Raw genomic sequence first — 136,967 nt, forward strand, 5'->3', positions numbered from 1 at the left:
AAAAAAAGGGTCAAATACTGCCAGGCCATGGACCAGAAAGTCTGTTGGTACAGCCAAAATGGAGAGTTCCTCTGGAGATGATTCAGTATCACGTTACTGCTCTTACCATAGAGTTGTCACTCCCAATTAGTGACATTTACAGAGCACCTTCCAGTAAAATTATCTAAGACAAATAAAAATTTCAGGATGGTAGAGGAAGACAGTCATCATCAGTTTTAAGAACTGATGGATAGTAACAGGGCACCCACATCATTTCTCCCTCCTCCCACCACCTCATAGTTTACAAGTGGCAAATCTTAGTGAGTTTATACCTACATCTGTAGTTTCACCACTGTAAGTCTAGATCTGCTCTTTCAAGGTTTATTCACATGAGTAACATGAGTAACAGTGTTTCCAGCAGGCCCATTAATACATTTGAGCATTACTCACATAGACAAGGTGTGCTATGTTAGGTGCTTACATGATAATACCATGGAAACTCCAGTCTGGATTTGCCCAGATAAACACACTAAGGAAACAATAGCTAGACAGCTGGCATGAAGAAAAGAAACAACATAGAAAAAACCAAAAATATCACTCCATATTAAGTAGTGCTGGTAGATGTTCTATACCAGCTATTTCATAACCCACTTTCACCATCCTGCAAACATTCAGCACCCTTCCCAAACCAAATACAAACTGAATTAATGCTGAACAGTTAAGGCATAAAAGCCAGTCATCACAGGCCAAGTGCCCCTACGGCACAGTTTTTATAAGTTCCAATAAAAAAGGTGCACCATGGTCACCCCTGGTGGAATTAATGCAACAGCTTGCCTCTCTCCTTACACTGAAGAAAGCCTCATTTTGTACTCCATTCGTGGGAACAGTGAGAATCCAGGACTTTTTTCCCATGCAATTTCTTTCCTTTTAGTTTTAAATGCATTTTATGGTACCTAAATTATTAAGCATGAGTATATAATACGAACACAGTTATGTAGCATTCTCTCAGGAATCTTCAAATTTTTGGAGAGTGTCATCATCAGATTTAGGACAAACACAAAGTACTTGTTATTTCTTACCTATTCCTTCTGTTTCTTACCGAAAATAGCATCTGTTCAACATCTCCTAAAGTTGTTTGCAGGAATTCTTCAGCAAGCTTCCATTCACTGTCACCAGTGGGTAGTGATAAATCACAGAGCATCATTACTGACAACATCATCACCACTACATCTAATGTTGGAGAAGAGTATTTATTTGGAATACCATGTAAAATGATCAGCCATGCCATGATCTGTATCATGGTGCAATTCTATTAATTAATCATGAGTTGATGAATGACAAATGATGAGTTCTAATGACTTAGAAATGGAGGAGAAAAAAACCTTAAAATACTTTTGGTGAAATACAGTTCCAGTTCAAGGCAAGAAGGTTCAAGTTTTTTCCCAGTTTCCATAAAGAATTCTCACAGTTGTAAAGCCAAATCTTCATAGCTTGCCAGAATTAACATCACCTGACTCATATTACTATAATTCATTAGCAAGGACAATATAAATACCTCCTTCAAGTGTAAGATTAGTAGTAAGCCAAATGGCAGGGCAAAGAAGCAATATGCTCCATGTCAGCACTGGTAAAAAAAAGAACTCACTTTCATTCATGAGAAGACAGATTTTCATCTGAGTCTTGAATTCTGGTATCACATTTACTCAAATAATCTGTGTGAACTTAGAAGAAGAATAACAAATAAGCTCTCATCATATGGGTATCAGATCACTCCATGGCTGTGCACTAATAACATACATCAACCAGATTCAGCCAAGGCCAGAAGAGAAAGTAGTTAGAAATTAATTCTTGAGCTTTGAGTCTGGCTCCCAAATGCTTTGGGCAACACATGGAAACCCAAAACTGTGCTGCAAACTGCAGTGTATTAAGAGATGTTCAAAGTACCTGTGGCATATTTTTATTCCACAGTGCAAAGCCTCACAGAAATACTGTGTATTCTGGAATGAGTCACTGCTGTATTTAACCTAATAAAGAGAAACTCTAAATCCAGAGTCTTGGCTACCATCTTCTTCACAGAGCAACCCAGACCACAGATTAGAGTAATATGTTAAATCACAGACTTTGTCCACCCAAATGTTTTCATTGCAATATCTTTTTGTTTTGTGGGTTGAGATGGATGGGAGGGCAGGGGAGGGCTGCAGGATGGGGAGAATACTCACGTCAATATGCAGGTATCTTATACACTCTACTGATTAAGAGATGCTGTAAGAGAAATTCCCAGCAAATAGAAAGATTAAAAATGCCACAGCTCAAATACATGTTGTCTGTAATGTGCAGTGATGTTTTTCTTTCTACTATGGATTTATAATAAATTTTTGTTGTTTCTAATTTACCAGTATATTTTCAACTTCAGATTTTTAACATTCCTTCTAAGAATGTAGATATACTTTAAAAAATTAATAATGTTCTTGGGGCATGCTGGAGCAGATGGTCTAGTCAATACAGCTACAGTAATTCATATTTAGGAAGATTTATTTGTTTCTGAAGCCTATGCTGTAATATACTCTACGAGCTTTTTCATCATCGGTGTTGTATTTCAATTCATTTGGTCACTGCCATTTTTATATTTGAGCAAATTTTTTAAAAATGGGCAGTTTGATGCACAGGCTTCAGCTGAAAATATTCTACACAAATGAAAAAAAAGGTGAACAGGAATGCATTATGCATTACAACTTCATTTTAAATAAAAAAATCAATGATGTTCTGTCTGTAACCTCCACATAAAAGGTAATTTATATAGAATAACAAATCAATGTCCCATAAACATGGTCTCAAGTGGGATCATTGGTATTGTTTTAATGGGAGGGATAACATAAGATCTTTGTCTCAATCAGTTGCAAACCAAGATAGTGGAGCATTATTAGTATGCTTAGACTCAAGGAATATCCTAAAATAACTTTGAAAAGGGAATGACACATGCAGTTAGGCAGAAGCTATACTGAAATTAATATTTCATAGTACTGATACAAACAGGTGTCCATAACCTTCCATAAGAAATTTTCACATATAACTTATGTGGTGGCCTTAAGCTGAGGTACAGCAGTAACCACTAATATGTTTGATTCTTTAAAAAATGCTTGTTTTGTGTGAAAAATGTCTTTTCTTATCTGTTGGCTTTGGCCCTTAGTTCCTTTCAAAATCCATCAAGTGCAGTACCTGCAGGAAATAAATTCCATTCCTAGAGCAATGCTGTCTTGTATTAAATGTGCACGTTAACATGCAGGTATGACCATGCTACACAGGTGATCAAACCATTTGGGAGCAAAACATGGAAAAACTACTTCCACCAAGTTCTGAATACCTATGAACTGGCATATCCCAGAATTAACTTTGGTTAATTCACTAGAAGAAGGAAGAAGCCTTTTCTTGCTCTGACCTATGACATGTCACTGAGTCAAAGAAGGAAGACAATTTCTTAATAGATACAAGTTACCAGAAAATTTATAGGTAAATGAGAACTTTTATTCCTGAAAATAAAACAAACAAAACCTCCCCAAACCAAAATCAAACAAAAAACAAATCTAAACAAAACAAAAAAACCCAAACAAACACAAGAACAAAACAAAACAAAAAAAGTAAAACACAAGGAAAACCCAACAAACCTAAAGAAAAGATCCCTGTCATGTTTCTTAAATGCAAATATAATTTGGTTTTTTTGTAGGACAATTTGTAGGACAATGCCTCAAGTCCTAAAGAAAAGCACTGCCACTAAAATGGCCACCCAGTGGAAAGTCACTTTTGAGAATTTCAATAGGGCTTTAACACTAAATACCTCCCTGCTGCCCGGGAAAGAAAAGCCATGTCTGTGCAAGGGCCTAGGGGGGCACCTTCTGAGGAGTACTCCCATCTGTCACATATAAGTTACACAGGTCATGCTCTGAGAATGTAAGTGTGCAACTGAATGCAATACATCTGAGTCACAGCCCTCAGCGGAACTGTGTTTAGTGGCACACCATATCAATCAACACTGTGTTTTCCCATACTAGTGGGATACAGCTTCTCTGAATGGCCAGGCTATTACCAGTAAAACTGAGAGATCTGGAGCTGAGCATTTAAATCAACAGACTGTGGGTCCAAATTAAAAGCTATCTCTTATAAGAGCAACTGAGTTGCTCTTTAACTTTCAGAATCTAAACCCAAGAGCAGTAGCTCCTCTTTTCCTCTTTCTCACCCTGTAGGAATGAAGGAGAAAAGGTTAGATACACAGCATTATGAATAGGTCACGCTGAATTCTGAGAAGCACCAAACCTGAATTAATCTATGACTTCCTACCCAATAAATCCAAGCATGAAACCTCTTTTGGTGCAAGTTTGAACTCCTGAATCTGTAGACATAATCTGTTTGCCACAGATAAGATAAACGCATCATTAGACAACTGTTACAAAGTAAGTGGTAGAAAAAAATCAAGCAGCATGGAAAGCAACTAAAAGTTATCATTTATAGCTGTAAATCACCAGGTTTCAAAAACATAATGAAGGACTTTTAAAGTCACACCAGCTGTTTTAAATACATGAAGCTGGGGAAGGCTTGGTTAATAATTGATGAAGTACTAACAAGTAGAGAAGGAGACAAATCTGAAGAACTAAATAATCAAAGTGAAAACATTGTAGAAAACAGAAAAAAAAAAGAGGGGGGTATGTGTGTGTGTGTGCATATTTCTATAGAGAAATTTTCAAGTAAAAAGGGCAGCTATTGCCATTTGATTGATTACAGAAATCTGCCTATTAAGACAGTCAGAGATAACAATTTCTAGCATATTTTTGCTGACCCACTATGTCTGCTGTCATTTCCACCCTGGAGGCATGTATTACCAGCTTGCTTTAAGCAATGTGTTTTCAGCAGTCACTCAGTTCAGACATTCAGTGCATTTATATCCAGCAAAATTTTGCAAATAAGTAGTTATTGCTTAAAAAACCTAAACTCAACCTTCCATTTTACATAATTTTATATTTACCTTTTAAATAACCTTCTTCTGGGGGAATCCAGTTGGGCTCCCTAATCCATATGAAAAGACTGCAGGCAATACAAGCATAAATAAAAAAAATGTGTGACAGGTGTTTCTCCAGTCACACAAAAGGATTTAGGTCTTCTCGCCACCCTGATAAGGCACTTAAATAGTCTTTGCTGTTGATGAAAGCATCAGTGAACTGGGCAAGAAGAGCCACTGGCTAGAGGTCAGTAGGTCAGCTCCTCTGCTGCTGATCTGCCCTCTGACACCAGCTCCATCCACAGCTCTTACTGGTGACTTAGTGTCACCAGCCAGTCCTTAGATTAAGCTCTCTGCTTTCTTTCCTTAAACTTTGAAATTCTCATGTAGGTGTTTTTCCTCTTGGATACTTGCACACCTGATGGTCCTGTTCCAACCATGTTCCCTCTGTTTGTAATCTTATCATTTTCATCTCTCTGTAGACTTCCTTTCTGCTCACCTTCACACCTTCTTAGTGCTCACACTTCTCTGAGACAGGGCTGTGCAGCTAGGTGTGATCCAATTCAGGATCTGGATCCTTATCTGCTAAGGCATCCCATCTCAAGAGCAAGGGTTATCACTGTGAGCCAGGGTTTCTCCTTTGGAGCAGGCACCTCTCCCAGGAACGAAAATCACTTTTCTTATGAATGTCAGTGGAATCCTATCTAATGCTTGCTTCCAGAAATCCTACCCACAATTTTCTTCACTAGCTCAGGAGAAGTCAAAGTCTTGGGAGCAACAGAAGAATCCCTTGTTAAGAGAATATGAATCTATAGAAGCCAGGCTGGCCTGTAAAATAATCTTACAGAGACAGAAGGATGACCTCACTGCTTGAATTCAGGTTTTAGGAACAATAAAATGGCAAAAGTTTTTGCATAATAAAATGTTTTTTTTTTTCCTTACCTGGCAATGAAGACTGTATTAAAAATTCAAACTAGTTGTTTCAGAGAGTTTAAATCTGTAAGATTAATACATAGTTGAAATGATGAGAGGTAGAAGTGGCTCTAGTTTTTTCCTACTGACTCATTTGACCCTCTCAACTTCCTGATTCCTGGGGGGTTTTTTTAGGCTTACATTATGCCTCTTCATGCATTTTGTTTTCTTATGCATAACAAGACTCACAAGTTATAAGTGAGTCTTAAAAAGCTATCTCTTTTAAGTTATATAAGCCAAGTAGAGAGAAGAAAATTCATCACCTGCTACAGTTAAGATTTAAGAGCAATGAATCCATGAATCCATCCCAACCAACCAAACTCTACCTTTATTTCAAGATCCAATTTAAAAGAGTTACTTTTTGTTTTTTACTTGAAACAAAATTTCATGGGGCAATCCCAGTCTCTTCCACTGACTTGTATTTTCTCTGTTTCCTGGAGGGTTTAATTATCACCCTTGTAACAGAAGAGATACCAGGACACAGTTAATCAAACTCACTGGTTAAGATCCAGCTAGCAGCCAAAGATCCAGATATGAATAAAGGGCTGAACTCCATGTCCTTGTAGTAGCACCTATGAGTTTCAATTATTAACCCATCAGAGATACTGCATTAAATTGATCATTAATGTTCTCAGCAAACCATAATCAAGTCACCACCACATGTAATTTTAAATGCACCTTATCTTAGGAGTGCTGCTTACCTGGTTCTACATGCTACATCTTCAGGGAGGGTATGGAAACAATCCTCGCACAATTTTGTCTCTTTGGGATGTCCCCATCAGAGAAGTTTTATTTTCCTCTTGCTGAGGTTCTACCATTTTTGACACTAAGCACAGACTTCCCAGGTGAAATACTGCCCTCCTTTAAACCAGCTGAAGTGTTGCAACTGGCTTCAGTGTGGTCAGTGTTTATCCTGTTGGGCCTGGAACTTCCCCATTCAAGCATGTGTAGAGTAAAAGGTGCTGTGGTAAATACCAGAGCTGAAAGATCTAGAACAAGGGGTATTTTTCAGTCTTTCAGAAGGTCCTTGAGAGGTTTGGGGCATCTCTGCAGGCTGCATAGATAATCTCAGTTTAAGCCTAGGGCTGTGAGCCAACAGAAAGAAATGCTGGGTGACATATTTGGGATGATGTCCTGGCTGTCATTTCCTACCACCTCCCTCCCAACCATCTGCTCCTGACAAACTGGAGCTGGGCCTTGGGCTGACAATCAGACCACACTAGCAAAGAGCAACATATGATAAATTTCCAAAGAAATAGAAAGATTAGAGTTTACCACATCACTCACATTTGTGTGATTACTTGAAACATAAGGCTACAGGATTCAAGCTCAAGCATAGCTACAATGGAATTTTCAGCTGATAACTATGATCCTTTTTCTACATCAGCTACATCAAAAACAAATCCCATCTCAGTTTTTCATCAGCTGACCCAAAGTCTTTGGTAAGCCCAGACATAAGCATAAATTTTTAAAACATGCTTTGGTTTTCCTTAAATATTTTAACATTACTCTTGTGATATTTCCAAGACCGAATACAACTCTCCTGGCCAAATCTCTATCACATCCAGTATGTTGTTACAAAATTCTACATTGTCCCACTTGAACATTTTTATTGAATTACATTTGCTCTGGCATTACAGCCTTTCCAGTCCCACTTATTATTAATTTACTATGAAGGAGGGAAAAAAGCATCCCTTTCTTCCACTGTGTATTTTACAATAGCTTATATACTTTATATCCACTAAACAATTCATAATTCTCTCTTTTAATTAAGTGATGTGATTAGTGAGCAACATAAGCAGTCTCACACTTGACAAGAGTGTGAGTTGAGAAAGGTTGCAGTGCTTTGTATGGAGCAGGACATCATATGCTTTGTCATTAGGGCAATTGTGAGCTGGTACCTGCCCTGCTAAGTGCTCCACTGGAGCTGTTGGTAAACAGCTGGGGGTCAGTGCTTTTCCTCAGTGTGCTGGGAAGTAACACCTTCCTGGATGACAAGTACTAGGTACATGCCTACCCCAAAGAAAACACTCAAGATTTGGAGCCTGGAAGGACTAAATTTCATAGTCTTAACTGAGGGGACAGGTAAGACCTGAGAAAGCAGTTCAGTAGCTAGTGTACATGGCTAATTTATCTGAAGACTGTTTGTAAGCAGTCTTCTTGTATTTTTTTCCTGATTTTGTACAGACATTTGTTAATCTCGGTGGATGTTCAGACAACAAAATATTTAGAACTGTGTGAGCCAGAGCTCTTCTGAGTTAAGAAAGCACTACTTTGAATAAAACTCTGACTTTAAAAAATTCCAAATATATATATGCACACATATATACATATATATACATACATATAACTCCAAGAAATCTCTCAGGGGAACATTATAGTGTGATAGTTTCTACTACTAAAACAGTTTTGGAGCTTCTTTGTTCGTTTGACTGAACTAATTTTATCATGTTTTCTCTAGCGGTCGCTGCCATGTGGAAAGGATGGGCTTCTACTAACACCTTCCTGCACATCAGCCACAACATATGGCAGGTTATCCCTTGCCCATGATAAGTGTTTTGTTGTCCCTCCAGTGTTTGGGGGGTAGGGCCTGAGGAGTAAGATCATCTGCAACTAAGATCAGCTTCCTTTTTAACTCTACTTACAGGTCACTGGCTACTTCCAGAATACCAGCTCCACTGCGTGGAGCTATTCCAAGTCCAAAGTCTCTGCTTTCAACTTCTCCTCTAAATGAGCCATCCTGCAACATGACAACCCCATGACACAGTGCATGCTTCTTCTCATCTCTCCAGGTGTGCCTGATCCAGCCCCACACAGTCCAGCAGCACATTGGCACTTGACCTGCCCTTGCTCTGCTGCACCATGTGATGGGGAGCACCACAGGATGGGATCCCTGCTGACCCACCAGCTTTACAGGCTAGACCAGTCCTGTTTCTCCAATCTGAGCTGTAATTCCTTTTGAACAGAAACAAGTGGCTCACACATTTTCCCAGGCAAGTAGAGGCTATTATCTGGCCCATTTCATTCCATAAAGCAAAAAGTATATATAATATAGATTCTAGAGTTTTTTGTATCATTATAAATTTTGACTTACCATAGTGTGTTAAAATGCAACATTTGTATGCATTAAGCAATAATTATGTAATAAGGAAAGATGGAGATTAGCTTTAATAATGTGCAAACATGTACCCATGGTAATAAAGAGGAATTTATCCGTTTAATGGCTTAAATTGTGTAGTTGGATTCACATCACAGCCACACTTTGGCTGAAAAAGACACGTTTGGATGAAAAATAGGCATTTACTCTGGTCTCTTGAAGGCCAGGGAGCCCTGATGCCACCACTGGACTGATCATCCCTTAAAGCATTTGAACCACTCATCAATTATTTTTTCCATAACAATAGTTTCAGGGTATGTTTACAGCACAATTGCTGGAAATTTTCCTTGAGCAGATGATAAGTGGTGTGTTACTTTTAGTTGGTTTGGCCACAAGGAAAATTTATGCTGTACAATCTGATTCAGATCTGCCCTACTTACCTTGATCACTAAAGCAAAGGCAGCTGCTTACTATAGTTGTCTTAACTCCAGTTACATATTTTGCTTGCTAAAGGAGTAATTATAGGTCTTTGGAAAAAGCAAGGAAGGAAACATTAATTACACAGATAGAGAGGGAAGATATTCCAGCTGCAGTTCAGATATATTTTCCCACATCACCTACCTCAGGAGACTATCAAAAAAGCATATAATACACATACTATGTCTCTCCAGAACTGTGCTTAGCTTTAAACATTACCTGTCTTTCGAACTCTGAAAGCTGCTAGCATAATGCCACAGCATAATTTGTGGGTGATTTTTTGGGGTAACTCAACTTTGCAGAAGACACCTCCTTATGTTTTATTTTGGTGGTGTCTCTGCATAACTGCAAATCTTAACTGAGTTTTAGGGATTAAAATGCACCAGTCTAAATCCCTGGTGTGTTTGTAAGGTATGTGGAAGACTGCTGTTTAATGCAAACTGAAAGAAGATTGCTTAGCAGATGTTCTCACCGATTCCTAGGTGATAGAGCACAATTTCCCCAAGCTCCTTGTTATCCACAGACACACCTAGGCAGATATTTTCTTGACCTCTCTTGAGCTGAAATTTTCTCGACCTTTCAGGCACTCTTAAGTACTAAGAGAGTGACTACAGAGCACCAGAAAGGCAGCGCCAAGCCTTCCTGCTTCCTGAGACAGGATAGCATAGTGATGTGTGGCTACTAAAGTTTTCAGTCAGATATCTTTGCTCATGCTCACTTTATGGGTTGTCAGCAACCACATCTAGCATTGCTTATGCAGTGTTTTACCATCTGTCTTGCACACACTTTCTGCTTTTTTGGGAACCACAGTGGTTGTTGACATGGATTCTGTCTTTTCCAGCTTCCATCTCCCTCTGCCAAGTACATTTTCTTAATTAAATAATGCTTGGCAGTGTACACAAGCAAACAATTACCCACACAAATTTGGTGCAAGCAAGTGTAAGACCACATCAACAGTGGAGAGGAAGTCAGGTTTAATCATTAAAATGTGTAAAGTGTTGGTTCAACAATTGTTTTTGTTCAATAAACCATAGCATTTTATTGTGTGGTTACCTTTCCTGGGCCAAGGCTTGAGCCTAATTCAAGATATAAGAAAAAGCAAAGCTTTTGTAAAAAATGGAGGACCATGTCCCTGCTTCTGACCCTTCTCTCCCGCTTTCTCACACATGAGGGCTGAATTACCCGTGGTTTTGAGACTTCACTGCATTGAAGACATAGCTAAGGCTATTAACAAGGAGGTGGTTGTCTTCCCAAAGATTCAGCAGCAAACAAGTTAAGAAAATGAATTTTGCCCTCCAACCCTTAGAGTTGTTTTGTATTCTGTTGTTTCAGATGCTTGCATGTGTATCATTCTCACCTGGCCTTACTAGTCCACCCAGCAGATGGCCTGCGCAATCTGCTTGACTAAACTTTTAGCTACAGCAGTGTTCCTGGGATTTTGATTAAGAGTTAATTCCCATGCAAAAAGTGAAACAAGGAAAAATTTCCCCATGGTAATTTGAGAAGCAGTCCTGCATCTAAATTAAGTAATACCCAATGTTAATGAAACAGCTTTAGAAACCAAAGGGGTAACCAAATACCTCAGGCCATTTTATCATCTGAGGTACACATGAGTAAATATGAAAGGTCTCTGATGTAGATTAATAGGCATCACAGGTATGTAAATGATGTCTTAATTTGGCACTCTATAACTTACTTGCTCTCAGATCTTAAAATACCCTGAAGTGTGACTTTCTAACACTAGAAAAAATGTTCTTAATTCCCTACAAAAACTCCATTTAATTTTAAAATAAATTTAATTAGAAAACTTTGTAAATACTTTAAACTGTGTACTAAAGATCAGAGGTTACTTGGAAAAAAAAATAATCTTGCTTCAGGTTTCCCTATAGATGAGAAATATTATCAGAAAAAAATATAAGAACTAAAGCATCAGTTTTGTCTTCCCATTTCTCCTACTCTGCATTGATGCAATCCTGCAGCTCTCAGGAGTGGTAGTTTGGTTTATCTAGGCACATGTGTCTTTACTTGCTACTCCTGTTGTGGTAACTCCAGTTCCTTCAAAAAGAATAGCACCAAACAGCCCATACTTCAAAAAAATAACTGATTAGAATTGTATCTTGGCAATTCAACTAAATTGTACCACCTGCGGTAAGCTAAATGCAGGTTGTCTTTTGCCCAAGTATATGTGTTGCATCCTTTGCCTTTACAGGGAACCTCCCTGCTCAGGCCACACACTGGCTTCTGGGCATAGTCTCAATACTGCTCTAAAATTTGCACAAAAAAGATTCTCAGTGCATTGACAGCAGGTGCCCAAAACAAGGACTTTCCCCAAAAAAGAGCTATTGAATGATGTAATTCTTAGTCTGCAATGCACTGTTCCCCCATCCCAGAAGGAAGAAACAAAACACTGCAATAGGCAGGAAGCTGCAGAAAGGTTTCTGTGATTCTACCATAACCTACCTAGAAGTTGCTTATACACACATGCACAGGCGGACTCACACAGAGGTTTTACATGTCTCTTGGCCTTTTCACTTTCCAGCTGTAAGTTAATGGGTTGTGAGAACAATGTCAATATGTGCCACTTTAAGAACAATGTTTTATATAACTCAGATTAAAATTTAACTGGGCTGTTTCACTATTCAGTGTGTGCACCCTTTTCAAGAGGATCTGATAAAGATCAGTTTTGCTGGAACTTGTTTTCATAGCACTTACAAAAGCAGCCTCCCTGCTACTGGCATTTGGAGCAAAAGAAGCTGCAAAATCTGCTGCATTTGAGAATGAAGTAATATGTTTAGTATGGTTTTATACATGTAAATAAGGCCAAAAAGGGCCTGGAAGGATTTGTGGCACAGTGTCAGTTGCTAATCTTGCTTTAGCTGAATTATAACACTAGCTCACCTCACAGTCCTGTTGGTGACCACTTCACTGGCCTGCCAACTGCAAGCAGCTGTCAGCTACCTGAAGCAACCTGGAAGTGCGATTGACAAACCTTACTCAGCTCTATGTTTGCATAATGGACTCTTAGCACCAGAAAGTCCAGCCTTCCAAGCTGCATTTGGGGGACTGGCATGGGAGGCAACGGGAGAGCTGCAAAATCTTCATTTAAATTGTGGAGAAACAGAGGATCAACCTTCAGTTCCATTAAATCTCTTGTTTATTGAAGCATGTGCCTCTCATATACTGATGAAAAAAGGTGAATCTATAGAAAGCTGGTAGGTAACGATATCTGGACTGTACTGTAAGTGTAAGCAAGGCTCAAAGGCAACTCAGGCCTCTCCTGATAACTCGTTGTCATTTCCACAAGAAACAGCTCACTGGTTGTAAGAGTTCACACATGCATCAGCCCAGTCCACTGGGAATTCCTGTGAGCTTCTATCAACAACAGCCATGACTGAGGCCTTTGAAGTCCCTGTACCTAAAATGAAGCATGCCTACAGCAAATAAGCTGCAGTACAATTGCATATATTGATATCAGTCTTTTTAATGTACTTTAGAAGCAAGCCACAAGAGCCAGATGCCCTGAGCTGAGTAAGAGTCTGCCCTTCAAGGCAAGCATTTAGAAGACATTACTTCAGGAGTTCAAGACTATCAAACTTCAAATTTCAGATGCTCGTCAAAAACTCTTAAAACATGTTATCAAGGTTAGATGTGACACTTGGCTAAAAAGACCCTGTTAATGAGTAACAGAAGAATTTGTGATCACCTACAAACTACTTTGAAGCTGAATTGAGGAATACAGTTTTCAGAGGAGAAACCAAGTTTCTTACCTTGCATGGCACCATGCATACCTATGTATATTCCTCAAGACTGCCACGAAAAATTGTTAATGGATGTGCAATAAAACACTTATATGCATTAAGTATATGGTTTGCAAAAGGACTGCAAAACCTATGAAAACGCTCCACACATGCAGGGAGAAATTCATGTCCTTCTCCCAAAACCTTTATGCCTTTCCTAACCCTTTAGAAAAAACTTCATATGAGGCTTCTTAAAAGCCTATCAGTAAGCAAGTAGAAGCTGTACCCTTATTGCTTTTCATAGCAGAGATTAAAAAGATCAGTTCTTGACTTCTCATAGAGGTGATCAGTAAAGATTTCTTCATAACCTTACTAAAAATGACAATTTTTCAAGGGATAAACTTACAGACAGTGACAGGCCCAGATGACTTTTTACTCTTTCTGCAAATGAGTTCCGTTGAGGATACTTTTTTTTTTTTTTTGAGGTATGTTTTTGGAAAGGTTATATCCCTATGGATATTTTTAAAGGCATATTTTTATTTTAAAGCATTCATTTTGTGATGGCCAGTATTAAACAGCTTGGATTTAATGCACATTTTGTTGAAGCTTGTGGCTTTCAATGAAGTTCAAAAGCACTAAAAAGAGGATCAGAATAGGGTAACAGTTCAGGCTACTGCTATGTGGTTTTTTTGCTTGGGAATACATCAGTGTAGACATTTTAAATACACCAGAAGTTAAAATAACATTCTCCTGATTGAATAATTTCTATTACGCTGCTGATCTCAGCTGAAAACCAATGACAGGCTCCAGAGGCTGTTAGTTTTGGAGTGCTTGAGTTCCTTTAAATCCCTGCAACCCATGCTGTTTGAGATTTACCTTGATTCTCTAGTGCTATCTAGTGGCTACTACTGAAAATTATTAATGTCTAGAAACGCAGTTACACAAAAGTCAGCTTCTATGGACCTATCTAGGTCCTTCTTCCATGGCTAGTCTGACTTCAAGGTGTGCAAGTGGGGTTGGGTAGTAAAGACAGATAGCCTGTCCCACAAAGCTTCAGCACCCAAAGTGTCCAGGCTAAATGCCCAAGCTAAAACCAGCATGAACACCCTTTTTTTTTTTTTTTAATACAAAAAAAACACATCTCACAGCCACTTCCAGGCCTATTTGTGCCTAAATAGGTGAGCGCTTCCCCTCTTCTGTTATCTATCACTTTAACTTATCCTTCTCCTGTTATTTCAATTCACTATTGAATTGGAAGTTCACAGTAGGGCAGTTCCACCCACCTTTCAATACAGAGAAAACTATACAGGCTTCCAGGTGTCAGTATTTATATCTGCCTCTTCACTGTTGGCTGCCCAAGGTTTTTCCTCAGTTCATCTTCTTGACACTGAGAAGCAAAACAATCCAATTAAGGGTTGCCACTTTTGGGCTTGATCAGAGATCTGTTAGCTTGGCCAAGAGATCCAAGGTTTAGGCTCAAGTGTGAGGGTCAATAACACAGGTATATGACTTCAAACTATCAACTAAGTAAAACTGGGTATGGTTCCTGTATGATTCACCATGAGGTGAATCCTGGCCTCACAAACACGGCATCAGTCTCCCAGACTCAAACATTTTTTAACTTCAAATAGGATTTCATTGTCCTGACAGCAGAAAGTGGAATGTGCTTCAAACTTAAACAAACTAGGCTAATAGAAAGGGTGTATACTCCCATTAGAAGAAGGTGCATTAGGAATCACAATTTTCCTGGAAGGAAATATCTGCAGTCCAGTGGTTAGCACTTACGCAGTACTATTCCAAATCCACACATGTGCACAGGCACACACACAGACTTTGTCATCCTCCCTTCACACATAATAATCCCCGCCCCCCCACCAGCCCAACATGCACACACCAATCAAAAGAAATGGAAGAAGTGCTGACAATGGTTTGGCTGCTGGCAAAATAAAGAGCTTTGTGGAGACTGACTTCTTAAAGTAGAAAGAACAACATATGACAGCAAACAGTAAGCTCTTAATAACTTATTTCTACTAAATGTTAATATTCTATAAATCTGCACTTAAAACAAAGGTCCAGTTGTATTTTTTCTTCCAGCTCTAGCAACCACAAAAGGAAAAAGGCTTTTTTTCCAGAGGGAGACTACATACACAGAATCCTGATGGTGAGCTGCCATTTGAAACAAACAAAAGCCAATTTATTCCTAGAGAGATAAGGCTTAGATTGAAAAGAGAGTATAGTTAGTCATAATAGGAAAACCAGCTCAAACCAGGAGATTTCCACCTTGTCCCCAGCAATTCACTCTCTTGCCCAGATTTATCCTTATTGCAAAGATACACAATTTAACACAAAGGCAACCATTGCTGTCATTCAGTGTTCTGAAGTAGGCTGTAAAAGCTTCACCAAGAGACCGTGTTCACAAACATTTTTGCGAATTAATCAACATAAATATTTGGTTAGAACAACCTCTGAGCCTACATTAACAATAAGTTTGTGTGGATTACTTCTCCTTCTGTAGATGCTTAAAACCAGAAGTATCAGACAGAACTGGAGATTAAGGTAGAACAAAAGCAGCTCATCTGCATAGTCTTTAAATTAAAGCCAAGATGATCAAGGCCAGATTTTTTAAAAAAATCCCCCAGTCAACTAAACATCCAAGCCCTAATTTCCAGTACTGCAAGTGAAGACTGTCAGATCTGTGGTACACACCCATATGCAGGACTTAAAAATGCTGAATATGCATCAATCCCACCAAAGAGTGACTCTGCTACACCCAGAGGTGGGTTCCTAACCACCACATCTGTCAGGGAAGAAGTCTTCAGGAACAGCAAGTGAGATTTTGTCTGCCTGGGATCTAAAACTCCTAATTTCTCATAGAGACAGAAGCCCACAGCTACTCTTCCAAAACGCTGCCGGCTCTTAGTTTTAAACTAAAGCATGACTTGCAAGGGAAATGGTGGAGCTCGGGCCTTCTCCATATGGTAACTTCTCTAGGACATGATAAATCAAGCAGGGTACCACCTAGGTGCACGAAGAAAGAAGCTGCAGATGCAGCTGGTATTGTCCAGTGTTTAAGATCACCATGAAACAGCAGTGATTTCCTACACTAAATTTGTTGCTTGTCCTACTTAAATCTCCAACTACCAAAAATGAAGCCTCCAGCTCAGACACTAGGTTTGGAGTGGCTCGGATTCCCCAAGAGAATTGTAACACTGACAGTGACATTTTGCTTCACTACCTGTACTTGTATATATTCATCAAAACCAAATAAAAATATGTATTCGAAACAATGACTGAATTTCTATTTTTTTCATTCCAAGAGTATCATAAGAATAACATCTTATTAGCCCTTCATAGGAACTTTACACTTGGAAAAAAATATAAAATCTGGGAAAAAGAGTTTGTGTGGACTTATAAACAAACAAGAAAAAAAAAGACAAAAATATGTATACTATTACTTTTACCCTTCTTCTGGACTTGGTGACAGTAACAAAGATTAACGCTTTTTCCATATGACAGCCTTTACTATCACTTGTCCTCAGTGGTTTCTGTCATAAACAGTAATTCCAGTAAAAATCCAATACCTTAATCATTAGAGTTGTATTGACACATACACATATATAAGTTGTCTGCAATACTGGCCTTTCTACTCCCAACAGACATATTTATATTTAACACTTAGTAATGAAGAAAATTTATCAAGCCAAAACAAACTGCATATGTTTTTGACAGTTTCAGATAAATATTCTCCCAAAACAGAGAATAACTCATTTCCTACTGACTAACTCCCGAAGATGATGCTTCCACTGCTTTTTCTAAGATCCCAAATAATGTAAAACCCTGAAGTGTTGGACACACTGTAGGCTTTGGCACCCCTGTGATGAGAAGGTACTTGAAAGTTACAGCTCACAAGAATCTTTAATGTGCCTCATCCTAAGTGACTGTGTGAGATGCTCAACAAGAAACTCCTTTAACTCATGTTCAGTAGAGGAAACCTGGTAAGGCATCCTGAAAATGTACCCTATGGTCTCAGTCCTCTGAGTCCTGATATCATGCACTCTTCTGTGAGGAGCATTAACAAAAAGTTACGAAATTACACCAAAGTGACACTCTGTTGTTCACCATTGTTGAAAGTCTCAAAAAGGTACTCCCTATCCCACAGAAATATTCAAGGAACATTCACTCCCTTTTAGCTATAACCTCTACCTTTATCAGTCAGAGTGTAGTCTTAATTAAAAGAAATTCACTTAGCATGGCGTAATCTTAATAAACTGCCAAACACTGAAACAACAGAAAACATTAAGAAGTGCCAACAAATTCAAAACCTCCCATCTGAAACAAAAACCTTTCACTTGTCTCTCTAAGGATTAAATGGACATCTAACTGCTAGCACTTAAAATTCCAATGTAGTACTCACTGTTAAGAAAACAGATATGTTTTAGGTATTTTTTATATGATTCAAACAGTCCCTTGAAGTAATTAAAAAAAATTACATACTTTACCTACCTATGTGAAGATCAAAAAAAATGGGACTGACCAGAAAGTAGTTTGATGAGAAAGAGTAAGTTAAAACCTGGTTAGTTCAGTTTCTAAAAACAACTTGCTGCTGCAACTTAACAAAAAATCTTGAGTTAAAAATCAATAATTTAATTTGAAAAATTCTATTACCTTCAACTCAGATGTATATAGCTTTTACAATTCATAGCTTACCAGAAATCACTCTCCTTTCTCCTGAAATAAGAGAAGGAATAATTTTTTTTCTACTAATTTCAAACAATCATCTTCACTGGGAGTAAAAAGAACAATGAAAACATTGCCAAAAGATTGGAAACTCTATCTACTTTGGCATCATCTTCCATTAAGTAAATTCTTCTCAAGTGCCTGAAATGGATCTGTTTAACCTGTCATTGTTACCATTTCCATGAGTATTGGTGGCACATCTTCACTAGCCAATGCATTACCTTGCAACACTGAACTAAACTGCATTATAATCAAGATCTAGACATGTGGTGAGGAAGATGCATGATCTCCATCTCAGAAAAGAAATATCCACACTGCAGGTGTTGAATATGTTAAGAATAACGCTGGTCACTGTTTTAAAGAAACAAAAATTTTAATCTATTCTTACTAGTTTCAAGGGTGCCTGAGACAGAAGTGCTCTCTACACATGAATATTTTAGATGCTTCAAAGAACTTGCTTTTAAAATGCAAGAGAAAGTGTGTGTAGTAGCCTAATACCAGCCCCTTTCCAATGTCACTCCCATTCTGAGTTAAAGCTTTCTTTGCAAACACTATTAAAAAAAGTTCCTCCACAGAACTTACAAGTCTCTGTCAGTAAAAAGTGTCATCTTCTTGACACTTTTCAACAAAGATGTTTTTTCTTCATCTAAGCCTTCAGAATATACAGCTTGTTTTATTGATAAAGTGAAAGGAAGGGTATCATCAATAGTTGCTAAATTCCACCCACTCTCCTACCTGTTATTCACCAGTACCATTGCTTCTAAAAAGCTAACCCAGAAATAAAACACAACAGAAGAATGAACAGAAAAGCAGCCATGCCAGTGATACCTGCTCACTGTCAAGAGTGAGTAGGTATCTACAATCTAAGATTAAAAACCTTTTCATTTACACCACTCTAATTATTCCTCAATATTGAATAGCTGAGAGGTAAGCAAAGTTAAAAGAATGGATGGATATCTGAACAGAAAATGGGCGTGAGGCTTTTGGGAGACCCTGTTCTCCGAGTCCCAAGCTCCATGGCTCACTGTTGATCCCTCATGGCAAGTCCCATGCCTGAAGAAATGCTTTTTAAACAGACTGAACAATGACTAATGCTCTCTGGTACAAAAAAGCAAGACAGCTTCATAGTTTCATGCATTTGCAAAGAGTTTGTAAGTGAAGATAAAATCTTTAAAAAACACCAAACAATAAAACCAATTTAAGGTTCACATAAGAGTAAAACCTTTTTTTAACTACTAAATTATTTTGAATTCATCTTTTCCAGTAGAGTGAACAATGCAAGTATGCCACTGTAAAGCAATCAGGAACACACCTGCAACTTTACTTCTTTATCATGACAGTTTGGAATTTATTTATTTAAATCCCGCATTGTGACACAAAAGCAGTAACAAAATAGCTGTAAACTACTTCTGTTACAAATATAGATACTATTTAAAGTGACTTTACATATTCTAATGTAGGTAATTCTCACACTATGCAAGAAATAAGTATAAAAGAGCAATTCAATAACAGCAGCATCCAGTAATAGTACCATCTGGTTTCTTCCATCTTAGTCTACCACAGTGTAACTTCTAGAGCAGTTAAAAAGACAAAGGGGTGGATTTTTTGTTAATTCACTTACACATAGCTATCAATTTGTTAATACTATTTGACAGACACTTCTAATACTGCTTTTGTGACCCCACTTAAACAAATGCTATGTCTTTTGTATTCTCCCATAATGATGGCCTGAGCATTGCCTGCATTTTCAGTTTGGATTTCTCTTAAATGACAACTGACATGGTGGCCCTTCTTGCTACATTTTTTTTGGCTAATTAACACAAGGGATCTTTCTGCTAATTAGCATACTAGTTAGCTACGTATCTTTCTCCCTCAAAAGACTTAAGTGAAATTTTTCTGCAGGAAAAGAAATCATGGGCAAAGAGTGTTTTACCTCTGAGATTCCTAGGAGCAAGGCAGGCAAAGGCAGGCAGGCTACAATCAGCTAAGAGCTTCATTGAGTGCTATTTTTACATAAAGTTTTAGTGAAGAAAAAGTGATACATTTACTGACCACACTGCTGAACAAAGAACAGCTCCATGGTTGCATTGTACTTACTAGACACATATTGCAATTGTGCCTTTAAAATCAATATCCCCAAAAAAATAGTTGTGGCCCTCAAACCTCTTCTGCTTATTACTGATGCAGACCTTCACTGACGTCTTACTACTCACCTCCACTGGGAGGAATTTTCAGGCCTTTACCCATCCTCAAGCCATTACTCCTGGTTTTATGTCTCCTCAGTTCAAGGAGGACTCTCCCTTTGCTGCTATTGGCAATGGCAGCAACACTGTAACATCAGCTTCTTCCACACTGGCCTAGAAAACATCCAGACATCTGTCGGCAGCTAAGTAAACTGCTCTGAGCAGTTTGTTCACAGCTCTGATTCATGCAGCTTGAAGAAATGTCTGCACTGAGACTGCAGTTAGTCTTGCATGTTGGAAGAGAACAACCTTTGCTAATATTTCATATTGGGAAGGTTGTTTTCACATCCATATAGACTAGAAAATACTATTATTATAAAAGTCTGGTTCCTCTAATACTGCAGTTGCTGGGCATTCTCATTCACCAAGAACAGTTTCCACTAGCACTGAATTTTCTGGCCCTGAGCACAAATCCTCTCCTTTTGAAACAAACACACAAGACTATGCCTCAACTCTCTGCCAAAAAAACACATAAACAAACCCCCAAATCCAAACTAACAAACAAGAAACAAACAAAGCAATAAAACAAACAAACAAACATACAAACATCAAAACAAAAAACAAAACCCTCAAACCTAAGCCAAAATGAAACACAGTTTTCTCTTTTTTTGGGATACAACTTGACTTAGGAAATTGAAACACATCAACAGACAAGTAAACTAACCCATCCAAATACCCACCTAGCCCCTTCTACTTAGTCATAGAATGGTTTGGGTTGGAAAGGACCTTAAAGATCATCCAGTTACAAATAGCCACCTAAGTCCATTAATCATCGGCCTCCAGTTTACATACTTTTCCTTCTATCTCCCAAGTCTCTATTTTATTACTACTTCCTTTTTTCAGTAACCTTATTCCTGTTTTCTGACTAATGCTACCCATGCTAACTTGGGGAATTTGTAATTTTTCCAGCGTTATTCAAATATCCAAAGTTTCTTAGCAAAACATTTCAGTTTTGTTGTGTGGTTATTAATGCAAACATTCTTTTTTCTTTTTTTCCCTGTTGACGTACTGATACAAAAATATCCATCTCTTTCCATAGCTGACATAACTTCATCCCAGTGACTTGACAGTAAGAGAAATACTTCTATTGTATACAGAAATATGGTTAAATGTTGGTTTTCCTCAGTGTTGTAACCCAGTCCTGTGAATCTGGAAAAGCAAGAAGACTACACAAACACTTCCATTCTCTTTACTATGTGGAAAGTAAATAATACAGTCTTATTGACCCTAACCCTTCAGGCAGCCAGTTCATGACAATACAGTCAAAGTGACTGTTCCTTTTGTCCTTTTCAGAATAGCAACTGCTTCCTCATGAGTCACCCCTTCTAAACTCTGCCCATTCACAGCAATGATCTGATCACCCCTCTTCAGGCGTCCATCTTCTGCTGCTGCACCCTGAAACGATACAACACATAACTGCAAACTCATGCTTTTCTTTTCCCTCCTGACACACAGTCCTTATGGTTTAAGGTTGGCAGAGTGTACAAAACCCCTTGAAACATTTCTGATTTTCAATTATTCCAATACAGTCAATTGTAGCACAATTGTACTATAATACAGAAGTATGTCCTGCCCTAAGTTTCACAACATCTACAAATTGGATCTACAGGATTGTTTTGTTCCCTTAACCCTGTTAGTCCAGCTAGTAAAACATTTAAACCCTGCTATCATAGAAGCAGCATTTTCAAGACCGGGAGAAGTTTTCAGCAACTTTTTTAAGAAATTCAGTCACTAACACCCAGCTCTACACTTTGATTTACTTTAAAATTTTGGGATTCTTGATTCCTGTTTTCTCTGACTCAGGGCTGTTTCCTAGGGTAGTCCAAATTATCAAATCCAGGTCAGTATTTGAACTACTCCAAAGGTCCAGTCTAAGTTCAATAATACCATTCCCTTTACAACCTGAAGGAAACACACTCTAAATATAAGGTAAGGGAGATTTCCTAACTGCGTGCACAATTCCAGTTTTGAGGCATGGAAAAGACTGCCCTATGCTGGATCACACTTATTTGTAAATTCTGAATCTTTTGAAGACTATAACTTTCAAATACTGGATGCACATTTTGACCAGCACTTGCCCTAAAAATGAAAAGCTGTAAAAATCTTTTGGCTGCCGACTAAGGTCATGGTTTGGTCTGAGTGAACTAATAAATGGCTTGACTGAGCAAATCTACACCTACCTTTGCAAACACCGTCTTCACATAAATGGGTAAGTCTCCATGGGGACTGCCGTAGCCACCCACAATACTAAAGCCAAGGCCATCTGGTCCTCTGTCCAGAGTAATAGTCTTGTATTGAGGAGGTCTAAGGAAAGGGAAAAGACTATTGTGATTTTGTCTGAACTTTGGATTTAACGTGTATAATATTTCTTTTAAGCTAATCAATACATTTCCCTTTCTACTCTTACTACAAATACTTTTATTATAATAAAGTGGTTATTTAAGTTTGTGTAAAACACTGTAACTACCTAATGCCTATATTATTATGTAAAAGTAGCTACTTCAAACACACAGTTCAAGACATAGCTATGGCTGCTGTGTGCTGACTAATGAAGTAGATGCAATGCCAGTACCTCAAGGTTCCATAACATCTACTTCAAAAACCCTGTAATGCCTAAAATTAGTCCCATCAGTTTATGCTATAATGTTCGATTGTTTCTCTCTTTCTCTAATAGATAAACGTGTATTTGCATGTACATGTTAATACATATCATTTGTAGGTACATTTCCCCACATACACTTTGTTTGTAAGAAATTTTGAAATTCTACCTTTCAAAGTAGATACGTGTGGCTATAGAACCCTGTTCTCTCTTTGTCTGCTCCTAAAAGAAAAGTGCCTCAGAGATTGAGGCAAAACTGTTTACATAATGTACCTTGCGAGTGTACTAGAAGCAATATAGCTTGTATATCAAAAAATCTGATACTCCTGATATCCAAGCACTAGAAAGCACATTATGGAAACACAACTACTACGGTGGAAAGGGGACTTTTTTGGGTGTATCAATTAACTCCAGCTACCAAATCTCAGTGAAACGATGGAGAACGCAGAAGAAATCAAATCACACCATAACTCTATGAAGTTAAAAAAAAAAAAATTGCAGCACAGCAAATCATACAATGAAAAATGCAGAAGACGACCTCTGGCCTACAAGTGCCATATACACCAATGTGTTAATCATGATTGCGCCAAACAATTCATCATTTGCTAGAATTTGTATGATTTTTAGGTTGAGTTCCATCTAAAATAACAGGCTAAAGAGGTTGTATATTCTATAGTTACTGACCCTAAGTCATCCTGAAAAATGCCAGTTGAAGTTAGTCCCGCAAATGAGAGACTGGATGTCGGTGGATCCTGCTGCTGACCAGTTATGACACTCACTTCTCCTCCAGCTACAACCTAGGAACAGAGTTCATAAACCAGTAAAATAAGATTGCTGAAACTAAAATAAGCCATTGTAGCAGCTGGCAAAACAGTATTCAGAAAATATTCAAAATGTCACTGAAGATTTTTTACCTGCAACTCAACAGTGCCTGAAGCATTTTTTAAGATATTAACAGCTTGGGAATGAGTCATGCCCTCAGTAGATGTTCCACAGATGCTAACAATCCTGTCCCCAACCTACAGAAGAAAAGGCAGAAAATCTAACTTATTTACATAGATTTATTTGTCACTTTTTTCAACAATAACAACGGATATGTCTATTTGCATTTAGCCAGATTTTATCAGTAATGTATGTCAGGAAAAAAGAAATTAGCAACTGTACATTCACAGTCTTCTTGCAGGCAAAAAAACCCTTTTAACTACATAATAACCCAATACAAAGGTGGGAAATTCAACATCAGAATGAGTAAATTTCAACAGTTTAGCGTATTCAGTGTAAAAAAGTAATGATGGTTTACAGAATTGATCCTAACATTCTAGAAATGCACAACATGTAAAAAAGAGAGTTGCATTTTGCACGTCACCTGAAGATAGACTGAAGTAGCAAATTATCATCAGACATTCCATGTTTGAATTCAGCTTGAAATAATATTGTTCATTTTCCAGGAAACCTTAGTCGAATTCAACCCTGTCTGATACAGACTGGATACAGTACGCATTCAAATATAGTATCAGATAGGACCTCCCACTTCAACTCAGAACCCAAAAAGCACTCTCTCTGTAACATGAGAGATAAAACATACTGCATACCCTCAATTGCAGGAACAACCATGACACTCAGCAATGGCACTCACTTACAGAATGCATCCTTCTGAACCACTCTCTATGCTTCTAATTTTCACAAGCTGACTACTTCTAAGATCCGAGATTGCTTTAGGACTTCCTTTCTCAAGTTAGTACATTTCAGCAATTACATTTTCCCATGCTACCAATTCAAGCTGCTGTTTCATCAATTCAAACAGCAAGAACTCTTGACACAGCCAGAAGCACAGACTGCATAACCCAACTGCCAATTTATTGCCTGCCTAAGTACTGTGCATTACCCATGCAGTCTTTCCAGCCTTCTTAAAAATTAACTTACTCTCAGCTTCTGAGTCTGAGCGGCAACTCCGTTTGGGTGCATCATGGCGATAAATATAGGAACATCTCCAAGAGGACTTCCTACACCTCCAGCAATGCTCACTCCTAGTGAATCTGCAGGGCTCTATTATAGTAATGAAAAAAAGATAAGATTTTTCTGGAAAGAAAAGCACATACAGAGAACTTTATGCTTGCCTCAAAAAATCACTAAGCATCCTGTCTCCTGAAAATCAGAATTCCTGTGTCTCAAGCCATTTTTTAAACTAATATGCTTTGCATCACTTCAAGAAAGCAAGGAGATGACAAGAGATGTTTCTATTTCTCAGTGATAAGTGAAAATTTGCCAATTTAATTGTACATTTTATTAACTAAATACAGAATTCAGCATCGGTCCCTTAACTTCAGCACAGGAAGTCTGAGCAAGGAAAATCGAAGAGATGGGATTGCTGTCCTTAGTATTGTCTACATCAATTTCCTATTATGACCTTCCTAAAGAATAGAATTAAGCTTTATGCTCCCCCTAGTGTCCCAGTGTTGAAGAGCAAAACCAGCTGTTTACTACTGCACCACACCTGAATACCTCACTGCAAAAACTGATATTGTAAAACTGGTATTTACAGATTCTACTGTAAAAAGAATGGCTAAAACCAATTCATGTAATCAAGAGAAACAGATGCCAGGCAAAGTCAAATAAATATAAATATTTTGGACAATAAGAAGCCGTCTGTGACTAAGGTCACACGCATAATGAAGGAGACTGAATTTCACAGTTCAAAACCTCACAGCTGTACGTTTTATTAAAAATATGTGTGCAGAAAAATATTAAATACAAAAAAACAGCCTTTCAACTTCCCCTGACTTCACCAAAACAGTGTCTGGAATTAACTCAGTCTGGTTATAAAATTAGGTCCCATTATCTCTTACTAAACCTTCCTTCTTCTGCTTTCAACACAGCTCGCAAAAAGTGACAGCATAAGTCACACCGATTTTACATAAAAATATAGGCAGTGGAGGTCATAGAATCCTGACCTGAAAAATATGCAAATTAATTTCTACTGTCATATCAATTCCTCTCTCAAAACAATGAATAGGCCTAGACTTTCTTTCTGTAAAGAAACCTATTGACAACATTTACAAAACCTGTTCCTGATATGTACCATTTCATGCTATAACTTACCTTTTTTATTTCAACTGTTCTTAGTCCCTGTATTTCAGAAGCTGCTGTCAAATGAATTAAAATAAATTTTAAAAAAAGTTAACACTAGCATTCCTAGAAAACTTTCCGAATAAAGTTATCCAAACTATTATAATGATTCTAACTGTCTGCTGGTTTGTTATATATATTTTAAGCTAATTTGAAAGTGGTTGTCATTACATCAATTGGATTGAAATACTCCTAGAATAGGTGAAAGAATCAATTATTTTCTCTATTTAAATAATATTTGGAATAAAACTGCTCAGCATGCTCAAATAGAATAGAAAAAAACCCTAATATTTGCTAGCAATACTTTGGTCAGAAGTAAGTTTGTTCTACATTTAAGCATGAGACAGCTATTCCACATGTATTTTCATATCACTATATACATATAACTATACAGTATCTAGATTTTTATGAATGAGCTCGACTGAAGATGTATTTAGATTAAACAGAAAATTATATCTCAATTTAGATTCTCAGTATTTTAATCACTGATACAAGAAGTTGCTATTTTCTTTTATATAAAGGTATTACAATATATGTGTGTGATGCACTGAGTAGTAACCACCCCCACCATTTCAATTACTAAGGAATCACTTTAAGGCCTACATCACATTATTATAATATTTTAGAGAAAGTAAAAGATCTCAGCTACCAGTTCACATGTATAAAATACTGAAAACACCAACCCCCCCCCAAACTTACTAGTGCTCTTCTTTAGACCACTTTCAAAGACCTCAGGTGCACTGGACACAGAAACCGGGAAACTGAATGATAAGAGAGTGCCACTTCCTTCACTGACCTAAACACAGTGTAAGACTGGGATTAGAGAGCAGGTTCAGTCATTCAGGTAATAAGTGTAAAACTGTAACTCACTGTATTCAGTATATTTTCTGCTGTATTGAATTTTTCCTGCGCCCAGTTAAAGATGACATAGAGAACATCCACATATTTCTTGGTCACTCTTAGAGGCTCTTTGAAACATCCTTAGACCAATTTAGAGATTTCATGTCTATAACCCCATGCAAAGCTTTGAAGTGCTGCTTCCGAGGGCATGGCTAGGCCATTATATTTGCACAGAGATCTTCTAATGAAAGCTAGCCATGATTATCACAGTAGGGACAGAACACTAAAGAGATCTTTATACATTCTCATGTGTACTCGGGAATGTTCACCTACTGCATCAGCTTCATCCACACAATTTCCGGAAAGATTTACACTACACCAGCAGGGTAAGTAAAGGAACAACATGGTTTCTGGTCAGATCAGTTCACTGACTGTTACATAGTCTTCAAAATATTCAATATTGTGAACTTCATTTTAGAATAAGACTAGCCAGAGTTTGCATGTTTTCATCTTTTCTGACAATACCCATTTTGTAGAGAGTCTAACATTTCAGTCTTATCCTGTCTTACACTGCTTACTTGAAACTGTTTAATTATGTTTTGTCTTAAAACTATTTATCTTCAGTACTTGAGATCTGCATACTCAGTTTACAACCAGAGAAAGTTCTAAGGCAACTTAGGAGCTCTCGGAAATGTAGTTCCTACTGGAGAGAATGACAATATGAGCTGCTACCACATGCAAAACATTTCAAATGCAAAAAGTGATACAAGTTTGTAACGCTATAACACTAGCCAACAACTAAATAAATAAGAGAAGTCTGATGGAAAGGGTGCAGGTTTTCTGCTTCTGGTGACCAAGATAATAGTAAAAACATGCAAAGAATGGAAAAGTTCACTAAGTTTACTGAAATAATACTCCATTGCATGCCAAGTACTCTGAAAGTAACAAAGAGGTTGACTAACTTGTGGTATTGCATGCTTTCCAGGCTGAAGCCTGGAGCAAAGCCATTTCTGGCTTACATTTTTAGCTGGATCCTGTCTATAACAGACAATATGCTAAAGTGAACATACAAAAATATGTTCTGAAAAGCCAAAAAATTTCTTAGTCTTAGATGAGGTATTTGAAAAAACCACTGTCATCATAAAACCACTTCTTTTTATTTGCTTTCATTATATAACCATTTTCTTCCAAACTAACCAGTTTTACAGTTACATACCTGGCTGCTCTGGGATGTTCTCCTCTCAGAGTGGAAGGGTCCAGCTTTTATTCTTCCGACCTCTAGTCTTACTGTACCTAAGGAACACTAAAGAACCAGTCACTTAAAACACAGCTCTTCTGTCTACAAAATTAAATCCTACGACAATATTTAAGTCACTTATTAGACAGTGGAATATAGAAAAAAGATATCAACAGAGGGGAGAGTCACGGACTAGCCACCCTGAAATGAGCCCTTCAGAGAGTTCATGACAGGACCAGAGACGCACAGACCAAGTACACCATGATATTCAATACTGACCAGGGTATTTTTTGGATTAATCTGCATTACAATGAAGACATGAAAATCACACAAGAAGACTAACTCTGATACCTTGCAGAGTACCTTTATAAGGAGTAGTTCTGTTCTCTTGCAATGTCAACATCTATTTTCAAGTTGACATTTTTCAAGGAATAATGAAATTGACTATTTTCACAATAAACACTAAAACCAGTGTAATACCTTGAAGTCTTAATCATTATTTCTGTTTATATGACTGAGAACATGGTATTTAAACAGGAAGTTACTCATCTCTCTCACACTTTTGAAACAATCTGTTTCTCTGGATAGGCATCAACACAACTCAAAAAATTTTGGGCAGGAAATTTTCTAAACATCTATCTGTAGTTTAAGTGAACTTTCTGCCTCTGACTTCCAGCAAGAAGCTGGGTGATATGGAAGGACTGCACATGGTAAAGCCTCTTCACTACTCTTCAAGCTTTTAATTATATCTTTAAGTATCCACATCTCTATATGAAATGCACGTCTTAGAAGAAAATTCAATCAAATATTTAGAAACAAAGACATTACTTTGAACAGACAGTCATTATCACAAACAAGATTTAGAAAATTGTATCTCCAAGATAATAAAAGTAGTGTCAAAAGAAGACATCTGTCTGCAATGTATTCAAATACACAAATGTCAGTGTTTTGTTGCTATTTTGCTTTCTCTTTTTTCTTTCACCAGGAAGTTGTTACTGTGAAATTCTGTATTCCAGGAATTTAACATTACATCAGTTTGCCTTTATTTATCATGTTTTATCTTTAATACCCTAAGAGAGGTTCATGTATTTGTCAGAAAAATTCACATTAATATACCAATATATCAAAGTCGACTGGACGTATCCATTCAAAAAGGGTTTCCATCCCTCATTTCCTGTTGTTATACTCTTAGGGTTGCCACTAAAACAGATCTATTACTAAATTGCTTTTTAAGTTATTAATTTTTAATGTTGAATTCTCTATGTCCTATAATCAAAGCTCAGGTAAAACCATTCTTTGCTGCTCCTATTAAACCATATGGACAACTCTTATTCAAAATGGAAAAATGGTGAAGTAATCTATGTGCCTAAAATTACCACATCGTCACATAAAATGCAAACCCACAAATTAGATTTTAAAATTACAATGTGTGAAAGTGGGAAGTCATACTTTCCAATTGAACTTGTGAATAAATCAATTTTCTTTTAGTGTTATTACACCTTCCTTTATTACTCTCTTCCTGAAATCTCATGTTCAATAAATCCGTAAGTCTGGGGAGAGAAAAAACTGATAGTCTTTTCACGTATTGTAGGGATACTTCAAAAGAAGCACTTCAAGAACAGGTAGAATTTTCAGACTTATGATGCATTCTATTGGTCCCATGTGACTAAAAATACACTGGAATTTTTCCGAAGATTATAAATAATTTTCTATATTTTACTATATTACTACACAAGTGATAGTGCTTTATTCCACCTATACTGTGTGAAAAAAGCCATTGTTAATAATAATCTGTTTAAGGTATTTTAAAAGCTTCATTTCTCAGGGCTAGGAAAATTAATTACAAGTACTACTGACCAGGATGAAGTATTTAAACATGAATGTATGAATGGTAAGTGTGAACTAAGTATTCAATTAGATACTCCAAAATGCCTGTCAAAATGAAAGAAACTTTCCACAAGAAATGGCATTTTTATTTACAGAAGAGGTAAAAGAACAGCATATAAAGAAGAAACTCTATGTTCTTAAATAAACTAAAAAAAGTAACAGGTAAGAATGGAAAAGTACAATTACCACAGAATATTACACTAACAACTTCACTGTCACAATACAGACTCATTCTGGTTTTCTTACTATTGGGCACATGCTGAAAACACAGAAGTGCTCCTACATCCCCCTTTATAACCCAGGACCTCTCCACCCAAATAAAACAAAAAACTCAAGGAACTGTTCAAGATCTGCAAAAATATACCTTTGAATGTGAGTGTTAAGAAGAATGATTGTGTGCCTATGTATCCAAGAGACAGATAAAATTACTGTCTCTTAAATTTTATCCAGTGGAACAGTTTTCCATTGGAAAATGCTGACTCAGTGAAATCCCTACCATACAGCATAAATGTCTCAAAACTCTGGACTGAAACAACAGATGAGCGGGCTGACCAGCTGGACTTCCTCCCAGATCACAGAAAATGTTCTATGTCTGATTTCATTCTGATTTGGAAATATGGGAAGGATATCAGAAGCACAAAATCTATCGAAAATAGAGATTCTGATTCCAAGAGCTGTAGATACGAAAGATATCTAGGTAAGATAAGAAAGCTTCTTTTACTATATGCCTTGGTCACTGAGAAATGTGTTGTAGTATTCAATGGATGTGAGGTGGCACTGGACATACACAGTTAAAAAAAGATTAGCATTATCAGGTATTAAGAATCATACAACTGTAGAATCATAGAATTGTTTGGGTGGCAAGGAACTGTGAAGACCATCCAGTTCCTACCGCTCCTGCCTTGGGCAGGAACATCTTCCACTACACCAGGTTGCCCACAGCCCCATCCACCCTGGCCTTGAACACTTCCAGGGATGGGGCATCCACAGCTACTCTGGGCAACCTATTCAAATGCCTGACCACCCTCCCAGCAAAGAATGTCTTCCTAATATTTAATTTAAACTGTCAGTTTAAAACCATTCCCCCTTGTCCTATCACTACAGGCCCTTGTAAATGAACTATGAAAGTAATCACTTTTGGCACACCTACTCTGATGAATTCTCAGTCATTTAAAGTCAGTTCTGTGTATCCTTCCAAAAATGTGAGATAGTTAACCAATTATAAATTTGCTGGAGAAAATACAGTGTTAATTTCAGATTGTTCTAGGTAATGGTCCTCTATTGCCCTATAAACATATGGCATTCTGTACCACCACTACTCCCATTTTCATCAGGCAAAGTACCAAAATCTGAATACTCTAGATTTCAGGAAGTTTAAATTTGAATCCACAGCTCACCTCACTGACATCACATTAACAGTATGAACTCAGCCTGAATAAAATTGAAGCTCTCATAAAATCTGGACCTCAATTTTTCACTATTTTCTTCTCTTTTCGCAATACCTTTAGCAAAGCTGCAACAGCTTCCTGGTTAGCATTTCGGACATCTTCTCCATTCACTGTCAATATCTGGTCTCCTTGCATCAATCTCCCATCTGTATCTGCTATTCCTCCTTTGACGATGTCTGACACAAACACGCCTGTATCATTTCTGCAAATACACACATGGACTTTGCATTACAGCATTTTTATGGCTTGCTATTGGGAAGACAGTAAACACTGTCTCATTTTTCTGAGTAACAATGGGCTACTTCCTTTAGGAAAGACCAATGAGTTTAGGCACAAAAATGACATGTTCGGCCCTCAAGCCTGTAGAATCTGAGCACCAGACCACAACAGACCACAGCGTGAGCACGCCCAGAAAGTTCCAGACATTGACTCTCCAGGTGCTTTACTTACCTTTTCCCAACAATACTCAGCCCAAGGCCTTTGCCAGGCTTCTTCTGAAGCTCTACATTAAGCACATCATACATGTCTTCCTCCTTGTACTGGGCCTCATCTCTGTACACAGTTAGACGAACTTTTTGGGGAGTCTGTCGGAGGACATTTATGGCTTCATCATGTGTGGCATTCCTGAGGTCAATTCCATTCACCTGCAGTGAAAGCATACAATGGTAAATTGTGTAGCACTTTCCATCAGACAAACAGAACAGACCTTCTAGCAACAAAAGGGACTGTATTGGGTTTGCGCGGCCAGGTTTTGGTAGGGGTGATGGGGCTACAGGAGTGGTTCCCGTGAGAAGCTGACAGAAACTTTGTCCATATCTGGAGCCAGTAACAGCTGGCTCCAGGATGGACCCACCACTGGCCAAGGCCAAGCCATCACGAATGACAGTAACGCCTCTGCGATAACATATTTAACAAGGAAAAAAAGTTTTGCACAGATGAAAATTTCAGACAGAGAAGAGCAGAGTGAGAACATGTGAACAACTCTGCAGACACTAAGGTCAGTGGAGAGGGAAGGTGAAGAGGTGCTCCAGGATGAGGTTCCCCTGCAGACCATGGTGAGGCAGCTGTGCTCCTGTAGCCCATGGAGAACCATCAGGGTGCAAAGATCCACCTGCAGCCTATGGAGGAGACACAAGCCAGAGCTGGTGGATGCCTGAAGTAGGCTGTGACCCTGTGGATATATATCTACTCCATGCCGGGGGCCTAGCAGTCACCCTTGGAGAGAGGAGCCCATGCTGGAGGTTTTCCTGGTGGGACTTGGCAGGGGACCCACACTGGAGCAGCCTGTGCCTGAAGGAAACTGCACTCACCCCATGGAAAAACAATCCACATAGCAGCAGTTCATGAAGAACCATTGCCTGTGGGATGGACTCACGCTGGAGAAGTTCATGAAGAAGTTCATGAAGAACTCTCCTACTGGAGAGGCCCCACAGGGAGCAGGGGAAGGACTTCTCTCCCTGAGCAATGGCAGAAACAACAACTTAATGTAACCCCCACTCTTGTCTCCTTCTGCTATTGTAGGGGAGGAGGTAGAACTTGGAAGGAGGGAGGGGTGGAAGGAAGGTGTTTTTAAGGTTTCTTCTACTTCTCAATTTCTTGCTCTGACTCTGTTTGTAATAAATTTATTAATATCCCCACTTTGAGTCTGTTTTGCCTATGATGGTGATCAGTAAGTGATCCCTCCTGGTCCTTATGTAAGCTCATGAATCCTTTGTTATATTTTCTCTCCCCTGTCCAGTTGCAGAAGGGAGTGAGAGAGCAGCTTTGGTGGGTACTTGGCATCCAGCCAGGGTCAATCCACTACAGCCACCAAACGAATCACCATACCTCTAGTATCTGATCCCCAGCCCACAATCTCCCATCTTTAGATGCTGCTCCTTCTTCATATACTTCATGGATAATGATTGCTCCCTGTGGACAAAAAAAAAAAATAAAAAAAAATTGCATGTTGCAAGAAAATGCCCCATTTTGAAACACAAGCAACTGAAAATTCCTACTGCAATTTAATAATTTAATCAATAATTTATCATTTTTATCAATAAAAGTATGATCAAAAAATATATAAGAAAAAATATATAAGAAGTTTATGAAGTTTATGAATCAAAATATTCAGGAAGCTCATTTAAACTTTTAATTTCAGTAGTCCTTTTTTCTTTTTTTTTTCCCTGAACTGGTTTCTTTTGTGTCCTTCTACAAACACTACAGAAACAAATGACGAAAAAATTTCTTCTATCAGAAGATTACTGTCATTTCACTTGAGTGACACACATATTTTTCCAACCAACCAGCAAAGTGTCTGCTCCTCCAACAATGCTCAGACCAAGACCAGTCCGCCCTTTGGAGATATCAATGGTTGTTTCACATCCAGGAATGATGGGACAAGTAGCTGGGTCAGAGGCTAACATGGCTGGAGTTGAAGATCTGCTTGTGTCTAAAACAACAATAAACATCCTGGTTACAGTAAGAGGGCTCGGTATTAGAAAAGTGACTTTAAACCAGCATTTTTCAGGGCTCATTGACAGCTGCACAGCAACAGCTGACCTCCAGAGAGTGATGCTGCCAACTCTCCCTTCCCCTCAGACAAGTACTATCCTATAGTTTTATTTACAACTGTCCTGTTTTTATGCCATCAAGTACCTGGGTCATAGTCTGGACAGACAAAGAAGATATTGTACACAACACATTCTATTTAGGATAGAATTTAATTTAAATATCTGTATGATGTGTGCATTACTAGAGTTATTAACTGCTTAGAATTGTGTTGCTTAACCAATAACCTTCATCCATCAGTAACATCTTGACTCTCCACTCTAAATGAGTCAAATGCGGCTACTTATAAATGGCAAGACAGTCTCAACCATCCCCTTTCCCTAGGAAAAATGACATGACTTTTGTCCCTCATTTTAAGGAATGCCTCTCACTTAGTTCCAGACAATAATGAGGCACCTGCTGCAAAGCATTTGGCAGGGAGGAGAAGATCCCTCCATTTTCCCGCCTCTGCAACAGGCTAGTCGGAAACTATCAGGTAGTGGTGGAAACTATCCAGGATGGTGGCACAATGCTTCATTTAGACGAACGTGTAATTTGAAAGTATTAGAAAATGCAACTCACAAGACAGCTGAGTGCATACAAAAGGAGGAAATTTACAAGATGGGTATTCATTTTAACATTACAACCTCAGTGAAGATAAGCACACAAGGAAAACATTACTTTTGACTGCTTCTGGTTCTGGTGAGCTGGAAGCAGGAACAGTTGCTGGGGGCTGCATATTCCTCTTCTCTGCTGGGGCAGTGCTGGAAGGGACTGGTGCTGCAGTCAGGTTATCCATTTCTACTGAGTTGATTGTAAGCCTCACTGTACTTTTGGATGTCTTCAGAAGACTTATAAACTGAACGAAAAAAGAAAAGCTGATGAAGAGTGTAACTGGATTGTTCAGTTACAAACCAAAAAGAAAGCAGAATAACTGTTCTGTAAACTGGAGCTACCAGATACAATCCTGCAGGTTTTCTTGGCAAGGAACAAAGACAAATATTGGTGTTTTTTTCTGAGAAACTTTTCTCCACAAAACTTTGCCAAACTATATCAGACAAGAATGAGGCAGACTTTCAGTGTCCTCTCTGAACCAAATACTCTATTTATGGCAATTATTAGAAAAACAGAAAACTAGTAGTGCCTTTTAATGCTGGATGGAGCTCAATTCTGATCTCACAGAAGTCAATATCACAACATCTTTAAGAAATGTGCTACTGCCATTCTGGAAGGAATATTCAAAAGTATTACCTGAACTATGGGAGGGAGAGAAGGACATCAGGGTGTAACACAAAATCTAGTTTCAAGAGATACCGAAAAATCTTCAAAATCAATTACCATCTTACAAAAAAGACACCACATCCTCCTGAGACTTTACATTTCAGTAAAACTATTTTCAGAAACTACTTACTCCATCTCTCTATTCTTCCAAAGCTTAACTACTTGCCTACAGACTACTTCACTGTCATTTACTTATTTACTGCTTCAGAGATAGTAGTGCATCAGAGAGTAAGATTGATGCTCTCCTAATTGCCCTTTAACAAACAGAAGGTAATGTACTCATGCCTAAAGAATCAGTTTTCCTGATAGCAAGGCAAGTGCTAGAAAAACCCCTCCTTGATTCATTACGGAATCCAAATTGAGTGTGCAGAGCTAGAAGTTAGAAATAAATCTTGTTGTTTAGGAACAGAGATATGTTTCTCCAAAGGGCTGAAATACCAGGCTTGGAATATAATGAGGCTGTTACTGCAAACAGTCCCCTTGGATAAGCACAGTTCATGACCTGATTTACCACTGACACAACTCACCCATGTAGATTTACACATATTAAATTTACTAGTTCTAATACTTTTAAAGTGGAATAGCTATGCAGAGTCATTACTGAGCAATAGTTTATGGTTTTCATTGCACTACTAAGTGCCTCTTAGTCATCAAGTCTGAACCACAGAGAAAATAAAATCACATTTTTAGCACAGAGATAGATGATTCATGTAGTGCATGAATGTAAAATAACAGCTGAGCTTTAAATTTAGACTTCAGCTTATTCTGCAGTAGTTTGCTTATCCAGATAGTGCCTGCAGATCTTTGCTTCTTCAGCCAGCTTTGAAAGATATGTCAGAGCACAGTCATGAAAACCTTGCTGGTTTAAGACACAATCACTCCTATGTTAAGCGGTGTGATTTCTGCAACATTCCTGACACTTCACAAGCACCTTTTCCACAGGATATCCCACAACAATTTCATCATCCACTGCCAGAATCTGATCACCAACTTTGATTCGTCCATCCTGGAAAAAACATAGAATAAAAAAATATGAGCTCTTGATCCTACTCCAAAAAACATTTTTCATTCCCTAATTGAATTTTAAATATTCTCACACCTTTGCTGCTGCACCATGATCTGTTAAGCTCTTAATAACTACTCCATTAATTGTGTCTTCTTCACTGATGGCAATGCCAAAGCCTCCTTGATCCTAGGGCAAACAGAAAATGCAAATGGTTAAGTACTGTGTATATCAAAATGTTAAAATACATTCACTAAAGACTAGTGAAGCCTGCTGACATAACAAAAGTTTGGTTTTTCACAATGCATCAATATTTTTGTTTTAAACTAATCTATTTCTGAAATAGATTCCACCAGCCTACAAACAGTATACTCACTACCAAGACATGCCTAAAACACTTCTAAATTCAAACCCACTTCTTAGAAGCTTACAAGATCAATTGCAATTCAGTTGTTACTTTGAATAACTGAGGCAACACTTTTACCTGAGGAACCACTAAAAGTTTTTCAAACAGAACAAGAGGAGACTTCTTCCAGAGACACAGAGCAAATTGGCAAATTTATGTGAAGTTAAAGCAACCCACAACTCAAGAATAGTCATTATGTGAGGAAAACTTTGGGGTCCATTCACAGATAGAGAGGCGAAGACCTCTAGAAATCACTGTTCTAACTTCTGAGAGACACATTTTGTTTGCCATAAGAAGGACTCCATTACAAAGATGCAGGCTAGTGAATACAAGTGGGACTGACATAAATTTAATTTTCATCACATACCTTAGGGAGTTCCACATACTGAATGTTTTTACATGAACTCAAGTCAGAAAAAGCACTAGAGTTTGCAACACTTGCATCAGTCTAAAAGAAAATGAAAATGTAATTGTAAGCAACTGTATCCAATATTTTGCATCAAAATAAAGTAGCACACAAACACTTAAAGTGAGTCTGATCATTTTCTAGATTAATTTAAACTTCTATAACCCTATCAATGGGAATGTCAGACTTACTTCACAGTATAGAAGAATATAAAATGAAACAAAATTGAGTACAGCTGTAATATTTAGTAGCCTTACTAAAATTTTTTCTATTTGATTTCATTCTCTTTTATGGTATATTCTAAGCAGACAGAGCACTCCTCTATCCAGAACAATGTTAGTATCTTGGTCAAATAAGAAAAACAAATATTTACTTTACCTCTTGATGTTGAAGGGTCCCTGAGGTACTCTGTGAAGCCTCTACTGACTTTGCAGGGCAAACAGCCATCTGATTTACTGCATCTTTATTTCTGCAACAGATTCAGTTAAAGAATGTAGTAAGAAGGCAGTAGTACGGCACCATATTTCTAAGAACAAGTTGAAGCCTAGTCCTTTATTTTACTTGATTTCTGGTTCTAACAATACAAGTATCAAAACAGAAAAGTCCAGGGGCATATTTAACAACTACTAATTGTGATCAAAAGCACACATTCCTTACCAAAATTAAAACAAACAAACAAACAACCACAAAAAACTTGAGCACATTAAAAAATAAATGTTTTTAGCCAAACCTTTAACCAGAACTTACCTGATAAAGATCACTTTTACTTTAGATGGTGTGCATTTGATTATTGAGGAAGCATTCTGATGAGTCTTTCCATAAAGTATTTGCCCATTTATCTACAGAAAGGTAGCAATTATTTATCAAAATATCAAAATATTTTAACTACTTATATTCATTACAGTCTGATTTCAAACTAATATTGTCACAGTGCTGAAAATGTCATTCTCTGAATTATACCAGGTTGACCTGGCACATCATCTCTTTTCACTTGCTATTGATCACTTTATGACTGATGTGGTGATAAAGCAGGGCCATGGGAAACTCTAACCATAACAAATACTGAATTGCTTATATCCAGCAATGAGATTGATATTATTTAGTGAATGTCAGGCACTCTGAATCCCTGAGCAAGGCACTGAACACTGGTACATTTAGCAGAGTTTTAAACTAGATTTGGCGGCAGAATGGAATGTACTTTTGTGTGTCAGAGAGGAACCAGGAAACACCAACACTTAAGGAAGCATCAGAGAAATACTTGTAAATCATCTCATAAATATCACTTATGCTCATATACCTATTGGAAATTTTATCTGCATATTTAGTGGTTTGGTCACTCCACACTTCTATAACTAGAGAATTAATTAGAGACGCCTGGAGCACTCCATAGACAGATGGACTAAAGGATTTTAGTATTTTTTCATGGTCTGCAACTCACTGCCCTTCTATATGTCTCCATAAACCCAAAACTGCTGTTATCTCCCCTTTTTTTTCCATTTTAAATACACAAACACACTTTTATTTAGCACTACTATAACCAGAAAAACTGCAACTAGTTGGCATATATCAGAAGGAAAATCTGGTAGCATAGTGATAAATTGGATAAATTGGGGATTTCAAAGTTCACTGAAGAACACCCATATTGCAGCAAGAATCCAGTATCTTAATGCATTTTAAATCAGTATGTTTGGGTTTCAGTATAAATTGAAATAACTCACCTCTAGCAACTCATCTGCAATTTGTAACCTGCCATCTTTTCCAGCTGCTCCATTTGGATCAATTCCCACTATAAAGACACTCATCCTGGATCGGTCTTTGTTACCAGCAAGACTAAGTCCCAGACCTGTTCTTCCTTTTTCCAGCTCAATCATGTGTAGCTCCCCCGGTAGATTTCCATAGCGCTGTACGATCTTTTCTAAATGTAAAAGTGTGGGCAGCAGAGGTTGGATTAGAAAGTTTCACAAGTTACCTAGAGTCAAGATCAGTGTCCAGTGGGCATTATCTGACAGAAAAATCCCAAACTGGATGAGAAAATTTTCTCATCTTCTTTTAAGCTAAGCCTTAGGTGATTTACAATAATATTTCCTGTTTTCCTTATAACTTAAGAAAACATTAAAACTTTTCTTAAAACAAGATTTTTCACACATAAGAGTAGTAATATTCTCTCCAGCAACACCTTCAGGTAAAACAAACTATCATATTAATCACTGCCATCAGTTAACAGGAGTATAATGACATTCTTCAAGTAGTACTACACATTAATCAGTGAACTTAGACCATGGAGGAAAACAAAGACTGCAGTGCAATGATAAAGAAAAAATGTGTTTCATATTTTACGATGAGCATCTGACCAAGCACAACTAAAGCAGCAACACTTAACATCCAAACCACAAAGCACATGACAAAGAAGCAGTTCAAACTGGATGCCACCATTCCCATATCTTATGCAGTGCTATTCTAACACTGAGGATTTCAAACATTATCACAAAGGATAAACTTACTCCAACTGTAACCAAACTCATCCTCCTTCTCCACATCTTCTGGCACTCTGGATGACTGTGCAACATCACAGCCCATTCCTGAAAATGCTGAAGGAGGAGGCAGAGGCAAATTACAAAGCGAAGTCTTTTCTGTTTCTACATCAGACTGACCAAATGCCTGTGGAGAATAAGAAAAATGCAGTGGCTAAGAAAATGCAGACTCTGTGTAGGGCAAACTAGTATATATAAACGTCAAAATGGTAATGACTATGGCTTTGAAGTTTAAATACCAAGCAACTGAAACTCTAATTGAATAACACAACACTGAAAGGTTGAAAGAGATCATAGACAGAAACAAACACCAGGCAAGGTAAGAGATAACATCACTCCAAAATGTATTTGGAAACAAACAAAACTCACAATAAAAGCCCAATTCAGTAAAGTTTTATGTGCCACATTATATTTCAGAAAAAGTCTCTTAAAAATACTCAAGTGATTTTTTTTTTTAATGCTCTAATTGCAAAAGACTTATACCTCATTTGATTTTTAATAGCCATTGCACGTAATTTCTTCCTATCATATGCTTTGGAAGCCAAATACAAGGAAAGAGAAAAAGAAGAGAAAATTGGATGCTTTCAAAAATACCTTCAGGAAAAAGAAAATAACTGGCATATTAACTGAAAGGACAATTAAAAACCAAAATGAAATAGAAGATAATTGATGAAATCTAGAGTGACTGGACTTTTTCAGTCTTGTTTACTAGTTCCCTATAAGCTGCACAGAGGAGATCAAACAAAGATACAGATTAAACCACAAGAGACAAATACTTTTAGTCTTGATGTGGTCTATTCATATTCACAAAAAGTTACGAAGTATAAACACACGACTACTGCAATATCATGGTTAAACACCCAAATCCACAATCTGGCAAGCCTCCATTCAAGTAATCTCCCCTGAGGAATATGGACTCTGATCAGGGATTTCACTAAGTGTTTGTAATTTGTATGATTTTGTCTTGCTTAGAGTAAACATCTAAGCAAGAAACTTGTGTCTGAATATCGTCATTATGAAGCTTATGCATGTCCAAGAGACTTTGATACTGGAAGATCAGCTATTGATGTAAGCAACAAAAACTTTAAAGACCAACTATTAAAGAACAAATTATTTTTCCAACAGTAGAATTTTCAGGTGTGTTGCCCTAGCTTCATAGCCCTGTTCTCATCATTTCAGCTTTCACTACTTCCATTAGCAAAAGTCTGAATTCAGTATTTCAGATTATGTCTCTAGGTACCAAAAACAGTAAGGTAATTTCTTCATCAAAGGCAACAGTGAAATGAATAACAAAATACACCTTCCAAATTGAAGGTGTTGAAAAACTTAGGAAGTTACCAATTTAGTCCTACTGAGATTCAAGAAAGCTCACATCTCTCAGTGAAAATGAAAGCTTTAAAGAAACTGCAAATGCCATTTCAGTTCTCTCATTCTGCTTCTGCTTAAAAACATTTTCCTTTTATTTAGGAACTTGTTCTAGGAACTTAACTAAGAAGTCATTAAAAGCTGAAAGTGTGGGAAGCTTTCATATAACACTCAAACTAACAACTTTCATTAAAAATGCATATAAATGTTACATGACTTTTCATATCTTTAGTCATCTTGTCTCATGCTTCCAATCTAAGACAATGTCATCCTGCTGAGATGATACATGGCATCTCTAAACTGAAGCAGCAAAATTCTAGAAAAGACATTGTCACCCATCAGAACGAGAGTAGGTTGGAAACACTATCTAATAACATTCAAAGTGATTTTTCACAATCAGAAATTCATGTGTCCACCATAAAGAAAAGTTGTAACATACCTTCACGTATCAAGGAGGGGTGAAAGGGAGATTAATTCTAGAAGAGTGCTTCCCGGAGTTTAACTAGAAAGCTACATAATATACTGAAAAAATGAGGAAATAGTGTTGTGGTGGGCTGACCAGCTGCCCACCAAAGCTGCTCTACCACACCCCCCTTCAGCTGGACATGGGAAAAAACCATCTCATAGTCCCACAGCTACTACAACCTTGCCATGCAAACTGATAGCAAGTGTGAGAGCAAACCAGATCAGCAAACCTTACAGTAGTCTCTGTGTTTTAAAACCAAAATTAACATATTAATTTAGAGGTATTCATTGCAAATGAGTGTCCAAGAACAGCAAAATTAAAGAAAACATGACTAAAAACAGGAACAAAATACTGGTCAAGACCTCTGGAAGATCTCTAAGGTATGGATGTATGGCTACATCCTGACAGATTAGCATTTATTAACTGCAGCAACCATAATCTGATTGACAAAAAATGCTTCTTTCTGTACCTTTGTACACATGTGCCTAAATCTGAACATTTCTGAAGGAAGTGCTGAAATGAAAGTAAAAGTAAGGCGCCTTTGTGGGAAGGGTAAAAAGCATGCTACAATGCCATTTGTGTGGAGGGAAACATATCCTGCCTCCAAAACTCAACCTGACACATGTGCACAGCCAGAAGCAGGAATTGGCCCCACAGTTTACACACACATAAGACTTTTGCTCCCTGAATCGGGCAACACACAGAAATCCTAAAATACTTTAACTCATGAAATACTTTCAGTGTGCCACAGCACAGTATTTCATTTAAAATGCAAAGCATCAGACAGTGCATGAACCAGTTCGGCTACCAGGGTCACTCTGATCACAGCCAAGCAAATACTGAAAATGGCAGCAAGTCCAGAGCTTGAAAAAATGAAGGCACAGGCAGAGGAAGAAGCAGTACTCTGGAAGGTATCACAGGCCATGTACAAATGTAGAGCACATATACAGTAGGACCCACTGACGGGAATCAAGACAAACCTTGAATGGTGTGGGAGCAAAAGGGTTAGTTGGGGAACAACGGAAGGTAACCCTAACTGGATTCGATACCTCCTACAGTAACAGAAAACAGCAATCCACATGTTACAGCACCTTTGGCATTACACAGTACTGTTAATGAATAACTCATTTTAAATTATGGATTCATTTCACTAATTGCAGCAACTTTATTAGCTCTATTTATAAACAGACAATAGTACTTAATGGTTATTAAGGACTCTGATTCAGCAAAGTACCTTACTGTACATGAACCTTAGCTCAGCAAGAGAACAGATATGACAAAAGGCCATTCTTATATTACTGCTAAAAAGAAATTATGCAGAAACTGCAAGATCATTATGTATTCTTTTTAAATAAGTGCAATATTTTTCAAAAATGCTTTTAAAAATATAGAGAATACAAGTCATCATTTATATTACATATCTATTCCCTTTTCTTAGACACAAAGCTGTAACAAACACGAAAAACAGTTTTTAAAAACACACATGCAATTATACACCACATGTATTATCACAGATGTTCATTGCACATATGATGTATTTGACAACACGGGAAAACAGACAGAGGGCACAATCACTTCCAAGATGTAGAACCAGCTAGAAATTATTTTATTAAATCAGAAATGCATGCAAAGAAAAATTAAGCTTTTATTTATTATTGTGTTAGAGGTTAACTCTGTTCCCATTGTGAACAACATGCAGTAAGCACTAACCACAAAAAAACAAAAAACAACAACAAAAAAATCACACACAAAAAATCCAAACCAAACCAAACCAAAACCAACCAAACAAAAAACCACCAACCAAACCCACAACAACAACAAAAAAATCCAACATTTTAGTATTTCCAAAAATGTCAGCATCTTGTCCATGGTGCATTAAAAGAATTTTCAAGAAGTAGAGGGAAAATATTTTCAGCATCATAAACTGAAAGCTGCCAACATTTGGACTTTTTCATGCAAAAATAAAAGTGAGATATTAAAGCTGTAAAGTCCTAACCATATAAAAGAAGTACACAGCAGCAAAAACCTCACACACTGATGAGAGTTACACTCATGGGGATACTTTTAACATACACCACAGGGACAGATCTTGTATTTGAGAACCTATTCCTTTGGTAGCTCTGAATCTGATCAGATTTAGAGGTTATGACTAATAGAGCTGGCATTTTTCCACTTCTCTATAACTTTCCTATGTGTATGCTTGTCTGTGTCATTTTAATTCACTATACAGAATTCCCACTCTCATCAGCATAGTATTTTACCCAAACTGGTATAAAAAAATTTAAATGCAGAGAGATACAAATGGCAAAGAAGCACACATATTATGTTTGGTGACTTAAAAGCAGTGTGTTATCATCCCACCTTGCTGGTGTTGAACTGAGAAGAATCAGCAAATGGGTTAGTGCTGCTGAAGACACCTGGCCTACAGAAAACATTATTCTGCAGGAAAGACGGGTAAGAGTTCTAAAAGGAAAGCATATTAAAAACTAAGCAAAAACAATTTTAAATGAACCCTTTTTACTCATGAAGGAAAACATATCTATGTAGTTGTTTGGGCTAACCAAACAAGGTCCACTTCCTGCACTTTGCTACAGATAGGTGAAAGTGGGCAAAACTGCATTTGCTTTGTGTTTCTAATCAGTTTTGTTTAGCATAGCATAAAGGAAAAGCACTGATGCCCATACCTGCTCTAGCTCACAAAGTACATCAAGTACAGAATTGATCAGCACAAAGATGAGAAAATTTATGTGCTATTTGTACAATTTTATCCAAGCATCTCACTGCTTACTTCACAAAAAAAACAGGGTTTACTAATATTAGGCATCTCTATGCAGCTTTCACATCTAATAATGACTTTTACTGAACACTTTGTATATGAGCGCATGCACCTATAATTGTCTTAATTTATAGTTCATTGAAACTAAATTCTCTGGTCTACCATTTTAGCAATGCAAGGTATTTCCTCATTATTATTTAACACAAAAAGAGTTTACACGTTTAGACCAAATTAAAGGCTGTACTTTGACCATTTATGTTCCTTACTCAGTTTTTTTACTGTACTCCAGTTTCAGATCAGAACAAGCTTAATTAAGAAGGAACAGCTCTGATTTCACAGTTTGTTGGAAATATACCACGTATACATGATACAGGTGTATCCATTTGTCAAGAGCCTACAAGCCTTAGATCTGTAGGTTTAACACTGCTGGAAAACAAGAAGTATAGTAAATGGAAATGTGAAAAGCTTGCAGGATCATTTATATCAAGAGTAATTTAATGCGAGCATATACTGCTGTTTAAAAATTTTCTTAAAGCATTTTGATTTTTTCTAAATGCTCCTGAAAATAGTAAATGCATTCCTAAACATTTATTTTTAAATACTGTACAGCAAAAAAGTAATGTAATTTGATAAGACAACATAGGTCTTGACTTCACTGTGTTTTCAGCAGTGAGAAAGCAATGCCATGGATGAACAAGGTTTCTACACTGTCAAGTCACTCAAAGTCAACAGGCTGTATCCCTAAGGTACAACAAGATTTTCTGTTTACACACGTCTTTTAGAGAAGTTTGAGAAAGTAATTTGTTACTGTAATGATCCTATTACACTTTAACACCTATATTTGTCATCTGCATAAATGTATCTTAATGAATTTTAGGAAACTAAGAAAAGCATCACAAATATTTCATATATGAACAGTGAAATCCTAGTAAAAGAGGAAACAAAGGTCAGCTACAGTCATTCAAAAGCTTGCCTTTTATGTTTTTCATGACGGCATAGTTTCTAAAAAACTAGCCCAAATTTTAATCCATGCAACAGCATTGTGTCAATATGGACTGACTACTGGATAAAATATGGAGCATTTGAGTCTGCCTGAACAGTTCAGTTTAGCATACCTTCTTACATAGAATAAGAGAAGCAAATGTTAAAATAAAGGGCATTTTCCCTTTTGCTATTTTTTTATTCAAGTCAAAACCTAAAATAACAGGATTTTTTTAATCTTTTCTTTTTTTCAACTAACTTCTCTGCAGAATTTTATTAATGTGTCCAAGATGCTAAGGTACCAGAAACTAGCTAGCATTTGCTATAGCACAATGCTGTAACACTGCTACGGCCCCCATAATCACCATGACATTTTATTTCCTACTCAGAATACCAGAGCAGTATCAGTATGAAATACAGACTCAATGGGTAGCTTCTTATTAGCAAAATTATCTTTTGCTTAATTAGCTATTAGCAAAACAGCTTTTCACAGCCATTTGCATTACTTGGACTACTCTGGAGTACTCAGGGTCTTTTTACCTACTAGATAAGCCTGAATGAAAAAAACAAAGCAGAACTGGATTCCTTAGTTACATGTCACTTGAAACTGACTGCCTGGCTAAATAAAACCTGTATCATATTAAATATAGCTACTCTCACAGGCAGCTAGCTATTTGGGTGACTGCACATGAATGAAAGCAGGAAATTCCCTTAAAAGATCTTATTATAAAGTACAGATGCAAGTTTCAAAATATGAAGATAATAATGCCATTTACGAAGATCACAATGTAATGTATGTGTACAGCAAAAGCAATTGCAATGTTTCTGCTTACAGAGAAACAAGGGTTTTTTAGTACAGTCAAAAAATAACCAACAGGCTTAATAATTTGAAAATAGAACAAAGAACTACAATTAAAAATAGAAAAGGAGCATTCTCTAAACAAAAGTAAGTTGAGATAAAGTAATGGCATCACTCTCATGCCAAACTGGCCTAAGCATTCATCATTGGCAATTCTGTTCATATCACAGCAAACATGAAAGCCTTATTTTAGTAGTTTGAGTATCAATAACCAACATTCAATAGAGCTTTTTCATGCAACTTTACCTTAGACGACTGACGATAAAATGGGTTAGTAGTTTTCTGCCCACAGGGAGCAGAAGCTGAAGAAGGGCTATAAAGAGACTCTGGCTGGGGAACAAGAGTTATGAGACAACTAGTAAATAAACATGCAGCTTACACAGACTCTACAATGAGGAAGTTTAGTTTCTAGTGAGGCAAGCAACTTATATTAAAGCTCAGTAGCTTTTGTCTGCAACGTCCATGCAGCTTAGTGACAGAAAACTTCCGTGTACTTCTAGGTCCTTTAATTAATGTCCAAAGAATTTTTTAACAGGTGCTGTATTTCTGCATGCGCTCCTCAGACACGCTGTCAATCTCTAAGAGTTGGTTTTAGTTAGACTCCTACTCTGCCCCCCAACAAATTATCTTTCTTGAGGCTTTTCAAAATAGTTTGTGGACGGCGTGCTGGAGGGTAATTCCAAATCCAAATCGATTTCATTCTAAATGGAAATAATACTTAAATCAAATCTTTGTTCCTAAAGCAGCTGAGATGGCACTTTCAGGATTAAATATCCCATTCCCAAACACCACCATCTTGAACATTTGTTTCATTTATTACTATGTATTACATTTCTTTCAATATTCTTAATGCTTACCCTTGGTCTGCTTATAATGCTCTGTACCATAAAGACTACAGGATTGCCTGCCTTCCGTATGGCTTCCACAGCTTGTTCATGGCTGGCATCTCTGAGGTCAATTCCATCCACCTGTAATTGGAAGGCCTCATCTTAACATTGCAAGAAGCTACAAGAATCATAAGTCACTTCTGAGTTTTGGTTAGGAAACTTTGACTAAAACCTAAGCCCAAATCTCTGTTTCTGGTGGAAAGCTTTCTACGGACTTGGCCTAAAGTCCCTCACACAAAGGTTTGAGATTTCTAAGAGCACTGAAAGGACATTAAATAAATATTCTCTTATTCTTCTGTTATAAAAGCAGGTTTTTCAACATTCTTGGTTCAGGTTCCTTTTTTTTTTTTCAATAGGCAACATAACATAAGAGATATGATAATATGAAGAGAGTGACAGTGTTTGCCAAATACTGCTTCCTGTAAATTCTATCAAAGAAATCTGTCTCCTGGGACTTTAGGAGATTTACAAACTGAAACTTGTTGGGTGCTGTGGAGTCTTTCACAATGATTTTTTTGGGGGTTTGTTTGGGTTTTTTTTGAAAAGCAAGATAAGAGCAATTTAGCTACTAGGCACTTTCTCGAGAAGTTAAATTTTTAGGTCAGATCTGAAAAGCTTTTTTTTTTCTAGAAGAAGGCACTTACAAAGGATGGCTAAGGACAAATTTTTGCCTGGTTGCTTTTCTTCATGTCTTCATATATATTGGTGTGTGAAACAAATTTGTCAGGTAAGAACAATGTTAAGGTGAGGTTAGCATCAGTAAAGTGTTCTCACAAGGACCACAACAAAAGCTAGAAGCTAACACAGAAAGGTTATTTGTTAGTGGTAATTCTTGCACACAATGTTATATGACTTTATACAACAACTTTTTAATCGTCAAACTTAATCATCTAGTGTACATAAGAAAGCACAAAAATAATCTGAGAGAAATTCTAAACCTATAAGGAACTGAACAACAACAGGTAGGCTCCCCAACTACCCATATCTGAAATACCATACGCAATAACAAAGATAGAGCTTAGATACGACACAACTTGAGAATCTGAAATAATCCGTTCAGAAACACTCACATTAGCATAACATTTTAATTTCACTCACCCATTCCAACTTCTGCAGTTATCACTGTTAGAGCCAACTGCATTCATAAAAATCCAGTTATTCAAATAAGATGACTATTTTTAATTTTGTGGCCATCAAGCAAAATTCCAACTCCCATCTTGTTATATACCAATAACTGTTCTATCCTGTTAAAGACAGTGCAACCTATACCAAGGTATTGTTTCAAGATCCTTGATAAGGATTCTGTAGCAAACAGCGAACTGCACCTCAGTGCCACTGTGTAAAGCAAACCCAGACTGATCCAGAATCACCATCTCCATCACCTTCCTTGTTACATTCTTACTGATGGACAGTCAGCTAAGGACATCCAGAAGGATGGAGGGTAGTTCCTACGTCCTCCAGCCTAATGCTGGAGACAGGGTAATGCCTGACACTGATAATCATCACAGGAAAGACCTTTCAGTATGTTCCTTCTTCAGTATCTTTAATCAGTAAAGCAGAAGTGGCTGCATGAGCACAAAACTTGCTAAGTAGAAGAGAAATCTAGATAAATCCCTTCATGTAATACCACTGGCTACCTCAGTCTTGGGCATGGACACAAGTGTACTTACTTTCTCAAACATCAAACCCAAATTTCTTCATGTCAGGAAATAAAAAAAAAAAGTGTCTCCCTTAATTACTGTACAATATGCATAAGAATGATATGATCTGATTACAAAGGAAATAAACTTGGTATTTATTTGCATGATCTGCACTGGCCATTTCTGTTGCTAACCAATATGCAAAAGTGAAATCTTTTGGCTTCACCAAACTTAAGCTTTTTCCCACACACGCTCGCTTTAAAACAGGTAGGTCAAACTGCTGGCTTTGTAGAATCCTGATCACACAGTCAGTCACCTATGCTTCAGGTTAGATACTCAACTTAACAGACAGCTGACTGCACACAAACATCAGCAGATGGTACTGCAGTCTGTACTGCTCAAGTGGTGTCAGCTGGAGCAATTACACAGCTGCCAGCCCAGAACTACAAATCCATCTCAGTGGCTCCTGAGATGCTGGGGGAATTGCAGCAAAAGGCATTCAGCTGGTACCTCTACAATTCGATCGCCAGTTTTCAGAGTTCCATTTTTGCCGGCTGGGCTGTCTTCCAGGATGTGTTTAATAAAGATCCCTCTCATCACTTCTCCATTACTCAGGCGGCTCCCCATCCCTCGTCCTCCAACAATGCTGATCCCCAATGACTTACTAGGCTCTCTCCAGAGTTCAACTCTGTTGTGAAAAAACAAGGGCCAAAATAAATGAAAATCTGTTGTAATTATGACAGTGCTGCACACTGAAGACACCTGGATTTGCACAATTATTTTATTCTGAAATAACCCCTCCTTGCAAAGTTTTGTTTTTCAGAGGAATTATCTTTTGAATTGCTCAGAAAGTCTGTAACTGAGTCTAGTGCTGGTCACTTTATTTTGGATTACGATATAAACTTTGAACCTTTCTATTCATCTCTTCTTTCTGGATCCCTAAGAGTCAGCCTGGGATAAGTAAAGATAAATCACTAAAACACTAAAGACACTGTTAGATTTAGCCCAATGGCAGTAAAAATCAACTCCTGCAATGCACAACATGCATAAGAGTTGCAATTCTACTGTTTTCTTACTCCTCTTAAAATATATTATGTGTTTCAAAATTTTTAAATTTCATATGACATTTTATTCTGTGCAACTAGATCCACACTTACTTTCTGGGCTGGTTCCAGTTACTGAAAGCTGCATTTTGAAGTTCACTTTCTTCTCCCTCCCCCTCTTCACGTTCTGGAAGCTCTGGGAGTTCCCTGATGATGAACAGGAACATGTAATTAATTTTTAAAGAACTCATAATTATTAGATTTTTCTGAAAAATGCCATATATTGAATCACCCTGCCAGCATTAGAATTTGTTCACAGGATTCAGATAAGGAATTTCTTCTTCAGATGTCTGTTGGAATACATTTGATGTTTGGGGATTCCCTGTCCACTTTTTTCTGCAATGAAGTTGCTATCCACAACAACAGAATAAAAGATATGCAATTTGGAACAAGAACCAAATCAGAATCAAAGGTAATTATTGACAGTTCTCAAAATGGAATAAATAACAACAACATCACTAAAACAAAGTTACTGCCTTCAAAGACGAATTTCAAAAAACCCTAATATTATTAGTCACTTTGAAATTTTGGACTGTAACTGCAATGAATTTTTGAAACTCAAGGAAAGGATGATGTAATTAGTTCTTTCCAGATATGTTCTGGAAAGACCATCAATACCAAATTCTTATGTTGAAAACACTGAGTACTTGTGGCAACACGTAAATCAAACTGCATTGTATTTAAGAGAAATTTAGGGTTAGACAGAATTCAATCTCCTTTTTGGGCAGAACAAACAGTATCAAACAGATACAACAAACAGATCAAACAGATCAAACCTTGAAAAAATGTTCAAAACATTTTCTAGTCAAAGCAAAAATTGTATTCTGAACAGCTTTTTATTGTAATGGCTGCTGGTCTGAAGAAAAGCACCCATCTTTCACCTCTTCCAAATCAAAACTTATCTTCCCAAACTGTGCAAAGCATATGGAAAGAGTTACATGTGTGAGCTCTGTGGGAAAAAAAAGTAAGCCTTTTGACTCACCTGACAATATGTGAAGGAAAAAGTTCAGGTGGCACAGCTCCCTCTGCCTCTTGTCCCAAACCAGCCCTGTACTCGTCTAAATTTTCTGCTGGCACGTATGTAATACTGCAATAAAATGGGATATGATTAAAGTAGCATGAGGACTGCCAGTCCTCCCTTTGGTGGGTGTGAGGTATGGATATGAGGAAGCCACTCAGGACTCCTTCACTGACTTCAAAAGCACAATGCAAGTACATTGTGAGTAAGCTGTTATATGAAACCCTTATGACTTTGTAACAAATATGCATTTATAGTCAAATTAAGTAGGTGAACAGCGGATATACTTCTGTAATTAAAATAAATGGTGCTTGAACAGTGACAAGACTGTAACAGAGACAATCCAGCTTCAGTTAAAATAGATTCCTCAAGCAAAGACAGACACTGAAGGATCTGTGAAGTCTGAGGCACTTGGCTTGTAGGAGGTTTTGTGCTCTCCTGTGTGGTTTTGTATTTATTTTGTCCATGGATTTGGACATACAAATGTGTTACAACACACCAGCTATGCTGCAGGGAGCAATCCCCTATTCAAGTCCTTCTTCCACCCCCTTCATGCACTTTCAGTCAGTTTGGGACAGTCAGATAGTCATGTGTCACCAAATGACAAGCAGACTCTACTTGATGTTTGAATACCAGAAACAGAAATGGTCCAATAGACTGGGAAGGTGGAAACAAAAGTAAGGAAAAAAAAAGATTAGGACATCAAGAATATTTCTTAAAAAACTCCACTCTACAGGCAAAAGGATACCATGATATAAACAGAGCTACTTAAATGGCCCTCCTTTAACAATGCCTTGTCTTCTTAAAAACACATATTTGTAAAAAAAGCAGCTTAGCTATCAGATCCAAGTCTTCCAAGAGGTAAGGTTAATGGAAAAACTCCTGGGGAAAAAAAAAAGTCTGTCTACCCATACATCACATCATTAAAAGAAAAATAAACGTATTTTCCCAGGGAAGAGACGGGAAAAAAAAAACCTGGACCACTTCACAAGAATGTGTAAGCTGCTGAGGAGAGGCTCTTTAAGCTCTGAAGCTTGAACCTGGAGTTGTCTCCTGTCTGCCATTCCCTGACTGAAGTCCTCTCTGTCTGTCACATCCTGACTGTGACTGATTCCCCCTCTTACTGGTTTTCTGCTGGATACAGCAAGTGACAGACAGCAGTTCAAATGAAATTTTATATGACTAACGCTGTCAGTTCAAAGCACTCTACCAAAATTATCCTAATGACCATCTTTATTTGCCATCTTTGTCTGTGTTTCAGCATGTTCCCTACTTCCTCTCACATCTACTATATTTAGAAAAGTGCAAAAGGGTCATTAAGGACATGCTGAACAGAAGGAACTCCACAGCTCTTCTAATGGAAATTTCCAAAACTTCCGTATTATCACCAGCTTTTCCTCTTCTTTCAATCTCCTCCCAGTTCTACTTTGGCCCTTTTTTCAAGTACTCAAGTGTTACTGTGCTTGACACAAAGTATTTTCCTTTTGAAGTGGTGGGAAGTTAGCATACACTAAAAAACAAACACTCAGCAGCAGAGTGTTTGTTTTTTAGTGTGTATGCCTTTCCTGAGGGCATTCTAGCACTAGGAAAGACTAAAGGCATACAGCAGTTATTCTATGAAGACCCAGCAGTGAAACATCAAGAAACAAGAGAAGGAAGAACTTTTGAAAATAATCATTACTACAACCATCTCAAACTCCAGATGCATTGAACTATAGCAAAGTGCTAGTACTGCTCTCACAAAACTCTTACAGGTCAAACGCTGATGCAGAAGCTCCACTCAGTAAGCCCATAAGAATACCTTGCCTTCGCAAAAGCTAGAAGATGTGCAAGTTGGTGTAAGAAAACGTAACATTCTTTCAGTTACATTCATCAGTTTCATCCCAATCAAATCATCAATATTCACCCTATAAAAATAAGTAGGAAATCCCTTGGCAGGCAGCTGCAGTAAAAAACCCCACAACTGCAAACAATGTTTCTCCTGACTGGAAGGCTCAGACAATCTCCTTTATGCTAAACTGCAGCTGTTCAAAGTATGGAAAGGAGAATGGCACACTTCTACAAAGGAAAGGGATGAGCACAGATTCAGCCTGGATGTATACAGCAGAATGCGATCTCTGACAGTACAGTGTCCAGTATCTATCAACTCTTGTCTAATTCTTTTGTTCAAGGGGCACAACTATGAAGGGTGCCAAGGTTCAAGAGTAGTGTAGTCCTTACCTCATATGTCAGCATTGGAGGTACCTGAAGATGAGGCAAACCATCTGCACTCCAACTTCTGGAATACCCCATTGTTTTTCATTATATGATTTAATAACTGATATTGTGCTGGAACATTCAAAAGGTATGATACAAGGGATGCTCTTAAAGAGCCTCATATGCTTAATAACATTTCCCAAAAGCTGCCTTAGCTTCCCTTTTGTGTACAGCACAGAAGCTAAGAAGAAAAGAAGCTCACTCCATTTTTAAAAAATGCATATAAAATTGAGCAACTGAATTACCTAATTGATTTCCACAGATGGAGTAAAATTTACATAGTTTCTTTGGGAGCTGTTATATATTAGCTCTTTGGAAAAATACATTATTACTATTCTAGTGCTCAACTACAGTTTGAATAGTGTAATTTAAAGCACTCAAAGGAACATTCAATATGTTTTTTAACTGTTCATTCTTACCTACAACTAAATTTCAGTAACACTTCAGCTATTTCACAAATATAAACCAGAACACTGGCATTTGGCAAAAAACAGTATAGAAAATAAATACAAAATAGTATAGAAAAGAAAACTAAATTACATGGATCAAATATATGAAAATTTATATGCTGAGTAGTTCACCTTTGCTTCTTGCTAGTGATTTCCAAAATTCAGTCAACTGCAAAGATTTCCCTACCTGTTCTTTTTACCAAAGGTGTATTATTGATGTGGCTGTCCTCCTCCACTCTCTGCCTTTACATATTATTGCAATGAAAAGTTATACTTAAAAACCTCTCTCTGCTGTAAATTACTGTTTTAGGAAATATGTATACCAGAAAGCAGTCTTTGCCATGAAGCTGTTGAACCTGCCTTCTGCAACACTTGGCAAGGTCACATTGTATTAAAGACCTTCAATTTACAAGAGTTTTTTCCCGGTTAAACTTGAGCAGACTTGCTTTTCCCGGTACTCATGAGCAGACACTCCCCAGTTATCAACTTGCTGGATTGCTACTGTAGCTCACTTGGAGGTCACAGTGAGGTTTGACGACATCCAGCATCATCGTGATCAGCTCAGCCTGTGACTGGGATGATGAGGGGCCTAGAAGAAGGGCATTGGGCTCCACTGATCGACTCTGTTGAACTTTGTGCTGTGTAGTGAAAATAAAAATCCACCTAGGTACCTGAATGGTTTATCTGCAAAACAGACTGGTAATTGCCTTGATATAGTTATAGGGAAGACAGTAAGAGAAACAAGTGCCAGAAAATGGTCATAAAGACACAGAAAACAGGAAACAAGTAAATGACTGTTCTACTGCTGAGTTGTACTTCCTAGTTGCAAGAAAAGTTGAAGTTCAACAACTTCAAAGGAAAGTATATGAAGGGTTTAACCATTTCTTCTCTTGAGATAACCACTTGAGAGATATAACCACTTCTCCTACCCCCAGAGATGTGCACTAGCAACTAAAGCAGTGACAATGGAAACACCTATGGCTGTGCATATGAAAGTATCTCGTAAACATGACACCGCATGCAGTACAGAGGAACATTTATCACATGCTTGACTTAGCCACACGAAACCTCGAAACACCAACAAACCAAATAACGAAGTATGGAAAATGTTTAGGACAAGTTACTCAAATTACAAACATTTAAAATTTACTTTGAATCTCTTTATACATGTAGTAAAATGTAAGTGCCACAGAAAATATGACACTGAGATTAATCCAGATATCAGTACAACGTACTCATGCCAATTCTAGCAGGGAACCTTGTACACATACACACACATGCACAAGTGCTCTGAGCACATCTTGGGTGGCTGTCACAGATAAAAGTCAAAAATATTACCCATAATTTTTTTAGAATACGAGTATTTTCATTCCAGACTTAAAAAGTATGCTCCAATCTTCAAGATGAAAGCCATACATATATATACGACTATACACACACAGTCATATCCTCTTTTAATCAAAAAAAAAAAAATACATACATCCACATGTGCAGCCACATGTGCATGCACACACAAATATACACAAGGAAAGAGAGAATATGTACCTATATCTGGATATATCCCTGACATTACTATTGATGTCATAAAAGCATGGAATGATTTTAGAGACAAGTTGCAACATAGAGCCATAATGAGTTTCTGAATTGCCAATACTCACACATAACAGAGGGCCTGATCATCAGCAGGTGCTGGAGAAGATCTAGAATGTGAAGCATACGATGCAGCATCTTTTTACAATGGTGTTAACAAATGTCAGCGTCTCATGCTGAATGTGAAAGGTATGTTTATGTAGTTAGAAGTGTGAGTTGCCTTTTTTTTTTTGTCCTTTTTTTTTCCCGTTCCACCTCTGCTTCATCCCAGAAAGCATCTGCCCTTTATTGTTGTCTATAGCAGTGATTATTAACAAGGATGGAAAATGAAATTGCAATCTATCTTATTTCTTGATCAGGAACTCATCCCCACACTTCAGTCAGGTGAATTTTAATACACCCCTAGTAATAATCTGACAGATGTTACAAGCAGCTGCTGCTGAGCACAAAATGTTGGCTATTATTACAGAAATATAAAAGCTTCTGGCAAGGTAGAGTGAGATGTGAAATGGAATGCATTCTGGTAAGGCCACACATCTGGTTTACCACACACAAAGGGGAAAAAAATCAAATACCCGAGTCTGAAACTCAGATTGCTGGTTCTTGATCTATTCAAAATTAAATTTCCTTTAATAAAATTAAAAAAAGCTTTTAAATGGCCAGTAAGAATGGCTTTGTATTTTCCCTGCAAATACTGTTTGCTGCTGAAATACAGCTTTGAAAGTAAAGTACCCAAAGTTACCCAAAGAAGCTCAGTCTAAAAGTATAGGTTCCAATTTTGCAGTAAGGACAGAGAAGAATGATATCTCAATGGTCACATCCAAGTGCTAGTGTACCTTTGCTTCCCAAGGAAGATGCCAAAGAGATCCAACTTAAATATTTGAAATGCTGGCCCTTTTATCACAAATGCTGCAAGGTGATGCACCACATTAGCTTTGAACTGACACATACAGATATGTGTGTGTCTGTGTATGTATCCCTATCAGTAAACATAAAGAACTATCACCACATATTGCTCCTTATCTCCAATTTCTGATTTGAGACATTATTCATAATATTTTTCTGGGATTCTGTGCTGCTCCTGAAAGTAAAAAATTACAGAAAAATTTGACTATGCTAAATAGTTTTATAGCAAAACTATACAGTCCCAAAAACACAGTCCTTATTCTTGCAGGACTTTTTCAGAAGCTACCAAATGATTTGGTCTTTCAGTTCTTTGAAGGGCAGATGCTGGCTTCACTTTAAAACCTTATCATAGGAATGAAAAGAGCATAAATAAAAAAAAAAAATAAAAAATAAAAAAAAAATGTTAATTAAAAATATGAATAGCAACTCCCCCTCTTCTGCAAAATCTTTCAGAAAGGGGATGCACTTTTCTCTGGAAAATCTGAATATTCACATCTAAGGCATGATTCCAGTATTACCAAAACATTTGCAAAAGCCTATAAAACAAAAGTCAAACAGTGTAAAATGCAGCAGCTATTAAAGGATAAGCACAAATAATGAACACATCTGTATCTGATCATGTAACTACAGCACTAAGAAAGGACTCCTCATAGAAGAATGATGCTGCAGCAGTTGTGTATCTAAGCAGATATACACACGCATGCACAGCACATACCAACTGATAACCAACCATGACAGTAAGAATTACAGTTTAGAAGCCTACAATAATAACCAAGGACATATTTTATCAACACTGATTCGTTTCATCATATAAATACATGTATATAAATACATGACAACACTGACAATAATGTAATTCATTATATGAGCATAGAATACTTCTGCAGAAATATGGAATGCCCAGCTGTCCATTCTGAACTGACAGGAACCACAACTACCAGGAACCACACTGTGATTGGACTGATCTCTTTCAAGGCCACTGTCTTAAATTAGTAGAGGCTTCTATTACCCACAACTCCATTAATCCCATTTGTTTATCTTATTATTATTTATATTATATAATTATATTATATAATAATAATATTGTTATTCGCCCAATCTGTGTTACCACAGGTCTGAGAAAACCAGCCACTAGATTTTGAAGCTGCAAACCCAGCATTGGTGTGTCTACAGCACCATCCACAACTTCAAGAACGAGCTTATTTCTAGATTGTGCATGAGGGCAAAGTTAACTCCACAGCCAAGACAGCAAAAAAGAAGTGTACTTAAAGGCAGAGTTAAAATTCTGCACATTGTGTGAACTTGAGAAGAAACTTTCTTATCAACTGCATATCTCAAAACTTGTATTAATTACTTCACGTTTAAAATAGTACTCCCAAGAGCAGCTATTTATGCATAAGAGTAAATTTCTTTCTATGTACTGATAAAAAAATTGGAACTGACTTCAGAAAACAGTGTTTCTGCTCTTTGTCACAGATGTACTGAAATGTGTTAAGAATTATTTTTCTGCATTAACATCATACTTTCTGTTTGGCAATCGAAATCAAAACTCATTACAAAGATCAAATGAAACCACTTGTACAATGGCCAGGATAGTCCTCCTCCAAGAATCATAAAAATCTTGAGGAAATAATTACTTTTTTTAGAAGAGTAATGAATGCAAAATTCTGACTAACCCCATTCTTACAGTAAAACCATGCAGAGCAGTAATGATGAGGATCACTCATGACAGTAATAATTTTCCTAAGAACATCCACAGCCTCTCGCACAAGTGATTTTACCTTTGAAATCCATGAAAATGTAGTCTGAAGGTGAATTATCCATCTGAAGCTCTAACTTAAAGGTAAATTCACGTATAAGGACATAAAAAATTTTCATTTAAAATACTTGCATAAATAATCAGTTTCCAATTATTAGTTTTTTCCTACCGCATTTCAACATCTGGCTTTACCTACTTTATATCTGGTCCAATGAGTGAATGCCGCCTCAGCATAGCCCGGGCCTGTGCATTGGTTAAGTTCGTGGTTGACTCTTCATTAATGGACAGGATGCAGTCCCCCACACCAATCCGTCCGTCACGACTGATTGAGCCTCCATGGATGACACTTCGAACTATCATTCCCAAGCCATCTTTATTGGAGCTTACTGTCATCCCTATAAGAGTGAAAACATATGAAACAGCTAATGTCTTTTGAGTCCCAGCTCTGGGTGCCAAGATAAGGAAACAAAACCTAGGCCACAGTAGAGGTGAAAGTCAGTTAGCCAGCCTGCCAATATCAGCAAGCCTAAAAAACGTTGCTCTTACTCTCCCTTGCATTTCTTCTATCCAACAGGAGACAGCAATTACAAACCGCAATCACAGTACCTTTACTTCACCTTGTCATTTCACATGACAATTAGGACGGTGAAAAATTTAAGCAAAAAATGAACTGAAAAGGTAATTAAATTCCTTCAAATTCACCTCTTCTGATGGTTCACCGAGTTTATACATTTCAGTTTAGCTTATGATGATTCTCTTTCGAAAGAAGGTGAAATGTTTTAACAGGTAACTAGGAGCCCAGTACAAACACACACTAATTTTCAACAGAAAGCCTGAATCAGATCTCACTGAGACAGCGGCTGCCTTCCCACTCTCCTAGATGGGCCATAGCTTAGGCCCAGAAGAGTGTCCTAATTTCTGTGAGAGTCTGTGCTTTGATTATGGATACAATCCACTATTTGAGTTATACCATGATCCCACCTGTGGCACGGCAGGACTCTAGTTCTCTATGTTTACATACACCCTTTAAATTTACTTTCTTCTCACTAACAGGAAATTAGACAGATATGTTCTCGCCCCTCCTTTCCCATGGGGAGCCACAGGGATTTACTTGTGCTGGGCTTCACAAGCCTGTGAATGTTCTTACATGCTGAGTTGTTACTGCTATTTTCAGGGCAGTTGGTGCTCATGAAGCAAGCCCTGATAAAAGTTTCAGGAAAAACTGTTCTTGACTAAGGCAGTGGAAAGGTAGCTGTAGGGTCAGGACCCTTGATGTCTATCTTAATACTGCCAAACCTGGTATTTTCTTTCTTTGTGCACTAATGTGAAAGTTTTCATTTGCTAACAAGGTGAAGCCATTGAAATAAGAGCACTTATAGAGGAATATCTATTGGAGAAGGAGGCAGTGACTACCCCACTGTGTTCTCAAAGTCTCACATGTAAAATATCAGGCTAGCAAACACTGGGAGTGCAGCTGTCTGTCTGCAAGTGCTTACCTTACTGTCCAGACGGTGAGTGGACAGAAGATGATAGCTACCAGAGAAAAACATACAAGAATACTAGCTAAAAAAATTCCAACAATTTATATACAAATTTGGCTACAGAAGACACAGTCTGATCTCTTTATTATGTGAACTAAGACTTGGGAAACAGACTGGTTGAACAGAGTTTATAAGGCAGCTGTTAATCCCAGGCTCAGCCAACCATACAAACATCTGACTACATATTTGTCTCAGAAAAAAAAATAAAATACTATAACCATTAAAGAATAACCATAATTCAGATATTCATTTGTGGGTTTTAGGGCTCTTCTCAGAAAATAAAAATCTCTTAATTGTGCTGGTTTCACACATCCCCTTGTAGCTGAGATCAATATAGCTGTCTAAAGTATAAGAAGGTAGCCCTGACTAGTAAGGAACTAGCAGCAATAAGGTTCTTAGACATAGGAATACATGTACCTTGCTACTTTGGTATGAGGAAGTCAAGGTCTAACTTTTGGAAAAACTGCAAAACCTATCTTCATAACGGCCCTTTATATAAACTGCTGAAAGAATATGTTGTTACTACTGACTGGAGATTTATATGCATTATTTGCCAGTTAATAATGTCAGGTGTGGAGAGGTGTAATTTATAGATGGATGTATCAGACTTGTAATACAGACACAAATGCCACTGATTTATTGCCTTTCTACTAGAAAAAGTAGAGGTAAACTGTATATCATCTGCTCCTCAGATCAGTAACATTACAATGCTAGGCACATCAAAGGTGCTGTCCTGGGGTGGATTCCTCATTTTTCACACTCACATGTTCCTTCCTAGAACCATCTCTTGACAGATCTCCTCATACAGATTTTACTCAGTCAGATCTGAATTCAAACATGTAACATAGTGGTCTCCACCAGAATACAAGCAGTGTGCACACAAACTGTTGAGGAAACAGGTGAAATGAGGTTTGAAATTCTGAACCTAATTTAGCTTAATAATGTCATATTGCTATGCTCTAACGTTACTTTATTGCTATAGATGCTTTGATATTGCTGTATTATTATAGAATGATAGTACCCAAAACAGCAAAATACCTGTTTACCTTTTGAAACAAAATTTTTGCAAAATAAACAATACATATATATGTTTACAAACACTGATTATTTAGTGTCGTTTCACTCTAATCCACCTCAAGAGATTTATTAATAAGAACCTGGGTTACCCTCCCCTTTCTGGGGCAGGTCACAACAATTGGTGACACCATTAAGAAGGAAAAAAGAAATGCAGCTTTCAACATCATTCACAGCTCTTGATTTATCTCCTTTGCAAAAATGAAAGTTAAAAGCAGTGCAGCCATATGCATAAACTGGTCACCGTGCCCAGGCTGCTTCGCCGGCCAGAGTGTACTTAGCCTGGAAGACCGATCCAAAGCCAGGAGAAAGGGATATTCACATTCATATTTTGTATATATGAATTGAGACCAGTCTTACTTTTAAGCATATATGACGTCTGCGAATGTGGACCGTGTCCCATATTTGTATTTTCATGCTTGACATCAAATTTGCTTTGTATGTTGACTGCAATTAAAATACTCATACATAAATGAAACCCTGCTCCATCGAATTAACGGTTTGTGGCAAGGAAACCTTTTTTTACAAAGTCCAGATGCTTGGAAACACACTGTGACCTGCACTTTATACAGCCTGGTAATCAGAACAGTAAAGTTAGTAGTTAGCCAAGCATCTCATACCAATGAAAGGTAAACCTTAGACCTTTTCTACAGTTTCATATTTTGGAGATTCTGATTTTAAACCTGATCAGTTCCAAATCCAGTTAGAAGGATGGCTGTATCATGAAGGTGCCAGGTGGTAGATTGAGCATCCAGTCATCATAAGGCAGTTTATTCCAAGTGAAAGAGCCCATTGAAATACAGCATCACAGCTGTAAAAAAAAACAACACCCACCTCTGCACAGCAGAGGAATCCTAACTGGGGACTGTTTATAAGCATCCAGTTCTGTGGACAGCCCATTTTAAAGCATTTGTGGAGTTACTGCAAACAGCCAGCACCCACACAAAGGTCTACCCTACCAACTCCAGAGAGTCTTCAAGGATGTGCAGGTGGCTGGAAGAAACAGCATCAGAAACCTAAACCGAAGCAAACAAACACACCAGCCACAAACGGGAAGGACGCACCACTGCCTCTCAACACAAAGCCTTTCCCACACTGGCTCTGGGAAGGTTCTGTTCCTGTTCTCCCCTTCACACTGCCAAGGACCACACCAGAGACTAGGACAGGACAATGACAAACATTAGCATCTATTGTGCCTGTTTGCTCCAAAACGTCAGTATGGTCAGGAAGCTGCAGATTGCAGATATTTAAAAACTCTGAACTTCATTACAAAATGATAATATTGAGCCAAAAATACTATCTATTAAATTAAACAATTATATGACTTTTCAGAAATATTGCAGCAGTTCAGACAGAAATACAAATTTGTAGCAAGGAAGTGAACAGTTTGTTTAGGCCCTTTTGACCATCCTCAGGATGTAAAATCATTTTGTGTTTGCAAACATTTGAAATTCTAGTCAGAAGTTCTTTGGCCAAAGCATTCTTCTACGGCACTCCTTGGCTACATATTGTTTTTCCACTATATTACTATAGGTTTTAAAGAACAATGCACTGAAATTGTTCTGTTAACAGTTGGAAAAGACTAATCTCTTTTATGGGAGAACAAATTCTCAGCGAGATTGGACACTTGACTTTTGTGTCCACAGTGACAGCACATGGATCCAGTGCCATGACAGTCAAAAACATCAAGAGCAGCAAAGAATGAATATCCTGTCCCCACTAAATGGAAAATATTTAGTCTTTACTACTAAAACATAAAAGGAAAACAGAAAGCCATAATCCTTACAAGGTTACAAAAAATGTTAGCTAACTTACCTAGACTTGAGTTGCCTTTTGCAATTGTGATAGTCTTCTCATACATGTTTTTGACTGAATTTGGGATTGTGAAATTTCCCTCCGAAGATATTGGGCATCTCTTCTCCATTAAAAGCAATTGATCCTAACACACAGAAAAATAACATCAGTTCAGAATAATGACATAAAAATATACTTGGTCATACTGATCTCAACTCATCTTAACTTACAAAAAATCTATGTGCATTATAAGACAGATTCCTTACACAGACATTAGAAAAGTCAATCCATCGAAGATCAAACCAAGACACCTAAGGTTTGTGTTTTCATTCAGGCAATACACCAAATCCGTCACAAAGTATATTTTTAATTTAGAGACATCAGTTACATTCCTAAAATTAGTAGGATGAATTCAAGGGCTTCATACTTGTTCATCACAGAAGTCTGACAATCTGCCAGTACTAAAGTAACAAATAATGTAAGAAATTGCAGCTCTTTCAAGAATTTCTTAATAAATCACTGAATGGAATAAATAAGAAACATGTCGCAGTGACTATCACGTAAAGAAAGATTATGCAGCATCACAGGTCAGTTTGTGAGCTGACCTGCATAGGCTAGCACGAACACCATGATGCAAGACATTCATACCACTCCCCCTTGTCTTCCTAGGCCTGTTTCCAGCTGGGCAGCTCCTTCTTGCACTCATGTCCCTGTGAATGTTAACAGGGGATAAGAAAATGCCCCTGTCCTGCCCACTGGGTACACTGTGGTCCTGCAGTATCTAATGAAAAGAGGCGCGAGCAGATTTTTATACATCACTGTATTGCCAGCCTCTAAGAAGCTATTATCTTGATGCCATAAAGTATGTCCTGTGTTGGAAAGGTCTAAATCCTGCAGTTTTGATGTGAGATAACACATCTGATGGACATTACAACCAAAGAACCATGCAGAGCTGTTGCCCAGTGACAATTTCAGTAGGAAATTCTATTGTTTAATAGAGCCTTTCTATGAGTTTTTTTTAAATTATTATTTTAAAAAAATAAATAGCTTTACTTTTCCTTGGGGATCAAGCTGCGTAGTAGTAGCAAGGCTTGTATTTAGTGCAACTTCTGATGCTGTCTGAGATCCAGTCCATGTTGCTGTGTTTTCACTTTCATTTTGATTGATATCCGAAACATCCAGAGGCAGGAGATCCGTTTTGGTAAAACCAGTTGCAGTTTCCAGGCTACTGCCCACTACAGACTTTTGCTCTTTCATTCTCTGATTCAGATCCATGTTGTACAGATTCTTGTCAGATACATGGAAATCAGCTGCAGTATTTTCACATTCCTCGCCAACAGACTGTTTAACACAGGAAACAATGAACAATCACCATTTATTTGTAGTATAATTCAAAAGCATATTTCATGCTAAAACCTTCAACAAAAACTAATCTCACAGAATGCAGACATATATGTTGTACAATCAGTAACAATCAACCTTATCTTTAGTTCCCTATAGGCATTCCTTCTTCTATAAGGTGAACTTGATTTCTTAGACAACTTCTGTTTTAAAATACCAGAAATCAGTGAAAATAAGTTACTACTGAAGGTCAAACTCTAACTTGGTACTCTGCAGTAACTCTCTACTAACTTCAGAAATGTAATGTCCACTCACACATTCTTCAAATAGACATAAGTCCAGTAAGTTTTTAAAATTAAAGTATTCAATTGTTTTTCTCAGGTTAAAGAACTTTGCAAGACCAAGGTCTTTACGTTCAACACACTTAGCAAGCAAGAGGAATTTCAACCAGCTCAGACTATAAAAATGCAATATGATCATTCATTTAACTGAGCAGAAACATATTTACGTACCCTTTTCCAATAAAGAAAAACCAGGTCAAACCTCAGCAAAGAACGAACATGGAGGATTTTAAGTGGAACAACAATTACACAGAATGATGCAGTTACAGCAGCTTACCAGTTAGTACATATCACAAGTCTGCCTTTTGTGGCTGCAGTACTACCATTAAGTTCTCTGCACACTTGTTTAGACTTTCAAGATTCTAAGGCCCTGCCTTTAAAATGTTTCAAGGGATTTCAATAATCACAACACTGAAACAAATCTTCAAATATTCTCTATTTTCAAAGTAGGTTATTTTAAAAACATGGAGGCCATTAGATATTATAAAGATACATCAAGGAATTGGAAATTGGACTTAAAAGGCTCAGTGTCAATACTAGGGATTTTTCTCTGAAATTTAATAAAAGTGTTAAAACTAACTACCTTTATCTGTCTTAGTTGTTACCCACTGATCCTATTAATTCCTCTATCACTTTTCCAAAAAGTTGGGAAACATGTTTCCCAGAATCTGGGCATATTTTGCAATGTTATGTCTCAAGAGTCTCAGAATTAGTTTTTGTCAGCTTTTATTAAGTGCATACATGCATGCTGTGTCCCCAGCCAAGAATCAAAAAAGGTCTACCTGTAAATAAGTGGTTTAAGTAACAGCTGAGAAGATAATTGAGCAAAGCCTAAATACCACTAATCTGTATGATATAATCAGTGACATAATTTCCTATCTTCTTGAGAACACAAGTACCATAATCTATTTAAGTTATTTCATAATGTTTCCAATATAGTTGGGACATACACTTTTAAGTCTGCTTTTTATCCATTTCCAGATCAGTGAAGACAAGCCTCAGATCATACTCAGCATTTATTTCATGTGCCATACATACATATAAGAGTCACAGTATATGTTCATTTTTATTTCTGTTTCACTCAAAGAAAAGCCAATTCTGTATTTTTTGAAGAAAAACACAATTTCAGCAATTTGTAACTACAGTAGTATGTGGCCTGAGCATTTGCATTACTTTAAGTATGCTTTTCATCACCTATTTTAAACATGACACCAAAGTGATATTCAGAACCTGTCAACTGCCCTGCAGCCAGAAACAGCTGAAATACCTCTGCATTCCTCATAGCATCAGATAGCACTGTTTCAATTTTTACTGCATTTCACTTGATTCAAAAGTCTTCTTTTTTGAACAGATTTTCTCATTGTGTTTGTCTTGTGAAGTCACTCTTAACCCCAGAGTACTTGATGAGAACTTAATACTCACTTCATATTGGTGCACAGAGAGCAATACTGAAAAGTCAGGACCATAGGATTTTATCAAAATATAAACCAAAGCCATTTTAAGTCAATGCTGGAAATAGCTTAAGACTATCTAGAGAGCCTCTCAATGCGACAGATAATGTAAATCCAGTCTCTATCTCATAAAATGCTCCTAAGCATGCAGAACGCATAATCCATTTAAGTAACAATTACAGAGTTAAACAATGCAATCTGTCCCACTGGCACTGCAGAGATGTGCTCTTCTGTGGATTAGGAGAAACCATTAGAAGATGAATCTAGCTTTCCAATAAGTGCCTCATAAAGGCTAAACATATTCCAGAAGGGCTAAAAGGAGTTACTGAAGCTCAGGTGTGCCGGAAAAAGCAGCAGCTACTCTATTCAAGTCCAAAGACTGCAAACTGAGGAAGAAGTTTCTACAATGTGACTTTCAAAGATGACTGCTAGGAGAATGGAACTGGAAGGCTCTGGGTTAACGAAATAAATCTTAAGATTGCCAAGAAGAAAGAACATGAAAAACCATGGAGAGAAACAAAACACAAACAATCAAGTCATTATGGGTATGTGACCAGGAACAAATGGCTACTGATCTGTGTAATACTCTTAAATAAATCTTCATTTATTGACTTTAAGTAGGAATTAGAAATAATCAGAGTTTTTATATATACATATTTTTAATTACAGAATCGTTATGAAAATTTCATTCAAAACATACTATGAACCACAAAAGCATAACTTCAGATGAAAACTTACACTTTTTCTCACAGAAAAATACTGTAGAATACAGTCATTTTGTGTTACCACTCTTTACTATGCCTTAAACACAATTAAGTTTTCCTACCGACTGTTCACCACAGCTTTAATACTACAAACATCTCACCATGCTTTACCTGGTTAAATCATGCTTTATCTAAGAAAAATCCAAGCTTTCAGCCTTCTATCTATCTCCCTCTTCAACACAGAGATCTGTAAGACATCAGCCCTACTCCAAACAAAACTTTAACCTAGTAACAAATAGTGCATTTTGAACCAGGATGACATAAAACATTTATATCTAACAATATAGCCTGTTCACACCTATAATCAAAGTTAGTCATCGATGAAACCATCCTCCTTTTTACCTTGGAAGCTGATAATGGAAGAGAGAAGCTGTCGTTCACCTCACCGCTACAGGCACTGTGATGCAAAGCTGAATCCTGGAAGACGTCTCTCTCTAGAGAATACTGTGATTCAAAGGTGGACTCATCTGCTAGATCTGCCTCTCCGGAGTCCACCTAACAACAAAAGCAATTCAATCAGCCAGGCTGTTACCATCACACCACATAAGCCCCAAACACATGCACATCAGCCACTACATACTGACTGACACTTCTCTTGTGTTTTTTTTTTTTTTTTCTTTTTCTCACTCCATGTTTTACACTGAAGTTACACTTGCACAGCACAGCAGGAAAATCTTCTGCTTCAGTAACAATCTGTATTACCACATCTTTAAAGGTTGCAAAGAATATCTGAAGTACAGCAAGAGTCTCAACCAGAATAAGCTGCGGGGCTGAGGCAAGCTCATGCCTGTTAATAGAAGTACAAGGTGTTGGGAGAATTCTAATGTACTCCCTGGTGTGAATATTCGGATTTCTTTAGGGCTTATTTTTATTTTTCTTTTGAATTTTCTGTTACAAAAATTAACATGGAAAAAATAATAAGCTTCACTTGGTGCCACCTCTCAGGAATGTTCTCTCAACTCAACTTATTAGGCTCAGTTATTTTTTATACTGTTTTAAAAACAATCATCTGGAAACTGTAATGTTTTACAGTACATTTATAAGAAAAAATGATTACATGATTTTTAATGATTTTTACATTTGACAATAAGATTATTACAGAAATTTCTACAAGTCTTCTATTCCTCTTATATGAGAAATAAAATTTTTAAAAGAGTTTCGGATATGGGTAGTATTTTTTGCCCTTTCTTTAAAATGGAACACAATCTTTTTTCAAGACTCATATACTTTTAAATCTAGAATAAAATTAAGTCCTAAAAGACCTAGTTTATGGTGCTTCTTAACTACACTTCCATCACAATTTCATCTTCCCTGGTAGAGCTGAAGAAAGTAGCGTATGTTAACAAAACGTTTAGAGCCACAACATACCATAAACTAGGATAAAGCAGACAGGTGCATCCGCCTGCAGAGATGAGACCTAACGTGTTTTCCAGCCCCTCTACTTAATCATATTATGAATTCATTATAGCAAATGTACAATGGCAATAGCAACAATCTGCAGAGATTCAACACATTTATTCCTTTTTGCAGGAAAAAGGATCAATTTTTTTATTATTTCTAGCCTAAAGACTTAACAGCTAATTCAAATTCTTCCTTCACTGGAACTTACTCTCTGCTCATTGTCTGGAAAATTCAGACTAATGTTACCAAAGCTATGCACTAAAAAAAGTATTGTGAAAATTCAGGACAGATCTGTAGAATATGAGTGCTGATCTATCTATGGAAACCAGGATCTCATAAGTGTACTCTGTAACCACATCTTCAACTGGGTGACTGTATATTTAGTTCCATATTCTGCATATTTAATTAGAGAGCTGACAACTCTATTAATATATCATATATTTTTACTGCTTTTTTCATAAGTTTAATTTTTTAAATAGGAATCACAGATGGAAGTCAAGTTTTTTAAATACTTTAGTTTTAATCTGATCTTTTCAACACTTCTTTAATTACAGGTTATTTATAATATATAATGTCTTCTTCATGCTTCTTAATGAACATAATAGGACAAATATTATTATCTAACTACTGTAAAAGGTAACAAACTGTAGACTTAAAACCAGGCAGTCTTGTTTAAAGGTAAGTTATTAAATCAGCTTGTCATTTGCAAGAGTGAAAAAACCCCCAAATCTACTGGAAGTAGTAATGCAGATATTTTCATCCTGGAAGAATCCAGTTTAGGTTTTTGGTTTTGCGGTTTTTTCCTCTTTTTCAAAATAGGAGGGTCTAATGACTTCAGTATCAGATCCAGATCAGTAAAAATAACCATGACTGGATACACTTGGAATATATATAAACCTATATATGTATACAATATATAGATATTCTGGGTTGTGTTTTTTCTTTTGCAGGGGGAAGGGGTTGGAAGGGGTTTTTTTTTGCTTTTTTGTAGAGTCCTATTTCCTGTGTCTTTTTAATCTGAGTTCTTATCGGTAACTTCTGGGCTACGTAAGGTACTGAATGCTCAGGTAAGCCGCATTGTTTGTACAAGTGAACAACTTTTGACCTTGTAAATCTCATAATCACTGACTGATGTTGAAGGCTGAAGAAGATTATTAGAAGGAAGTGTTTGCAGTTTTTGAAGACAGACAGCATTCGTTGCAAGGCTGGATTACATGCAAAAAGAGAGTACCAAAAATTTTCAAGGAAGAGAAATGATACACAGGAAAATAAGCACATGAACATTTCTCCATATAAGGTGAGCTTTTCAAGGGAATGCTCAGTGCATGCAAGGAGCTGTGGATAGCCATGCACTTTGGAAAACATCAGCAAAATACTTTTTTTCCCCCAGCAATTAATGTATCATAGTTTCACAGCTCATGCAAACATCTCTAGATACCAGTTTCTACCATTTCAGGATCCATCCTACCTATGGTAGATGAGTATGTGGTGAGAGTAAACACTAAAAAAAAAGCATGAATAGTGAAAAAGCAACTCCTTTCATTATAAAATGCAAAGACTGAAGAAATTTTTGGTAATTTGGGCCACTAACCAGAGCCAGCTCAGCATGGAAGAGGGCTGCATCAGCTGGCCCCTCCTCCTCAAGTGACTGGGCAGTGTAGAAAAAGCAATCTTCCTTAGCAGAGACATAGCCCTCCTCAGGTGAAAGCTGCAGAAAGAACGAAGCTCTGAGTCGGATGAGTGGCCTGGACACAGGAGGTGCAGAGTGCATTCTGGGGGAAGGGGGCAGGGGGTGTTTAGAAAGGCAAATGGATTCCAAATGCAGCAGAGTTCATTTCAGTCATAGTCACAGTATCGGGCAGGTAAAGAGACAATTTTTTTTTTCAGATTTACTGGACTGATTCAGCTTCACACCTCATTTTACAACCCCAAGTAATGAAAAAGGCCTATCCAGGTATATCACAGAGCCCATAGCTTAGTCTAACCTCATTTTCCACTTCTGCTCCTAATAAAGATGTTCTAAAACTGTCACCACAGCTGCCACCAGAGAAAGAATCTAACAGTAGAGGTCTAGAAATTCTTGCTAGCCACAGAGCAATCTTATTTTCAGGCAGTAAGACTTCATCCAGTGTGTTTTACTATTGTATCTGCCAGGTGGAACAGCCTCTAGAGGACAAAATATCATTCTGATTACAAACCAATAGCTTTTTCCAACATAATTTGATGGTAGGTGTATTTATCCAGTCCCGCAAAAAAACAGTGATTATTTGCAATGTTTAATTACTTGGCAAGCATAATACATGAAATACTGAAGTGCAAACGCTGAATGTTTACAACTGTGTGGAACAAAAACAAAACCCCCATGCATTTTCTCTTTTAGAGTGAAATCTTCAGTACAAAATTTTTGACTTGCAGGACACTTCTAAATATAGTCTCCACTACAAAAAAGGAATTTACCAGATCAAGTTAAAAAGTGCCCTCTTACTACGAAAAGCAAAGTTTCTAGGGACTTCAACAATAGCCATTCCCTCCCACTCTCTCCATAGAGACCTACTAAGAATGAAAATTTGGTATCTGCATCCACAAGGATTACAAGGTTATCAATTCATGAAAAGCAAAAATGAACCTCTACTTGGGCTTGCTTACAAACACAGAAAGAAGTGAATGAATTGATGCCATTCTACTGGTTTGAATTTAGCACACCAGGGACATTAGTCCACTAGCAGCCTTACTGATAGATTTTCTTGGTCACCAGAGGTCTCATTTAACCTCCTCTTTTGAATTGTTACAGATTACTGTCTAAAATCAAGCCTGAAATAACCAGTTAGACGTATACAAACTGAAGACTACACACTATTACATAAACAAAGTGTGCAGTCTAAATATAAAGACTGCATATATACTTGCAAAGAAAAGGAATAGGTAAATTCCAGGCAAACCACAAAAAACTTTATGTTCCCATCTGCCACATCCAGAGAACCATGCAAAGTGTACAGCGGTCAAAATTATGCCTGTCAGCTTTCAGTCCTAATAGACTCTGCTGGTTGCAAGATGTTTTGCTGTTTTCTCAGCTGCAAGACAGGTGTGCTAGGTCCTGCAATCACCATAGCAGTCATACACCACCCAGGCCACTCCTACATGCAAGGAAGTAATTGAACCACTCAGCTATACCCAAAACACGCAAAGTGTATGCAGTAGACAGGATCAGCATGTGCCAGCTTAAATTACAGGAAAAGCACCCATTGAATTCCCAAATCCTTACAGGCAGTGGTTTGGCAACTCCTATTTTAACTGTTCCCACTGGAGCTCCTTTCAGTGCTTGTACTGCTTCCTCCAGGCTGCCATTTTCCAAATTGATATCGTTGACAAACATAAGCCGATCTCCAGGAAGAAGTCTGCCATCTTGCTCAGCCACACCCCCAGGAACTAACGAGCGAATCACAATTACAGTGTTTGCTGGATCAACAGGATCCTAATTAAATAAAAGGAAGAAAAGCATTTAATTTCATTTACTCTTTTATGTCTTGAGAGGCAATTTTTTATTTATGAACTTTCATTAACCCAAGGGAGTTGGATTATTAAGAAGCTGGAGCTCTCCTCCAGATGAACCCTCAACAGGAGCAAACTCTCCTGTCCATCCTGCCCATACATTTAGACTTCCACCTATTTTTAATTTTTCAATGTGAAAGTTATTAGTCCTTCCTAGGTGATGTCCCACCATGTATCTCCAGTATAAAGTATTACTAAATTGCAGAGTGTTGGCTGTACACATCAAAATTTAAATACTTCCTACTGCAATGAGAGTGTTGCAGACGCCACCCTCCTTTACACTCAATGGTCTGAGGACACAGGCGGGCAATGCAGGCTATGGCAGAGGTAACATATGTATTCTAGTGCAACAAAGGACTTATATTCAATAACTCTCTTATACTTCATGGCACCAGATCTTGCTCAACTGAGAAAACACTTTTGAAGAGGCAAGTTCTTGCATGTGACTAATTAAATAATTTATGTGAGAGAGGAACATACCGATACAGCACTCTAATCAACAAGACAAAACAAAGTGGTGGTTGCTTTAATAAAAACAAACTTGTTTTGAAGTCCCCATCCTCCGGTGGCCTTATTTTTATAAAAAAGCTAGCATCAAATATAAGTAACTGGAATGCATGTTTCTGTCATAGCCATTTATCACAGGTGCAAAACATTTGTGTGATTCTTACAGCACTACATTTACAAGGCACATCATGTTAATAATTCCAAGACACAGTTCACTTGAATGCACACACAAAAAGAGGACCCCAAGAAACATCATCATGTAACAGCTTTACTGATAGCAAAAGTAAGAGAAAACCAAACATCCACAGACACAAAGCTGTAACGAGTTTCCATGCCAAGACGTACGTTTGAAAAGATGGACAGCATCAAGGCAACATGTAAAAACCGCAGAAATTGGGAGACTGCTGAAAGCTGGTGTGAGAGAGAAGTGTTGAGGGAGGGAAGGAGAAATGGAGGGAAGGACACTGAAAAGAAGTGTCCTTGCTGGCAGTTAATGAAGAAGAATGCCATGGAGCAACAAAACACTTCACAAGTGGAAATATAACTAGCATTGCTGGAGATAGAGCTTGAGCCTGATCACTGAAATCTTCCTCACTATTTTAACAACAGATAATTACACTGTCACTTTAGATGACACTGCATGTCACTTTTTTTTTTTAAATAAATATCTCTCTATGTGACAGTCTTTTTTAGGGTAAGAAATTACGCAGACTTTTCTACAGGCCTGCCATTGTATAAAAAAGGAGGAATTTATTAGTATGACTGTAACTGTCCTTAACTGTAGTCACTGTTTATTGAAAATTAATGGAAATTTTGAAGAAAACAGTAAAATACAAAGAAAAATCTCACTGTAAATTTATTGCTCACACTCTCAGATGAGGGCAGAAACTTCAGTGACAAACTGAAATTTGTTTACAGCATGTCAAAGAAGAGAACAATACTATAACATCAAAAAAAAGGTAAGATTCAGAAAACCAACTAAAGCTGTAAGATAGAACCAAATTCATATTTGAAAAACATATTCACCAATTTAAAGCAGTTCCCACAACCCTTTAGTACGATTATCCATCAACGTAATTCAGTGACTTAGCACATATGCACCCACCATTTGTGTTAATGCTCAGAAGAGGCTGAAGCGAAAATATGCTTTACTGTGTACTGACACAGACTTCAAATACTCCAGCTCAGCTATGACACCTCACTGCAGAGCACCATGAGTAACATATTAGAGATCAGTCATTGGTTCATAAAATAGACACTTGACTATGCCTTTATCCTTCAGCTTATTACAATACACTGCTCTTCACTTTTATCAGTGTGCAAATGCAAAATCTAAGGCATAAATTAATTCTAAGCAGTACCCAGGAGGCATAATTTCCATCCAGAAGTGATCTCCAGATGTAAATCCATATACTCCTAGGGACGAGATCCAGCAGAAACCTAGAAGGAGACTGGGTCTTTCACCACCACAAAACAGCTCACCAAAAGCCTATATCGACCACAGTATAGGGAGAAAATACTTGTGGTCAGATTAAAAGGTATCCACTGGACAACTAGGAACAGAAGGAACATTCCTTTTGGGATCCTGACCAAGTGTAGCCAAGAGACAGGCACTGACCTGTTCACTGGAACACCAAGAATCATAGCTTAGATATCCAGGAATTCTGAAGTCAAATACAAAGTGAATGGGGGTGTTTAAGCACGTCCTGGACAAACTGCAGCTAAGCAGGGGATTTCAGAATTGCAGTTCTGGATTTTAGTAAATCCTGCTTTAAGCACCTAAGTCCTTTATTAGATCTTGCCCTAAACACCTCACTGCAGGTGCAAAATGCATGGCTAAATGCCTGAATATTCTGGCTACATTGTTCATTGTCCCTGGGTCACTAGAAGACAACTTTCTGAAGACCCAATTATACAACAGATTATCAATTTTTCTAGAATCAGTATTACTATCATCATTAGAACCCGCAGTCTTAATACAGAAAGAAGAATGTGTAATGCAATTAGTGGGATGCCTACCAGCAGTGATTAATTTTACTCTATTGCTTGGTTTCCATTAACATTAACCCTTACAATATATATTTAGAACACACTGTAAGTTGTAAACAACATAAAGTATTTTGTCCTCTATTCAGACAAGTGCAGAAGTTACCTGATAGTCCAATATGCTAAATCCAAGCCCCATACTCCCTTTCTCCAGCTCAATGTTCTGCACTTCTGTTTCCCACATTGCCAAAGACGAGCTTTGCACCTCTTCCATACTCTGACCCTCATCAGCTGCTTCCAAAGCTGTTCCCTCTGTGTCTGAGGAGCCAATGAATCCAAGTTCTATGTGAGCCTGAGAAAAACAGTAAATGTTTACCAATAAAATCTAAACCCTTGTGAATATGCAGAGACAAAACTCTGTTTATGAAAAAAAAAAAAGATCAAAATTAAGTGATGTATCTCTAGACACCAAGGAAGTGCAGGCACTCAGCGGACTGAACAAACAAGTCTGATAAACCTAGCACAGAATTCACATATCCTTTTAACAAAATAGCTCTGCTGTAAGTATATGAAAGCACTCAGAGGAAAAATTTTTACAAAATGGAATTCCTGTCAAATGAAAAACTTCAAAAAGCTTCATTAGAACATGCATTCAAATATACAGGAAATACCTGTATGTCTAAACTGTGATTTCATTAAACATAGTAATACTGACAGTAGTCAGAATATTCAACAAACGAAAAAAATACACTCATACATACACAGACATCTATGTTCTTCACTTGGTTTCATCGAAAAGCTTAAAACTATAAACTGAATTTGGTGCCTTACCCAGAACTCAAAATTAACTGCGTCCCTTTTCATACAAATGTTATTGCTTTGTATACTACACTGTAGGCCATTCCTATTTGTTTAATTCATCAGACTGCTCAGAGCTCCACAATTATGAGTGACAGAAGCATCAACTGAATGCACACAAAGTTCTGTGCAACACAAACCCAGAAAGCAAAGTTCAAAACCAGAATAAATATATTCAGATTCTAAAGAACACACAGTTCAGTTTTCCATATCCCCACCTCTCACCTACAGAACAGGAGTACATTACTCAGATAGACAGCCCTGTATCCAAGAATATTTCTAATCATGACTAACCATTACCATCTTCTAGTGGCCTAAATAATGGTTGATAAACATAATTTGCCTTTTCCTATTTGTCCTACAATATTAAAACATATTTCTAATCTTGTAGAAGAAGAACATCTGTTTCTTTCTCAAGGAAACAGTCATTTTCAGTGATCTTTCAAAGACACAGTACCTTTTCTGTAAGCTGAACGTCGGATACACTCAGACTCTCTAGCACTTCTGGTTGAGTGATGGGGGGAGCTACTGGACGACAGCACACCATAGTCACCTTAATAGGCAGTTCTTTCAAGATACTGACCACATCCTTGTGGTTTTCCCCAATCAGAGAGATCTCATTCACCTCAATGAATAAAGAATACACATTGGTTGGAACTACACAGAATATTTAGAACAACAATGAACAAAAAAAGCCCCAAAAACCTCAACTCACTAATCAGATCATTAAAAAACCCAAGAAAAATTCCTGTGCTAATAGACACTGTCAACCCTTAATTTCTATTCAATTCAGTGTTCAGAATCACCACTAAGATAACTACTGAACTGAATGAACAGTCTTATAAAGATTTTATGACACCACCCTACAAACACCACATACTCTGCAACATCTTTTGCATTCATGTAAACAAAATTCACATTTTAATTCCGAGAAAATAATTTAGAAAAATAATCCAGTGTTCTGTACCTTCACTGTGTAGGGACATTCCTATTAAATCCTAATGCTTTTGCTAGATATTCTTATTTTGTGACTGTCCTGGCTTCAGTGGGGATAGAGTTCATTTATTCTCAGTAGCTGGTGTAGTGTTGTGCTTCGGATTCCGTATAAGAATAATGTTGATAGCACACTTGTGTTTTGATTGCTGCTAAGTATATTTATCCTACGTAAAGGACTTTTTGGTGTCTCGTGCTCTGCCACTGAGGAGGCATAAAAAAGAAAGAGCAGCTCCATGGTACTTAATTGCTAGCTGAGCTTAAACCACGACACAGACCTTGAACTGCATCTGAAAATCCACTACCAGCTGAGAAATTAAAGTAGATATATGCTTTCACACAAACAGAAGTTCATATGAAGTGACAGCTCAGCCACTAACTGGTATGCAGTTAGATATGCCACATTCCCAAGGTCATAACCCATGAGAAACAACTTACTGCTCAAAAACCTCACTGAATGCAGACTAAGTTAAGGTAGTATTTTTTCTTACTTCCAGCAATTCATCTCCACTGAACAGCTTGCCACTTCGTCCAACTGGCCCCTCCGGTAAGATAGATCTGATGAAATGATGTCCGACTGTAGCTTCAAGGCTTATCCCTAACCCACTGCTTTCACTAAATTTGTTAACTACAGCCACCTAAAATAAGATTAAGAAACAGTTATATTTGATGTATTTACAGCCATACCTGTTACTTTCCATTTCAATTTACAAATTATGAGGTCAATATTCCAGAAGTGAGAAACCACAAGTCCTGTGATATGTAACAGTGACAGTCAGGTAAAAACTGAAACTTTGATCACACACCACTTCACAATACACAAGTGAGAACTGCTTATGATAATAATATATCTAATAATACACACTTCTGCAGACACTACACCTATGGCATACAATTTTGCTGTAGCTTCTAAACTCAGATACCGCTTTTCACCTGTATCTACAGTATATGTTCTATGTATTTTTTATATCATTACATCAAACCATTTATTCAGTATGCGGAATGGGTATGAAACTTCAAATTCTAGCTAATGAAGGGAGCTTTGAATTTCACCTTAAATATTACTTTTTTTCTATAATACACACTTATTCTCTTGAAGTTAGGAAATTGGGAAACAATATTTATAGGCACAGCACTCTAACAAGCCTATGATTGTTTAGCAAAAGACAGGAAAATGTATATTCTCGTACAAAAATTATATAAAAAAAAATCTCAACAGACTAAGGGGCATATGTGTAATTTTAAATAGAATTTACCTACCACTATTTCATAATTCGAACCCATAATCCTCTGCCACTTCATCTTTGTAGCTTCTTCTTCGGCAGTAGTTAGCTGGAAATCTAAAAATTATATCTGAGATTACTGTGACAAAGAACAAAACAACTAGTGTATTCCTATAAGTGACAAAGTATATGGAACATACAAGATGATACAATCCAGACCATAAAAAATGTCACAATCATTCCCATGATGTCAGAACTCTCCTAAATATGACTAAAAATTTGGCATGTTTTGTGTCACCAAGCTTGGAGTTACCCAAGGAAAATCTTCAAAATACTGTTAGATTCCAACCCTGCAAAACTAACTGGGTATTTTGAAAGAAATGAAGTTCACAGCTGGGGAAAAAAAGGACAAATATTAAAATTAGCACTAGAGTTGAGTGAATCTATTGCAATTTTTAAAGATAATAGGCACAAAGAAAATGAAAAAGTTGCATGCATGCCCTGGGCATGTGTTAAATCAGCCCAGTATGTGGGCTGATTAGATTGATTCAGGGAGATGGCTGAAATACTGAAAAATGTAGACTGTATACTAATCCTTTTGGACAGACACTACATTTTAGAGAGCGTGCACATATGTGCACACACACAACAGCTAAAGAGCAGCAATGAACTTGCAAAGAAAAGAAGGGGACAAAGTAATTGATGTGGTGAAAAAAACAGTGACAGACTAGGCAACAAACTATGGCAACTCTTGATTGAAAGTTTATCTGCAGGCTGAAAAAACTGAGAAATGCTTTCTTCCTGCTCATTTTCCCCTCACTCACATCTCTAGGCTCTATCGCAGGAAGAAATAAAAAGCAGTATTTAGATACAAAAGCCAGCATATTCAAGATCCATGCTCTGGACTGTGCCTACAGTAAATACCCAAATAAAATCTTAAGATCTGAATGTTCATCACAGGCAAAGACAAGAATTTTCATCAAAAGGTTCCTAAATCCCGCTGATTCTAGTAAGAATATAAAATGTCTAACAGCCCTGAACAGCCATTGCTTGGAAACATTACTAAATATAAAGCCAAATGTTATATGGCATTCAAATAGGACAATACTTTCCCCAAAGCAGAGACCCAGCCGTATCTGAAGGAAAGGCATTAAAAAGAAATTCCTTCAGCTATCCAAGATAATAGAAAGCATGAATTATGAGAAGATACACATCACAAAACTTATCAGTTCCCCTCTTCCTCTGGAAGAAGGAATATGTTATAAAACATGCCCCGTGCATCTTAATCTGGAAAACATATCATCACATATGACTTCTGAAATTCAAAGCAGTGTTCTAAGAGCTCAAGAGAGAACAATAATACTCATTAGAAAGTAAGAATTTCTACAAGGAGTATGGGAGAAGTCAGAAAATATCAGTGCACCAGAACTGACTGAATTTCAAACATTACCAGAGAACACAGATGGAAATTAATGCAAGCTCAGGAATTCGTGACAAGGAAGTTTATCAGAAGAGGTAGAAGTCTTGGAACTGTAGCTGGAAAGATGCTGACAATTTGAAAGATAAAGCGTATTGGGGAATGAGGAGGAAAAATGGGGTTTTTTCCCAGACTAGACTAAAAAGAGTAGTTACACAAAACCAGACTAAGAGAGGGCTGAGCAAGTGGCAAAAGCAGACTGCTTCTTATGACATCTTTGGCATATAATTATTTTCAGATACATACAGTAGTCATGATCCTACAGCACTCATAATCAAGAGTACATGATTAAATGTATAACTACTTCGGCTTTCTAGTTCTATCTCAGCTAAACAAGACACAAATGGAAAGACACAAAAAACACCTGATCTTAGTGTTAGCACACACAAGTACATCTCCATAGAATAAAACATTAAACCTTGAGAACCTGTCTCCTGTTGTTTCATGTCATCTCCAATATTTACCACACTTGCACTGCATGGCAATGATGGGGATCCCTGTTCTGTTTCACTGTTATCTGGAAAAAAAGAAGAAATCTTTTCAGCTATTTTATGTTGTAATATTCATCAAGCTCACAGGTATGCTTCAGGGCATCTACTCTCTCTTCCATTAGACTTCAGAGTATCCCTATTTGACAAATGGAATCTGGCATAGGGGGCCCAGAATAAACATCACATTTCAAAGACATTGTCTCTCCTATTAATGCTTTGCCTTCTTCAGAGAGTTTTCAATGAAACAAACAAACAAACAACAAACAACAGAAAAGCAAAACTACCAGTACCTGCATTTCTATGACCAAAAGAAAGTATATCAACATCCTTTAGAATTCTTGTATTAACTTTTTGTTTGTTTGTTTTCTTTCATGCAATTCAGGAATTTGACACTGAAAACAAAAATGCTACAGACTTGAAGACTTGCATAACTGACATACTTTTCATTTGCAGAAAACCTGTGCCACAAAGTTCTGTTATCTATGTTGCTGACTGTCAGACATCTTGAACATCTATCGGCTGGAGAAACAGCACTGAGTATTTTGTCTGTACTTTTTGCTAAAGGTGGGAGTGAGAGGATGACATACAGATAACATACTACTGGGTGTTTGAAAATCTTGCACAGGGTGAGGATTAGGCTACAGTTGATGAATTGTGACGTACTTCTACTGACACCAAACTATAACACAAGTAGCTGTTTGTGCATCCAGCCTCCATGCAGCTACCCTGTGTTCAAGCACACTGACTTACAATATCTGGCACATATACTTCAATATGTGCAGAGTATATAAGATTAAGCTTCACTGATCTCATGTCATCAGCAGCAAAATTAATACTGGTCTTTAGCTTCTGAACATTGTACACGCACATCAGATTATTAATAACCTCTAGATACAGGCCACTCCTCTTGTACCCGGAGATTGTGATATGCAAGAGTGAAAGGAGCTGAGATTTGCTTTTGCTCATTGAGGAGGCTGCCTCTCTGCTTGCTTTTGAATGCAGCTTTCACTCTTGAGCATGAATAAAAGATTTGCTACCTTCTTGCCATTTGAAGATTTGCAGGATCAAAATCTCAAAGCAATTCAGACAGAAGTGCAATGCAGAGCAGAAATTTCAACACTTGATTTGAAAATGTAACAAATAATACCACTATGTCCACAAGATTAATCAAACCATAGTAGACCCCACTATGCCCTCATGTGCAGCAGCTCTCCCAGCAGTAATAGCTACCCAGAATAAATCTAGCCAACCTAGTTTTAATTACCTTTGGCTGTGCTACTATCCTTTGTTTGGAACTGTAAGTCCTTTTCAACAGGAGCATTGAAGTCCTCCTGGGGCGGAATATGATTTTCCTGCTTAAGACCTCTTCTGATCAAAGTGAGCCGAACCGTTTGTCCTGTGTGCCGCAAAACGTCAACTGCTTGCTGGTTAGTAAACCCCTGAAGATTTGTTCCATCCACCTGCAGGATCAAGCAGCTTTTCAGTCCACCCAAAAAAAAAAGTCCAGGGCAAAATACTATGGTGAGCTCTCAGCATCTGTTAGCCTGCGCACAAAGCAAGCGGAGGGGCAAGAACAAAACCTGTATGACTTAGCAAAATTGGATATGCTAAGCATTTCCACTGGAGTACCACACAGCTCAGTGACAATCAGCACTACAGCAAAGAGAGGGGAAGTGCTCCAGGTGCCCACAGTGGTGCAGCCAGGCAGATTGGCTCTGCAAAGTGGGAGAGGACACAGCATGTGCTGAGCAGGGTACATTGTGCAGTCTGCCTGCTTGACCACTTCAGCCATCTCTACCTCCAAGGAGAAAATGCTGGGTGAATAAACCAGCACAGCCACGGCTAGGAGTGCTGGTGACACAAGGGTTAAGGAAAGATATATCAATCCACGGTGGTAGAAAGAACTACAGAGTGCAGTCATTCTGAGGCCAAGGAACCTCAGATATAGTAACCTCTACTACTGAACACCATGAAGTCCCATTTCCCAATCAAACACTGTCAAAACTAACCAGATGTTATTAGTGGTTCATCATTTTAATATTTTAAAGAATAAGATTTTGGCCAACACTGTTTGAAACTATCTCATTAACTCATTAATTCAGAGTTTTTTTATGGAAATCAAAACTTCGGCATGGCTCAATTTCATCCCATTATCCCTAGCACACACCCCATTTTATTCTTCTCCCTGCAAACTCTGTAATATTCTATTATTTCTCAATTTACCCTTCTGTGCCTTAAATTTCTAAAATACTTCTAATCGTACTATGTTCCTGCAGCTTTTTCTGTCTATCTACACAACACACATATTTCATTATTTTAATTGCTCCTCTATGAAGAATGAATCCCCCTGGACTCTTAGTCATCATGTTGTTCTTCTCTTAACTTCTTCCACCTCTGGTGCTCTTCTAAGTCTAAAGTAACCAAAAATCAGATGGGGTTATTTTTTCTCCAAGCTTAAGGAAACCATATTTAGGAAGTGTTTATTATTCTTTTGTCTGAGATCACTCAAATAATTTTCTTCTTCTGCATTTGCAGCAGAAGAAGCAAACTGCAACGAACAAGTTCAGCCATCTGTACTCAGCATGTAAATCATTACTAAAACATATATACTTCCACAAACAAATATTCAGGCACATATAGAGAGAGACAATAACTTGTTCTTAGAGCTGCCTAAGGAGGTATCTATGAGAGACACAAAAATGCACTCCCTGCATTCATGACCTCATTTTCACTACACAAAAAACATTTTATGGATGAAAGTATGTTCTTTTTTTCTCTGAGCACCTAAAACTTTAATAACATACTTTTAAAAATAATTTTGAAAAGTTGGGCAAATTTAATCAAACTTCAGAACTTTGCACTTACTAAGCTCCTACTGACAAGATACACACATACAATAGAGATTTTTTAAAGAAGTCCAAATGTGGATAGCATAATCAAAAAGATAATGTGATCAAATATTTTTTCAAAAAAGGACTCATCATTTCAACAGTAACCCTAAGTATTTTAAACAAGTAATAAATGAGCATTTTTTTACAACTTAAGCAGAATTTCACAGACAAGTGATCTCGCTTCTTTCTGTGTTTACTTACAACTATAATTTGATCTCCCACATGGATTCTGCCATCATGTTCAACAGCACTGCCCTTTGTAATGCTTTTCACAAAGATACCAGAAGGTTCTGGGATGAAGAAACAGGTAAAATTACATTAACTAATTTATTAAGAAACAATTTAAATAATGTAACAATCTCTAACTAATGGCATCAATCAAAGAGAGGAAAAAACCACAACCCACAATCTCAAATAATGATAAGAAAATAATTATGAAGAAAAGTAACGATTAAAGTAAAGCATAGATATTAGTATTTTCCTAAAGGATGAACATTATTATTGTTGGCTTGCATTGGACCAGATTTCATTCAAAATCTTAAAATGCCAAATTCACAATTCTTGCGGCAAAACAAGAAATATTCCAGCTTACTTAAACCTAAATGTTGAAACCAACATCAACAATGAACATATCTCTGACTTTTGCCAAATTTGGACAGAAAATTCAGCCTGAGTATACTAATCTGGTAAACTCCGAACTTTCTACGTACTTAGGAGCTGCTTAAGAAAATGCATGTTTGGATAGTCAAATCCAGAAAATTATAAGCAAACAGGACTACAACTTAGATTTGAACCAGCTTTTAAGTACAGCTACCAGTATTAGATAAAATTAGACACAAAATTAAAAAAAATCCCCAAAAATACAAAAAAGCCAAAAACTAACAAAAAAATCCTAACAGAACTATCTAATAACTAGACAGTTACTAATTTCAAATCAGAAGGAAAAGGAATATATAGAGAACATCTACTGAAGGGACATTTTACTAAAAGAAATCCATTTTAGGAGAAACACACTTGCCTGTGAAACAATTTTAACAGCTCAATAAACTGAAAATCTATGGAGTTCCTACATGCACGTTTGGCACAGCATACATGAAATTGAGAAAAGTAACAGCATACACAGGCATGAAATCAGGTCTGACAGTCACAGGCCTGCAACACTGATATCAGAAATCTTAAAAGAATCCACTTTCTCTCAACAAATGTTCCCATTCTGTTAAATGAATGTGTTTGATATGAAGATAATTCACTACAAAATGCATTCTAAAAGTTGTCAGATCCTTTACAGACTTGAATTTTACTGGTCCTCATTATAACAGAAGTTAGCAGGAAAGAAGGCTAATGATTCAATTCAGTTTAGGAAAAACAAGACTATAAATATATTAAAGTCACATCATTCACAAGTCTCTTTTTTTTTTTTTTTTTTAAGCTGCTGTTTCCACCCACAGGCTGGTCTTACTGAATTCCAGGCATTCTTATATCCTCTAACAGCTGTACATAACCCAAATGGCTAATGTATTACCTTGTAAGAGTCTTTTAAAAATGAAAATGTAACTTCAAAAGCCCAGCTAGTTCTAACAAAGAGGGCTCAACCTATTTTAGAACTGTTTTTCAAAAACATATAAGCACAAGCTTTAGCCAAAAAAAATAAAATTTGATGTAAAAACAGAGGTGGGATTCTATAATAGCACCAATTGCTTTTATTCCAAATGTCCTTCTCACAAAAGGAAAACAACGCTTTTTCCTTTACAAACTTTAAATAGATTTTTATATTGTTAAAGGTTCTTTTAAGAGATACTATACCAAAACTACGTCTTGAATGCATATACACAATAGTATGCAATAGATTGTATAGTGCAGAAATTGACCATTACCTGATGTTTTATCTCCAATGTAACCAGCAATAGTTATTCCTAAACCCTGGTTGTTTTTAGTAAGTTCAACATTAAATTTCTCCCCATCTTCACAGCCATCAATAGAAGCATCTGTCTAATAAGAAAACAGTGATAAGAAATGAAGCTTTTTTTCCTTTAAAAATCCTTCACATTCTTTAAAGTCATTAACACATAAAATTTGATTCAAACATAAAAAAGGAAGTGCAAACTTTCCTTATACTCTTTGCTGGTCACCAGAGAAACGAGAAATAGATTGACACTCCTCATGATGGAGCAATACAGGGCAGATCATGTACTTTCCACCCCACTGCTCCAGCATATTACCTCTAACCTATAAAATCATTATTTGATGACTGAGTGGTGAGATTTGTACAAATTGAATTATTAATTTCTTGTACAATAGGTTACACATATATGAATATGGAACTTGCTGCTATTCTGGCACCTCCTCAGAACCAGCTTTAGATGTCTGCATTATTAAAAAGAAGAAAAAAAATCATAATTCTATTTTGTATTCTATTTGTTTAAATTTCTGTTCAATAACTATAGCTATGTTTTTTAAACTTGTCAAGTTTAAATTATTCTAAAAGCTACAGTTAGGCAATTACATTTCTTGCTTTTGAAAGACTTAAAAATTGGGTTTTAGTAAGGTGTAATTATACTTCCAGCTACTTAAATAATTAGTCTCTGTTAATGTCCACTATAAGCCTCTAAATTTCAGTAACAAAGGATTTGAGAACAAATAAATAATTTATTTACTGTTAATGGAAGTAAAATACATATTAAAATCCCATTTTAACAATAGTGACTTTGTAGTAAAAGAAAAAAACTACTTATAAAAATTAATTTCAACTTTAAAATTTTGGTTTTAAATTTTTCATCTTTCAGTTGTCAGATAGTTTCTAGCAATTTCAATATCTGATATATATCACTATATGATTACACATAGAAGGCTTTAATTTCATTGTACTTATATGGGTATCAATATTTATGCATACATTTAAAATGGGATTTCATAAAACAAAAATCCTTCAAGATCCTGGTATACTCTTCTTTTATTCTGTCCTTTCTGTATGTCAAGAAGCAGCTAATATTTTTTAAAGTGCCACTATGGCAACCAGGCAGATACTAATCAAACCCAATTTGACTAGGTAAGTATGTATGTGCCTAAAAAAAGGAGACTTCAGGAGAGCTGTGATGCTACTTGCCAAGAGAATCTAATTTCAGTTCTTTACCTGAACAACTCCAACCAAAACCAAAATTAGGCACAAGAAAAATAAATCGCTACTGCATTTATCGTCTTTCTACTTGATAATACAGGATTACTTTGGCCAGAGGTAATACCACTAAAAAACTGATCCAATTTCTATAACCTCAAGAATTTTTACAGGATAGACATCTACAGGTGACCATGATGAAGTGGTCATTTTGAAAAGCCATTCTGCTCTCAATATTAACTGTAAGAGCATCTTGAAGTCTTCATCCACACTATATCTGATAGGAAGAAACTAACAAACCAAGCTGTTTGCATCATCTTCACTTCAGTCCCGAATCAGTAAGTCTTGCACAACCATTAACAAGGTGCTCCTTCCAAGAAAAAGACTTTGTATACGCAGAAGTTTAAAAATAGCCCTACCTTCTGTCAGAAGAGATGTACCAGGAAGAAGGTATTGAAAAGTAAAGAATGTAAGCAAGGTGCCAAAAAATTTAAATTCTGCCCCTTGGCTGCTTTGAGCTACCTTCCTCAGTACTAGAAATCTTATACATCCCGCAGCTGCAGACACTTCCCTCAACATTGCATCATATATTGGTGGTGAATGGTGTTATTGATCAGTTACTAGTGGTGTCCCTCAGGGATCAGTGTTGGGCCCAGTCCTGTTTAATATTTTTACTGATGATCTGGATGAGGTAACTGAGTCTATCATTAGCAAATCTGCAGATGACAACAAGCTCAGAGGGAGTGTTAATCTGCTGGGGGGTAGGAGGGCTCTGCAGAGGGACCTGGACAGGCTGGATCAATGGGCCAAATCCAGTGCTAGGAGAGTCAACAAGGCCAAGTGCCAGATCACATGCCCTTTGGCCACAACAATCCCATGCAGCACTACAGGGTGGGGAAAGAGTGGCTGGACAGTGGCCAGGCAGAAAAGGACCTGGGAGTACTGACTGGCAGGAAGCTGAACATGAGCCAGCAGAGTACCCAGGTAGCCAAGAAGGCAAATGGCATCAGGAATATGTACGTGGCCAGGACCAGGGAAGTGATCCTTCCCCTGTACTCAGCCTGGTGAGGCCACACTTGGAATGCTGTGGACAGTTCTGGGCCCCTCAGTTCAGGAAGGATATTGAGGTGCTGGAGCAGGTCCAGAGAAGAACACCCAGGCTGGTGAAGGGACTTGAGCACAAGTCCTGTGAGGAGAGGCTGAGGGAGCTGGGGTTGTTTAGCCCAGAGAGGAGAAGGCTCAGGGGAGACCTCATCACTCTCTTCAACTCCCTGAAAGGAGGTTATAGCCAGGTGGGCGTCGGTCTCTTCTCCCAGGAAACAAGGAAGAAAGACAAGAGGGCACAGTCTTAAACTGCACCAGGGGAGGTTTAGGTTGGATATCAGGAAGAAGTTCTTCACAAAAAAAGTGATTGGACATTCCAATGGGCTGCCCAGGGAGGTGGTGGACACACCATCCCTGAAGTTGTTTAAGGAAAGTCTGGATGTAGCACTTAGTACCATGGTCTAATTGACGTGGTGGTGTTTGGTCGTAGGTTGGAATCAATAATCTCAGAGGTCTTTTCCAACCTAGTTGATTCTGTGATAACCTCAAAAAGGCAAACACTGAAGAAATATACACAGATAATCAAATTCAGCTTTTGTTTTGAGATTCATATTTTTCAGACAATACTAGGGCTAAATATGGATCCTCTATCTAAAATACAGAGAGGTTTTATGTCTGAGTGCTGTCAAGACACAAAAGTACCAGTTTGTCTCTCCTGTTAGACGCTCAGAAGCCTCCATGTTAAGATAAACTTTCTTTGCCTTATAGCCACAAAAGAGGGGATGTTTCTTTTTCACAGATACCACTACAATGGACAGGGGCAAAATTTATCATCCATAAATTTTTATGGCTTTTTTTCTTCTGAAGTGACCTGTTTGAAATCTAAATTGTAACTGTGAAGAAAGTAAAACAAGAAATCTTTCAAGGCCTAAATTCTATACAGCTGTAGGCTCAAAACCACTGAACTTTTTCTTCTCTCGTTAATTTACTCCACATACTCACATTTAAATGTATCTGATCATAACCACATGTGGACAAAACAGTACTGTTCCTGGCTCTTTTGAAACCAGACTATGCTACAAACATGCAAATAACCTATTTTGTAGAGGGTTTGAGCTGACAGGTCATGATAATATATATGGCATTTTTTAAGTAGCTGACAATTGTAGAGGAGTAACAGTGCATATTACAATCATCAGCAGGGGAATAAGGGTAGCAGCTGATGGACTGTTTTTAGAAAACATCTAGCGAATAAGCAATGACAGGTGATGTGGGATAGAAGCAGCATCTCTGTGCTGGTTGGCACAAGGAGGAACTGTCTGATGAAGAGCTGAAATTATATGGAAAGAAGAAATATTTCTGGAGAGGAAAAAGACAAGCAGACAGAGAAATGATACATAGTCAACCAATACTGTCTGAAGAAAAGACTTCATGACTTCAGCTGTTTTTAATGTAATAACATACCCTTGCAATAAACCCAGAACAAGTTGTTAATCAGATTATACTTATGGAAGTCCTAAACCTTATTCCCAGAAGTCTTTAAAAATATAGTTACTTAAATTGTGGACTCATGACATTTAAATTCTCCCAGATCGTGAGATGAGAACACCACTAATGGGAAAGAAAATCCTAGCTTTTGAGAAAATAAGGACAAAAGACATTCAAATGGCAAGTAAAAAGAAAGGAAGTTTATAGTAGATATTTGCAATAAGTTAAGTATATTCACTGTTACTTACCTGTTTATCTAGTTTTGAGGTGGGTACTGGTGTACCTGGAGGAACTGCTGGTAGAGGTGGCTCCTCAATAGGACCCCTTGCAATTACCAGTTTCACTCTATTTCCACACTGCCTTAGAACTTGTGCCACCTGCTCACTGCTCATTCCAGCTAGGTCTGTATCTCCGATTTTTAAGATGTGATCTCCACTACACAATCTCCCATGCTGGAGGAAAAATAATGATGAAAAAAACCTTTTAACATCTTGCTACTTCTTCCATGTACCATACAGTCAGAAAAAGACCACACAGCTATAGTCACTTTTACAACATATGAACCAGGTGAATTTTTTGGGGTGTCAAGTCAATATCCCGAAGGTTGCCTAACAGCACACTAATTTTACTAGGATTTTCCACAGAAATACCCAGGAGATCATTTTTCAAGAAGTCACCTAAGCACATAAAAATAAAGGTGTTTTGTTATGGTTATTACCTACTGATATTTAACAACTGCATGTAGACTACAGAACTTCAGGTTTCATTTCCAAGCTTCACTTCCATACTTCTAAAGACAGCAAAAAAAACATTTATTCTGCTTTGCACTTCTATTCAAAAACTAGTTCTCTGGATCAACCATAACTTCAAAATAAAATTAATTTCTCACTGTGATCCAATTATTTATGTATTTACACTTGTTTACTCTCCTACTGATTTACATTTAATTAATAAAAAAGCTTTGCATGAATTTAGGCCATATGATGAGTATTAAAGAGACAGGTCTGTAAAAGGAACCTATCTACCTGCTCAGGGAAAGAGTGCAGCAGTAAATACTCTCCATGAATCTCCAGGTTATCAGGTCTCTACTGCTGTTGTTGGAAGACTGACCAGTTTCTGTACCTTGACCATCATTAATGCAGCCCTGGGTACTTGTCCAACGGACAACCTTGAAATCAGCTGTGATAACTAAATTCAATTCATGGGAGCCCTTCAGGCAAGTGCAGAGCCTGCGTTCTGAAGCAGATATATGAAGTCACATGTCTGCCCAAGCCTCAGTAAGCCCAACAGAGAGAACCAGATGGTCTTAGCTGTTAGGGCAGAGCAAGTCCATCTTTGGAGTTCCCCCTACCTTTGACTATAACCAGTACACTCATGAAAGAGTTAAGAGTCTAAATGACTATAAACCAAACACGTACAATGTAACAGGTTTGAAAACGTAATTTAGAGCCTAATTCAGCTTTTACACTCAAATCTATGGCAGTAAACACACCTTTATTGAGGATAAATTTCACTACTTGGTCTTTTTTTTTTTAATTTATGTGGATAAAAGCTACCACTATTTAGCATGATCATAAAAGTAAAGAATAACTTCACACCTTACTGAATGGTAACAGAAATGTACTGAATGTACCTGATCAGCCACCCCTCCTGGGAGGATGGTTTTTACAATCACTCCAGTTGACTTTCCTCCCACTATCCCAAATCCCAGACCTGAGCCATCATTCACCAACTCTATGGTCTCCACATGCTGCCAGTGAACCTAAAAGGAACAAATATGCAAATGATTAAAAATTTAGACTCATAGAATACCTGATTTTTATAGGTATAAAAAGACCCTTAAGATTATCAAGTCAAAATCTTCACATAGGTATTAGAACTTCTAAACTGTTTTCTCTTTTTTCTTGAATATGTTTTGAATAATGGAAGGTTGGAGGAAGGTGGACATAAGAGACCTTTTTAACAATTACTATCTAAGATTTCATAATTTTTAAGCAATAAGTTGGTAGTTCCAAAACAGGTGAAACTTCTCTGGTACAAAACAGCTGGGTAGTGAGGCAGACCTTTCAGGAATCTGTTGAATTAATTTAAGTAGCAACTCAGGGTGCCCACCTTCATGCCCCTTTGCAGTCAGTAAATACTGCTGCTAGAAAATCTCATAGTACTAGAAATTAAAGTCTTCAGCTAAGCACATGTTCATATTGGCCACTATAAAAAAGCACAGGTGAAAGCAAAATCCCAATTCAGGGATTTTTAAGGCTTTTTGAGATTTTGGGATTTTTGAGAACAAAGAAAAATTATTGCCAAGAAGAAGGCGGAGTTCGTTAAAGTAAACTACTGCCTTGTTATCTGTTAATGTCCAATTATAAAGGTATTTGTAATGGATGTTTACAGCTGGACAGTAGCCTGTATCCAACTGTATGCTTCTTGTCACAAGACCCTGTGTAGAGACGTTATAAAAACTCTGAGCTATCCTAATAAAGCAGACATATTTTAGATCTAATAGGTCGTGTATGTATGTCTCGGTGCCTCCCCGTCAAAAAGAAAGAAGCAGCAGGTATTGTAAAGTAGGCATGAGCAGAATTGCCTCATGTAATGACCAAAGATTTCTGCACTGTCTGATGTCAGCAGCAGCAGAATGACACAGGTCTGACGGCAGACTTCGTGTTCTGACAGGAGGCAAAACTGCTCTGAAAGAGAGACAAATGCTTGGTCGCTCACATGGGGCACTACTTGAAGGGACAACTGGAAGCTCGTAGTGTGCTTTCTCCTGAAGAACACGCCACACCATTCAGTCATCTGAAACTTGAAACTCCATTGCTCCTACATGAGGTAGGATCTTGAAGTAAGCATTTATTTTGGCATAATCCAGGCATTGCAAATTCCCTGTGGTACCTATTTGGAAATCCACAGTCTTAACATAAACCAATGATCAACCAAAGCCTGAAGGAAAAAGGACAGCTCCAAACACACTGCATTTGAAAGCAAAGAGAAAACAAGCACTGTGAAAAGCATGCTAAAAAACCAAAAGCTGTGGCATGTTTTAAAGGAACATTTTTTCAAGCAAGTGAAGCTGTTTGGAGAATACAGAGGCAACCAGATGGAGAAAAAAGTGTGTCACAGCAATACTGGAAGAGAGAGTAGGCCTCTCCTATGTGCTGGCAGGAAAGGTTAGGTCAGTCAGCTGTATTTCTACATACAGATGAAATGAGTAATTCTGACATTCTTTCACTAAAAATTTTATACTAATGATTAAAAAAACCCCTAAACCAGCTGCTTTTTCCAGATTGCTCTCTCTATACTTCTGGTTATTGACTTCCTTAAAGAAGGGCCACAAATGACTGAATAGCAAAATCTACAGAAACTGAAGACAGATTGTTTCATTCCAAGACAAAGCATTCCAAGACATGAAGATACCAGCATTCGAAATAAAGGAATTGTAGCAGAGCTGTTTTCTAGGGGGTCCTAAAGTGCATCCATGCACATGGCATTTTAATGGTTCACTCTTGTTACTTTACTTGGATCCCCCACGCCAACAGAACAGAGAAACAAACACACAAGTACCCATTTAGCTGGTGGTGCAGATTAGATTGCAATGCCTCAAAAATTCTGTTTGCCCAAGCAGAAGGTAAAGAAAAAAAAGATCTTGTTTACTGCAATTTCAAAATATAGCTTCATCAAGATAAACACACCGTATTTGCACTGGTAGATACAGATAATTTGGCAAAGGAAGGGATATATTCAAGATGAAGATTTCCCCCCAGCAAACCTGAATATTTTCTACTTTTTTGCATGGGCAAAGGTACAACAAAGATAAACAGAAGAAAAACCTTGAGATATTTGAAGGCTTGTACACACAAGTTACAAAAAAAAAGTCTCAAAATACTGTATGCAGTAAGTACATACATGACCAGAACTGAATACACAGATGTTTGGGGTATACTCACCGGGTTGGAATGGGCTGAAACTGTGCTAGCAGCAGAGGGAGACCGGGAAACTACAGGACTGATGAGCTGAGGAAAAGTGCCCCTGGCCACAACTAGCTGGACATTATCTTTTGCTTTCTGCAGAATGCTGATAGCCTGTTGATGTGTTATTGTCTGATCAAGGGCTTGTCCATTAATAGCAAGGATTTGATCTGCTTCCTTCAGCTTTCCATCTCTGTCACATAGGTGTAAACAGGGAAGGGGGATGACAAAATAAACAAACCAGAAAAATCAAGGAAGCATTGTCACAGAAATTGCAGTATTTTGACAATTTTCCAGTATTTTTAATAACCCAGTCTCTATTTCCCCCCACTTTTTTTAATCCCTCCCTGCAGTTGTGCTGAAAGGAGCTGATGCGGCACCCTGGTGATTGCTTCCTTTGAAGCTAATCCCACTGCACTGTCCCCTGGCTACTACCCCCTAGCTAGCTTTCTTCTCCCTGGGCCCCCATGCGAGACTAAGCATCTTAATCGCAGTCACTCCCAAACACAGCCTGGGAGCTTGTGTTTATTCTTGACTTTGAGCCTCTTGCTTTACACATCAAGTGCTCCACTTTTCAGTGTCCCCATCCTGAATATTCATCAAAGTGTGGAGTGGAACACACTTTCATCAAAATGCTACAGAAACAAATTTTGTTTTGCTGGAACATAAGGGGGAAAAAAAAGAAAAAAAAAAAAAAAAGGAAAAAAGAAGGGCAGCCAAATAAAGAAACAGAATGAAAATGATAAAACAGATTCCTTTTATACAAGGAGAAAAAATTAAAATTTAAAAAAACTCTTTGCTTTCTGACAAATGAAGCACTACTGTAAAACTACATACTAGGCCCTTCCCCAGACCTAATCCAAAGGAAATGCATGAAGCCTACAAAGTTGGCTGCTTCCTCCACCTATTCTTTGCATCCCAAAGCGCCAATGTGTTGAAAACAAAGGGCAGCAATGAAAACAAGGATCCCTACTATACCAGCTTTTGTGAGAATCTACACTGTAGAAGCTCAGTTACAGCATTCAGGAAAAAGACTATCTAGCTTCAACCCATAGTATTTCACTTGTGAATTTGAACTGTTTTCCAGAGTTCTTCTGAAGACTTATTATTGCCAGAGCCTTTCTCATTTATGATGCCTGTAACAATTGTTGAATGTTTCTCTTCTGCGCAATGAATCAGGTAGGGCCTGACTCAATAAAGACAGGTCTGATCTCCACGTAATAAAAGAAGTAAAAGCAAATACCACTTGAATGGGAAATAAAAAAAAGGGGAATTTAGGCAAATTCTAAAATAGTGTGAATACCCAGAGCATGCCACTCTCCATAAATGAATTAACTCTGCAGACCATGCTCTGGCCTCTGCTAATAATAGTGTTCAGATCACAAATAATCCGAAAACTTCTCCCTACAGCACAGCAAAAAACAGGACCAACATGACTCACACCTCTCCACACAACATACAGAGTTCACTGTAAAGGAGCTCCGCCCAGCATCCTTGATCACTGATAGACCTCACCAGCCTGCGGTGAACCTGCACTGCTGCCGTTCACCACTAAGTCTGTCTGCTCCCTTGGGCTGGTCTTACAGCAGAAATCCATTTCTCTCAACACTACTTGTGACATCTGAGTTTAAGTCTAAAGTACCCTTTCAGCAAGCTGTTATTATTGCTGAGCTTCTGTAACATCAACTTAATATCTCTTTGAATATCTCTGAGTTTAGATCAAGCCTTGCTTGATTTTAAAGCTTGGTTTCCCACCTGCTCAGTGGGCCCTACCTAAGAAATAAGACTGCTAGTTACAGCTGACTTTTTTTGCATAAAATTGTTTTTCAGCGCATTTAAGAATGGCAAAATATGGATTTCAGTGTTAAAAGACAAAACACAGTATGGCAGCCTCCCCTTTTTCCTTACTTAAAAGGAGATATTATAAACAAACCACAGAGAAGGACATCTGTAGTTCCTATAAATTCAGAACAGATCATGTGTTGCCCTGTTCCAACATCACAAAAACTGCAGTGTTAAGTAATTTTACATCTGCAACGATGCTTAGGATATGAGGGAAACATGCCCTTATACCACAAAAATAACAGCACTAACACAACTAAATTGCACTGTCACATTAACAATTGATATAGTAAAATATTCCAGTAGTTTTCTTACCTATGTGCCACACTTCCCTCCTGGATTTCTTGCACAAATATTCCTAGTTCTCCCCTGTTTTCACTCTTGAGTCCCACAACACTGAAGCCCAGACCACCACTTAGAGGTTTAGTAAGTTCAATTGTCTCAACAAGACGACCCTATTCAGCAGAAGTTAAAAAAAGAGCACAAATGTTAAAAGGTTAAAAATTAACAAAGGCTAAAAATGTTAAAAAGTAGTAATAATGAGTGTTATAAACAACTTGGAAATTAGTTTCTAATTCACCAGTTATAGCTGGGCAAAACTATACAAGCTAATAACTGAAACATAGTTGTTAATTTCCAACTTTTTCCTGTGATATAGAAAAGATTTGAGAAATGAAAGACTATCATAGCCCAGAGAGGAAATCAGGAAAGAACAGCTAAATATACAGAGTTTATGCTTAGTAGTGACTAAAGTAGGACATGCATCTATAAAATTTTAAAGGGTACAGGCTAACTTTAAAGCAAAACTAGAAAAAGAGGATGAATTTCAGAAAGACAAAAAAAGTAGGACTATGCAAAAGGCTCTCCAGAAAAGCATTAGACTTCTCCTATCGGGCTTTTTTACAGATTATTTATGAAAATCTTAGAATATATGCCTAGGCATTTTCAGCTCCAGCCACTTGCAGAGGCTTGTACATCATTTCTAGCTGCTACAGGAAAGTAGTAAGATCACACAGCAAGGCCAAAAAGGAATTTTCCATTTTATTTCCAAGAAAGTTTAGTTGTCATTAATTATGCATATAAGAGCATGCTCTGAGAAACCATGTCCCTCATGCACAGAGAGGCAGTGCTACAATGCACATAAAAAGATAATGGGATGCTGATCTGTGAGACACACATTGACCAGCTAAGGACAGTAACTCAGCAGTGACAACGTCAAGGCTACTTTTTCACCTGCTTTCTCATTTATTAATTGTTCCTAAATTAAAAGGTTACTTTTATTTTCTATAGCAAGTGACCACTGGTTTGCATAATAACAACTGCTTTTAAATAAACATACATCTATTTTAATCAGTAGTCCACATTATGTGGTTACTGTAAGACAAATTTACCTGGGACATGTTTCTGATCAGCTGCTCAAAATCATCACTAGAGGACTTCCCATTAATCTGAGGAGTAATGGATTTCATTGATGCTTCCAGCACATTAGCTGGGCTGCCATTCTGCTGAGCCAACAAATATGACTCATTAAGTGGCAAGGACCCCATGTTCACACCATGATGGAGAAGTTGGGGGAATTCATCAGTGGAATGTATGGAGGGTGCAATATTTACCTGTAAAAGATTGATGGCAACACAGATTTATAAAGCAGAAACCTCTCACCTACGTAAGAGCATCATAGTAAGTCAACTGATTGTTATAAGTACCTGAAATGCTAATCTGCAGTTTAAAAAAAACATTTTAAAAAGAAAAATTACCTTCAGTATTTACAATCAATGTAAAGTTGTGAACTACGAGCATAAAACACAGAAATTGATGAGAATAATTTAAAACTGCCTAAAATTCATTTGTTCCTATCAGCATAGCATCTTGAAGTATCCCATCACAGTGGTAGAAGTAAACAAGTATTACCAACAGTATTACTATTTAAAAAAAAGAAAAACACACAACCAAAATCCAAACAAATGTATCACTTATTTTAAAAGAAAAAAAAAAGTATTTATATATTGGTGAAAAAAAGAAACCAACCTCACCAGCTACATAGAGGGCAAATTTCCCTGGTCAGGTTTCTGCATCACAATGCACTACCAATGTGACTATCTACATGAGCCAGAGTTAAATGCTAAACTACTGAACAAGTCCAAAACCACCAGGCTGATCTGAAAATCCTAACTGCACCTTTACACAGACAGACTTGACAATACCATTCTCTTAGAACTGAAAAGAAAATAAGAAATTTCTCCATTTTGCGCAGCCATAGTAGCCTACCTCTTTTCAAGCAGATCTCTCCCAACCAGTCTAAGGAATGGCTGCTGGTGATACAAAGCTCACTTAAGAGATCAGCAGAATCCCTCACCTGGCTGTTGTCCTGCTTGCCTGTTGATTGTCAACATGAACCATTTTACTCCACATAGATTTGCTGCAAACTTGCCTGGCACACTAACCACAATATTGCAGTTTCAAATATTCTTCGTAGTTTGGCAGTGTACATTTTCTAGCATTCTGCACCACAATACAGAAGACTAGGGTTCCCCTTCCTTAAAGTCATATTTTTAAACTTAACATATTAACAAAAATTTAAAAACTGTAAATATATTCTGAAATGCCTACTGCACCAGTCTTAAATGTTTAAGCATGTTACTTCTATTAGGTTTATCATATCATTCTCCCAATAGTCCAGTCATTAAAAGGTCATTATTGCTCTCCATCACACAATTCCATCTCACCTAGGTGCTTTAGGAAAATCCAATAAACAAATGTTGGTAGTTGAACAGCTTATGTGCCTGAGAAGACCTTCAAGTTAAAGAAAAAATACCACAAGACAGCATTGGGAAAAAAACAGTTCTCAGGAGCACTTAGCCTGCTCTGCTATAAAAAACTGTTAAGAGGAGAATATGGATGTTTGGAACTCAGATATTTCCATAACATATTGATTATGTTCTGTTGTCCGTATTTGTGAGGAATTAATTGGCTGCATTACTTACCTGCATGAGGCTATATAACAAGTTAATTCAGTTCCACTTTCCCAATGTCCTCCATTTCAATGTATAAAAGTATATACCTGAACTTGGTCAAAGATGTGCTTTATTTCTTGTTCTCCTCCACCTCTAAATCTTCTTGTAGATCCTATTGTTATATTTCTTCCCACAAAAAAATTGTTATGGGTGAAACTATCAGTCCTAAGAGTATCTAACATCTACCCAATACCACTGCAATTAACCAGCCTTAGCTGTTTCTATTTAACATTTTTACATTTCTACAGCAGGATAAAGAGTATATAAGATGCAAATCCAAACTAACTTTCATGTGCACTCAAAGGCCGCAATATATCGGTTTCGTATCACAATGTTAGCAAGTTATAGATGCAAGTTCATTTTCTAAATTGCAGTGCTCATTCCAGAAAACAGAATTTAGTTACACTTTCTGCTGTAGGTTACCATCCTCAGAAAACTCTTGGTAAAAGGAGACTAATCACTTGCAGAACTAATCACTTGCTCAAGCAAAGCCAGCAAATTAGCCTAAACAAAGAACAGCATAGTATGAGCAAAACCTACTGATTTTGCCCAATGTCAATTAGTGAGAGCTCACAGAACCATTCTGGTGCAGCTTTTGGAGTGGTAACCTCAAAATAAGTGGGCAAGACTCAGAAGATGAGAACAGTAATGACTCCAATCAATACGATTACACTCGGAGAAGAATACATTAAATGTCTTTCATTTCATCCAGGACCACTCTAACTGCATTATTGGTCTTGGGGCCTTTTTAATGTGGCAGAAGCTTCCTGATGCTTCATCCTTCAGGATGGCAGAAGGGGAAGTCACTGATATTATTGATAGTCCTATAAAATCCAACTGTGCGTGAATTCTCCATTTTGAATAGAGTGTACAGTCATTTTATAAAACAGAAAGAAGTAAAATCCTACAATTTTAAAAAGCAAAATTTGAGACTAGAACCCCTTCTGCTTTAAAAAGAAAGAGCCATGCAGGCAAAAAAACCCAGAATTTTAAGCCACAGAAACTGACTGTAGCTGTGGCTTCACTGCTCTAAGTTTATTCCATGTTACCACATGGTGTGAAAAATGTTAACATAGAGACAATACCAGCAACTCATGAAATCTGGATGAAAAGTCTATGTCTTTCCTGTCTCTGGAGTGCTCTTTTACACACAGATGTGTAGGGAGCAAGTTGCATTAGAAAAATCAAGCAATGCATGAAAAGGTATGTCAAGCCACAGTAATCCAAAATTATTACAATTTTAGAATAGTGTGAAAGATACAAGAGGTGTTTACATCATGATACTGTTATTTTTTTCTAATATACAGTCAGACTTTCTGTATAGATACCAGGAGAACAAATGGAACTACACATCAAAAATAAATGGTTGTAGAGAACGACTCACTGCCCTTACAATGAACTGTATTGTATGCCTTACCCGAATCTAAGATACTCCTTGTACCACTCAATATCCCATACAGGACAACCTTCAGCATGCAGAAGGATCCCTGGGCCCATCCTGTATTATGATCTATATACATTCTTCTACTACTAATTAAGTTTATTGATTGCTTTGGGCAGCTCATTTCAGTGTTTGCAATGTTCTATCAGCAGGGTAGCCATGATGGGCACCTCAACTTTCACCTGAACATTTGCCCAATATCACCATATTATTCTCTATTTAAGTTTGAAGGAGTTCTTCTATTAAGATATGACAATGTCCTTAGGGATTTACAATTTTCTCTCTAGCAGAGAACTTGGATGTTCCCATGCTAAAATAGAATTAGCTCCAGACCAAATAATTTTTAAGTTTTACACTGTATTTTCATTGACCAAATCCTGTTCAAACTGGCAATATAGCGCTCACCTTCTCAGTTTGAAATTTCATCCCTTCTCCATACTTGTACGAGGTGGGACATTACTGTAAGCATACAGGAATTGACTGACCTCACCCATTCCTTCCGCCTTTCAAAGCAGAAGATGGTAATTGTTTACGCTTGTCCAAGACATTGTCCATAATAAAGTAAGAACTCCCTTATTCTGAAGACAATGGATGGTTTTTATTTGCATGACGGTTAAGATATCAACTGAGAAGTGTTGCACACTATAAATAGCAGTAAATGGGAAAAATAACCCTCCAATCCATACTAGCTTAACTAGAACTTTAAAAGCTGCCCCTCACCTTCAGTACAACCGCACAGTTAAAACACAGGATTGAACACAAACACATCAGGAGCAACTGAGAGCAACACCTCATTTTCATCACACCTTTTTTTAAAAACGACATATTCAGTGGAGAATGTGTGAAGCACAGGAAGCCAACCTCACCTTAAGTGACACCTGGATTCTGAAAATTCAAGAAAAAATGTTAAACTGTTAACAGAGTAAAGTTTTGTGTGTGTGCACGCATGTCCAGAAATGTCACAATGTCTCCTCTTCTGAAACATAATGGTTACACTTGAAAAACCATAAAAACATTTATAATGACAGTTATAATGGTACTTATGGTAGAAGTACAGAATCTACAGACAAATCATAAGCAGAAATGTGATCACTATTCTCTTCCCTGACACTCCTGAAATGCAGGCGTATAGTATAAAAAAGTTCAGAAGAACTGGTGTATATTCCCACTAACAACAGAAGTATATGTCATTTCGGGGGCAGCAATAAACCACAAGTGCAAATCTTAAAATTACAGTGCTCTTGTGGTTGCATGAAGTATTTTTCATAACTTCTGAATTGCACTACTTTGCAGTAATAAATTCACCATAATTCCATCAAGAAATAGCTTTACAGCACTGTGATTGCATAAGTACCATATGAAAGAATATTGCTGTGTTTTATAATCTTGCTTATGCCAATTTTCCTTGACTGGCTTTCTCTGAACTGTATGTAGAATCTCCATGTGATGAATGCAGACATAATTTGCATAAGACAAGAAGAAAAATTCATAAATACCAGTGAGTATGATAAATTTATGTTACAGTCCCACAGGTAGATGCTAAATACAGTCAAGTACTGCTTACATGCAGTTGCTAAAAATATTTCTTTTAACAGTGTATGAACATTTTAAGCAATTTGCTCAACATTTTTAAGTCTCAACTTGGACAAGAACAAATATTGAGTGTTTCTGTGCTCCGGCCATTGAGCACCGGCCCTTGAACACCCCAAGAAGCACAGGCTAGTATTTCATCTGACTGCAAGATCCTGAACAGCAGAAAGGTAAGCTGCAACAGGATCACAGTGGGAGACAGGAAGCGAAGCACAAGGCAAAGGCCGTTTGAGCCCAGCACTGCCAGATGCCCCCAGCCCTACAGAGAAAGCCTCCAGGCTCCCAGAACAGGCAGTGCCACCAGCACCCCTCTGATAACTGCACCTTTATGACTCCATCCTCAGGGTGGGTGAAGCAGATCCCAAACTAGAATTTCTCATGAGCACCTCATTTCAAAACACTGAGCAAACAAGTTGTTAGTGGATGGGGTTAAGAACGTGAAGCAAACATTTCTAGTTGTGCAAACACAGTGTTTACAGACAATATTAGAAGACAAAATTTATCACTTCTTCCCTAAATTTTCTCTAGCACTGACACACAGCTATCCCCACCACTACGGTGAAGGAAAAACTATGGTCAAATCACAAGTAAAACAAAAAATCTGAGGAATGCAGCTCAGCCAAGGGAGGGCTATTTTGTTCTGGCAGAGGACTGAGTGGAATGGAAGTGGCGGGGGAAGAGGAGGAGGTGGAAGAGGGGAAGACAACAAGGAAAGGAAGAGAAGCAGGAGAAGAATGCTAGCATGGTCTGGGTATTTTCTTTAAAATATTTTATAAAGAAATATTATTGAAAAGTTTAAAACATAACAATCTCTGCCTTTTTTTTTCTGTCACTTCCTTGTCTTCAAACAATTGGACTGTTCTTCAACAGGAGAAAACAAGCATTAACTGAAGAATAAGGACAGAAAGAGACAGAAAAAAAACTTTCCTTCAGTGCTCCCCAGATCAAGTGACTAGTAAAGTCAAAACAGTAATTCTCAAAAAAGCAAACAAACAAAAAAAACAACAAAAAAAAAAAAAAAACAAAAAACAAAAAAAAAACACCACCAACTCTTTCCTGTGCCTGTTTTCCACTTCAGTGCTTAACTTCACAATGACAGTTTTGCTGTGCAAACAAATCCTGCTTGTTAGTTTAGAAAGAAAAAAAACCTAACAACTTTAAAGCACCTACCACTAAGCCCCAAAGCATCAGAGTTGCTGACTTTAGCATCACGCCTCCCCAACGTTCAGATAAAGCAACATACACTCAGTCCACACACCGCACGAACAGACAGCAGGGCTTTCATTATCATCGCTGTGCCTTCCAGACACAGTGCCTCAAGCCAGGAATACATCCTGCACTCAAACTTATTAAGCCACTAAAGGACCACAACGAAATCTCACTGGGTGACCTGCTTCTGCTGGGATACTTGCAGGGAATCTGTTTGACTTAGAAGTAAATTGCTATTCTGGCCTCTCTGATCCCATACTCTCTTTTAATCTCTACTATCCTAAAAGATGGCCTTCTCCTGATAATTTTGCAGTAGTCTTGCAGCTCTTTAAAAACTGATTAAAAATACAAGAGCAGTTTAAATAGACTGTCACATTTCACTTTAGGAAACAAAATCCCCATTCAACTATCATTGCAGTTCATCATTAAACATAAAAAAAAATTAGCCACTTCTAATGCAAAATCTCATCATTGTACAGCTCAGCATCACGTCATCCGGTCTCAAACGCAGCTCTGACTACAAGTGTTTGGGAAACAACTTGTCACCTTCCTTACTCTGGCATGGTTTGGCCAAAAAGCCTGATCACTATTCACATGCCTTGCAGTTTTCATCAACTTGTAACTTAAGAGTTTCAAGCACAGTACCCTGCCAGTTACAAAAATGATGCCCTCAAAACTGAGCCTTTGAAAATACCAAGAAGTATAATTTTTTTTTTTTTAACCTGAATGCCTATTTCATTTTTTTATCCTTTGTCCTGTTTCAGTAATCTTTGTAATTATTTAAATAACAAGAAAAAACTGACAATCTCATGTTATATTACAGGAAAGAAATAATTCTACAGAGAAAATACAGGATGAAGAGATGACACAAATCTACGAATTCAGGAAATATACATTTACGTGTGTAAGTATTCATATAAGCACACATCAGAAAAGGAAGTCACATCCAAGTAGCTTCCTTGTTAACTAACCAGGATATGTACTACGCAACATGCACAGGCCACTAAAGTTACTGCACAAATAAAAATGGCCAGTCTCTTCGCGAACGAAGAACCGGGGAAGGTCTTTACACCTTCCAGACTGCGCATTGGATTTTTTAGGTGAGACACAGTGTGCGCGGAACTGAGCCCACCCTTTAATCCTGAGGTTCATCTGCCGGGGCCAAGCATGCTTGGACGGTGGCAGTGAGGTCCTCAGGACGTAGATGGATTGCCTTACAGGGCTAACGAGCTCCATCTGCCCGGGGAGTGTCCTAACCGGGAATCGAACCCGGATCTCAGCGTTGACAACGCTGTGGTTTAGCCACTGCACCACCAGGGACACTCACTGCACAAATAAACCTGCAGTGTCAGGACAGATGGTAAAATTACTATTTGCTTTTTAGAAAATATGTGTTTTAAATTACCCACATATGGTATCAGCTGCTTCATTTTTTCTAATTTAGGCAACTGTATTTAAAAAGATAACCATCCTTTAATTTCACAACGAATGTCCAGAAGTGAAAATTTAATTTGTCTTTTCACCAAACTCCCATTAATGTTTCGGGTACACTTTCATTTCTCACTCTGTGTTCCCAGGGTCTGCACCACTTACTTCACAGAATTCTTGAGTGTCAGTGTTAAATTCTCATTTTCAAATAGCAGAGCAAACAAACCTTCAGGACAGGTTTTTTTCCTACATTTTTTTTAATCCCTCCAATATCATCAAGTGTCTAAATACAACACAGGCAAAATCTGAAACACATGGTGATGAATACAGCACTGTGGACACCATTCTAATTTATTTCTTGCCCGTGTCAAATAGCATCAAGATGATCAACAAGAAACAATAAAGGGCCACATTGTGCTCTTCTGCCACACAGCTGTGTGAAGATTGTGAGGAATCCTCACCACCACAGTCCAGTCAGAGACCAGATGTGGCTCCACACCAATGATAAGGCCCATATGCAGGGTCTGCATTCTCCCACTTCAGCATTTCTGCATACCAGACAGAGTTGACCATCTTGCAGGAGTCAACAGGAACAACTATTTGCAGATACACAGTTTAGTCCTAATTCTGTTACTGGACTAATTTTTGTATTTTACAAGTTCTTATTCTGCTGACAAGAAAATTATAGTAACAAATAATCAAATCAATATAGCCAATATAGCCAACCTTTTTCTCACTCTCACTGAAAATATGCAGAAAAGTAATACTTTTACTCAGTACACTGAGCAAGCAAAAGGGAGGCTTCCCTTTGATCTTTTTTTACTCCTATATCAAGAAAAAACATCCTCATGTCCTTCTAAGTCAACATTTCACAGCCTCCCTTTTACATTCTCGTTTTAGCAGGATAAGACACAAGAGGGCAATAAAATAAACCTACAAAAAAAGTTCTAAGACCTCATAGAAAGAATGGTCCTTTTGAATGGGAGAGACAAAATACATTGTGTCAACCCTGCACCCAAAATCACCATTTCCCTACCCTGCACATTGTAAGTAGTGAGTGTATACATAAAAATCACAAACTTAAACTATGAACACAAAGCCCAGAAAAGTCAGTGGGGTATGTCCCCATCAGTTCCCTGAACCTTCGCATCAGATTTTTAGTTTAAGCTATTTGATTTCACTGTTCAACCAGCAAAGACATTTTTGCACCACCTCAGCAATTTTTCCCTTTCATCTGGAAACGCTTCTTTTCTCACCTGATCTCTCAGTTGTTGAACAGAAGTCTGAAGGTTCAGAATTTGATTAAAGAGAGGACTCTGCAGCACTGTTTTTAATAAGTTCAGTTTCTCCTCGTTTGCAATGTCACCTCGATTCCGAAGTTTTGCCTGTAAGCGATCCATGGCCTGGAGGGCCCGATGTGTATCTGTAGCAATAATCATTTCTAGTTAGTAGCAGTCTAGAAACAGTCACATACAAGCAGGTAACAGATTTAAATATAACTCTCTTTACTGTTCAAACTATAGAGGACTTGAATTGCTCAGTTCTGAACAAAAATCCTAGCCCAAACATTTCTAATGAAGGAGGAAGTCAGAGGCAGAGCACAAAACAGAAGCCAACAAAATCACAATTTTGTCCACCAAGAGCTGGATTACAAAAGTGAAAGAGCCTTAATTAAAATTCAGTTACAGGAACTGTGGCTACAGACCACGGTAAATAAACAGTGACATAAAGAATCATAATAGAAAACATTTGTCTTTTTCATGTCTTTCTAGCAAAGATTAAAACAATCAAATCAAGACAACAGGCTATAAATTAAATACCCTAAACAAATAATGGTATACCTTCTGTTTTCAAATACCAAAACCGAAACACAAAACAAATTTCTAATCACAGTAGATAATTTTTTCAAAATCTCTCTCAGCATTTATACCAATGACCCAAATCTATCATATGCACTTAATTTGGCCACAAAAAAATACTGTGATACAAATGAAAAAAAATACCAATTGTTTCCAACATGTTTTCCACTTCTCAGCTTCTATTTTAACGTTGGTAAGAGAAAGGAAATCTTTCCCTGAAAAATAACAGAAAGGGAAAAAAGTCACATTTATAGAAGTGTTAAGCTCTGACAAGGAAGACAAAAGCTTGACTTCCAAAAACAAGATACAGCAAAATAACAAGCCACAAAAAACTTATCTCCACAGATAATTAAAATAACCTCAAAGATGACCATATTCTGAGTTACTCTGGTGCTTAAAACCTGCCTGAAAATTGCTTTAGGAATGTACTTTGTAATATTCTTGCATTTCCATATCAATGCTGCTGTCTGCATACTGTTGCACAACATCTCTTGCACTGCTTTAAACAGAAGCTATGAATCATCGCTGTCACTGATATTTTACACAGTTTCATTGCTTTCCTTTTCAGTGATTCACAAAAGACATTCCCTGCGGGATCAGTTTTCAAGTTCTATGTTGACAATTTCAGGTGCACCAGCCACAGCACATTTTTAAGTAATCTTCTTTTAAGAAAAGTCACATAAATCACAAAGCATTCATGCTAAAGGCTTGCAAGAATCTCACATTATAGCCTCCACCACTAATACGTATTGGAATTGAGACTCTGATCTGGATGATGGTTGAGTTTTCACCAGTGTGTGTTTCCAGGCAGGAAATTCTATGCTAAGAGGAAGAAATTTGGACATTGCTTTGTTTATACTTTTTGTAGCTTTGGGGGGTTGTTTGGGGCTTTTTTTTTTCAACAGTATGCCTGCAATTGCTCTGAAATTCGTAGTGAGGAGAAGTGAGGAGTTCAACAATCATTGCAGGTGTATCTTATCCTTCACAATCGTGCTTTTGTTTTCTTTATAATAGGAAAATGATTATAGCATCCCCATGCAGAACTGTGATCTCTAAGCACTCAGGAAAAGAGATTTTTTTCTTGAAACTTAGGAGAGAAAGAGAAATGGCAATGATGTTGATAGATCTCTGGGTAAGCTAGCCTAACAGGACCATTATAGGCTTGACAATCAGGCCTATACCACTGCTATTTATGCAGAAAAACAAACCATCTGGGTTTAAAATGGTCTCGTGTTCCACCAAATGACTTCCCTGGTGTGATACGTCAGAAGCTTTGTATCAATTTTATTCATGGAATCCCAGAATCATAGACTGATTAGGGTTGGAAAGAACCTTAAAGATCAACTAGTTCCAACCTATCTCTCATGGGCAGGGAACCCTGCAGTAGACCTGGCTAATCAGAGCTCCATCCAGCCTGGCCTTGAACACCTCTGGCAATGGGAGTGTTCACAACCTCTCTGAAGGTTGCTTTTGAATTTGCCAATACATTGGTATAGAATCACTCATCACCCTTTTCAGGACAGTATACCACTTAGGGACAAACCTTCCAACTGCTTAAACCCAATTTTGTCAAAGTAATCTAATTCCTTGATTCAATAGAATCCAATACAATACCAGTAACAAATAAAAATACGCTTTTATAAATTTGTTTTCTCACTTGGCAAGGGAAATTCCAGCACATGACTGTCAGATCTGAAAATCTGAACGTATCTTATTTTTTCACCTTGTCACTCTACAAAACAAGATAAAATTAAGTCTATTTTACACGGAAAGGGCTGGATGAGATTATTTAAATACCATGAAGTAAGTGGGCTTCCCCAAACCTTAATCACCCATAGCTCATTTTTAGATTAACAAACTACTATCACTTCTATTCAAACCCCCTATTTACAAGTTTACATTTATGGCACATTCATAGGTGTCTTTCTCAGTGGCAATGCCAATCAAAGCAGTTCTTTCCTATTTCACTGTTCCAGTTTTTTCTCTATAGCTACTCTTGGGGCTCTGTACTGGATGCAATCAGAAAACTGTGCAAAAAAATAGATATGGAATTGTTTTTCAGTCATTTCAGTGCCATGATCCTATCACAGCAATATACACACAAACACACAGCATTATATGTTCATGAGATGAAATTACTCAGGAAAAATACAGCATTACTGTTCTGCTTCAGCTCCACAAGAACATAAAGAAGAGATGCAGCTGTAAAATGTCCCTGTCTTTTGGAATAGCTGGATATTGCTCTATATCATGATTTTATTTGCCTGAAATCTCATTCTTGCCGTGCTGTGAAAGACATGTTTTACAAGTGACAGCAGAGAAGGTCACCACTGTGTTCAGGCAACCCTGAAGGTATGAACTCTGACAAATTATAGTGAAAGATTTCTAAAAGCAGACACAAGTCCTAAACATACTCTACAGATTGAGATGATGGTATTTAATCTGCAATTAAAAGAAGTCCTTAGCTCTGCTAAGACACTCATTATATACTTTCTATTTACCTCATGCTTTAGAGAGAGAAATGAATACTGCTCCAGCACTACGCCAGCATCAGCAAATCCATTTTTAACTCTCATTTTAATTCTCCTTATTTGTGTTTACATCATCAGGGAATCCCTTCCCAGCTGGCCAGCTTAATGCTTTTGTTGACTGCAGCAACAAGCGTGAGCAAGACCAAAACTGCTGTAAGGATGTTTTCCCTCAGGACACCTCTGACACAGATGCAATGCATTGAGGCACACCAGTGTTTCTACACATCTCAGGCCCAGATGACCCGTTCCCTCTGCCTGCACTCTGAACCCCACATGACTGTGCTCCTGCTGTGCCACATCCATGCTAACAAGCGGGATCTCTCAGCACCAGCTTAGTGGCACATTAACATGTGGAAGTACAAGAGAAGCAGCCACACATCTGCCCAAAATACACCACTGAGACACACCCACAAGCAACACCACTGATTTCAGGCCACCTCGGTCTTTAAACCAAGGTATTTTAGAAATAATGTGCTAGGGAGAAGTAGAGAGGCATGCATGATGACTTGCTGACAGGCATAAGTCTATCATTTGCTAAAATTAATATTTTTATAATGCCATCACAGACTTCTAGATGTACAACAGGAAGATTTGTTCTGATTTTCTCATTCTGCAAACTCATGGCAACTTGTATCACAGGAACCTGGAGCCAAAACTAGCCCTTCTATACATCATGCCATGCCGTTCACACTTCAAAGAGCTTACTAGCTTAGCTCAAAGTAGATTTAACTATTTTTAAATTTCAGTGCTAAAGTTCATTAATCTCTTCACAGTAATAAGGACAGAGACTGTCTGAGTTAGACTTTTTTTATTAGCAACTCAAAGAAATACTGCTAAGGAAATAGCAAGCTAAATTTACTTTCAAGTTTTAAAGGCACAGGCACCTGAAAGCTATGACTTAAAAAAAAAAAAAAAAGCAAACAAACAAAAAACCCTCTCCGCCTTCTACTTTTCTTTCTGTTTTATAACACTAAAGTAGAAAACACAAGGAATTTTAGACAGGCATGTGGTGACAAACATGGTCTGCTCTCTAAGTATAAGCAAAAATTAAAAATTATCCCTTTCAAACTTGAATTTCAAATTTGATTCTTCACATAGTAAGAAACAAAAATGTTATATACACATTTCTCTACTCTCTATGCTACCCTCCTTTGATAAGGTTGGTTGCCAGAAAATAGTTGGCAGCTCTGATTTCCTTCTGTCCACTTCTGTAATGCTAAAATCCATAGGTGGCAGAATTTAAAAAAAAAAAAAACAACCTGAAATGTATTTGATTACCTCCTTTCTACTGCAATCACACAAGACACTTAGCTAAAGAGACAAAAGATTCATGAAAAGATGACCTGTTTCCAATGGTTGTTCATTCACACCTGATCGCTTAGTTTCTACAAAGAAATTGTCTCTGTTTCATTGATAGATACTCTATCTAGTATTTCACAATGTCATTTCAGACAATACCCTGGAAACTAGTGCTCATAGCAGTGGATTAGCAAGCGTGCAATGCCAAAGATAGAAAACACAGTAATAGGCTTTGCCCTGTAGCTCCTGCATTACTTGAAGTGCTCTAGAGCACACAGAGGAAATGCCTATCTTAAGTGTAATCTCTGGGCCCAAACTTTGGCATGAGATTAAAATCAAATCTGTTTCAATTAAGCAGCATGGTAACCACAACATGCATTTAACAGCTGCTAAAAAAAAGTATTTCGAAACTTCTAATCGAAATTTCAACACTTGGCCTGGTTTTGTCTGTGCAAGAGATTTCCTTAAACATTTGATTTTTATCCCATGTCATTTCCCTCCCATATTTTCTGGCTATCACTCAAACAGGCATATTGTGCTGGCACTGCATGGTGCAGTTAGAGGAAACCAAAATACGCAGGAAGTGGAAGATATTAATTACTGCTAAACCTTCTGCTTTGCCTGCAGATTCCAGGAGCTCTTCCATTTTGCCCAGTTACATCCTGCCTGCTAAGGAGAAAAACTAAGGTGGATCCCAGATTTTCTGGGAGTAGTCTTGTCAAAATAAATGCAGTAGAAACTATTCATGGTAAATTGAAAAATCTCGTGCTTTTCTATGTATTTTTCTACTGTCACAAAGGCAATTTTGCTCTCGCATAAAGCATTAAGCACACCGAGAAAGAGTATGGAAATAACTGCAAAAGAACAGAGACCAACAGAGAAAAGATGATAAATGAAAACAATTAGTGGAAAGGAAGAAAGAAAGGGAAAAAAGGCTAGCCCACCATTTTACTGACAGGACACGAGCTTGCCAAATTAACATCAACCACTCAGTTTCATCAGCCAAGAGACCCTGCACTGCTAGCTTCTGAATGACAAAAGAGAGAACTGATTCAAATTAAGGATTTAATACAAGCAAAATTAATGTGCACTGTTCCACAAAGAACAAAGCAGATTTCCACTATCTGGAATGTAACAGGTAAGCAAGAGAAGCCTGATATTTACATTTAAAAGCTATGTTAATGAAAATTGTTCTGAAACATTCAAAGTAGAAATAAAAAGGCAGTATTCACATAGCCTATATTAAGACTGTAAGAAGTCTGAAAAGATGTTACTAGCCTCTTGAAATTTAGGAAAATGCTGACTGCATCAAAAATATGTAGAGATGTAACGGCTCTGTACATTAGAGAAGTTCTGCGATAGAGCTGAACAGCCTTATGTATTTTGAAGCAACCGTGTAAACAAAATTTTAAACATTCAACTACTTTTAACCTTCTGTACACAACATATTAATGTATTAAGGAAACTTAAAATTCTTTCTGATAAATTAGCAGCCTGTTCACTGTGTATAATTAATAATGTTCTAAAACACTGTAAGGAGCCCTATATCAGCATAATATAAAATATCCATGTTAACTGACATGCAAGTCATTAACTGCAACCAAAATGGGCTTAAACTATCCATTATGCTTTCACCTCCTGAAAAGCCTGTCTGATATAGCACATTTAAAAGTGATTTGCAGAGAGTACTGCAAAAACGATAACATAGTAAATGAAGTGTTTCTAACGGGGTTTTGGTGGGTTTTTTGTTAATGAAACAAACATATCTGTTTATAAAAAAGTATTTTTTCAGTAAATATTTTCAATTGAGATAAGTTGGAATCCTTTCTTCTAACTTCTGAAGTGCATTAGCTTCAGAAACTGAAAAGCAACTTTTTAGCATGTGCTGAATATATGGGACACGACAGATACTGAATTAACGAAACACAGGCATGGTTAATATTGCCTCTTTATGTTTTCAGCATAGGCGATTGATTACCATAGTCATTAAATTCAGTTAAACCTGATGAAGCATAGTTCCTACAGCAGTTGCACCTCTTAATGTATACTGGATTCTTCACAGAGGTGACAACAGCATACATAAATGAATAAATACAAAGCTTCACTGAACAGGTGCCAGTAAGCTTCAACAAAGAGTCATTGTTTCCCTTACAAACTGAAAAGGCAAATTTCTCATTGTATACTGGGACAATAACAAGCAAGTTATACAGAAAATCATGACAGCGTATAACAAGACTGCTGTGCAAGAGGTCTCAGATGCAAGGACAAGGTTTGAAAAGTCTACGAAAGAAATACTTCAATATTGCCTAGGCAAAAGTAGCACATTTTTTACTGACTTGTTGGGAATGCCAAAAAAACTGTCCTTAGCAATGATGCCAGCATGATACTGCACTGTCTTAAACTGCTTCATCAGGATGATCAAATCTAAAGTCAGTTAGAAAATTTATTGGATGCTCTCCACAGAATGTAAACTCTTTTAAAGGAAACACAGAGATGATTTTAAAGGTCTTTAAATTGGTTCTCAATACAGTGAATAAAGTGCTGCTTGTTAAAGGAGAACCATCTACAGCGATCTGGGTGACTGAGAAGGGCACGGCATTTCCCTATGAAGAATTCACAGACAAAGGGCCAGGAGGAATATAAAGATCATCAATTGGTATGTAAGTAGTGCAGTTCTCTCTTGCCTGATGCTGATACTGATCTAACTTTCGTAATGCACTTCTGTGTAAAGAAGAGTGAGTGTATCCAGTTCCTGATGAAAAAGCCTCTTCAAAGCACTAAGGAAACCACCAGAAACACTAAAGTTAATCAGCAAATGTTACATGCATATTACTGTTAACTAAATACATACAGACAAAATATATGCATACTAGAAATGGATAACAATTTGGGGGAAAAAAAAAGTTGATGTTCTTTGTCTTAAAAAATGTTGCTTGTTAAGGTGGATACGTCCTTGTATATTTTCAGTCTGCATTCTTTTCTTCTAGTGTTACTACTTTCAATTTCCATAGAAGCTCAAGTAACATTCCTAAAAAATATTTTACTACTTTCCCCTTTTCCAGTTTAGCTTCCTTCCTCCCAAGGAGTTGCTGTTATCTTGGAAAACGGAGTGGTGATATGGAAACCACAGGGCATCATACGAGAGAAATTCCGCAACTGCAGAATTCAAACCCTTGCCTGATTACGGTAAATCACTCCTCTCCTCCCGAGACAGACTCCTGATACCATTTCTGGCACCAAAGCCGACAAGGACGTTTCTACTCAACAGTTTATAGTTAAAAAACCCACCTTCTGCACGTGTTAAGAAGTAAAAATATAACGGGATGCGGCAGTGTCATAAAAGCAAAAGACAAGGAAAAGGAGGCAAAAATAAAACTACAACATTCTTTAGCCAAGTGGAAAATCAAGTCTGTTAAATGCGGTACACGGAGTTCAAAAGGTCAGCTTTGTGAGAGTTTTTCTTTTGCTGCCTTTCTTCCTACTGCTATTTCCAGTAACATATGGAGGTGCTGGCAGCAAGGGGGAACACCGTTTGAGGAACGAACCTTCCCGAAAAGCAGACCCTTTCCTCTGCGCATCCAGACTCATCAAAGGGCACGGCTGCGGGCGGCTCACCGCCGCTCCGCTTCCCCTCTGCCAAACCCGTCACGTTTAAAGGCGTACCCGAGGAGCTGCAGGAGCGCCACAGCGGGGTCCGGACCGGCGGGAAGCGCCGACATCACCATGGCAACAGGTACCGACCCCCGAGCACCCGCGGCCGCCGCCCCGCCCCGAGCCCAAGGACACCGCCGATCTCGCCCGGGCCTCCGGTCCGGCTCTGGCTCCGAGCGAGTCTCAACGCCGCCGACCACAGGCGCTGGCCGAAGGCCGCCCGCGGGTCCGCGGCAGCGGCGGCAGGTGAGGAGACCCTGCCCGGCAGGAAACACCGGCGGGGGTTGAAAACGGAGAGAAGGCGCGGGCAGCAGGGCGCCCTGCAGATGCCGGAGGAGGCTCGGCTTTTGTTTATGTGAGGACGAGTCCCCGCCAGGCCGCTGGAGCCCGCGGACCGCCCGCCGCCGCAGGCCGGAGCCCCGGCCCAGCGCGGCCCCCAGCGCCGCATCCGCTGCCCGCGGACGGTCCCGGGCAGGAGGGACGGGACACAGCAACAGGCTCAGCAACCCCCGCGACTCCACGGCCTCTCTGCTCCTCCAGCCATACCCCTCCCCGGCGAAACCCGGGGGACCAAGATAACAATAATAAATAAAACTTCGCGAGACAAATGCATTTTAAAAGGCTGCTCAAACTCCAGCGACATGGCGGGCCCTCCCCGGCCCGCATTCCCTCAGGACGGCGCGGGCGAGCACAGCCCCCTCCCCGCCGCCCGGCCCGTCGCCCCGCTTACCCCAGCGCCTCGGCGGCCCCGCCGCCCGGCCCCGGTCTCCGCCCTTCCCGCCCCCGAGTAGCGGCGCCGAGCGATCCGCGCCGCGGGGGCAGCGCGCTCGGGCACGCCCCACCGGCCTGAAACCTAATCCTGCGCCGCCGCCCCCCCAGCCCGCGGCTCTCCCCGGGGAACGGCTGGGCCGCTCGCCCGCAGCGCCGAGGGGGACCGCGGCCGCACCGCCGCGACGGGGGGCGGGGGTATCCGGGGGGGGCGGGAGTATTCGGGGGGTGGCGGGAGTATTCGGGGGGTGGCGGGGCACGTTCGAGTGCTGCCCGGCCCGCTCCCTCCCGGCCTGTCGCCTTGCGGTCCTTCCCGCAAAGTTTGCCTCCCCACGGCTGCCGGAGTGTACCCCGTGCCAGGGGTGACACCGGGGAGCCGGGCTGCCCGGGTTTACTTCCCCGGTTCGCCCGTGAAGTGGAGGCGGCGGCGGGCTAGCCGCTGCCTCTGCCCGCTAGGGCCGTGCAGCCTGCAGCCGGGCCCGGCCACCGGCTGTGCGCCTTCGGCTGCAACAAGATGAGCCGGGGCTGGAAAATGGGAAATGATTGGATAAGTTAAATAAAAAAAAAAAATTGAATTAAATTAAATTTTAAAAAAAGGCAAAGACCAACAAACAATATATGATGAAGTCAGACAAAATGATTAATGAGGTCACAGAGTTACTGAGAGTTACTGAAGGGGTGATTTTTCCCTCGATCCAGCAGCTGGTTAGTGTCTTAACTAAAACTAAAGATGACGTTGTGTGCCTTTCACATATATGTGTCTAAAAATAAAGCACATAATGCAGGAGTGTTTGCAGGGACCACACAAACATAAGTTCGGCTAAAAGTGGAATTATTTTGCTGCTTGTTAACTTTGCCTCTTCACGGAAATGCTATTAGTCATGGTTTCCCGTTTTCTTTTACAGGAGATAATTCTTTGGTATAGGTGCACTCCAGCGGCTCCATCGAGGTAACCCCCTGCAGAGGGAGATGGACCCGCACTGTTACTGCCAGGCATGTTGACCCCGGCTCCCTGTACTCTTTATCTACTTGCCTTCTGATCTGGTTTGGTTCTTTCACCAAATGGATTTTAACTCTTAAGTGTCATCATATTCAAGTGATTGTGGTTTGGGATGATTTTTTTTTTTGTCACACAATCATTTTAAAGAAACAATATTTTGAAGATATAATGAAGTACTGCCTAGCTATTTTCGAGAGGATCAGTAAATACAACCACAGCACAAACACTTTCATTAGCAGAACACTTAACATGTAAACTTTAGGAAAGGCAGGTCTTTGCATATTGCGTGAAATTATTCTTTTTTTATTTTGGAAGATTAAATTCTGAAAAAAGTTGCAGCAACATTCCTCTTACTTATTACAGCTGGTGGATTGAAGAACTACAAATGATTAGCTACCTTTTTCTCTGCTGAATACTATAATGTGCATGTAATTACACCTTTTTAAAAAATAATACTTCCACTTTTTAACTAAAAATAATTTTCAAAATTTTATTCACAGGTTCCATTGTTCAGTCTGTCATGTGCTGGTAAGCATATTGCTTTTTGAAATCAAACACTGAGTAGCTAGGACATTGAATGCTCTGTAAACTGTCCCACTAACTTTGTGTGTTACATGAGCCTTTATTTAATCGAGAATAAAATCTTAAAATGAAGTTACAATTTGTTTGCATGTATCATTGTTCAATAAATAAACCACAGTCAATTAGATAAGTACAAAATGAGACAGCTCCTGTTATTTTGCTGTTGCTCAGGCTTTAACCATAACATCCCCCAGAAATAAAATATAGTGACACTATTAAGTTTAAAGGGCCAAAATTAGGTGCAATGCTACTTTACACCTGATGTATAACAACATCAGTTCTGTAATAGGTCTTCCCAGTGAAATTTGTCTTTGTATGGGATATACCTTTCAGATAGTTTTCTAACATATGGACAGCTATTTTCAAGTAGAAATAAATTTTCAATTATATTGAGATTTTGTCAAGTCCTTGAAGTATATATTAAGTAGATGATAGCTACTGAACATCGTTCTACCTTAGTCCTTGCCTTTATTTGCATGGGCATACTTATGCCAACACAGCCACATGCACAAACTTGGCTATCTCAGGAAACACACAACATATCTATAATGGGAATTTGCATGACATGAACATAATGAGCTCTTGTGTACAGTAGCTGATGACTCTGACGAAGAGCCATGCGGGCATAGTTCTAGCAAATGAAGCAAACTGTTAGGAGTTGGAGTACACTAGTGGTCTTGTGCATATACGTACTAGTAGGTTTAGAAAGCTAATTAGAAAGACCAGCAGTTAGTATTTACTCATTTCTTCTTTTTGTTTATAACAAAGTAGGACAGAAAATCATGGATTCTGCAATGAGGAAACCATGTGCCCTCTCCAGCCATTTCCCAGAAAAAGAAGGTCACAAAGCATTAATGTTTTCCTTAGTGTGGGTTACATTTTGTGCAGTGACACACGATGTTTTAAGTTATGTGATGGCTTCATTACTGTAAGTAGTGGGGCCACTGACGTTATCTTGAGAGATGCTGTCCTTAAAATGTGAGAAAAGAGAGTCTATTGTGTATTTCAAGTCTAAATATGTTAACAAACTACAAAAAACCTACATTTATCTATACTACTTTAAATAAAAATTGCAAGCAGTTTTTTAAAGCATAAGTTTTCTTCAAAAGACCATTATGACCACAAAATCCATAACAAAAAAAAAAAAATTCTGTCAGAAAGAACTCTTAAGGAGAAGATTAAGACGATCTAAAAAAACCCCACATTTTATGTTCTCCGGTATTAATATCCAGAAATATTTCATTTCTCAGGCCAATTTATAATACGGTTAAAGTATCAGTATTGAATGAGATGTCTGCCTTGCTGATTTACTTAAATAAAATACTAATATTAATGATGTACTGCTTATAATTATTAGAAAACATGAAGGAGAAATGAACTTAGGAAAAAGTCTTTACAAAAATGTCAGGGGCACCAAAAGCAAGTCTGTGTGTCCATTAAATCATTCATCAGGATGCTGTTGGGGATGCAGTCTTTTAAAATAGTAATGGCAACAGGATCCAGCAAATGAAATGAGAATCTGATTCTGCTCTGACTCGCAAATACTAACTTCACTGTGAGAAGGATACTGTCTTTGAAACACATTTGACAAAGTTTATGGCACAGATCTATTTAATCTGTAACAAACAAACATGTATTCATAACAATAATTGTTTAGTTTCATTACCATGGGTATTAAATTTCGGTATGGGCATTGGTATTGCATGCCCCACTGCAGAATGAGTAGAATATATATTTTAGGGCCTAAAGGAATCCTGTGAGGGAGGACTCAGAAATATTTATATATTTTATATTTATGCTTCAAAAATTCCATCTCTGAATTTAGAATAAAAGAGACCAAGAAACCCTTTTCATAAGTACTAAGTTGATGAAAAATTTAATAAATTTCTACTTTTTTAGCCTTACTCTTCATTATTACAGCATAATTTTATGAATGTATATTCATGTATATATTTGCATGCATAGACACAATATTATACTTTTCATTAGAACATTTCCTCAAATTTTAAGTTAAAAAACCCCACTAATTGTAATTTTCCCTTTTGGAGAATGGTAATAATTATTATAGATCAAATTTTATTCCCTGATGTGTAAACCAAGAGTAATCCATTCCATTAAATAGAATTAAACTGTAGAAAACCAATTTGAGATCAAGGGTAACTATGATCCTAATTGCTACAGCTGCTAAACTAAATGTATTAAGTATATGGTTATGCATTCTGTCCTTATCCAACTAAAGATGGATCACTATCTTCTTCTTTTTGCATTGAGCTCTTTAGAATAGCATGCATTTGTATTGGATTTCCAGAAGTTACACTAGAAGCAGCAAACAGTCAAGTTAAATATAACACACTTCTCTGCCATCACCTCAACATAAAAATTATGTTTCAAAAGTCAGATGGCCTAACAATGCAGTTACTTCTGTTAGTGGAGGTAACACCTTGCATGTTGTTATGCAGAGTTAAAATTAGGAACTTTCTGTTAACTTTTGCATTTGAAATTTATTCTTTTTTATTATTATTATGCTGAAAAGTAGAGAATATTAGTTTCACTTACTGAAACATGCATGTTGGCAAGAATGGTGCATAGATTTACATTTTAAAGGTTCTTAGGGAAATTGTCTTCCCTGGGGATATACTTCATAACTGTTATTATTGCTATTGGAGGTTACACATATGTGTAGAAGAGAAAGTATGCCCTGCAAGGTAAAACAGAGTAAAAAAAATTATGAAAGGTATGTTAATTATTTATAACTACAAAACAAAATACTAGAAATTATGCCAAATTAAAAGGACACTTATTTACACACAAACAGGATTGTTAAAAGCACAGGCCTTGCCCATAGTGTAGAAGTGAAGCCAAAAAAGTGACAAAGAATATTAACCTTATCGTAGATTTTTCAGACACATAATACCTATAAGGAGTGCCTGGGTTTGTCAGATTAAGGCTTGGTTTTATTTTCAAATGTTGAATTTTGCCGAAGGCTGCCACATGTTTGACAGACCCCACTCTCAGAAAACCTAATTTAAAAGTCTCTTTTTAGAAGTCCCTCAAGGGACACACTCCAGAACAACATGTGATCTCCAGTACTTGTAAATGCAACAGTTATACCAGTATTTAAAAAGACAAGGCAATATCTCATCAATAATTTTTGTGTTAGAAAAACTGGTAGGCCCTACATGACATTTCCTTAAGTTCTAAAAACTTCAGAATGGAAGGACTGACCTGACTAGTTCAGGAGTTTAGGTAACAACTGATCAATTTTGAGTATTGAAAATGCTATCTCCACAATAGGTTTAGGTGTCAGAACAGCTATACAGATTTATCTGGAAAAGAAAAAAAAAAGTACTGTAATTAACAGTTTTACAGGCAGGTAAACTGCAGTACTTATAGATAATTTTTTTATATGGCTCTGCAGTTTATCCACATACCTGGTATTTGCCTCTCTGTGCACTATTTAGCTATTCAGTGTATCTGACATCTTGTCCTACGCAGTGTATGATGCAGATTACATTTGAGAGTACACATTGTCTACAAGTTTTTGCTTCTGAACAAAACTGTGAAATTGGAGAGGTGTTTTACTGTCGGTGGTTTTCAGAGTTAAAAACTTAGGAAAAGACTGCGTTTGCAGTCTTGAACCTTTTATTCCCAGAAACATTCCTGATACCACCCATTCTGAATAAATAGTTCCCTACACGTTGAACAGTTAAAAATGGTATCAACCCTCCACACTGTCCCAGTCATGCACCAGTATTCAAGCTGTAGTTTGTTTGAGAGGCAATGACGTTTTACATATGGTTTTGCCAAGTCAGTGTGTACAGAGAGACCAGGCAAACAGCTTTGTTCCATGACCTTCCCCATATGCTTCCCTAAAGGGGCTGTTTCAACATGGCTCTGCATGTTCTTTCTCAGTTTTAACTTATGAGTAAAGAAGAGGCTGAAATGTGCATCTGTGTCTTTCTTTTATCTTATTTAGGATGTAGCTGAACTTTGGTTTAGGACTAAAATTATTAGTTTTACTACTATTATTAACTGGCATTAATACTATTAATACATAAATGAGTCGAAAGTGTGACAGTCTATGAATTACCAACATTATGTTGGCATCAGTATGAAGTGTGTAAGTCCAAAATCCAAATATGCCAATTATATATCTCTCTGCCTGTGAACTTGTAAATTACATATTGCTCATTCAGATTGGACCAGTCATTTATGGATATCTGGTGACATTGGCAAAAGAAATAGCTCTGCTTTCTTGAAGAGGCTACCCAGGAAAAAGGCTTTATTAGCTATTATACCTGTCATCCTCTATTAATGCTATTTTATACACCAAGATCAGCACCTGTAAAAACCAGAAAAGGTGGAGGAACTTTTCCCTTATTAAGAATATATCTCATTCAGCAAGCTGGATGAAAGCAGGAAACTTCTGATGCTTTGTGCTACAGACTATTGGCCCTGATATGAATGAACATGTCAGTAACTGGCTGAATTTTTAGAGTCTTCAACAGGTTAACTAATGTAAAAATGCTTTAAATTTCCTTTGATTCGTTGACTGTCCTGCCTTCCTCTGTTCCTGCTCAGCTGCTACTAAAGAGTTCACCATTCATACACTCCACTCAGAAAGTACTAAGAAAAGAAATGAAAAAACACAGAGAGAAAAGAGATTTCAAATAACCAGAAGATTTAAAAAGGTTGGTGTTTCTGATTTTTACAAGTATCTAACAAATGGAAGTTCCATTTTAGTTCGCTCTTAAATAAGAATTTGATACTAAGTGAAAATCACTTTAGCAAATGAAACAAATATAAATTGAGCTCAACTGCACTCTCACTAACATTAAAAAAGCTCTCTTAGAGCGGGAAGCTAAATCAGTAAATCACTTTTTTCTGTTAAAGTCCACTTTGGTTTAGGTCAGCTGCTTCTCTTATAGATAAGGGTTCCTTCTCATAGTGGTATTGTCGTGATGCGCTCTTAAAGTCTTTGATATGAAATGTGCAAATTTGCCCTTAGCTGTTCAGTAAGTGCCAGAAACTTGCATTATAAGAGAAACAAGAATGAATATTCCATCTAGAAACACATGGCTGTAGTAAGGTGATTCCCTCATTTTCAGAAGTAAAATGGTTACCTATTAGTACTCATGACTTTGTATGCAGAAAATAGTTAATTTTCTAGCTACATGGTGTTGCCACTGTCATTGGCTAAGTCTCCTTTTTTGTTTTCTTAAACCTTTTAAGGATTCATAAAATGTGCAGAACACAGGACAAGGTCTCAAGGCTGCTATAAACTTCCCCCAGTTGTATGGCTTGAGATGACACTTAGTCTACAACCAATCAGAATCTCAAAATATGTTATGCAAAGGCTCAGATGAGCTGCAATTTTTTTTTCCTTATATGATTGCCTTTTAATTTTTGTTGCCAAGGGGACAAACCAAGAAAAAATGGATTTAACAACTGCAAAGTGGCGCATTTTTAAACTGCTGTTAATAACATTTGAACTCTGAATCTAATTTGTACGTAGGATGAATGAATAGTAATAATGTCATTTTAGAAAATAAAGCAACTAAACAAAAATCACACTTTTCCTATCATTCTCTGCTATCTCATGTCCCTGTCATTTTGGGAACTCAAGCTGTGAAAAACAGAACTGTAAATGCCCAGGTAGCTACAGAAACATATGAAGGTAAAGAAAACCAAAGTATTGAACCAATTCTATCTCATAATCCAGTATTGCCTTAACATACACAGACCATCTTGAACATCAGGAAAGTCCACAATGCACATCTGGTTTGTAAATACTACTCAAACAGCAGAAAGGAGATGCTGCAGAGAACAACAGAGATGTTTCTACATCTCCCCATCCCCCTTGGTGTATTTCCATAGGAAAGGCTTGACAAGAGAAACAGGAAGGAAACCAGCAGCAGGAGAAAAACCGTTTAAGGTTTTAAACTTAGACCCACTAGTTTGCATACTATCCCCTGCCCTGCAACATAAAGTGCATCATCATGCTCATGAGGCTATAAGCAGCTTTTCTCCTTCCCTCCTCCAATTCACTCCTATGCATTCTCCTTTTCTGGAACCTAAGGCATGACAATTCACATGATCTTTACCACAAAGGGCTTTCAGACATCTGTGACTGCAAGGTTACTCTCACTGCAGTCATCTTCTGCAGACACTTTTTCTGATGATGTCACTGTCCATTTCACTGTAGTGAAATAAATGGTGAACTTGGATATTGAAATATCCTAAGAAAAGTTAGAGGTGAACAATTTTTTAAAGGATTTATTCAAGCTGGAGAGATCCAAAAGCCTTTCTCCAGATCTGTGTAAGTACCTAGAGGAGGCTACCAGTATTGTTACACCCAATACTCAGCCCCATCCAAGTCTGCTGCCTGGGTCTTCACACTTTGGGACTTACTTTTATGACATTGAATTTACCTAGATGACTCTGTTTTTTTTTCTTAAAATATCTTTGGTCTATCATCAGGTAAATGCTGCTAGAATTCATAAACCATACATTTTTCTATCTGATTTTGGAGACTACCCAGACTTCTCTGATAGAAGATACCTTCCTGAGCAGGTACCACAATGGCATATTTCTTCATTTTTAAGAAACAATTTGGCACTCAGACAAATGAGTCTTGCAAGGGACTTACATTTCTTACAAAAATAACCTATACTATCCTAGCTAACGTTATGCTGAGTTGGGCACAGTCCCTGCATTTGACATCAAGACTGTTTTGTCTCACACTCATCACACATGACATTATTGGCATCTAAAACCAGAAGTCTTTTACCTGACTCTCTCCAGGAATATACTAGTAAATTCCTTGATCAAGAGAGTCCTCAGTCCAAACAGAGGCAAGAATGAAATTTAAATCAGGATCTACTACACTCCAGGTGGACGTTGGCCCACAATACTATTCTATGTATTTGTGGGTGTCTCTACTCCATATCAAAAGGAGAATCTGCCTTTCATGCAGATATGAAACAGCCAGAGAATTTCATGATCCATAAATCTGAAGTAATAGGAAATGCCTCAGTCCAGGCAGAGAGAAAGGTTTGAATATCCTTGTCTATGTTCTTCCTTGCTAAGGCAGTCCTGGGCCAGCATCCTTTTGGAAGACAACAAATGATCTCTTTCCACACCTCAGTACTTCCATCAAGGTCTTGAAAGCCATAGCAAGGCCATAGGCACCTAATATATTTGCAAACTTATATCAAACTAGATTAATCATATTTTCTCTGGATGCAGCTCCAGATTCAGTACCTTCTTCTTAACGAAGGAAAATCCAAATGGTTTCTTACTCCATATAATGCTCTCAACATTGGAACATGTTTATTGGATTTTTTTGTATGACTTTTAAAGAAAATCCTTGAAATAATTTAAACAGGAACATTTATCTTCCAAATAGTCCAAATAGACTTATTTTGCATCTGCAATTTTATTCATTAATGGTACGTTTGTACACAGCTTTGAGAAAACATACCAGTTTTGCCATCTGACCTTCAAACTGCCTCAAGCTTTCATTAAACCATAAACATCAGCATTCTGATAGTGGCATATGTACCAAGTACAGCAGTGACTCATGCCTTACTTAGATGGGTACTTTCCTTACAACACTGGCAAATCATAAGCGATTTTTCAACCTTGATAAGATATTTGAGAAATCCAATTTCCTGTGGGAATAAAGGTGTCTTGCAATCCAGAGATACTGAAGATGCTTGTTAAAACCAGGGAGGAATTGCAAACTCTAGAAATTAAGGAATTTGAACATCTGTTGAAACTCAGTAAGCATTTCTCTAATGACTGAAATAATAAATCTGATAGACATTTGGCATAGAACCTCTAGAGAAACAAAACAAAAAAAGGAGATATATACTTCAAATTAATTTGGCAGATGGCTCAGAAAAGAGTTTCTCAATTTCTCTTCAAACTGTAAATAAATCAGTTGAACACCCTTTTCAGGACTACATTTACCAAGTGTCAGATGAAGAGAAGCACATAATGTAATCAAGTATCCATCACTGCAACGTGCTGAACCAATTAGAAGTTCATAGAGCAGGAAAGGCATCACATCCCTGGTAGTTTCTCTGCAGAGCTGATCTGCAGGGTGCTTCAAGTCCTAATAGGATCACTCCTTGTTGCTACGTAGCAATGCAGATATACCAGCATGTCATGAGGCACTGCCCTGGAGAGACAGACAGCCTAGCTTCAAGTATTCAGAGATGGCTTGGGAACCAGAAATACTAGATGCATATTAGTTCAACACCAAGCCTGCCAGAGTTCAAGAAATATCTGGACAATGCTGTCAGGCATGTAGTGTGACTCTTGAGGATGTCCTGAGCAGGGCTAAGAGCTGGACTTGAGGAGCCTTGTGAGTCACTTCCAACTCAGGATATTCTATGATTCTATGCATCTATGACTGAGCTAATTACCTCTGGGCAATGGAGCATTTTTGGTCCATTTAGGTGGATGCTGTGCTAATGTAATCATCCTGCTCCTGATACCCACGTGGTAGCATCATGTAGGCACACATAACTATGAAATATACACTGCAAGAAGTGAACAATCCATATCACTGGTTTACAATACTTTAAAATATGGGTTATGTTTTTAGTGAAAATTGTTGAAATTCTAGATGTACAATTTAGTTGACTGGTACAACAACAAACATTTTTTGCACAAAAGATGCTGTAATAGCTACTGCACTCTTTGCATATAGGTGACAAACAGTGATTGAGAGACACTGTAGAGCAGAAAATGGGATGAGAAGGGAAAGTAGATAACAAAAGTTTGTTGTGTCTTCCACTGCAAATACTAGGAGATGTGTCATGAAAGTAAAAATCACTACTTCTCTAGACAACTTGTTCTACTGTCTCACCATCCTCGTTGTAAATAATTTATTCCTTGTGCCCAACCAAAACTTAACATCTTTCAGTTTTAAACTGAAACTTATCTTTTCACTACAAGCCCAGTTAACAAGTCTCTTTCTCATCAATCTCACTTTATGTATTGGAAGGCTGCACTAAGAGCCTTCTCTTCTCCTTGATGAACAATTCACTCAGCCTTTCTTCACAGGAGAGGTCTTCCAGCACTTTGATCAATTTTACGGCTCTCCTCTGCATCTAACTGATCTAAAACCTGATGTCTCAGATTACAGAAGAAGATGGGCTGTCTTGCCTAAGATTACCTTCATGGTCACAGCATCAGTGAATTGACAAGTTCATGCTGCAACACTTGTTTTGATTAGTGAAAGTCCTTTAAAGTTGTCAAGTCTACTCTCATAAAGTACGTGGCATATTTTACCATAGGTGGCATATGATGGAAAAATTAGTAATTTAAACATCTAAGTACAATGCCTAATCATACAAAAAGTTTCTAAAAGTATCTGTGGCAACTTACCTCTACTCTCACTTTCATCTGCTTTTACAAAAAGCAAGCTTTATCACAGTATTCTCACTCTGGAAGATAAAGGGTGAGCTCTGGAACTATTTAGGAGTAATAAGGTCTCATTTTCAAATATTCAGGCTTTGTAGTTAGAGCAGCATTTCCAAAATAACTTAAATAAATTCACTATTTGCAGCCCTGAATATCAGATTAGATTTTCCATTACTACAGCCTTATGGATTATTAAATGATATGCAAGGATTATTTTGTATTGAAAAATATAAAAAGAGTGTAATTCCCATAAAATAACACTGTTAAAAATTAGTTTTTAGCTGATATTTGTGAAATACTTAGTTGGATGGCAACAACTAAAAGCTGATTTTCATATTGTTGCTGCTCATAGTAATGATAAATTAGTCTTTTAAATACCTTTTGAAATATTGTTTTTAACACTTTAAAAATAATAACAATTTAATATAAATTAGTCTATATCCCTAATGCCTTGCTACAATGCTACAATGAGAGCGTGCCATGTCAAGATGTTTAGATTGGGCCAACTTGTAATTTTTTTGCAGTTTTAGAAAGCTGCACATCATCTAGGGAACGCATTTAACAAGGTTATTGGTCAGCAGTTTCTCTGAGCAAATACAGTGAATCGTGTATCCTTACAATGACTGAAGCATAAAAGGATTAATCAAATGTGATTATGATGTTTAATTTATAAAGAATATGAGATCTTCACATGTCCAAAATATCTTCATGTCCAAAGCTACTGACAATCAAGGTATCTGTCTGCATTTTCACCTCCCAAATTGAGCATTTAATGACTTACCAAGACTAATGCTTCTGCATCTCAAACTTCATAATTTCTTACCTTTTTGATTAGGTCCAAAACATGATGTTAAAAGTATAAGCACATTTAAGAAGTGTGCTCTAGTCAAGGAACTCTAGTTCCTGACGGTAGGCAAACAGTAAATCAACCATTTCAAGGGTTGCTCTGTTGAACATAGCACAGTCCTATAGTCTGTTATGTTGATATTTTGTGCATGTAGATTTAATGATAAGCATAGACATAAGTCAAGCAACAGCTGCTACAAACCCCCTGCAACTTCATTATTAAGTGAGCTATTTCACTGAATGTTTCAAAGGACCTTTGAAAGAAAAAGCATAAATTAAAATATTATGAAATAAATTTTTAAATCTCTGAGGAACTTATTTCATAGTCTTTTTTTTTTTTTTTTTGCTTCCTGTACTGGCACCATGCCCAGTGTGTCTCCCTCCTCTAGTCAAGATAAAAAATGTTGCTACACAACCAGAGGACTCAACAAAAATCAGAGAGAACATTCCCAACATTGTGACTTTTTTTTTTAAATTTGACTTGAAATCTATCAATGAAATATTATTTTAAAGGCTATATCCTTTTTCTTCCCCAGATTTTGAGGAATAAACATCTAAAATATAGCAAAAGTTGTCTATTAGAAGGTTAGAGACTGATGCTTAAAAAATAGACTGACATATACCCTCCTTTATATGTTGAATAGCTGAGAGCACATTTGCTTGGAAATTTTGTTACATTTTAAAATTCTATTTTGTTTGTCTTTGTTTTGAGGACATAATTTTTGAAGAGCAACAATTCACATGTACTGTTCCCTGCCCATCAGCTTTTTAGCATGTTCATTTTTAATGGAATTCCATTCCATTTCATTATGCACTTGGGCAGCTATAAATTAAAAAACTTCTCCAAGAAGTGTCAAAACAACTTCAGAGATGATTGCAGGAGAGAGTTGGCTATTTTTCTGTCCTTGTGCAGAAGCTGTGGTGCAGCGTGTCTATGCTGTCAGAGTCATAATACAGCAGTTCTGATACCATGCTAGGACTATTTAAACTCTGACCTAGAAAACCTGTGCCTACCATTAAATTCACAATGTATCCCTGTTATGTCATGGCAGTGGCATTTGTCTATAACCAAATTAGCCTGAAGCACCCCCTTTCAGTGAATGACTATGCAGTACCCAAGAAACCCAACCATATTAGATGATATACCAACCAACCAAAATACCAGTCCAAGTACTGAAATTGCATGGTATATTTCATTAAAAATATATATGTTGCTTGTAATTTTTTGTCTCAAATATCATACATAATAGTTAAAATATATATTATTGTACCAGTACCAGTAGATGTCAGTACAATCATTGATCTCAACTACAGTATAGCAGAGTATATTCTTCATATTCACTGCTACAGACAAATGAAATGGACTGATGGAACTTATATCAGGAAACAATTACTGTGACAGTTTTGGAAAATGTTGAGTCTGTACTTGTTGCACTGAATAATTTGTAGCATCATGACTTTGAAGACAGTTTCAGTTCTAAAAATGTCAAAGGTATTTTCTAGGGTTCTTCTTTACTTCTTGAACATCAATTTTAATTTTCCTTTTTTTTTTTTTTTCTCCAAAAACAAATGAAGGTACATTAAAGATCTCAAAGTATTAACAGAAATAGGTATTGGGACTTGGCTTTTTCCAGACAGAACCTAAGATTAGAAATCCATCCAAAAGCACAGCTATAATTTATTAAAGGTAACTCTAGCTTTCTCTGACCCTTGCAGGAAGAGTCTAAAGCTGAGTGAACTCCAACTCATATTTGATTAAGCCTCTATTGCAAAGTTTTCCTCGGACTTTCAAGGGAATAGGGGATTTTAAATAAAACTTGAGATAGAGGAAGACATTCTAGAATTGGTTAGCCTTGGAAGTAAAGAGGAGTTAGGAACGGCGTGATAGTGGCCTTATCAAATGCAGAACTAGACTGTTCTGCATAGGGGCATGGCACACTCCTATTTATCAGCTATGGTTTGGAAAGGTTGTTTCTCTGCAGAATTGTCATACTGCTTCAGCTCCTCTAATTCTTTTTTCAATGTCTTGCTTCTTGGGTTGAAATCCTGACAAATTTCTGTTGTCCAGAAATCCCGCTGAGCTGCAGAATTATCAACATAAGTAGTACCAAAAGCGCTAAAAATCTATATTTAGGATAATATGTCATACTCACCCCACCCATTCTGACAGTCTACAATAGCATACCACACATAAAAATTTGTTTCTTCCTAGGTATACAATGCACACATATTTCATGATACATGACACTGCTGTTTAAAATAGCATGAGTCCTGGATACAAACAAAATCAAATGTCAATACACTGACCACTGAAACCTTAACACATCTTGTTTTTTAATTTCCTTGGACCAAAAAAGGTCAACAGCATCCATCAAAATAAAGAATCAAAAATTAAAAGTACCTTCTCTGTCATCTGCTTTAGCTGCTGCAGACAGATGATCCTTTTCCAAGGCCTCCAAATGCCATGTAGAAAAACTAACTGTCGGTCAGAAAACGTAGATATTATTTCATACAATGTCAAATTTCAGCTTACTTGCATGTCCCTTACATTTTCATTTTACTGTCTACATGCTTATCCTTACCACTCTTCACAGAGATGTTGAAATAAGCCCAAGGAAATGAAAGTCACAATTAAGCCATCTTCCAGGTTCCTGGATGTTGCTGTGTTACTTTCCTGCAAGCACATGGACATTTACATAACCCAGAGATAGAAGAGAAAAGACAGGGAGGAGACCATAGTGGGTGCCTGGGACTACCTGGGACTGCACTGCAGGGCAGTCGGGGCTTTCACATGAAACCTCTGTGTGGACTGAGATAAAGAAAGACAAGCAAGCCAAGAATGTAGCACAGGATCTCATTTCTACTCTGATGCTATCTTTCCTCTCTCCTGTTGAATATTAACTGAACAGTGTTTTAATGAGCTTCTTGTGCCAGTTTGGCTATTTTTAATGTACATGCTTCTAACTGTCCTGCTGTGGGACTTCTGTATCATCTACATGACTGTATGCATTGGGCACCTTGGGACAACTGTTTTAAGGAGCACTTGCATTTAGCATGTGGCAATTAACAGCTCCTCCAGGTGCAGCAGATATATTTTTTTGACTCTTAAGGTATCCCTGCATAGGTGACAAACTGATCCGCAAAATACAAGACTTGAAATACAGAGGTCTGGCTCATGGCTCTGGATTTCAACTGCTCTGACTGCCATGTGCCCTCCTGCTACTTTGTGATCCAAGGACAGCAAAGTATTTTATGAACAGGAGATAAGAACAATAAACGCTACAAGAGACATGTTTAAGGCCTGTTTTTTCTCACAAAGAAATTTGCAAACAAATTTTATGCAGGACAGTGATGAGATTCAAAGCTAAGCCTCTATCTTTTGTGAAAAAGATGCATATGCATAGTCTTATATAGGTAGTTAAGCTGGTGGGACCACCAGCTTACTGACTGGTAGATTTAGAATCACATTAAAAACTAAAATAGCTGACAATGCTATTCTTCCTTATTTTAAGTTTTCATATGCCAAGACTGTGATTCCTTATTTTTTTCCGGCAATAGCTGATACTAGTCATGACATTTCCAGCAGAACAGAAAATTAGATTCTCCATGATGATTTAGATGTTAGTTATGTCATTAACTGTTGACAGAGAAACTCACTCCAAAACCCAAAATCCATGGCTGGCATGCAGAATGAAATCAGCTGAGATGCTTATCTGAAACCAAAGAAGTAGAGAAGAAAAAAAGTCTGTTAAATGACCCTTTTTAGAAATGGCAATATGAACTAGTATCAATTTAAACAAATTCATTATAGGCAAATTGGTTTATTTCTTTAGGTTTTTAGAAACAAATATAAGAATGCTCAAATTCTTCAAGGGAAAATGCAAAACAGAGCACATTGAAATGCGGAAATTTCATCGAGCCACATGCTCCTGTCTCCTCCCTCTGAATCCTGCTATCTGTGTCTTTTCTCTACACATATATCAGTTTCATATCATGAAGTGGAATATTTTGTGAATGATTTGAGAAATGCAAAGTGTTCCCTAAAGATGCTGGTCAGCACCGAGTCTGTTCTTGACTAATATCCTGTTAGAATCAAAGACAAGGAGCAGATATTGTTTATTGAGGGATAGACTAGCCTCTTAAAATCAACAGAATTCTGAAAGCAAATGGAATGGAACACATAACACTGCAAAACCTTTCACCCATTTCTTCGGTACTTCTACAAATCACACAGCAATAGAAGGGCTTGTCTTTGTGAAGAAGAAAAATATCTTTCAATTTGTTGCTGTTTGAAGAGCTAAGCATCTAAAATTAGTCACTGATATTTTGAAAAAATTGAAGGAAAAACTTGGTTCCCTCAGTAAATGAAGCTGAAAAAAAATATGCAGGTTTATAACCATCAGGCAGAAGATAAATTTCACACAATAGAACATGGTAAGTACATACTTTCTGGGAGAGAGGCCTGTGTTTAATTAAGCAGTATGGCATTTTATTTATACTTAAAAATACTCTTAAAAATTGATAAGAGACTGCTTGTCTAGAGCTGCCAGGCTGCATAACCATTTAAACCTTGCATAACCATTTAACCATTTTCTGGATGAACATTCACATTGCATTGCCTGCACCTTGTGAGTAAGATCTTCATGGTATTGCACGTGAAAAAGCTTTCAGTGCCTTAATAACCCTTTCGTGGCTTGCCCTCACCACTAGGTCTGAAAATTCACCCCAGCAGGGAAATCATAAAATCTATGAGAAAAACATACCCATCGAGGATCTCAGTGTCACAGATCTCCTTTGCTCACTGTGGAAATGGCTGCTCTCCTTTATGTGCCCAGACCCGAAGACAGCTGTCTTGACTGTGCTCCATAGAGGGACACCTTTTCAGATGCAGGTGAGCTGAGCTGGAACCATAGCCTTTGAAGTGAATGCTGAGCTGGTGAAGGGTGTTGAGACAGTCTGCTGTGAAAAATGATAGCTCACCAGACGGTGGCATCACTCAACAACATATGCAACTTGGACAAAGTGTCCTGCATCCTGCCTACTTCCTTCCAGGAATGCAGCAAGTACCAATTGCACTGCAGCATAGTAATTCCGCACTGCTATAAAGTAATAAGATGCTCCAATTTCTATAGCTTTGCAATGAATATTTGACACAGCTTGAGGACACATACAGCATTGCTAGCTTACTTAAAGGCTGAGCTGGAGGGGGAAAAAAGGCTAAGCTGGAGGGGACAGCTTACCCTCCATATTGCTTGGAGTTGCAGTGTTGCAAAAACTAAAGAAAGAGTGAACAGAGTAGCATAAGGAAGGCAGCAGCTCTTCACTCCTTTTTTTTTTTTTTTTCTGTGAACTGGTAGACCACTCAATTTACTGAAGGTGATGTTCAGTAGTGAGAGATATGAGAGAAACCCGCAAATGGTACATGAAAAGCCTCCTGTCCTAATAAAGCTCCTTATAGCAAGAGACATAAAACCAACCTTCTGGTGCCACCAGCATTTTTTCAGTTATTTGCCTCAGTGATCCAGTGGTTTATGGCAGAGGCAATAGCTGCCTGGTGCTGGGAGGAAGGCACTGGGGTTCAAATCCACAAAGCATCTAGGCACCAATCACCTAGTCCACAACCTTTTTTTGCTTAGGTCTTCAGCACTGGAGATGGGCTAAGAGGGTCCCAGTGCCCTCAGCTGGAGGACTATGGCAGTGAGAATGATAAATTCCCAGTAGACCATGAATTTGTCCAGGATCTGCTGCTCCAGCTGGATCCCTATAAATCTATGGAGCCTGATGGGGTTCATCTGAGAATAATCAAAGACCCAGGTGATGTCTTTGCAAGGTCCTGAAGCTGGCTAATGTTGTCCTAGTTTTCAAGAAGGGCTAGCAGGATGACCCTGGACACTACAGGCCTGTCAGTCTCACTTTGGTGCCTGAAAATGTTACAGAGAAGATTATTCTGGGAGTTATGGAAAAACGCCTGAAGAACAATCAGTCAGAGCCAGCACGGCTTCATGATGGTTAAGTCCCATTTGTCAAACTTAATTTTCTTTTATGACAAGGTAACCCACCTTGCTTAACAAGGGGAACCATTAGATGTAACCTTTTTTGGATTTTAGTAAACCTGTCAATACTGTATCTCACAACATCCTCCTGAACAAAATATTGAGTGCACAACTGGATAAATGCATTGCGCAGTGGGTGAGCAATTGACTCACAGGTCAGGAACAAAGGACCACAGTCAATGGGGTTACATCAGGCTGGCAACGTGTCACTAGCGGGGTTCTGCAGGGCTCCATTTTAGGCCCTGTGCTCTTCAACGTCTTCATAAATGACTTGGATGTAGAACTAGAAGGGTAAGTTTGAGTAAGTTTGATGATGACACGAAATTGGGAGAACCTGTTGACTCCCTTAAAGTCAAAGTGGCCCTGCAGAGAGACCTTGATAAACTAGAGGCCTGGGCAATCACCAATCGTATAATGTTTAACAAAGACAAATGCCAGATTCTGCACCTGGGATGAGGCAGCCCTGGATGTTTGTACAGACTGGGGAAGGAGAGGATGGAAAGCAGCCCTGTGGACCAGGACCTGGGAGTCCTGTCAGCCAGGAGAGCCAACCATGTCCTCGGGTGTACCAAGCACAGCATCACCAGCTGATCAAGGGAGCTGAGAGTCCCTCTCTACATTGCATTGCTATGGCTTCGCCTTGAATATTGTGTGCAGTTTTGGTCACTGCCATATAAGGAAGATATAAAACTATTGGAGTGTGTCCAAAGGAGGGCAGTGAAGATGGTGAAGATTCTAGAGGGAATCTGTATGGAGAGCACCTGAAGTTACTTGGTTTGTTCAGACTGGAGAAGAGGAGTCTGCGGGGAGATCCCATATGGTATCATAAGAGGAAGTGGAAGGGCAGGCACTTATCTCTTCCCTCTGGTGACAGTGACAGGATCTGAAGGAATGGTCTGAAGCTGTGTCAAGGGAGGTTAAGGTTAGGTATTAAGATAAGGTTTTTCCCCCAGGGGGTGATTGGGCAATAGAACAGGCTCCCTATGGAAGTGGTTACAGACTAAGCCTGCTAGAATTCAGAAGTTTGGACAATGCTTTCAGACACAGAGTGTACTTCTTGGGGTGGTTCTGTGCAGGGCCAGGAGTTGGACTTCAGTGATCCTTGTGGACCCCTTCAAACTCAGAATATTTTATGATTCTGTTATTCTAACTGTTGAGAGAATTATGAACCAGCCTTCAGTCAGGGCCCTGTTGCAGCCTCTCTTTTTTAATTTTTTTAGAAAGTACCAGATACCCAGCTAATCAAGACTGGTACATACAAGAATGTGCAAGGTTAGCTTAGTCAAAGTTTAATTTGCTCTCACACTACTTGGTGGTACTCTCAGGACTACACTGCTATGGCCACAACAGCTTGGCATCAACAAATGGCTCATAACACTTTAAAATACTTGGAATCAAACATACTGAAAGTATGTATCATGAAAGCGATAGAATCCCATATGAGTGTTCATTGATGGAAGCAATACTATGAGTTTGACTGTTCATGTTTGCCAGACCTGTTAGGTAAATAAATAAATAAAAAAAAAAAAATTAGAAATAAAATAAAAAATATACTTTAAAAGTGCACATTATCTGACTTGAAACACAGCTTACATAGTTCATATCCATGATAGAGCCTAACTCTATATTTTAATTCACAAAAGAATGAACGGAACATACTTTTATATGTATGATAGAGATAAGATAGAAGATAGAAAGAAGAGTCTTCGTAGAATTTTGAGACAAAGGGCTTTTTTTAAATAGAGAGTGACTGACTGAAAACTACAGATGCAACTAAATATTGAAGGCATTTGGAAACCTAGCCCAGATGCAAATTTTGTCTTTGTGTCTTTAACGATATAACTTAAAAGTGTGAAATGAATATCATAGAGCCTAGAGGTGAGGTAGTAATAGAAAGCTGGGTGTGAATTCTGTGATTCAAATGTGTATGTTCATACACTTACTACTTTTTAGGACACCTCCATCTTTGTATAAACAATTCCTAAAATGCAAACCGTATGATTTGCAGAATGACATTGCCCTAGTTTTACATAAATTAAACAGCAGATCCCAATAACTAGGCTTTCCCATTTACATCATGCTTCAGTTCCAAATCCATGGGATATAAATGAGAGCAGCATATGGTCCAGAATGGGAAAGCTGTGGGACTTTCATGTATGCACCATGGGAGCAAATGGCTGTCCCACAGATGGTGGAGTATTTAGATGCACCTCCTGTAAGATGGATGCCAACACGCAGGAGGATGAAGCCATGAGCAGCCTCTAGAGGTCTTTTCTGGCTGACATGCCTGGAACAGATGCTAAGGCAACACAAAAGGTTTGCAAGGATAGCTCTTTTTGTATCTTGGCTCTCCATTTTCACTGTTTGTCTGTATGTGGAAACTTACGGCATAGCTGAATGATCTTACCATAAAGCTGTACTATAGTTAGAACTTGTCTGCGAGGGCACCAATAATAAAAATAATTTTATTTCAGATTAAGCACTTCAGGTGTTTTACATGAGAAGGACAGGGAGCAAACAGATATTTTGGGTTTTTTTAACTCTCTTGACCTGGGGCTGTGAAGAAAAATTCACAAGACAGAGTGGATGATAAAGAAAGGTCTGAGAAACTACTTCCATATCCCACAGACTTTCATAGGCACAAGTCTGTAAGCGTTGGCAGAGGTGAGCATTAGACACAGCCAACAGGGAGAATATCACTGGAAGAAAAGTCAGAAAAATCTTTATGTGAAGAGTAAGTCAATCCACTGGTATATTTTAAATACTAAACTCAATTATTTGGAGAAGATTTATAAGACATTGAAAGAAAAGTCATAACACAAAAGTGCTTCTTATTTACCTGAGACTCTGTAGCTAGCTGTAACAATTAATGAGTAAGACCACGGGAATCCTAGCACACTGGTGTATGTCCCAACAGCTATAATCAAAATATACACATAAAAGCAGCAGAAAATTGTTGCAATAAACAGATAAGAAAATACTTGTGCCAAATGAGCACTGCACTTACTAAAGCTATGCACTGTGAACATACAAGATTTCTCTCCCTGGCCTTCCTCCCATGATGGTTAACAACATCTCCCACACCCTGCCTGCCTCACATGCACTCTTCTGACCCCACTGCCATTCCTCCTCCTGCAGCCATGCTCCTTTGCTTTCCTCCAGATGCTTTCATGAATACTTTATGGTGTTGCTGGCATCAGAATTCTTATCATAGACTGGAAACTTGATGTTCTTTTGAAAATGCCTTGCTGGGCAGCAAGACACTTGCTTCCATGTGAGTTTTGGATAGCAACTGGTGGGAGTTAGGCTAGGAGTTGAAAGAACTGATCCTGTTCTCTTATCAGAATGAGGATTTCCAGATCAGAGTCTGGCTAACAGAAAGGACAGTAAAGACACCCCAAAACAGGCATGGGTGCTGAGACGTGGTTGGCTCCAAGTAGTGGGAGTGGAAATGCTCTCTACTGAGACTGCTTGAGACCCCAAAATCTTCTGCACAGCACGAAGTATGTTTCTTCACAGTTTTACCTCCTTATCTTTTTTTCTCCTTCTTCTACAAAAGAGAGACAGAATTTTGTTCTGTAACACAGCTAAAGTGAGTCACCAAACTTCTATCTAAGATTCATCTCAGCCTTGCAAAAAGCTATACCAGCGCTTGCTAAGGGTAAGGGTGAAGAGAGAGCAGATACCTCAGGATTTTTTTCACCTTTTTTTCTGGTATAGCTAAAACCCCAGTTCATCGACAGCATATAAGAAGAAAATGATAGGTAGAAGGAAAATTCTATAAAATCTTGCTGTGTTTAAAACCATACAGAAGTGGATCCCAGATCTCTCTAGCAGGTTCACTGCACTGGTGCAATCCAGAGATTTTTCTATATGGTCATTTTGTAAATCAATAGCACACACTATTGGTGTTATAAAAAGCTTAATCCCTGATTTTTTTTTTCCTCCTTGTCTTTCTTTTAGCTATTTCTCTGAATTTTTTATTCAATTCGTGTTTACAATTAGTTTTATTAACAACATTCTCCTTCATCCTACTTTTCTGTTTCAAACATCTAAGGTTTCTTGATTTTATGTTTTGTTTTGTTTTGTTTTTTTTCCTTTCCTAAATGGTGTTGAATTATTTTTTATCTGTCTTTCATCAGCCTTTTCTCCAAAGGGCTTTGAGATTTTACATAATTCTTCTTTTCTTTGAAGACTTTTCCCCCTTTCAATTCCATTTTAGAGAGCGGATCAGTTTAGTTTCTCCTCTTCTATGTTCCATTTTTTTACTTCAGTCTCACCTTATTTACAATCAAAATGCCTTTCTAGATATTACTTATTGAAAACAATATGTATACACAGACTGAAACAGAAAATGACAATCATTCCCTGTGCACAACTTTCAATAAGAAGCCTTTTGATCTTCAGCAGACACCATAAACACCCATACATACCATATACGTGTATATATGACATGTAGCATGTGATTTAATGTTTTGTATCTGAAATTTCACAGCTAAATGTGCATGACTGCATAAAGTCAACTCTCCTCTCATTTCCAAAGGTGTTCCATAGGGGAACAAACCTATCCCTGAGTAGTTTCAGAACAGTCTCTGGAGTAGTGAAATCTGGCACAGACCATTCTGATGGATGTCAAAGACCCAATTGAGATCTAAATTTATGAAGTATAATTTGTGTCCAAAATTAAAAATAATTGCAAGTGTAACTGGTTACTTTTTTCCCTTATTATGTAATTTGTATTTATGCTATTATATTTTACTGTTACATTTACTCAGTAGGATGTTCCAATTACATAGTTATACACTCAAGAGCTTGGCAAGGTGGACTTGATACAGGCAGTGTCATGAGTTAATTTAGTCATTAGACCAACTGTTACTATTAAAAAAAATAAAGCATGAAAGGCTAACTAGATTGCTACTCACTCACAATAAATTTCCAAATGAAAATGTATCATCTCTTCAGTTACAGTGATCTAGATGAAAATGATAATACTTTATTTTCACCAACTTAGTTGAGAAGGCAATTAACCTTAGTTTGTTGGGGTTTTATTTTTCATTTATTTTGTCCCATAGAAGATCACAAAAAGGATGATAACCTAAGTAAAGCCAGGACAAGTACCTTTTTTCTTAATATAGAAAGTGTCCTCCAATAGTCAAATGAAAGAAAGAAAAAAATCATATTAGTCATGAAAATGTAGCACATGAGCTCTTGGATTTCATTGCATTTAAAGCTCCAAAGTCTAAATTTGACCTGTTTACTGGCACTCAAGTGAGTAATGGAGGATTTTTATTTGGAAATAATCTTGGAAAGTATTCATGCTGGTTTTGGCAGCATTAATTTCACTGTAGTTTGGGAAAAATTTCACCTTACTTGGAATGTGTAACTTGCTGGCGTTAACCCAGATGTAATCTAACAGAGTCATGTAACTGAGTTCTTAAACATATTCAATGAACATTTTTGGAAGAGTCACTAAAAAGATATACAGTATCTCTTCTGTTTTGCATGTGGTATTTTATATTTTCATCTCAAATGTGGAACGGTAAAGCCTTAAGAAGAACTTTCCATGCAATGAAACATTTTTCCCAAATGTAATAGGGAGATAACATTTGGAGATGATATTACAATTTGCTCACTGCTGCTTATCCCACTGAAAGTAACCTGGTCAGAAACAACTTCCAAATAGAATTCCATCTCTTATGTTAATTATTTTTTTCCCCACACAGCTACTTCAGCCCTTAGGCTCCATTTTCATTTATTTATTAGAAACTTAGAGAAAACTTATTTTTCATTGGATTTAATTGTCTCAGTCACAGAATCATGGGATCATAGAATGGATTGTGTTGGAAGGGATCTCAGAGTTCTTCTAGTTCCAACCTCCGTGCTATGGGCAGGGACACCTTCCCCTGGAAGAATCTTAGAAACATAGTGTGGCTAAGGTTGGCCAGCACCTCTAGAGAATGCCCAGTCCTACCTGTGCTTAGAGTAGGGTCAGCTACAGCAGGCTGCTCAGGGATATTTCCAGTTGGGTTTGATTAAATCCAAAATGGAGACTTCACAGCCTCTTTGGGGTCTCTGCCAGTGCTCAACTGTCAATACAAAAAAAACCAAACCAAACCAAACCAAAACAAAACAAAACAACAACAACAACAACAACAAAAAAACACAAAAAAACACCACCCAAAACAAAACAAAACAAAACAAAATAACAACCACACAAAACCACCAAAGTTTTTTTTTACTTATGTTTAAACAACTTTTCAGTTTGTGCACACCATTTCTCATCCTGTCAGTGAGAACAACTGAGAAGAGTCTGTCTCCATATTCTTGAGTTGCCCCATCAGGTATTATACACACAGATAAGAGTCTCCTGAGTCTTTTTAAGGGTAAACAGTCACAGAAGTCTCAACCTGTCTTCATATGGCAGATGCATCAGTACTTTCAACTTTTTAGTGACTTTCCAGTGTATCCTCCACAGTATGTCCACATCTCTCTCATGCTGGAAAGCCCAGCAATGGACTCAGAACTCCAGGCAGGTTCTCACCCATGCTGAGTGGAGAGAAAGGATCACATCACTTGACCTGCTAGTAACACTTCTTCTAATGCAGACCCAGACACTGTTGTATTCTTTGTGTGAAGGGTTTATGGTTGGCTCATGGTCAGCTTGATGCTTACCAAGTCCCCTCAGGCTTCTTCTATGAAGTGCTTTCCAGCTGGTTGGCTCCCAGTCATTGTTGGTGAATGGAATTACTCCTTAACAGATGCAGACCTTGCTTTCCCTTTATTTAACTTCATAGATTTTGTGGCATCCCACTTTTCCAGTGTGTCCAGGTTCCTCTGAAAAACAACAAGGACAACTGATGTAATAGCCACTCCTCCTGGTTTTGTATCGTCAGCAAATTTGCCAAGGGTGCTCTCTGTCACATCACTCAGGTTATTAAAGCAAATGTTGAACACTGTTGGACCCAGTATTGACACCTGGAGTACACCAATAGTGATTGTTCTGCAGTTGGACTTTGTACTGCTTTTTGCAACTCTTTCCTAATAAAGAGTTTTCAACAGTTTTTGATTCACCTCACAGTGCTCTTATCTAGTCCATACCTCTTCAGCTTTATCAGCATTGTCTCTGATGACTTTACGGGGGTCAGTGGCAAAAGCCTTGTGAAGTCAAGTTTAACAGCATCCACTTCTTCCCCTCCATAAAACCAGTTGTATCATTGAAGACTATGAAAATGGTTAGACATGATCTCACTTCATAAATTCATACTGAATTCTTCCAATACCCTTTTTGTTCCCAATATATTTTGAAATAATTTTCAGAATTATTTGATCCACAACCTTCCCAGGGATTAAAGTGAGGCTGACCAGATTGTAGTTCTCCTGATCTGCCCTCTTGTCCTTCTTGGAGTCAGAGGTGACATTCACTTTCTTCCAGTCATTAGGGATCTTTACTGATCATCGTGACCTTGCAGAGGTAACCAAGAATCATTTCACAGTCACTTTGTTCCCAATATATTTTGAAATAATTTTCAGAATTATTTGATCCACAAC

General features: G+C 37.8%; 1 protein-coding gene and 1 long non-coding RNA gene across 24 annotated transcripts; both read right to left on the bottom strand.

Moving 5' to 3' along the window:
* Positions 1–3,714: 3,714 nt before the first annotated feature.
* On the bottom strand, positions 3,715–12,076 carry LOC114057441. Its single transcript, XR_003571222.1, has 3 exons — positions 11,969–12,076; positions 5,466–5,621; positions 3,715–4,211 (listed from the first exon to the last, which is right to left on the bottom strand). It is a non-coding gene; the product is annotated as an uncharacterized LOC114057441 (long non-coding RNA).
* A 9,326-nt stretch (positions 12,077–21,402) lies between these two features.
* On the bottom strand, positions 21,403–121,170 carry MPDZ (multiple PDZ domain crumbs cell polarity complex component). 23 transcript variants are annotated; one of them, XM_027883707.1, is made up of 50 exons: positions 121,060–121,170; positions 103,399–103,469; positions 102,652–102,818; positions 94,105–94,326; positions 93,029–93,168; positions 90,851–91,064; positions 88,537–88,665; positions 87,152–87,355; positions 83,134–83,248; positions 81,461–81,549; positions 79,633–79,828; positions 78,296–78,394; positions 76,438–76,517; positions 75,669–75,815; positions 74,642–74,809; positions 73,493–73,678; positions 70,547–70,756; positions 68,876–68,992; positions 66,226–66,378; positions 63,040–63,327; positions 62,008–62,131; positions 57,774–57,972; positions 54,981–55,022; positions 50,582–50,686; positions 49,654–49,746; positions 49,007–49,184; positions 46,827–46,937; positions 46,216–46,299; positions 43,715–43,816; positions 42,334–42,405; positions 39,493–39,649; positions 38,710–38,906; positions 37,739–37,830; positions 37,370–37,460; positions 36,953–37,033; positions 36,276–36,368; positions 36,108–36,182; positions 34,577–34,754; positions 33,652–33,797; positions 33,194–33,277; positions 31,817–32,010; positions 31,421–31,568; positions 28,011–28,097; positions 26,654–26,750; positions 25,928–25,971; positions 24,752–24,874; positions 23,743–23,847; positions 23,513–23,625; positions 22,410–22,533; positions 21,403–21,624 (listed from the first exon to the last, which is right to left on the bottom strand). In XM_027883707.1, the coding sequence occupies exons 2-50, from the start codon at positions 103,412–103,414 to the stop codon at positions 21,478–21,480; spliced, it is 6,426 nt and encodes a 2,141-aa protein (XP_027739508.1). In that variant the 5' UTR covers positions 103,415–103,469; positions 121,060–121,170; the 3' UTR covers positions 21,403–21,477. The 23 variants fall into 23 exon arrangements, with proteins under 23 accessions (XP_027739508.1, XP_027739507.1, XP_027739510.1 ...); XM_027883706.1 differs by lacking the exon at positions 121,060–121,170 and adding an exon at positions 111,899–111,917; XM_027883709.1 differs by lacking the exon at positions 121,060–121,170 and adding an exon at positions 111,466–111,484 and having other exon boundaries at positions 78,305–78,394.
* Between the last annotated feature and the right edge of the window lie 15,797 nt (positions 121,171–136,967).

This window comes from Empidonax traillii, unplaced genomic scaffold, assembly GCF_003031625.1.
Source record: "Empidonax traillii isolate 1590-97213 ecotype Southwest subspecies unplaced genomic scaffold, ASM303162v1 scaffold133:size1091145, whole genome shotgun sequence".
NCBI lineage: Eukaryota > Metazoa > Chordata > Aves > Passeriformes > Tyrannidae > Empidonax > Empidonax traillii.

Bases quoted from the DNA above. Each gene is read 5' to 3' on its own strand.
- MPDZ (XM_027883707.1), bottom strand. The intron at 94,327-102,651 runs GTGAGAAAAGAA...AATCTTTTACAG, and splicing joins TTCAACAACTGAGAGATCAG to GTAAATATTGCACCCTCCAT. The intron at 24,875-25,927 runs GTAAGTTATAGC...TTACTATAATAG, and splicing joins GAACAGTTGAAATAAAAAAG to AGCCCTGCAGATTCACTAGG.